Source organism: Carcharodon carcharias, chromosome 1, assembly GCF_017639515.1.
Source record: "Carcharodon carcharias isolate sCarCar2 chromosome 1, sCarCar2.pri, whole genome shotgun sequence".
In the NCBI taxonomy this organism is placed as follows: Eukaryota; Metazoa; Chordata; class Chondrichthyes; order Lamniformes; family Lamnidae; genus Carcharodon; species Carcharodon carcharias.
The window spans coordinates 156,964,089-157,108,267 of record NC_054467.1 but is presented as its reverse complement, the minus strand read 5'-3'; the positions used below and the strand labels follow the sequence as shown (position 1 = coordinate 157,108,267).

General features: G+C 44.1%; 1 pseudogene; it reads right to left on the bottom strand.

Moving 5' to 3' along the window:
• Positions 1-95,680: 95,680 nt before the first annotated feature.
• Positions 95,681-96,069, bottom strand: LOC121275575 (annotated as a pseudogene).
• Between the last annotated feature and the right edge of the window lie 48,110 nt (positions 96,070-144,179).

The following is a 144,179-nucleotide window of genomic DNA, read 5'->3' as shown; positions in this document are numbered from 1 at the left end:
TGTATGAATCACAAAAAGCGAACATACAAATTCTGGGAAGACAAATGGAATGTTGGCCTTAATTTCAAAGGGAATGGAGTATAAAAATAGGGAAGTCTTGCTAAAACTATACAAGACACTAGTTAGATTGCACCAAGAATACTGTGAACAGTTTTGGTCCCCTTATCCAAGGAAAGATATAATGGTATTGGAGACAGTCCAGAGAAGCTTCACTAGGTTGATCCCAGGTATGGAGGGATTTTCTTATGAGGAGAGGTTGAGTAGGTTGGGCCTGTACTCATTGGAGTTTAGAAGAATGAGAGGCGACCATATTGAAACATTTAAGATTCTTAGGGGGCTTGACAGAGTAGATGTTGAGAGGTTATTTTCATTGTGGGAGAGACTAGGACCAAAGGGCATAATCTCAGAGTAAGGGGTTGCCCATTTAAGACAGAGATGAGGAGGAATTTCTTTTCCCAGAGGGTGGTGAATCTGTGGAATTCTTTACTGCAGAGGGTTGTAGAGGCTGGGTCATTAAGTATATTCAAGGCTAAGATAGACTGATTTTTATTCAGTAAGGGAATTGAGGGTTATGGGGATAAGGCAGGAAAGTGGAGCTGAGGATTATCAAATCAGCCATGACCTCATTGAACAGCACAGCATACTCAATAGGCCGAATCGCCTAGTTCTGCTCTTACGTCTTATGTTCTTATGATCTAAAAAATAAATTAAGCTGTACTCCCCTATTATGAAAACAGCCATGGATAGTAAAGTAAAACTTTGAGATGAATTTGAGCTCAAGCAAGGGCCAAACTAGACACAAAGTTTTACGTCATGGATAAGAAATTTTTTAAGTTACCTGAGTACAGTGGTTTCACAGCTCACTGGGGTTAGTGCACTCCAAAAACAAGCCCCACTGATCCCCAAGCCATGACAAATGTGAAAAAAGTTTGATTATCCACTTATTGGTTTAATTTAGGTTAACAGAATACAAGCACCAGGTTTGTAAACTTAATAAGTAAATAACTGTTAGTTGAATAAATTGTCTTTAACCAGTGGGGGAAAAATATGAACTGCTAATTTCTGACTCTATAACCTAAACTCTATCCCTTCTTAAATCCCTATACACACATATACAAGACATATAAGATGCACAAAAACATGGTTTTAAAGGGTGGGATAAAAAATTCAATGGCATCAATTCTGGAGTTCTTGATTTGATGGGTTTAGTTTGATCAATATCTTCCAAATTCCTTTCTTTGTTGATGACATGCGGTGGTCTTCCCAGCACTTTCGTCTTTAAATCACTGCTTGAGCACTTGCTTTTCAATGTCTCTAATGGTGATTTTCTCCTTTGCTTCTTGATAGGGGTTTTCAGAGACAGAACAGTTTATATGGATATGAGGAGAAAAAGCCAGCTAGCTATTACTGTAGAACTACTGGTAGTTTATACACACAGGAAAGAGGTTTTAGATCTTTTTCCTTTCAGGCTAGGAGCTATTCTGTTGCACTGCTCTCACAGAAACCCTGGTCACCTGGTCAGGAGCCAATTAAAACATTGTTGCCAGGCAGTTCTCCATTAGACCAGACTTCTCCTCGGCACCATCCTGTCTTTCATGGCACACTCTGTTCTAAGGCAGAAACATTGTATATCCCTCATACAGTTCCAGTAGGCATGTCCTTCAAAATGCAACCATTGCAATTTTAATCCACAGCCCAAAATAAATAAAAAGATATGCCCTTTACAACAGGATTAAGTGGCAAATAAGATGGAGATAAAGTTAATACATTCTTGTACTTGTTTCGTGAAATAGCCAACAATGTAATCATAAGGCAAGGTGGCGATGTATCCACAACTGCATTTTATTGAGGTATTGAAAGCCAGTATTTTAAATTGCAAGTTGTGGAGAGTGCAAGCATTAAAAAAAATGTATAGAACATCCCCAATAAGTCACAAAAAGGGCAAGGAGAGCAAAGGCTGAGGGAGACAATACCCAAGCAAACCACAACATGATAGCTGACAATTTCAGTATAATGAATTGCATGAGCTGAAGACTTTAGTGCAGAGGAACAAAAAGGCTGAGAAGCAGCCAAAATGCATAAAAAATAGAGCTTTTTGAAAATGCTGACACATTGCCAAACTGCAGCAACAGGTAGCAGTGCAGAGCAAGCAGATGGCTGTGAATGCAGGAAAGCTATCTGATGTAACCCAAAAGAAACAAAACCTGCAAAAAGGAAGTGAAGCTATTCCACAGGAAAATGTTCATATAAAAGCTAAGTTGGAAGAATTCAACCAGAAATACAGTTAGGCACAACAGCAGGCAGAGAAGTTAGTCAAAGAAGTCCTTGCCCTGAAAGACTCTTTGAAGAATCAATATGTTGCCCTGGTAAAACATGAGGAGTTATTAAAATGTTGAATGCTACTTCAGATAAAGCCACATTGGAAATATCTATTGTGACAAAGCAATGCACTGAAGTGCAGCATGAATTGGCAAGACGTGCACAAGGGAACAAACAATTGAAACAGCAGCTGATTGTCCTTCAAGATAAAATGCAAAATGAGTACATAAACTTTGAGCAGCATGAAGAAATGAAGACTGCCTTGAACAACAGAATGGAAGAACAGCAGAACAAAGTCAAGGAGATTCTGTTGAATTACAAGAAAACTCAAGATGAAGCAATTGATCTTTGCAAAGAAAAGGAAAAACTGTTGAAGGATCTTCACTCGCTACAAAGGTCCCTCAGGTTGAAGTTTGTTCCCCTGGAAAATTACAAAGGGAAGCAAATTGAATTTAATGTCACTCTGAACAAACTGAAGAACCAGTTGGCAGAGAAGACTCAGCAGTGTTCAATATTCCAGGAGGAAGCCAAGTGGTGCAAGAGAGAGACTGAAGAGCTGAAGGACCAGCTGAGTGGAAAAGAGAAGGCATTGGAAGGAAAAGCCATGGAGCTTTCCAAACTAGGAGCAGATACTGAAACCACGAGTAGCACAATTACAGAACTGAAACAAGTCTTTATCGGAGACAGACCTGGCCAACCTTGAAACCAAAATGAAAGACAAGGACAAAGCTCTGCTGCAGACAGAGAAAGAAATGACAACTAAGATAAGAAAATGTAAGTCTGATGCTGAAGATCAAGTAACTAGAAGGAAAAAGTTTGGATGCCTCAAACTTACTGAGAACGATACATTTGTTGAAAAATGACAGACTGAAATGAAAATCAGGAACCTCGAATGTCAGGAAAAAGTTGAACAGCTGCAAGAGAAAGTAAAAGTTCTCACAAAGGAGCATGAAGAATCTCCGAAACAAGTAGAAGAAGTAAAATTAAAGAGTATTTCTGAAAAAAAGCCAAAGCTTTTTCTCTTGCGCTCATCAGACCAATCTCAAGAATCTATTCTTTTTTTAAAAATTCATTCATGGGATGTGGGCTTCGCTGGCTGGGCTAACATTTATTACCCATCCCTAGCTGCCCTTGAGAAGGTGGTGGTGAGCTGCCTTCTTGAACTGCTGCAGTCCATGTGGTGTGGGTACACCCACAGTGCTGTTAAGAAGGGAGTTCCAGGATTTTGACCCAGCGACAGTGAAGGAAGGAATGGCAATATATTTCCAAGTTAGGATGGCGAATGACTTGGAGGTAAAATTGCAGGTGGTGGTGTTCCCATCTATCTGCTGCCCTTGTCGTTCTAGGTGGTGGTGGTCGTGGGTTTGGAAGGTGCTGTCAAAGGAGCCTTGGTTAATTCCTGCAGTGCATCTTGTAGATGGTACACACTACCGCCACTGTGCATCGGTGATGAAGGGAGTGAACGTTTGTGGATGTGGTGCCAATCAGGCAGGCTGCTTCGTCCTGGATGGTGTCAATTTTCTTGAGCATTGTGGGAGCTGCACTCATCCAAGCAAGTGGGGAGTATCGCATCACACTCCTGACTTGTGCCTTGTAGATGGTGGACAGGCTTTGAGGAGTCAGGAAGAATAACAACGTTAGGGGAAGCAACACTTTATGCTGCATGAGAAGAGAGTGCTGATTTTTTGTCAAGTGGACTCTGATTGGTAGAGGCATTGTCATGGAGAATGCACCTGTTAATGGTGACTGACAGCTAACTGCCAAGCATTGTTTGAAATTTAAACCAGGCAGCTTGACTGGTGCATTCTTCACTGTGCTCAGTGACCATGGAAGAAAGACTCCAAAAGGAGCTGAATGTCCAGATGAAGTTGTTAAACGTGTATCAGGATCCTGCGGATAATTCTGAAACAAAGACAACTGAACTCGCCAGAGCAGTTGCTGAGCTGAATGAAAAGATTAATAAGCTTGTAAAAGAATTGGAAAATAAGAGAATGAACAAATGTTTGGCTAAAATTGTGAAACAAGTGGAAATGAAGGTCCCAGCTTCAAAATGCCAACTTCCAGGAAGATAATGGCAGACCCCATGGAAAAAGAAAGCTCCAGTCTACTCTAGCAATGAATGGAGTGAACATTCCCTCTGGAAGAAGTGGTACAAACCTAACAAAGCAGACGGGTTGTCAGTGAAGAGAAACGTAGCTCTAAGGGGCAAAAAGCAAATCAAGTTGGAGACACCAAGGTATTGAAACACTGAATACTGCGAATTCAACTTTGAAGCAACAAAACCTGCCCAAAGCACCTGAGACTACGATTCCTCCAAACATGACAATAAAACAATCTGGAAGAATCATAAAGCCTCCAAGCTTTCTGAATTTGGAAAGTCAGAATCTTGGGGGGTTGGGGGTGTGTGGACACGGGGTTGGGGTGGGGGGGTGGGGGCAGGATGAGGCAGGCGGAGAAGAGGTAGCCTGGAAACGAAGATTTGATTGTAAATATGCTTGTGTAAAGACTTGGGGGAAGGTGTAGAATAAGGGCATTTGGGTTAGAAAAGGTTAATGTGGGACTGGTGAAACAGTACCACCCACACTATGATGTACAGGGTCATATGATGATAGACTGTGTGTAGAGAGAGTCTGGGAGAAGCCAGAATGAGCATAGTACCACGTCACGGCTGTACTTTGGAGATATAAATAGTTACGTGTTAACAATAAACACTTAATGGTCAACAACACAAACCTTCAGACCTCTTAGTGCAATGCTGAACAAACCCTTACAACAGCGATGCTGCTGCTCCTTTCCACATCCTTCCACCCCAGCCCCAGTACAGTTTATCTATCAGAAGGTTTCGCCGCTGAATGAGGGGAAGTAGGCAAAGGAAAGTAGATCCAACAAGCAATATGAAAAATGCCAAATTATTCCCCTCCAACAAGCCCAGCACATAGATACCAATGATGAGCTTCATGCATCTTCAACCAAGCCCATTAGGTTTTGCATGAGTTTAAGACTTTTTTTTTTGTTAGAATCATGTCAGTATTCTAACTGCACTATAGGACCCAATTTACTTTCTATTCATGCCAACCTGAAATGGGAACCTTGTTTGTTAGGAAAGTACCGACTTTTAAATAGCGCCAGGCACAAACTGAACTCCAACCTGTCAGGAAATATATCTGCTGGCTTTTATTCCTTATTTATGCTGTTCCTGCCCAGCAGCAGGAATTGAATCTGTTCCTAATAAGTCAATTGGCAAAGTTATTTGTATATATTTATCTAGTAATTTTTTCTGATTATTTCAACTACCAAAACAACCATCCTGTTAGCTTGTACTTCAATATTAATATATTCAGCTTTCAAAGGCAAGCTTTACAAAGGCAAATTCTCTTGGTGGGGAACTTTACACATCAGGAGCATACATCAAAAAAATGATGGACACTTTCCATCCATTAAAATGAATATTCACTCCCAGTGAAGGAGGTTCTCCCTTCCCCAAGTGTTAATTTCTAAAATTGGTGCCTCTAATTTTTACCAAAAATAAAGCGTCAAACTCCCCACAAAATATTCAGCATTTAACTTAAAGGCAGAAAACATTTTTCTTTTCTCAAAATAAGTAAAGTACTAGAAGAATAGAATTTTTAATTCCATAAAATACTCCAAATTGTAGTGCAAGTTAACTCTCATCTGTGCCTTAGTCATTGTGATGTTATTTCACGCTTCAAAATTACTTCATTGGCAGTAAAGTGCTTTACACCCATCTGTGTTGTAGATGACAAAGCTTGGTAGTTATCTTCCTGCTGACCCAGAAACTGAAGAGGTGGTCGTCCATTGCCACTAACAAGCAGCTAAGCCAACATCTATAGCACAGTTGATGACATAAAGACTGGTGCAGCTACTGTGACTCAGGTGTTATCTCTCCCTGGCACACCGTTTTTAACTTTATTCCAGATATGCAATACTTCATTTATATCGCATCCAAGCCAAGTCCTTTGCCTGAGAATATCCATGTTATGCTCAATGGTAATCATGGTATATAATCACTTCCCTTCATTGTTTTTACTTTCTGTTGCTGTTTGAAGGATTCTTGGTTGAGTCATCAATCAAGGTTGCAACAAATAGATCTGGGACAGCATTTTACAGTCCCCCAGTGGCAGATTTGCAGGTGAGGGTAGGGGAGCTCATAACATTCCCCAGGTGACTTTTCGCTGGCTGCTGGCCTGCCTGCCCCCCAACCTGTCCATAATTTCCCAAGAGGTGTATGAGGCCTAGGGCGACCCATCCATCTTTGCTCCAATTGAGGCTCCCAAGTGGCAAATGATCATCTACTTTAAAGGCTGCTTCCTGGCTGGCTGCAATTTTGAGGCTGGCAGGAGGAGATCAGGGAGGAGGGTTGAAGCCCAGTAGATCACACTGCTTGGGCTTTGGGCAGGAAGGGGCTGAGGGGGGTTGCGCCTTCCCAGATTGGGCATCCCCTCACCACAAGACCTACCCACTTCCAGGTCCCCCCTCTCCACCTGATTTTGCCATCATGACTCCCACCCCACCTTGCTCCAAACTCCCTCAGGGCTCCCCTCCTGTCCCTGCCACAAGACCTTGCATCTATCAGCACCTAGACAGCTGCTACTGCTCCTGGCATTCTGTCCTGTACTCCTCATTGAACCAGGGTTCATCCCTCAGCTTGGTGGTAATGATAGAGTGGGGATTTGTTGGACGATGAGGTTATAGATTGTGGCTGAATTCATTTCCCCTGCTGCTAATGGCTCATAACATCTCATGGATGCCCAGTTTTGAGCTGCTGGATCTTTTCTATATCTAACCCATTTGGCATGGTGGTAGTGCATGTTTTTTGGGTGTTTAATTTCCAAATCAATGAGTCTGCACTCACTCAGTATTAATTTTTGTGAGACTTTAACCATTCAGGCAATAGGAGACAATCTAGTGATGTAACTCAGGAAATATTTATTAAGCAACAAAAATAATACATTACTGGCTCAAAAAGGTCCTTACTTCCCGATTCAGCCTACAGAGCAATGCATGAAGACATGGTCTTCTCTCTCCCTCTCTCTTGGTCAATTCTGCGGTCTTCTGCTCCCAGCTGGAAAACATACTTTAGTTTCAAATTGAGCATGCTTGATAGTTCAAAGCTGTCGCTTTTTAAACCTTTCAAAACCATAATCCATGTACATGATCATTCATGCTTGGCCTAAATAGCCAAGTGGTTAAGGTACTGCGCTTGTAACCCCAAGATCAAGAGTTCAAATCTCACAATGGCAAACTATGAAACAATGTAACTTCATCTGAAACAGATGGAAACAGGTTTACTCAAAAGAGTATCAAGAGTTCAAATCTCATAATGGCAAACTATGAAACAATGTAACTTCATCTGAATAGGAACAGATGGAAATGTGCTTGTACTCGAAAGAGTTACATGATCATTCATGTTTTTGAATCCTGATTGGCTCAAGCAATGCATGATCAGTCCCTGATTGGTTTTGGTGATGCATGATTAGTTCCTGATTAATTTCTCAAGGGTGATGATCATCTATTGATGACACTTCTTGTTGACTCCTGATTGGCCCTCTAAGTGTCAATTACTCATGGGACCGTCCCTCTTGTAACTTTTTCTGTTATTTTATTAAATTTTATGACTTTCTACAGAGATAGTGGGAACCTTAAGGTAGTTTCAGTGTCCACTTATTTAAGATAAGAGAATATGTGATGATGACTAGCTCTAATGATTAACATTTGGGGTCATTGTCCCAAATGCCTAATTGACATATCAGTATCAATATTGTATGTCCTGTAGAACATACTCTAGAAAGTGTCTATCAATATGTTTTGGTTACGAGTACAGCTTTGCTATGACATTCTGACTCGTTCTGATGAAGAGTCATACAGGTTCGAAATGTTAACTGTCTTCCTCTCCGCAGATGCTGTCAGACCTGCTGAGTTTTTCCAGCTATTTTTGTTTTTGTTTCAGATTTCCAGCATCTGCAGTATTTTGCTTTTCAGTTTTGCTATATGTTTTTGTAGAATCTGCCTGTGCTTAGCACAAGTTAATCAAAAATAATAAAAGAGTACAGAGTGGTGCATAGCCTTACAGAAATTACAAAGCTACAGAAATTACATAAAGTCTATTTTAAATACATATATAATCAGTGCATAAAGATGAATGGTGTGATAAAGTTAAGGTAACAAGATACAGAAGCAAAGTACGGCATAATACGTGTTCATAAGGAATAAAAGTTACAAGCACTACATGGTTACAAAAACTGATTACAGAACTTGGCTCTAAGTTTACAGAACCAAAGATGGTTACATGAAGGAAAGTGACTGTTTCTTCTCTTTTTACAATACTACAAGTTACAACTACACTACTTTAGGATGTAAGGCTGAATGTTTAACACTTGTTCTCTTTACACAATAGACCTTTCTAACTCCCCTCTGAGTCATAGGTATGAGTACCATTGATAAGTTTTAATTGCCAGGGAGTATGATGGCCCCAAACTAGGATACTGCTCAACCTTAACATCCTTGCAGCACTGCCTTGGGGCCATGTGGTGTTTCTCACTTGTCAAGTTGGGCGGGACTGCTAACTAAGGCCTAGTCACGCGATGTACTAGTGCCCTGCATTGACTACAATTAAGCAGAATATTGTATTGGGTTAATTGATTAATATACTCTGAAAACTTGATTATTACACTTGATTAAAATTCAAATTAATTGTAAATAATTAATAAACCTAAATTTTTCTACAGTAGTGTCACACAACATGATGAATGGTATCCTTAATTTGAAGATGGGACTTCGTCTCCACAAGAACTGTGATGGTCATTCTGAGCAACACTGTCATGGACAGATTCATCTGTGACAAGTAGATTGGACTGTGGGACAGCTCTCCCAATTTTGGCACAAGTCACCAGATGTTAGTAAGGAGGACTTTGCAGGCAGGGTCAACTGGGCTGGGTGTGCTGTTGTCATTTTCAATGCCTAAATTGATACCAGGTGGTCAGCCCAGCTTTATTTCTTTTCCACTTTTCTGCAATGGTTTTGTATGACTGAGTAGCTGCTAGGCCATCATATTGCTCTGAAGGCACAAAGTAGTCCATGCAAGGACAGTAGCTTTCTTCCTCTCAAGGACATTCGTAAACCAGATGGGCTTTTATAACAGCCTAATAGTTTCATTATTACCATTACTGAGACTGGCTTTTAATTTCACTTTCATTAATTGAATTTAAATTCCACCAGTTGCCAAGGTGGGATTTGAACTCCTGTTCTCAGGATATTAGACTGTGCCTCTGGATTATTAGCCTAGTAATTTTACCACTGCACCACCACCCCCACAGGCGATGTGCATTTGGCAGCCTTCACTTTGGGGAGACTGAGGTGAGCTAACAGTATCATTCTGCAGAGCTTGCCAGGGTCACCTGTTCTTTGCAGGCTTCAGGGGTGCTGGAGGCCTGGGTGAAGTGCCAGCCTGCCATGGAGGTGACTGTTTTTGGGGTATGGGGGTGGCGCCCAGGGCAACTGCTGCCTGGCCACGGTGGCGACTCTCCTCGGAGTGGGGGGTTGGGGTGGTGTCCCACAGCAGCTGTACTCGGGTGGGGGTGTCTGGGGGCAGCTGCTGTCTGGCTGCAGCGGCGACTGTACTTGGAATGTGGGTGTCCAGGGGCAACTGCTGCACTGGTGTTGGATTTCCCACATAAGCAATCGAGCTGGGGGACAGGGTAGGTGAGGGAAGTGGCCATGGAACATGGACACCTGTATAAACTGACCATCCCTCTACAACTGAGACAGTTCAGGTGCAGCCACAGTGATATGACAGGGGTCAGGCTCCTAGCCTGCCTGGCCACGCAAGTAAAGCGGAGGCACCAATGTGCCACCAAGCCCTCCATACCTTACCCCCACCACCCCGGCATAAACTGTGAGCCTGCAACCACTTTACTGGACCGCACAAGCTGTACAATCTTCTTGCCAACACTGGCCATGTAGCAGTCACTGCTGGAGGTACTCACAGCCCCTTGCAATCTCAGCACCCTGGTTTGGACCAGTGTCCCCCTTGTCGCAGGTTGACAGGGCAGCCATGCAGCGCACTCATCTCTGGCCATCCGAGGGTGGCCAGCACTTCCAGGGAAGCATTTATGGGTAAGTCAAACAGGGCCAGGAAAGGTGCTAAGTGCACCCATGCTAACCATGTCTCTCTGTCTCGCTTTCATGCTGCAAGAGAACCACGTCAGGATCCTGATGACCTAACTGTGTGCCTAATGACCTACAGAGACCGTAGAAGATGGAGGAGAGAGTGACTGAGGCACCTGGCCGCACAAAGGCAGGAGCAGCAACCTCATGCAGAAGGGGCAGCAGGGGCTCCCGCACACGCTGCCCAGGAGTGACAGTGAGCCGTGGCTGGTCGGTGCCTAGCGACACCCAGGATCTATAGACACCGCCTGTCATTCCTGCAGATCATAAGACCGTAAGACCATAAATGTATCTTATGGTCTTATGAGTGCCATAGTCTATCTCGGTCTTAAATACACTCAATGACCTGGCCTTCACAGCCTTCTGTGGCAATGAATTCCATAGATTCACCACTCTCTGGCTAAAGAAATTTCTCCTCATTTCTGTTCCAAAAGGTCTTCCCTTTGGTGCTCAGGTCTCCAGCGCTACACTCAGTGGATTTCATGAACTCCAAGGGCTTCCACTTACTGACCATGCAGCTGGTATACAACCACCAGAAACACACCCTGCAGGTATGTGCACGGTTTCCAGGGAGTGTGCACAACGCCTACATCCTCAGTCGCTCGCAGATCCCTACAGTCTTCCAGGGTCCACAGAGGGTGCAGGGATGGCTCCTTGGGAACAAGGGATAACCCCCATGCGGTGGCCTCAGACTACAGCAGAGTGACTGTATAATGAAGCTTATGCAGCTGCTCGCAACTTGCTGGAGCAGACCATCAGGATGCTGAAAATGCGGATCCGGCGCCCTTTACAACCTCTTGCTCCAACAGGGAGACGGGCTGAGGAGGGGATGACGGAGCTTGAGATCTCCTCGGATGAGGAGTACGCCGACAGGGATGAGGGTGAGGGGGTCCTCAGTGTTGACGATGACAGGGATGAGGCTCTCACACTGTCTAGACAAGGCAGGCATGCTTGGGAGGCCCTCATAGCTGCTAGATTTGTGGAGGATGATGACGACATGCAATGAGGTGACCCCATAGATCCTCACATTGCAGTTGTGAACATTGGACTCCAGTCTGGCTTATGGCAGCGCCAATACCCTTTGTGAGAATGTTCCTGTCATGGAGATGCAGTGAAGGCCCTAATAGTTGCTCGATCGCAGGAGGATGATGACAACATGCAGTGAGGACACTGCATAGATCTTCACATAGCCTCTGAGAATGTCTGACTCCTGTTTGGCTGAGAGCAGCTCGCTTGCACTCCATGGTCAGGGCCATCTCATAGAGACACAGCAATGAAACCATAGATGCATCCAATGCTGTGTCCGCCTTCAGCACCTCAGCCCTTCAGGAGCTGGTGCACAGCATCACTGGTCACAGATGCTGGTGTGATGGGGGCCAGCCCCACCTTAAAGGTGCTGAGAGCACACAGACAGAATGAGAGAACTCTGTCGCGCCTGCCCACTACATTCAGGCATCAATAACAAGCACCGTTGAGGTGCAGGCATCAGTAATGTTTCCAGGGAGTGTGAGGCTGGACCATCACTGTGGGCTGAAGGCTGCACAGAGCACAGGGAAGAGGTCCTGGACTGAGATGCTTGCCTTTTATCTTGTGCCAAAAGGTTTCACAACTGAATGATAAGAACACTGCTCATCAGAACAAGGAGCCACAGGCAGGGAGACATTCTTAGGGGTTTATTGACAACAGTGAACAGTGTGTACAAGTGATTAACACCCATGCCCAGGCTCTGCAACTACTTTTCCTTAACTGCCCTAACACTGCTGCTATGCCTTGGTGCTTCTCGGACATCTACAGCGGAGGTGGAGGCAGCCAGCTGACTGTGACGCCCTGTCCTCTGGAGAGCTGGAATTTGGAGGCCCCTGGCCTGCTTTTGGGGACCTGCTGTGTGACAGTGGCATGCTCCTCGGCCTGTGAAGCTGCAGCTGCGGGGGGTGGGGTCACAGGAAACGGGGATTCGGATGGGCCAGACAGTCTTCGAGTCACCTGCGTGGATGGCCCTGGGTGTGCACCTGCTGATTCTCCTCCCTATCGGTGCCTGAGGGCCCCTGGCTGACTCTATGAGGGTATTAGGTAGCTGGAGTGAGATCGAGCTGCTCAGCACCCCTCTCACATATAAACTGTTGGAGGCCAACTATGGCATCAGTGATTGAGTTAAGCCCGTGCAGCTGTGCCAAAGTGATGTCCTGGACCAAGGTCTCCATGGCGGCTGCTATCCTGCCAGTGTTGACCTTGGTGCATTGCAATGCCAGTGCTATCACCTCAGCCTGAAGATGGATTGACTCCTCCACTGTGCCTTGCAATCTGAGGAGTGCAGCGGACATCCCTTCCTGTTGTTCCCTAGCTTGCCTTTGCAACTCCAGCAACTGTGATGTGATTGAGGTCAGGGCTTGTCATCTGACTTGGACTCATATAAACATAGAAACTAGGAGCAGGAGTAGGCCATTCAGCCTTTCGAGCTTGTTCCACTACATACGTTCATGGCTGATCCTCTATCTCAACCCCATATTCCCGTTTTCTCTCCATACACCTTGATGCCCCTAATATCCAAAAATTTATCAATTTCTTTCTTGAATATACTCAGCGACCCAGCCTCCACAGCCTTCTGTGGTAGAGAATTCCACGGGTAGACCAGCCTCTGAGTGAAGAATTTTTTTCCTCATCTCAGTCCTAAGTGGCCTGCCCCATATCCTGAGACTGTGGCCCCTGGTTCTAGACTCCCCAACCAGAGGAAACATCCCCCCTGCATCTAATCTGTCTGGCTCTGTTAGAATTTTATACGCTTCAATCAGACAGGTTCGTGGCCTCCAGCAGCTCTCCGAATGTTGGGGACCTGGGAAGTCCCTGCCGCTGCCTGCTGTGGATCAGACTGTGCACTGTGCTCACCAGTATATGATCCCATGCCTATTCTAGAGCTAAGTCCCACCAAGGTGTATGTATCTGCATCGGTGGAGGGTGTGGGTGAGCACTGTGATGGAATTTGAGGAGGGTGCCTTCAGTTTCCCCTTCAGAGTTTTCTCCGGGGCTTGAGTGGAGGCCCTGGGTCATGGACACTATCGACTATTTGGCAGATGTGCCCGTGAAAGCAAGGTGAGATAATTAGTGTATTGCAGTGGCCTGTGAAACAGGACAAATCACTCACAGCATGGTTGTCTGATGGGTGTTGCACTGCTGGATCCTCACTTGGTAGAGCAGCACCGGCCTTACTATCAGTACAGGACCAGTCCAGATCCTCGCCAGCCAGCTCTGTTTTCAAAACCTGTGAGGACCTTGATTTTGGGCATTCATCCACCGCTCTGCAATCTCTCTCTCTTGTTGTGTGCCAGCTTGACCTGTATGGATGGAGATAGAGAAAGTGTAAGCAGGATACCTGCCGGGCCAGATGATAAGTATGCCTGGCCTGTGCAGGTGGTAAGTCATCCTTCAACTCCTTCCAATATCAAACTCTCATCATGGCATCATGGTACCATCTTCAGGGATCTCACACAAACATTGACGGGGGACACATATCAACACTCATTCTCTCACCGAGACTTTCACAGCACCACCATCCCATCTATCATGTTGCTCACACTCCATCCTCTGGTGCTTCTGGGAAGGGCTCACCACACACAGGGGACATGCATCTCCCCCAACCTCTGCTCCATCCCTTCTCATCACATGCCTTTCTTCTTCATACAGGCCAAGCTGGCACACAACAGGCGCGAGAGAGCACAGTCTGGGGGATGGATGGCCGACATCATCACCCACACTGAGTTTGAGGAGGCTCCAGCTGAGCTGGCTGGGGAGGACAGGGATCGCTCTTGTGGGGAAGGGGAGATCAGCCTCTCCCAGCAACCGAGTACGGATCACAGCTCCTTCACTTCATCAAATCCTGACAATCACAGTGAGTCATATGCAGTCCTATCTAGCTCATGTTCATTAGCTGAAATTCTTTTTTGATTTTCAGATCAAGGCCCCCCCAGCCAGTTCAGCACCAGTGTGAGTCCCCAGACCACATCTGAAGAGGAAGTTCCGGAAGAACCATCACTGCGTTTACACGCACCCTCCACCAGCTCAGAGACACACACGTCGGTGGGACACAGCTGTAGATTAGGCTTGGGCTCACTTTCTGGAGAACACCTCACTGACGCATCCCCTCAGCAGTCAGAGGCAGGGACAGCCCAGGTCTCCGGCACTCAGAGAGCTGCTGAAGACCAGCCACCCACTTGGTCCAAGTCATATGATGAGGCTCTGGAAGCAACTGTTAACTCAATGCTGGAGATGCAATGACAGGTGGTGGAACATTAGGCAGAGATTCACCAGATGAGAGTGAAAGATGGAGGAGTCTGTCCGCGTTCTGTCTGATGTCATGGCCCTGATATGTGAGCCACTCAAGGTCACCATGGGAAGGCTGGCAATCACCATGGAGAACTTGGTCCAGCAGCTCTTGCCAGATTTGCGTTCGGCCCTCCTCTCTATGGTCACACACTGAATTGGGCACCATCAGGATGTAGGCGACTTGGGATGAGGCACCTTGGCCTCCCTCTGGGTGCTCTATCTCCTGCAGGAGTCAGAACAGGGCCCTCAGGCACCTACAGGGAGCGTCAGTCAGACACTCCAGGGCCTCCTCTCAGGGCGCTCCAAGGGTGTGCAGCCGCTCACAGCCCCCTCTGCCTGTGACCTCATCCACTCCAACTTCTCAGGCCGCCGAGGGCGCTTCTGCCCCTGAGAAGCTCTAGGCCTCAGCCAACCAGAGGACACCCTCCAAGGTCATAGCAGGCATCAGGCTGTAGCAGTCAACAGGCTGCGGATGTCAGGGCTGAACCCAGGTGTAGCAGTAGAATTAGGAAAATTAAGAAAACTTGATGTCACTTGTGGGTCACGGGTGTGCTAGACATGTAAATAAATTACACTTCTGTAAATACCTTTGATAGTTATGTGAATGTTTTAGGCAGCTGAAGGTATTGTGAATTTGTTCTTTGGAATCCTCTTATTTCGAGGTTTAACCATCATCTCACTCAGTGATAGTGTCCCACTGTGAGGCCGATGTAATTTCCTGCTGGCGTGATGCAAGATTGGAAGGTGTGACAAGGTTCTAGTGAGTAGCTGTTTTAATGAGCGTACATAAGATGTTAATGAATGCAAATGGCATTCACGCCATTAGTCGGCTGGATAACTAAACATAAACCCACCATCAGGAAAATGCATGCTGCTTCTATGCCAATAGATTTCCGACTTTTTGTTTGCCACTGGATTCTCTGCTCCCACCCGCCATGAAACCTGCCTCGGGCAGAATGGAAAAATTCCACCCTATGTCTTTGAAGAAAAGGAAGTCCAACCAAAAGCTATCCACATAACAATTCACACTTAGAGAAAAATATTAATAGATTTTGAATTTGTTGATCATTTCTTGCTGATTATTTTTCTCCCCTACTGTAATTTCTCCAAGACAGAATAGTTCCGTAGTGTGATTATATGCAGGTTGCTCTTGTTCTTGTAACTTTCTAAGGACCATTACTTCAGTAATTTCTGAACTGGAGTCTAACTCCACCAAACACTGTTCATGTAAAATTGTAATCATGCCCAATTAATCTTTCCCCAGAATGGTATTAATTGCTTCTAATGATAACACAGGAATGTGCAGTAAAGGTGATGGAGCCATTTAGTGAAAGAGAAAACTGCTCATTACATTAAAAAACAGTGGGAGACAAATTACTGGATATAGAGTGTTTCTTTCAGAGTGAGTACATGAGTTGAATTCTATGATCTCACAATAGCAAAATGACAGTACTAGAGACCTGAACTCATCTTCATTTTTCTCAAACCAATTGTTGAGTGGCCATCTATGCTTCTAAACAAAAGAGAAGTAATTTAAGCTTGTGTTCCATGATCTCAGTGTAAAGTTATAATTATCATTGGTGGTTAACATCTTAACAAGTGGGCATTTGCTTTTAATCTTAGTGGTGAAGACAATTTAATGACTGCAGATGACAGCTCATGCATCATTGTGGAATTTTATTGAAATGCCAAAATTCCAGCCGAGTTACAATTTAGTACATAAAATTGGCAGTTCAGTTGTTGCACTGTTTTCATCTGCTCCATCAGAATGGACGGTGGTTATGACATTATACTGAGATACAATTCAAAATGCTTTTTAAAAATTAATTGTGTAACTTTCTAATGGAAGTAGAAACATACCAAGTTTAAAAATTAAATTTAAAAAGGTAATGGCGATCTATGGCATTTGCGTAGCATCTAGCCCTCAAAGTACTTGCCTACATCCTGGATGATATGTCATTAGCAAGACAGAAAATGTATTCAAACTGACAACTGTACCAGAGCAGGGTTCAACAGAATATTTCTGAGATAAATGGCACCAGTTTCTGACCACTCCTACATTAGTTAAAGTTTTAACTCCTCCGTGATTGTCAATTTGTTGTAAGGTCAACTGATGCCTGTTGGCATCATAGTTTCACTCCTCTTAGCACAGCAACAGCAGCAACCCTCTTTCCAAACAGGCATGATCAAGTCATTTCAGCAATTGGTTCTGTTCAACCATGATAATGACGACTGTACAAAAAAAAGTTAACACTATTACAGAATATTTTTCAAGAATTTTAAAAGGTACATTTTATATATGTTGGGTTTGTTTTTTTTTAATTTTAGATTTATATTAACATGGGTGAAATGCTGTTTGGGACTCCACACGTACCTGTTGTGTTGTTTGATATAAAAATGATATAAAGAAAGATAAGTAATTCTAAACTATTGAATTTACGATTGCCACAATATAATATAATGGCATAATTGATGCAAGGAGAGATTGAACAATATTGACAAGATGAAAGAAGAAAAAAATACAAATGTGATAGTTGACTATTTACTGACAATATCCAATAAGTACAAATCTTTGTTAACAACCTTAATTAAACACTGGGATACTCAATGACCAGCAGAAAGCCCAACTACTACTCTGGTGTTCAGAGGGCCTCATTTCCTGGACTCTCTGGGGTTGACTGCAGTGTTTTTTTTGGGATAGAAACAGATGCAGATGGGGTGCAGTGGGTTTTATAAGTGAACAGAGATCAGGGGAAAGATTTTCCCCTTGCCGGGGTTTAGTGCGGGAGTGGGGGCGGGCAGGCGCGCTTCCATCAGTGCCCCCGATTGGGGACGTCCCGCCATTTTACATGGGTGGGCCAATTAAGACCCGCCCAGTGTGACATCCGCCAGGAAGTGCTATGCGCTCCCTGTGTGGGCAGGGGGGGGGATTCCCTCAACCAGGAGTGCGCGTTTTCGCGAAAGAGCGCAGAGATCTCCCTGAGGCTATGTGCTGCCTCAGGGAGATCGTTTCCGATTTAAAACTTTAAATAAAGAGGTTTAAAAAAATTTCCCTGCCATGTCCCCTCATGTGACACTGTCACATGAGTTGGGACATGTCCATAGCTTTTATTGAAAGATGTGATTAAAATTTAAATACCCTCACGAAACCTCATCCCGCCCATGGATGGGGTTTCGTGCTTTCTCCAAAGCCCATCGGGGCTCTTGGCCTGCCTGCCAAACTTAAGGTTGGACGGGCAGGTCCATTAATTACCTTAATTACTTTGTCAATGGCCTCAATAGGCCGTTGACAGGTCGGCGGGCGAGCAGCTAACTCGGCTGCGCCCCTGCCGACCTGAAAATGGAAATGACGAGGGGTGACTTTGGGAGTTCCACCCGATGTCATCCTGCTTCATTTTGCACGGCCCCACCTCCGCTTGCCAACTGGAAGATCCTGCCCCAGATCTTCCTTCTTTACAAGTAGCACACATTTCCAGTTTTACTTAAAGAGGCAGGATCTTCACTGTATTTTAACTGGCATGGAAATATCATCATAATGCTTCCAAATGATTTTACAGTACTAATATCTGTAGAGTATCAGATTGTATTGAACTATTTGTAGAATTCTCAGTGCTGAAGATTCAGTCAGTGGTTTGAAGGCTACCTCTGCACAAATTGCGCAATTGTTTTTCCTCCTTCCACTTTGATTTTCATGAACCTTTGTGATAATTGCTCAGCAGCAGTTTTTCTTCCAACACTATTAATGGCGCCAAGGGCTCCTCGTGTGGGAATCTTGCAACTCAGCTCAACTCAGGGGAACTAAGGATGGGTAATAACTGTCTTGCCAGTATCAACTGCATCTTGTGATCTCATTTAAAAAAAAAATCTTTCAATGTTATTGCATTAACAATGGCATGTCAGAGTGATCATCAGCCAGCAGCCTCATTCATTGCATTCACCAACATTGCATCAACCATATTTGTAGACATTTGTTGCATTTTCTTGTCAGATATACTGAGGGGGAACAGACTTCACAGGGTTTGGGTCAGCAGGACACATGTGGCTAGCATGCATCATAGGCCCCAGTTGTGGGAAAAATGGACAGATGCATGCAATTAGCTAATGTAATGTAATAACTATCAATCAAGGCATGAGGTGCCAGGCTGCTCTGCCATTTGCCTGCAAATTCATGCCTGTGTTGGATTTGCTTTGCCTTATTTTATTTACCAATTTGTGATCCTCTCTCCTTTGAGTGTGGCAATAGCTAGCATGCTTTTTGAGACTTTCCAAAGGCTGTGAGAATGTATATTCCCATCTCCTGCACTACCCTTTACATTTTATATTCATGCAATTTCTCTTCCCACTGGTAGTGTTGTGATGGCACCACCGATGGTAAACGCTGAGCTACTTAAATCCCAAAGAGAAATTTGAAACAACTGCCACAACTATTTTACAATCTGTATATATTTCGAGGTGCATGCATTGAATTCAGTAGTAATAAGATCACTGATCTTATAGGTTTCTTACAAAACTAAATTAAACCTTTATTAATAGAAGAAATGATTTGAAGAATATGCAGAGATCTACAAATTACTATTATGATAACTTCTAAATCCACAAGTTAATCTAGCTCCCAGTCACGCTTTCGTTAAGGCAACAATAAGACACATAGATTTTAAAAGACCAAGGCAAAGTGAGACACAATACTGTCAGGAAAATATAATAATTCTCATAATGTTATTGGAATTTATTGTAGAGTAATAGTGGGTCTGTGCCTATAGGTCTATTTCTGTGAGTGACTTTACTGAATTAAAGGCAGCTGGTCTGAAGGCTTTGATGTGCCAGAAGATAAACTAGGTTTGAAATGTTAAGTAGTTAAACATGGGGGTAAAGGGAGCATTTCTATTTAAACCAGACTAGATTGATTTGAAAGGAGGGATGAAATGTGTCACCTAGCCAGGAGAAGTAAGAAACAGTGTTTATTTTCTCCAAAGATTACTGGTGAAATTGGTACTATGAGAGATTTTTATTATTAGAGATGGCTACGAACTGAAGAACTGAGAACTGAAGCTAAGAAAATCTCACTTTGAATGTGACTGTTCAGGGTATTGTTATGGCACAGCCAATGGTAAATGCTGATCTGCTCAAATTCCGGAGGGAAAATTGAAACAACTGCCACAACTGTTTTGCAATTTGTATATAGTGTGAGATGCGTGCCTGGGGGCAGGATTTTGCCCTCGTTGGGTGGGCCCGGCAGGTGGTCCTGGGAGTGGTCAGGAAAAGACCGCGAACGGCCCCCGAACTCAATTTCACGCTGGCTGGCCAATTAACGACTATTAGCCTGTGTGAATCACATGCTGCCATGCTCAATGCTGCCTGGGTGGGGGCAGCAGGAGCCTGAGAGCTGATGCTTGCGCATGCGCATAAACATGCAGTAAAAGCTCCCGGAGGCAGCTCTATGTTGAAGATTTTTAACGTTACAAGTAAAGAATTTTAAAATAATGAAAGCTCTGTCACATGAGCAGGGAGATGTAAAATATGAGTGCAAGAAGTTTTTTTGTTAATCACTTGACAAAATTCGCCAAAAATGCGAAGGCCACTTACCCTTTTCGCCCATCAGCCAATCGAACGGTTGGACAGGCAGCAAAAAATTCAAGTCAATTAGTTCCTTAACAGCCTTAATAGGCTGATTAATTGTTGGTGGGCACGCTGCTGACTCCCGCACGCTCCCGCACGCACCCGCTGATCGAAATATCACACGTCATTTTACGCTCATTTGGGCTGGGTGGGTGCACAATATTCTGCCCTTGAATTCAGTATTTGGCTCCTTGCAAAACTACATTAAACCTTTATTAATAGAAGAAATGATTTTAAGTACATACATAAATCTAAAAGTTACTACTATGATAACTTCTAAATCCCCTAGTTAATTTAACTCCCAGTTACACTTTTGTTAAGGCAACAATAAGACACTTAGGGCAGAATTTCCCAGTCGGCATGCGGGTGCGGGACCCGTTTGCCAAAGTGTAAAACGACATGGGATGACATTGGGCGTGCATTCCAACGTCACCCAGCGTCATTTAGATTTTTAGCTCGGCGGGCGCGCAGCCAAATCCGCTGCATGCCTGCCAAACTGTCAAAGGCCTATTAAGACTTGTTAATTACCTAATTGAGGTTGTTGTCAGGGACGCCTGTCCAACCTTACGGTTGGCGGGCATGCCGAGAGCCCAGGCAGGCTTCCAATAAAACATGAAAGCTCATCCATGGGCGGGATGAGGTTTCATGAGGGTTTTAAAAATGTTTATTGAGTTTTAACTTTCAAGTAATTGACATGTCTCAGCTCAGTGTCACATGAGGAAGCATGTCAATAATTTTTTTCTTTGCCTTTCAGCACAATTTTTAAAGTTGAAGCGATCTCCCTGAGGTAGCACTTTGCCTCAGAGAGATCTGTGGGCTCTTTCGTGCAGAGCGCACAGATCTGCTCAGGAAATCCCCTCCCCGCGCATAGGGAGTGCGCAGCATTTCAGAGGGGACGTCATGCTGGACGGGCCTTAATTGGCCTGCCTATGTAAAATGGTGGTGCGCCCCCGATCATGGGTGCACCACCATTTTACATGGGGGGCCAATTAAGGCCCGCTCAGTGTGACATCTGCCAGGAAATGCTATGTACTCCTTGTGTGGGCGGGAGGGGAATCCCTCAGCCGAGAGTGCGCTCTTTTGTAAAAAAGTGCACTTATCTCCCTGAGGCTAAGTGCTGCCTCAGGGAGATCAATGCCAAATTTAAAATGGTCAAGGAGCAGAAACAAAATTTCCCTGACATATCCCCTCATGTGACACAGTCACATGAGTTGGAACATTCCATCACTTTAATTCTAACCTTTATTAAATTTTTAAAAACCCTCATGAAACCTCATCCTGCCCGTGGATGAGGTTTCATGCTTTTTCTGAAGCCTGCCAGGGCTCCCAGCCTGCCGGCCAACCATAAGGTTGGACATTCAGGTCGATTAATTAAATCAATTACTTTTTAAATGGCCTCAATTGTCCATTGACATGTCGGTGGGTGCACAGCTGAAAATTGAAAATGATGCAGGGTGACGTCGGCTCACCGACCTAAAGATCCTGCCGACTGTTTCTTAATTTCTCCTGGCGAGGTGAAATATTTCACCCCTCCTTTGAATTTATGCTGGTCTGGTTTATTTAGAAATGCAAATGTTCCCTCCACCCCTATGATTACCTACTTAACATTTCAAACCTAGCTTATCTTCTGATACATCAAATCTTCAGACCAGCTGCCTTTAATTCAGTTAAGTCACACACACACAAACATACACACACACACACACACACAGACACACACAGACACACACTCACAGAGCCCACTATTACTCTATTTTACAATAAATGTCAATAACATTATTGAAAATTATTATATCTTCCTGACAGTGTTCTCCCAGCAACCATCTAGATCTTCACTTGGATCTGTTATAACATCAAAGTAGAAATTGGCTAATTTGAGATCATGAATAATATTAAAATATTATCATGCAGGTGAGATTTGTGTCAGTTTTTACTTACTTCAAACTGACTTATGCCCATATAAAAAATAGATTTCCCCTCACCACCACAATTGGAAGTCAATTTCTAATTTACCAATGGTCACTTGCCTTGGTCTCAAAGAGTCTTTTGGCTTTTCCCCCCATGTTACTTGAAGACACCACAATGCTGTTTGATCACCTTCATAACAATCCCCATTTTTTTAAACAGTTATTTGCTCCCCTGCCACTTGCTCTTCCCATTTACCCAGGCTACTAGCTGGTCTGCACCAGAGGCTGGACACTTCATAGCCAACAAGTCCTGAAGTAGGACTTGAACCTGTAGTACAAGAATCTGGCACATAAAGAGTTAGCATTGGACTGAGTACAATACCATCCACACAGTAGTGTAAGAGAACACATGACTCACACCTAGGGGTTCATGTAGTGTGGGACAGAACCGTGTGTAGAAGCAAGCATGGAGACAGCTCCCAGCTTGGAGCTTTACCTATGAATATAGTTTCTCGTAGTTACTAAATACTTACTGTTCAATTACCTAAGACTACAAATAGCTTACTAAGACTACGAATAGCTTAATAAGACCTACTGAACTATGACCAACAGCTTACAACATGGTGGCAGTGCATGCAACAATTCAAAACCTTGCCGATATTGTAGAAGAAAATTAAAATCCTCGAAAACGGAAAGAAAAATTAAAGAGGCATTCTGATCTGAAGAAAAGCTCAAGAAGTGAAAGTGCAGAAGGAAATCACCAGAGAAAAGCTCCATTGGAAAGCTTGGAAGCTGGAGGCCGAAATTAAATTCCTCACTGCGGCAGAACACTTCATTGAATCCCGTGGAAGTCCAGCTTCAATACCTAGAGTGTACAGAGTCAGCAGACCTAGCAGGCTAAAACTTTAAAATTCCTGGACAGCTCAAGCACTGAAAAAAGTTAAATACTGCAGTGGTCAGAAAAACCTACACAATTCTGAAGGGACTTAATAGGGTGGATGATGAGAGATTGTTTCCATTGGTCAGAAAATCTAAAACATGGGGACATAGTCTCAGGATAAGGAGCTGATCATTTGGGACTGAGATGAGGAGAAATTCCTTCACTCAAAGGGTTGTGAATGTTGGAATTCTCCACCCCGGAGGGCTGTGGATGCTCCATCATTGAATACATTTATGGCTGGGATAGATAGATTTTTGGTCTCTCAGGGAATTAAGGGATATGGGGAGTGGGCAGGAAAATGGAGTTGAAGCCCAAGATCAGCCATGATTATATTGAATGTCAGTGAGGTTTGGCAGGCTGTGTGGTCTACTCCTGCTCCTATTTCTTATATTCTTATCTTCTTAAATTACTGTTTAAATTGCAGTCCTAGGAACCTGATTCCTGAGTTGGTGCCTGAACACGTGGTGGTCGGGTTTGCTCTGAACAAAGAAAAAAATTAATTAAAAATTAATTGTGATAGAGTAGGCAGGTTTAAAAACCCAGCCAAAACTGGATTCAACACTTGCAAGACCTGAGCACATTGTGCTAAAGTGGGGAAGGCTCTCACCAGTCAATCCAGGAATCCATTGTTGAAAAAAAATTTAACACAGATCATGAACACTATTATTGCAGGAGTCTGTCAAAACCAGTAAGTGTGGGAAAAGTCTTTGTGAAGAAGCACACTGTGGCCCCAACTTGGATTTTTGGAAACCTCATAAACCTGCCATTCAAAAATTTTAACCATGGGTCCGAAATCCACTCTTCCAGATCAACTTAGACTTATCCAAGGGCCAGGACAATCACAAAATTGGGGACTTTGAAGAAAAATATTCCTTAAATCCATGATTACTTCAGGTCTGGGTGAAAAGCCAGAAGTTGAACAAGTTAACACACTGCTTTATTCAGTAGGCCCAATAGCCAATGATATAATAGCTAGATAAGGAATCAACGCACCATCTGTAAAATTTAATGATGTTTTAATATCATTAGACACTTTTTTTAACCTCAGAAGTAACAAAATCCTTGAAAGGGCTAAATTCAATTAACATGTCTAGCAGCTAGGAGAGCCTGTTGACTCCTTCATTAATGAGCTGTACAGAATGGCTGAAGGCTGTGATTAAGGTGACCTGAAATCAGAGCTAATCAGGGATAGGGTAGTTGTAGGAGTGACGGTCGATATACTCTCAGACATCATTCAAGTGAAGGAAGGTCTAATCCTTGGGAAAGCAAATTGTCAGGCAATCTGAAATCCATTTCCAGCACAGCTCCATATTAAGGGGACAAAGCAAACACTGTTACAAAGGACACCTCACAGTCCAGCTAGTTAAACAGCATAGAAGCAGGGACACTCAAGGCCAAGGAAAACAATAATCTAACCAGCCAATACAGCAATCATGCCAGCGCTTGGAGCAAAGCACCCCTGCAGGTAAGATCAATGCCTGGCTATTTCAGCCCAATACTTTCAATGTAACTGAATAGGGCACTTTGGGAAGCTGTGCAACGCCAAAACATCAAAACACACATAGAATCCCAAGAAGATTCACAAAATTGAGGTACCACACCAAGAGGATACATAACCATCTTCTTGGGTGAGGTAAAATGTCCTAGAATTTAGTCCTGGAATGCAGATATCTCGGTTCATGGCCATCTTACAACCTTTAAATTGGACACAAAAGCCAGTGTTAGTCCTAACGGACACAGAACCATGGCTGGTGACCCAATGGTTGCTGCCACCCACAATGCACCTGTACAAAGCAGGAGGCATCAAACTCCTGGTGAAAGGTAATTTGTAGGCAGCACTCAGGTACAGAGACAAAACAATCCCAGAGACCCTATTAGTGGCCCACAACCAGGATCATTCACTGCTCAGCTAAAAAGCCTGCATCAACCTTAACTGTTTACAAAATAATTGACAAAGTTAACCAACAAGAGCCTGGCTCCAAGTATAAAAATGAGTTCCTGAAGCTCATTACAGGATTGGGGCAACTGAGGAGTGCATTAAAAGTAAATATGAGCTGCATTAATTTGATGAAATGTGAAGGAAGCTGATGCAAACGAGCTACATGGCTTCTCACCTTTCAAAACTTTAGACTTACCACCAAGGATTCAAAAACACATTCTGGTTTTGCTGAAATCCCCAAGTATGATACAGTATGTTGCATGTTGTATGTTCAGTAGGTCATACAAAGAGGTCTGAGTCTTGTATGGTTGAACATTAAGGGTGGAATCGTCCCAGATTTGCATTAAGTGCAGTAACAGGTGGGAGAAACAACTGTTTATGGTCGGTTGTAATGGCAGTTTCTCACGCCGTACCATCCCAAACCTACCACATTAATTACGCATTCCCAGGAAACACGCCGTTTCCATGGCAAGCGGTCTCTCATTCGCCTGCCACACCATCATCTCAATGCTTCATCAAGCCTGGCACCATATTTAAAGTGCAGCAGCGCACACATGTCTCAGTGCTTCCAGCCCACAGTTACTGCATGGGAGATGTTGCCTCCAAAAGCAAAAAAACTGCAGCCCCCAGGTTTAATGACGCACCCCCCAAGGCCTTTTGGAAGCAATGGAGGCTCTCCGTGATGTCCTCTATACCCACTCTGGCCACAGGATGGACAGCATCAGCTTGGGAGGTGGTAGCACTGATGATCAGTACCAACATGCTGCAAAAGAGGACAGCCACACAGTGCAGTAAGAGGATGAATGATTTCCGTTCTGCCAGGGTAAGTCACTCTTCTCATCACTCTCAACACACACACTCAAAAACCCATCACAAATGCACAGAGCCCTCACTCTGCCAATCAAGGGAATCACCATTCACTCTCTCGCACACACCTTCATTGTCCTCACTCCATCCATGGGCCCACACATGTCAGGCATACTTAACACTCTGGCCTGACAGGCATCTTGCTTACATTCTCTCCATCTCTATTCATGCAGGTCAAGCAGGCACACAACAAGAGGGAGAGGTCATGGACTGGTGGAGGAATGCTTGAAATCAAGGTCCGCATGGACTTTGAAAACAGAACCACCCAGCTGGCCAGTGACAATCTGGACCAGTCCTGTGCTGACAGTGAGGCCGGCATTGCTCTACCAAGTGAGGATCCAGCAGTGCAACATCCATCAGACAATCATGCTGTGAGTGATGTGTCCTGTTTCACAGGCCACTGCCATACACTAATTATCTCTACTTGCTTTCACTGGCACATCTGGGAACTAGCCGAAGAGTCCACAGCCCAGACCCTCCAATCAAACCCCAAAGGAACCCCTGAAGAGGTATTTGAAGAACCCTCCTTGAAGACTCCTCACAGCGCTCACCCACACCCTCACCCAGCACAGAGACACACATCTCAGTGGGACTTAGTATTAGAGAAGCCTCAGGATCACAATCTGGTGAGAATATCACACTTTCTGATCTACAGCAGGCGGCGACAGGGACTTCCCAGGTGTCTGGCACTCAAGGACTGCTGGAGACCAGAAATCTGCAGAGTCTGAGTCAGATGACAAGGCTCTGGATTCAGTCATGTCACAGCTGCTGGAGCTGGGAAAATCAGGAAGTCCCCAGATTACAAGGCGCAATGGAGGATTCTGTCGCTTTCTGTCTGAAGTGATAGCGCTGGGATGCCAATGCACCGAGGTCAACACAAGTAGGATGGTGGCTGCCATGGAGATCTTGGTCCAGGACATTGTTCCTGCACTGCTGTGCAGGCTGAACTCCATCATTGATGCCATAGTTGGCGTCCAATAGTGTGTACGCGAGAGGGTTGCAAGATGGCTCAAACTCACTCCCGCTACCCCATCTCCTCAAGGAGTCAGCCTGGGCACTCAATAGGGAGAAGGATCAGAGGTCCATAGGGCCATCCATCCAGGTGACTCTGGAAGTGTCAAGCCCATCCGAATCCCCTCCTGCTGCGACGCCCACAGCTCCAGCACCACAGGTGGAGGAAGATGCCACTGCCACACAGCAGTGCCCTGAAAACAGACCGGGGTCCTGCAGATCTTGGCCCTCCAGAGGATGCCTGCCAAGGTCATGAAAGGCAGGGCGTAGCAGCCCGTAGGCTGCCTCCACCTTTACTGTGGATGTCAGGGCAGCATCAAGAGGTAGTGGCAGGGTTAGTTAAGTTAAGAAGATGTAACTCTTTTGAGTAAATACAAATAAACTAAGTTAACAAATTAAGGGACAAATTTAAAAGCAGCCCCTTAAAGGGAAACAGCAAAAACAAAAAACAAAATTCAAAGGAAACTTACAACATTAAACCAATATGTGATTAAGAAGGTCAATAAAACACCCCAGTCCCTGCGGTGCCCACTGTGCATGGGAGGCCTCGACGGTGCCGGTGGACACTGCGTGCTCCCTCTCCAGGGACACCCGACCATGAATGAATTTGCACAGCTTGGGCACGGGTATACGTGATGTTCACTATTGCTCACTCAGATGTAAAACCTCTCTGCACAAGATAAAGGCAGGTGTCACAGTCCAGGGCCTCTTCCCTGTGCTTTGTGCAGCCTTCAGACCAAAGTGATGGTCCAGCCTCACACTCCCTGTACACATTACTGATACCTGCACCTCGATGGTGCTGGTCATTGCTGCCAGAATGTAGTGGGCAGGCATCACAGAGTTCTGTCATTCTCTCTGTGTGCTCTCAGCACCTTTAAGCTCGGGCTGGCCCTCATCTCCTCAGCATCTGTGATCAGTGAAGCTGAGCTCCTGAAGGGGTCAGGTTCTGAAGATGAAAAAAGGTGCTTTTTAAGTTTCATGACTCCATCTCCATGATACGACCCTAATCACAGAGTGCAAGCGAGCTGCCCTTGGCCAGACAGGAGTCATTCTCAAAGGCTACTTGAAGATCCGTGGAGTGTCCTCATTGCATGTCATCATCAACCTATGGCAATCAAGTAACTATTAGGATCTTCACTGCATCTCCATTACAGAGCATTATCACAGAGGCTATGAGCTCTGCCATAAGCCAGACTGGAGTCAAACGTTTACAGATGCAATGTGTCTTCTCACTGCATGTCATCATCATCCTCTAGCAGCTATGAGGCCCTCCCGAGTTGTCTTCCTTCTTTGGGCAGTGCAAGAACCTCATCGCCATCGTCATCGCCTCCGAAGACCTCCTCACCCTCATCCCCGTCGATGTCCTCCTCATCAGAGGAAACCTCCTGCTCCTCTCCCCGTTGCAGCACCAGGTTGTAAAGGACACTGCAGGTGACAATGATGCATGACAATCTCTGTAGACTATATTGCAGGGCACCACCAGACTGGTCCAGGCACTGGAACCTCATTTTCAGCATCCTGGTGGTTTGCTCCACCAAGTTGCGAGCTGCAGCATGAGCCTCATTACATCTTCGCTCTGCTACAGTCTGAGGCTGCCACATGGGTGTCATCAGCCACATCCTCTGCAGGTAGCCTTTGTCCCCAAGGAGCTATCCCTGAAGCCTTTGTGGGCCTTGGAAGATGTCAAGGAACCGTGATTGATTGAGAATGTAGGAGTCATGGACATGCCCTGGAAGCTGTGCATATACCTGCAGGATGCGTTTGTGGTGGTTGCACACCAGCTGCACATTCAGTGAATGGAAGCCCTTGCGGTTGACATCATTTGCCCCTTGTTGCAGTAGAGATCTGAATGCTATGTGAATGCAATCAATGGCACCCTGCACCTGTGGGAACCTGGGATCTGGGCAAATCCCAGCACTCATGCACCCTAGCTTTGCTGGTCCTCAGATAAATGCATAAAGGTGTATGCCCTCACAAAGATGGTATCAGTGACCTCATGTGTGCATTTGTGGGTGAAGGCTTGTGATATCCCACAGTGGTCACCTGCCTACAAATATGTAAGCAAATTTCTGCTTGTAAGAACAAGAGGGCAATAATAGTGCAAGACTACAACTATCCTAATATCAACTGGGATTCAAACAATATAAGGAGCACTGAGGGAGAAAAATTCAGGAAATTTTTTTCAAACAATTAGTGACAAACCCAATGAGAGGAGATGCAATTCTAGACCTAGTCTTGGGGAATGAAGAAGTCTTGGGGAATGAAGAAGGGCAATGGGTGAAGTGACAGTTGGTGACCATATCGTGGACAGTAATCACAATTCAGTTATATTTAGCATTACCATAGAAAAGTACAGAGAAAAGGCAGGAGAAGAAGTCTTGAACTGGGGGAAGGCAAATTTTGCAGAAATGAGAAGGGACTTAGCTGAGGTGGACTAGACAGCACTGCTGGAGGATAAAACAGTGGATAACCAGTGGGAAGCACTAAAAAACAAGATCCTAATTGTACAAAGTAGACATGTCCCCTTCAAAAATAAGAGTGGTACTGCCAAATCTAGACCCCTCTGGTTGTCTAGAGGAATACAGGGGAAAATCAAACAGAAAAAGAAAGCTTACGATAGGCACAAAGAACTAAGCACTGCAGATAGCCTAGACAAATATAGGAAGTGCAGGGATGAAGTAAAAAAGGAAATAAGGAAATCAAAGAGATGGCATGAAAAAAGATTAGCAAGTAAAGTTAAAGATAACCCAAAGTTGTTTTACCAATATATTAATGCTAAAAGATTAGTTAAGGAAAACGTGGGACCTATCAGAGATGAAGATGGAAACTTGTGTGTGGATGCAGAGGCTGTGGGAAGGATTTTGAATGAATATTTTGTCTCCGTGTTTACAAAGGAAAGATAGGATGTAGATACAGTAGTCCAGGAGGAACACTGCGAGATATTGGATGGGATAGTCATAAAGAGAGAGGAAGTACTCGAAGGGCTGAAATCCTTGAAAGTGGATAAGTCACCAGGGCCAGATGTTTCCGAGGCTGCTGAAGAAAGTCAGGGAGGAGATAGCAGATGCTCTGAGGATGATTTTCCAATCTTCACTAGATACAGGAGAGGTACTGGAGGACTGGAGAAATGCAAACGTAGTTCCATTGTTTAAAAAGGGATCAAAGGAAATGCAAAACAATTATAGGCCAGTTAATTTTACATCGGTGGTGAGCAAATTAGTAGAATCAATCCTGAGAGATAGGATTAACTGTCATGTGGAAAGGCATGGACTAGTCAGGGATGGTCAGCATGGATTTGTTCAAGGAAGGTCTTGCCTCACAAATTTGATTGAATTCTTTGAGGAAGTGACAAGAAGGGTTGATGAAGGTAGTGCAGTGGATGTTGTGTACGTGGATTTTAGCAAGGCATTTGAAAAGGCCCCACATGGCAGATTGGTCAGGAAAGTAAAAGCCCATGGGATTCAGAGTAATGTGGCAAACTGGATAAAAGGTTGGCTTTGTAACAGGAAACAAACGGTAATGGTTGCTGGATGCCCTTGCAAATGGAAAGTTGTCTCAAGTGGTGTTTCACAGGGCTCGGTGTTGAGACCCTTGCTGTTTGTGTTATATATTAACAATTTGGACGTGAATGTGGGGTGCACGATTGGGAAATTTATAGATGACACAAAGATTGGCCGAGTAGTGGATAGTGTAGAGGATAGCCATAATCTCCAAAACGATGTAGATGGGTTGGTGGAGTGGGCGGTAAAGTGGCAGATGGATTTTAACATAGAGAAGTGTGAGGTCATACATTTAGGGAGGTCAAACAGTTACAGGGATTACACAATAAATGGAAATATACTAAGAGGGGTAAATGAAGTGAGAGATCTTGGCGTACAAGTACACAGGTCCCTGAAGGCAGCAGTTCAAGTAGACAAGGTTGTAAAGAAGGCACTTGGAATGCTCTCCTTCATTGGCAGAGGTATAGAATATAAAAGTAAGGATATAATGTTGGAGTTGTATAAAACACTGGTGAGACCACAACTGGCGTATTGTGTGCAGTTCTGGTCAGCACATTACAGGAAAGATGAAATAGTTCTGGAGAGAGTGCAGAGCAGGTTTACAAGAATGTTGCCAGGTTTAGAAAAGTGTAGCTACGAGGAGAGATTGGATAGGTTGGGGTTATTTTCCTTAGAACAAAGAAGGCTGAGAGGTGACTTGGTTGAGGTATACAATATTATGAGAGGAATAGATAGAGTGGACAGGATAAAACTGTTTCCCTTGGTGGAGAATTCTAGAACCAGGAGACATAGATTCAAGATAAGTGGCAGAAAGTGTAGGGGGAGACATGAGGAAGAACTTTTTTATGCAAAGGGTAGTGGGTGGTTGGAGTTCGCTGCCCAAGTTGGTGGTAGAGGCAAAAACTCTAACCTCTTTTAAAAAGTAGCTGGATCTGCATCTGAAGTGCTGGAAGCTGCAGGTCTATGGGCTGGGATTAGAAAGGTCACCTGGGTGTCCTCGGGCTGGCATGGACAAGATTGGCCGAATGGCCTCCTCTTGTGCTGCAACTTTTCTATGGTTCTATAGTCCTCTGGTGGGACCCTGAAAGGAGCCACTGGCATAAAAATTGAGCGCCACGGTCACTTTCATGGCCACTGGCAGTGGATGTCCTCCGTGCCCCCGTGGCACCAAATCCTGCAGTAGCTGGCAAATGTGATCGACCAGTTCCCTAACCGTGTGCAGTCTTCAGTGACACTGATTCTCGGTCATCTACAGGAATGAAAGGTGGCATCTGTAGCCCCTGGGTCTAGCTAGGCACTGACCAGCAATGGCTCGCTGTGGCTCTTCAGTGGTGTGTGTGGGAGGCTGAGCCATCCCTTCTTCCAGAGGGTGCAGCTCCTCCCTCTGAGCAGCCAGGCACCTTCGTCGCTCTCTTCTCTGTCGTCTTCACTCTCTGTACACCATGAGGCATAGTTCACCAGGCTCCATGTCTCTGATGTACTCCTCTCACAGGATGAAAGAGGAAGATGCATGGGTTAGCATGGGTTTTCTAATAGCCTCTCTTGGTTAAATGTGAAGGCACCTTAACTCATTCCAAGTGAGAGTGCTGGCCACCACTTGGATGACCAGAGATTAGTGTGCTGCAAGGCTGCCCGAAACCCCAACCACCTCCGCCCCACTCCACCTGACTGATTGCCAGCAGCTTTGGCCACTGGATTGCATGCTGTGCTCTCAGCTCAGGCACAGGCATTCTCCTAACCCACACTGCAAGGCTGCACTGTTGGCTTGAACCATGGGGGAGACTGGTCCAAACCGAGATACTGACATTGCAATGGGCTGTCAGCACCTCCACCAATGACTGCTCCATGGCCAGCTTTAGCGAGGAGATTGTACAACGTATGCAGTCCAACTGTTCCACAGTCCACTAAAACGCTCATTAGTTTGCAGCCTGTGCCCGAGGGGTGAAAAGCTCTGAGCATTTGGTGGCACTTTCATGCCTCTGTGTTGCTTGAGTGGGCAGATAAGATAGAGGCCTGACTCCATGCATGTCAATTGTCATGAAGAGCTATTAATGTATATAATGTTATTGGAAATTATTCTTTTTAAAATAGAACTTTAGTCTGTGTGCGTGTTAATTGGATTAAAGCCAGCTAGTTTGGGTGCTTTAATATATTGTAGTTTTGAAATGTAAACGTAAGGTAGAGGGGATATTTGCATTTTGCTGAATAGAGCATTCAAGAGTGGGGGTGAAATCTTGCACCTATATAGGAGACACCAAGCAATGTTTATATTACTAATACAATTGCTACTATGAAAGGGTTCAAAGGGCTTGATGATACAATGAGAATTTACATTCAAAGGGGAAGGCTGGGTATAACAGAAAGGAGTTTGTGTGTGCAGGTCAGAGGCATGTAATATCTAAGCAGCTGTAAGCCTACAACTGTCTGCAAAGGAACCAAATTGAAAGGAAACTCATTTTGAATGCATAAGGTGAAAATGCTTTGCCTGGCATCTGTTTAAGTCTATTAGTTATTGTTGCCTTAGTGGAGATTAATTTGGGAATTTGTTAAAAAGTTATGATAGTAATCATTTGTAGCCATGGGTCTGTGTTTAATTTGTTGTAAATTAATAAATGTTCCATTTAGTTTGATATAAAAACCTCTGGATAACTAGTGGTCTTATTCCTGAATTTAGAGCTGTAACTCAAAACATACCAATTGAAAATATAGGTTATGACAGTTGTTTAAAGTTTCCCTCTGGGATTTTAAATAACTCAGCCTTTACAAACTGCTATGTCATAACAATTGGGAGTTCTTGGCTAATATTTATGGGATAATATTTATAATTACTTTGATTGGTTTGGAATTGGTGAATCTTAAGGTTACAAGTATAGGAGGCACTTTGAATTTGGGTGTTGGTGAGGTATTTTAGAAGTGGTGAGACTGCAAGATGGCTTTGGCAATTGCTAAGACTTGTCTGGGAGTGGAAGGTATAACTCTGATTGGGTTGGCAACAAATAACCAAGAGTAAGGTAAGAGAGTTGGCAGATAAGTTAAAATTGGGGTTATCTGTGCGGGCTAGGAAATCAGATACAATTAAAAGTATAGGCAACCTGAAACCGTGAGTCACAGCTGGAGGTAGTGAGACTTCATTTACAAATGAAGATGCATGAATTTGAACAAGCAAAGGAATTCAAAAAAAATTGAATTAGAAGCAAGTAACAGAGAAATGGCTTTTAAAAGAGAACAGGTTAAAAAGGCAGGAGAGAGAAAGAAAACAGGACAGGGAATTAGAAATTGTGAAGATAGAGAAGGTGGAAAGAGAAAAGAGAGAGAGTTCCAACTGAGTATGTTGGCAGCCAAAAGGTGAGGAAGGACTTATCTCCAGAATAGAACCCAGTGGGGAGATGTTTAAGTTTGTACAAGCTCTTCCAAAGCTTGAGGAAAAAGATATTGAAGCATTCTTTATTTCATTTGAGAAGCTATCTAAACAGGTGAAATGGCCACAGGAAAACTGGACATTATTATTACAGTCTAAGTTGGTGGGTAAAGTGCATCAGGTATCTGCTTCGCTATCAGAATAAATGTTGGTGAATTATATTGAGTTGAAAAAGGCTATTTTGAGTGCATATGAGTTGGTTCTTGAAGCATGCAAGCAGAAATTTAGGAATATATGAAAACAGCCTGGGCAAACTTCTATCAAGTTTGAAAGAGTAAAACAAAGTAATTTTGACCAGTGGATATGGGCATTAATAATAGACAACAAATGCAGCTCTTGGGGAAGTAATTCATTTGGAAAAATTTAAAGATTCAATCCCTTTGGTAGTGAGCACTCATGTGGAGGAACAGAGGGTTGCTTCTGTAAGACAAGCAGCAGAGATAGATGATGATTATGTGTTAGTTCATAGAGCTAAACCTTTTTTCATCACCCGTTCAAATTCAAACAGGATAAAAAGTGGGAGGGTGAAAGGAAAGTAGGTAGTCAGGGCAGAGAAGGAATGGCTACGAATCCCCAGGAAGTTTTTTCTCAGAATAAAAAGGAAGGTGCTGAAGGTAGGAGTGATATTCGAAAATTGAGGTGTTTTCATTGTAATAACATAGGGCACACAAAGTCAGTGTGTTGGAAATTGCAGGAAAAATCTGTTGGAATTATTGGGGTACAGAAAAGCTCTGGAGGTAAAAGTACTGTGGGTTCTGAGGTTCAGTGGTTTCTGCATAGGTGAAACAAAGAGAATCAGTGATAGGTGAAGAAGTGGAAATGTGTTCACAATTTATCCAAGAGAATCCTGAGGAGCAGGTTGCAGAAATGCTTAAAGGTTTTGTGTGTGAAGGGGAAATCTTCCCATATGTATAGGATGGAGTAGGTAAAGATGTTAAAATTTTAAGAGACACAGGGACTATTCAATCCTTAATGTTGTGTGGTTGTGTACTTTGTCATTCAAATGGAGTATTGCAGGAGCAGGCAACAATAAGTGGGGCTCAAGGAGATGCTAAATCTATTCCATCGTGGAAGGTAAATTGAAAGAGCAAATGGAGGACAGGTGAAGTTATAGTTGGAGTGGTGGAAAAATTGCCCCTTTCAGGGGTTCATTTTATTCAGGGGTAATGATATAGTTGGATTGTAAATGTGGGAGATGCCTATGGTAGTTGAGCAGCCGGTAGAAGTGTTTTCAACATAGGTGTTACAGAAAGAACATCCTGGATTGTTTCCTGATTGTGTTGTAATGAGATCAAAGGCTCGTAGGGAAGAACAAGAAAAACATGAAGGTCAGGCAGTTCAAAGGCAAGAAGAAGCCACTGAAATTCAATTTGCTGACACTGTGTTTGATGTTCAGGAGGAAAGAATACAGGACAATTCTGCTGAAGTATTTAACTCAAGGAGGTTGGTGGGGCTCAGAAAAATGACTTGCAATTAAAACAGAAAAATCAGGGATCTTACTCAGAAACAGAAGCAAAATGTATTCCAGTATGTTATTACCTTCCGGGAGATATTTTAATGAGAAAATAGAGGTTGGATCATGTCTTAGCAAATGAAGGGAGGGGTTGGGTGGGGGGAGAGAAGCGGGGGGCGGGGTGGTGTTGTTGTAGGGACAAGCATGCAGTGATAGGAGCGGATAATCAAAAGATGTCACAGACAAAAGAACAAAAGAACACGGAGGTGTTGAAGCTGGTGATATTATCTAAACGAATGTGCTAATTAAGAATGGATGGTAGGGCACTCAAAGTACAGCTCTAGTGGGGGTGGGGTGGAAAGGCTAGCAGAGCATAAAAGACTTAAAAATAATGGAAATAGGTGGGAAAAGAAAAATCTATATAAATTATTGGAAAATTTCCAGCAGATTTCCAGCATCCACAGTTTTTTGTTTTTATCTCTTAGCAAATGAAAGCTGGAGGGAGGTGCATCAGATTGTTATCCCATTAGGGTATAGAAATGTGATTCTGAGGTCGCTCATGAAAGTTCAATGGGGGGACATTTAAGAATTAGGAAAACACAGAAAAAGACACAGAGTTGTTTATTTTAGCCAGGATTACATAAGGATATAGTCAAATTCTGTAGAACTTGTCATACATGTCAAGTCCCAATATCAGCATTTGAAGAACCTTTTACCGGGGCCATGATTTATTGTGTTTAGTCCCTGAGACTAAAAGTGGAAATCAGTATTTACTAACAATAATGGATGTGTTTAGTAAGTTTCCTGAAGTAATACCTTTCAGAAATATTACAACTAAGAGGATTATGGAGGAGTTAATTAAATTTTTCACAAGATATTGTTTACCTGAAGAAATACAATGAGATCAGGGGTCAAATTTCATGGTCACAGCTGTTTAAGTAAGTAAAAGCAGTTTAAGTCAACAGCTTATCATCCAGCGTCACAAGGAGCTTTGGAAAGATGGCATCAAACTTTAAAAACTGTGATGAAAGCATACATCAGGCTTATGCACAGGGTTGGGATGCAGGAATTGAATTTTTGTTATTTGCTATTAGAGATGGCCTAATGCATCGACTGGTTTTAACCCTTTTGAAATAGTTTATGGTGATGAGGCAAGGGGACCACTGAAGTTGATTCATGAGAAATTGGTGGGTCAAAATTCAGAAACTAATCTCCTAGATTACGTATCAAATTCCAGGGGAAGATTGAACAGAATATGTGAGTTGGCTAGGGAACATTTAAAGATATCACAGCAAGTGATGCAAGTGAATGCAAATAAGAAAGCTAAAACACACTGCTTTGTTTCTGGAGAGAAAGTACTAGTTTTGTTACCAGTACTAGGTGATTCATTAAATGCAAGATTTAGTGGGCCTTACAGTGTTGAAAAGAAATTGAGTGAAGTGAATTAATTAATAAATACTCCAGATAGAAGAAAGAAGCAGAGGGTGTGTCATGTAAGTATGCTGAAAAAGTACTTTGACAGGGAAGAGGAACAAAAAGAATATTACTGATGGTGGATGCTGAGAAAGAGGTAGAAGTGCAGGACTCTGAAATTGATTTTCCTCTAATCAGATTGGATAATGAGGGGGTGCTTGAAAATTTAAATGCAATATTGAGTTACCTTCCAAGCAGGAGTCAAAGTGATGTGGAAAAGCTGTTGTGGTCACACAAACCTATTTTTGGACATAAGTTAGAGAAAACAGATTTAGCCATACATGATGTCTCTGTACAAGTTTTATCTTTAATAAGGCAACATCCTTATTGATTAAACCTGGCAAAGTTATTACAAGTACAAAAAGAAATTGATTTCATGCTTCAAAATGATATCATTGGGTTTAGTTGCAGTAACTGGAGTTCACCTATTGTACTAGTACCAAAACAGGATGAAACACAAAGACATTCAGCGGGATTTTCCATACCCGCCCACTGCCGCAATCTTCCAATCCCCCTGCAAGTCAATGGACTTCTCGCTGGAGTGCCGCCTTGCCCATGGCGGGTCCCACCCGCGATGGGGCCGGAAAATCTCAGCCTGTGTGTGGATTATTGAAAGGTGACTAAAGCAGATTCTTATCCAATACCACGGTTGGAAGGTTGGGACAATCAGAATTTATAACAAAGATTGACTTGCTGAAAGGATATTGGCAGGTACCGTTGTTGGTGACATCAGCTTTTGTAATGCCAAGTAGACTGTATCAACTTAAAGTCATGCCATTTGGTATGAAGAATGCACCTGCGACATTTCAAAGACTGACAAACAAAGTAATTGCGGGTCTGAGCAATTGTGCAGTTTATATTGATGATCTAATCATTTTCAGTCAGAGGTGGAAGGAACATATACAGCATCTGGAAGAATTATTTACTCGACTACAAGAAACTAATTGGTGATGAACTTAGCTAAAAGTGAATTTGCAAAAGCGCAAGTCTAGACTATACCATTGGACATGGAAAGGTGGCTCCAAGAGAATTGAAAGTCAAGGTTATTGTGGATTTCCCAGTGCTTACAACAAAACAAGGGGCAGAATTTTCTGCCTGTTGGGCGGGCGGGCCTGACCCAATCTCCGGTGGGCGGGGAGCTGAACCCCGCCGGAGAAGCGGGCCCGCCGCCATTTTACGTGGGCAGGCCCATTAAAGCCTGCCCAGCGGGACGCCCGGCGTGAAGTGCTATGCACTTCTTGTGCAGGCGGGGGGCTTCCCCAAAAGTGCAGCCTCAGGGAGATCGCTTCCATGTTGAAAAATATTAAAAATAGAAAAAAAAATCCCTAACGTGTCCCCCTCATGTGACAACTTCACATGAGATGGGACATGTTCATAATTTACATAATAGCTTTATTAAAATTTTTGAAACCCTGCATGAAACCTCATCCCGCCACTGGATGAGGTTTCATGTTTTCTCTATTTGCCGCCGGGGCTCCTGGCCTCCCCACCAACATTAAGGTTGGAAGGGCAGGTCCTTTAACTGTTTAAATGATCCTGTAAATGGCCTCAATTGGCCATTGACAGGTCAGCAGGCCCGCAGCTGATTTTGCTGCCCCACCGCCTTCCTGAAAATTTAAATGGGGCGGGGTGTGGTCGGGGGTTCCGCCTGACATCATCACGCGTCATTTTACTCATCGGCGAGAAGGCCCAGCCCCCTGCTCACCGACAGCAAAATTCTGTCCAAGAAGTTTTAAGATTTCTGGGCATGAATAGATTTTACCAGAAATTTGTACCAAATTTTAGCCGAATGGTTGTTCCACTGACTGAGTTATCAAAAAAGAACCAGAAGTTTCAATGGACTGGAGTGTCAGAAGTAATTTGGTAGTTTGAAAACTGTATTAACCATGACACCAGTTTTGGCAGAACACAGTTGTGCCAAGCAATTCAAATTGGCAGTTGACACAAGTGATATAGGCATTGGGGCCATACTGTTACGAGAAGAAAATGCTTTGCCTGGCATCTGTTTAAGTCTATTGGTTATTGTTGCCTTAGTGGAAATTAATTTGGGAATTTGTTAAAAAGTTATGATAGTAGTACTTTGTCACCATGGGTATGTGTTTAATTTGTTGTATATTAATAAATGCTTCATTTAGATTGATATAAAAACTTCTGAAGAATTGGTGGTCTTATGCCTGAACTTACAGCTGCAACTCAAAACATACCAATTGAAAATATAAGTTAAGACAGTTGTTTAAAGTTTCCCTCTGGGATTTTAAATAACTCAGCCTTTACAAACTGCAGTGTTATAACGTCAATGTGGCTGTGTCTGAACTGTCTCAACTGCAGAGGAATGGTCACTTTATACAAAGTTTCCCTAGTGCGTGGCCACTTCCCTCCCCCACCCTACACGTGCTTGTGCACAACCTTCAACTGCAGGGCAGCCCTTGCCCCCAAAACCCAAGTTGCTTCAACTGTAGGGCAGCCTTTTCCCTCCAACCTCCGCACAGGTCCCCTCAAACTTGAAGTCCAACAGGATACCCTCGCGAGCGCTGTACAACATTACTATGTACTAACTTCTAAGTTCCGCTCAAACTGCAGACTGCACGCCTTGTATACACTGTTGTGAAACACGTCAGTGTAATGTGAGCAGATGATCCACCTTGTGGGCAATAATTCCAATGGGATGACCTTATAAAGTTATGCAGATGTATTACAGTGAGGTTCCCAATATCCAAAGGTGGGAATTGGGGCCTGCCAACAATGGGCTGAGCGGATGATTGCAAACTGCTTTCCCGATGTCGTGAAACCAATTTTTGGCCTTCTTGCCATATTGTCCACTAACGCCACAAAACATGAAAAATTTCACCCTAAGTGTTTATTAATATGGGATGTGATGGCATAGTGGTATTGTCGCTGGACGAGTGATCCAGAGACCCAGGGTAATGCTCTGGGGACCCAGTTTGAGATCCCGCCACAGCAGATGGTGGAATTTTCAATTCAATAAAAACCTGGAATTAAATCTGGAATCTGGACCATGAAACCATTGTTGATTGTTGTTAAAACCCATCTGATTCACTAATGTCCTTCAGGGCAGGTAATGTGTTGTCTTTACCTGGTCTGGCCTACATGTGATTCCAGGCCCACAGCAATGTGGTTGACTCTGAAGTGGCCTAGCAGGCCACTGAGTTGTAACAAACCGTGACAAAGTCACAAAAAAGAAATGAAACCGGACGGATTATCTGGCAATGACATAGGCAAGGAAACAACAACGTCAATCTCAGCCCTGTCAACCCTGCAAAGTCCTCCTTACTAACATCTGGGGGCTAGTCCCAAAATTGGGAGAGCTGTCTCACAGACTAGTCAAGCCAAATAGCATATGCAGCAAGTAATAGACAGGGCTAAACGATTCCATGACCAATGGATCAGATCTAAGCTCCGCAGTCCTGCCACATTCAGTCATGAATGGTGTTGACAAATAAACAACTCACTGGAGGAGGCTTGACAAATATCCCCATCCTCAATGATGGAGGAGCCCAGCACATCAGTGCAAAAGACAAAGCTGAATTGTTTGTCACAATCTTCAGCCAGAAGTGCTGAGTGGATGATCCATCTCAGTCTCCTCCGGAAGTCCCCAGCATCACAGATGCCAGTCTTCATCCAATTCGATTCAGTCCACGCGATATCAAGAAATGGCTGAAGGCACTGGATACGGCAAAGGCTATGGGCCCTGACAAAATTCCGGCTATAGTACTGAAGACATGTGCTCCAGAACTTTCCGCACCCATAGTCAAGCCGTTCTAGTACAGCCACAACACTGGCATCTATCCGGCAATGTGGAAAATTGCCCAGGTATGTCCTGTACAGAAAGGCAGGACAAATCTGACCTAGCCAGTTATCGCCCCATCAGTCTACTCTCCAACATTAGTAAAGTAATGGAAAGGGTCATCAACAGTGCTATCAAGCGGCACTTGCTTAGCAATAACCTGCTCACTGACCCTAGTATGGGTTTCACCAGGGCATCTGAGCTCCTGACCTCATTACAGCCTTGGCTCAAACATGGAAAGAAAGAGCTGAACTCCAAAGGTGAGGTGAGACTGACTGCCCTTGAAGTCAAGGCAGCATTTGAACAAGTGTGGCATCTAGGAGCCCTAGCAAAGCTAGAGTCAACGGGAATCAGGGGGAAAACTCTCCACTGGTTGGAGTCATACCTAGCACAAAGGAAGATGGTTGTGGTTGTTGAAGGTCAATCACCTGAGTCCCAGGACATCACTGCAGGTGTTCCTCAGGGTAGTGTCCTCGGCCCAACCATCTTCAGCTGCTTCATCAATGACCTTCCTTCCATCATGGGGTCAGAACTGGGGATGTTCGCTGATAATTGCACAATGTTCAGCACCATTCATAACTCCTCAGATACTGAAGTAGTCCATGTCCAAATGCAGCAACACCAGGACAATGTCCGAGCTTGAGCTGACAAGTGGCAAGTAACATTCACAACACACAAGTGTCAGGTAATGACCATCTCCAACAAGGGAGAATCCAACCATCGCCCCTTGATGTTCAATAGCATTACCATCACTGAATCCCCCACCATCAACATCATGGGGGTTACCATTGACCAGAAACTGAACTGGACTAGCTATATAAATACTGTGGCTACAAGAGCAGGTCAGATGCTAGGAATAGTGCACCGAATAACCCACCTCCGATGCCCCAAAGCTTGCCCACCATCTACAAGGCACAAGTCAGGAGTGTGATGGAATACTCCCCACTTACCTGGATGAGTGCAGCTCCCACAACACTCAAGAAACTTGACACCATCCAGGACAAAGCATTGCGCTTGTTTGGCACTACATCCACAAACATTCACTCCCTCCACCACTGACACACAGTAGCAGCAATGTGTACCGTCGACAAGATGCACTGCAGGAATTCACTAATGCTCCTTCAACAATACCTCCCAAACCCACGGCCACTACCATATGGAAGGACAAGGACAGCAGATAAATGGAAACATTTAGAAGTTCCCCTACAAGTCACTCACCCTCCTGACTTGGAAATATATCACCGTTCCTTCACTGTCACTGGGTCAAAATCCTGGAACTCCATTCCTAACAGTACTGTGTGTGCACCCACACCACATGGACTGTAGTAGTTCAAGAAGGCAGCTCACCACCACCTTCGCAAGGGCAACTAGGGATGTTGGATGATAGGGATAATAAATGCTGGCCCAGACAGCAAAGCCCACATCCCATGACTGCATAAAAAAAACACATAACTATATACATACATAGACAGGGAATATCCCAAGCTATGAGTTAACTCCATGCTTGCTTTTACACAAGTCTCTGTCCAGTCCACAACTGTCTCTAGTCTCAGGTCATGTGTCACTTTACATCACAATTTGGGCAGTACTGTTTCCCAATCCCATATCAACCCTTGCTATGCCAGATACCCTTATACTACACAGTTAGTAATGTCACATGAGATTAGATAGTGGGCAGGATTTTCCGCCCACACCCGCTGCTGCGATCATCCAGTTCCGCTGCAAGTCAATGGACTTCTGGCTGGGGCGCCGCCTCACCGGCAGCGGGTCTTGCCTACAATGGAGCCAGAAAATCCTGGCCAGTATCTTCATACAGAAGGCAAACTTTTTCTGACATTTTCAACAGCTTTCTTTTCGAACTAGTCCTTCAGACTGTTTATGTCCTTTAATTGTGCAGCTGTCAATCCTGAACCCCAATCATAGAATCTTTCATTCAGGAATGAAGGACGTGATTTACTGATGGATAATTTTCCATCTACTCCCATGGTTAGATGGCATATTAGGTATTTAGTCAAATTTGGGCAGTGCTCTAAACCGGTTTACAAATTTTGTTTAACAGACTAGTAACTTCTCACACAAGTGACCACAAAAATACCAATAGTGCCAATTATTGGAGACAAATGCAATCAAGATTTTATAACTTCTAAATAGTTGCAATGCCCATTCTTCTATACCATTAATCACACTAATAAGATCAAAAAGAAATTCAGGATTTACCAGTTAAAATGAGTGCGGATACCACTCTGTTGAATTTGGAGGCAGAATCATTAACATGACTGATTTCTACAAAAGCGCGCTTGCTGAAAAGGCAGTGGATGCAGAGTCTTCGATATTTTTAAGGTGGAGGTGGATAGATTCTTGGTAAGCAAGGAGGTGATAGGTTATCGGGGGTAGGCAGGGTGCAGATTTTAGGTTACTATCAGATCAGCCATGATCTTATTAAATGGCAGAGTAGGCTCAAGGGGCTGAATGGCCTACTCCTGCTCCTTGTACGTATATTCTTCCAACCCTTGCAATATTTGCAACAAACACTCTGAATTTTCTGAACGTACACATTGGGCATAGTTGGACATGCACATGCAATATTTATGTGGAAGAAATAACTTTATTGTCTAAACTGCTGCAAGGTGAAAAATCATCAACATGAATACATTAGGACAGCAACATTGCCAAGGGAAAGAAGTGTATTGTATGTGGCTAAATATTCCAGGAACTCTAGCTTCTGCACCCAGGAGGGCAAACAACAAATATTATAACAAATCCAATCAACACATGAACTGGGATTGAAAAACAGGGATTGGAAATTGGATCTTGAGGGGAATTGAAGGCGTTGGACAGATAAGTGAAAACATTATAACAATTTTTATCCAAACAACTATAAAAATGCCACAGATAAATTGAGAGCAAAGAACTTACATTTTGTTTCCATTTCATCAAGTACCAACTTTTACACCAAATCACATTATAGCAATACACTTCACGAAAACTTGAGGTGGCAACTTTAAATAGGCAACTTTCTAGTACAAGGTCTGCAATGAAACAATTCTATGACCTAGTGGAACAATATACATTACATGTAAGCATTGAAGAAAAACAAAATTATTATTTCATCAACACTTTTGACAGTTAAAGCTTGATTTAAAATTATGTCAGTTTCATGTCACACATCTGAGGAAGGATGTACTTGCTATAGAGGGCGTGCAGCGAAGGTTTACCAGACTGATTCCTGGGATGGCAGGACTGACATATGAGGAGAGATTGAGTTGATTGGGATTATATTCGCTGGAGTTCAGGAAAATAAGGAGGGGATCTCATAGAAACCTATAAAATTTTAACAGGACTAGACAGGGTAGATGCAGGAAGGATGTTCCCAATGGTGGGGGAGTCCAGAACCAGGGGTCACAGTCTGACCATTTAGGACTGAGATGAGGAGAAATTTGTTCACCCTGAGAGTGGTGAGCCTGTGGAATTTGTTACCACAGAAAGTAGTTGAGACCAAAACATTGTATGCTTTCAAGAAGGAGTTAGATAAAGCTCTTGGGGCGAAAGGGATCAAAGGGTATGGGGAGAAAGCGGGAGCAGGCTATTGAGTTGGATGATCAGCCATGATCATAATGAATGGTGGAGCAGGCTCGAAGGACCGAATGGCCTAATCCTGCTCCTAGTTTCTATGTTCCTATTTACTCAACACTGGCTTCCAAGCTTTGGAAAACCCAGTACTCCAAGCTCCTCCATAGGTGGCACCATGGGCACCTCAGCCACATATGAAGTGGATTCTGACCCCAGTAACAAGATAGGAGAGCGTTGATAAATAACATTCTGTAGCAGAGTGAAGGGTTTTGCTTGTTTTTCTCAATGTAACAAGCAGGGTGATAAGAAAGCAATCTTTTCCACCAGCATTGCGTTATTAGCAAATATCTGGGTGCTGGTCAGACATTACCTAGTATGGTCAATGCCAATAGTCAGTTATGGTCGTTATATATTGTCCTCCAGAACATTCTGGGATAAGTATGGTGTTGTGACACATCAACAATGTCACCTAACATGGCTGATGTACAATCTTTTCCCACAATTTAGCATCTCCCTGCTCTGCAGGTGCAATTTCCCATTTGAATTTCCTTTCTTCCCTCCAACTTGTCTTGCTTTTGAGGTAAAGCACTTTGTCATGCCTTTCTGCGCATGCAGGAGTAATTATGACTTTGTACTGTTGGATGTCAATGGAAATGAAAATCAGGAGGGATGTAATACAGCTGATTTGCTATATCCAGTTTTACATCATCACACAAAATCAAAAGGTGGAATCGTCCCAGATTTGCACTGTGTGGCAGCGGGTGGAAAAAGAACATTAACCTGCCGGCTGCAATGGTGCCTTTTCATGCTGCATCATTCCAGTCCCAACTTTTCAATCACGCATCCTTGGGAAACACACTGTTTTGCCGGTGACAGTCTCCGATACACCCACCGCTCCATCACCTCGCCGTTTCCTCACACCAGGTGCCATATTTAAAGTGCAGCCACGTGCACACCTCTCAGTGCTTCCAGCCCAGGTCTGCTGCATAGAAGTCATGGCCCGAAAAGACAAGAGGACTGCAGCCCCCTGATTCAGTGATGCATCCCTGGAATGCTTTCTGGACGCAGTGGAGGTCCACTGCAAAGTCCTCTACCCCCGTTCTGGGCAAAAGCCAGCATGCAAGATCACCAGTCCAGCATGGGAAGTGGTGGCAGTGGCGGTCAGCCCAAATCCCTGCAAAACAGCAACAGCCACCCAGTGCCGAAAGAGGATGAAGGGTAAGACACTCTTCTCATCACTCTCAACTCACATGCTCACAAACCCATCACACATCCACAGGGATCTCACACCTCAAGGGACCATATCACTAACTCTCACACACACTCTCACATCTCCATCAGGCTCATATCCTCATCCCGTCCACGGCTCCGTTCACCACACAAATATTCTGCAAGGTGCCATGTGTCCTGCTCACACTCTCTCCATCTTTTTTCATGCAAGAGAAGTTGACTCACATCAGCAGGGAGAGGTCCAAAACTGGGGTGGAGGGGCCCACATTAGGCCCTTCACTCACTTTGAGGAACATGCCATTGCGTTGACTGGTGAGGATGTGGACTGTGCCTATGGCGACGATGAGATCAGCAGTGAACACCCACGTGAGGATCCTGCACCTCATCATCCCTCTCTCAATGCAAACGTATGTGCTCTCTCTCCTGCTTTTGAATCTACTGACGTGCACCAATTATCTCTACTCTGGTTCACAGGGAGCTCTGCCAAGTGACCAACACCCTCAGCCAGCCAGTCCCTCAGCTCCATCCACCTCCAGCGAAGAGGACGACTCCTCCAAGGATCTGGAAATAAGCAGCCTGGAAGACCCATCACAGCATTTACCCACAACATCTACCAGCTCAGAGACACACAGCTCGGTAGGACCTAGATCTAGAGCAGACTTGGGTTCACACTCTGGTGGTCGCCGCATGGACACATCTGCAGCAGGGGGAGACAGTTCAGCTGAGCTCCCCAGCACTCAGAGGACTTCTGGGGAAGAGGCACCTGTGAGGTCCAGGTCAGATGATGAACCTCAGGATTTGGCCTTCCAACTTATCGTGGAGAGCCAGCAGGAGGTGGGGGAACATCATGCAGAAGCCCTCAGCAGGGTGGCACGCAAGTCAGAGGAGTGCATCTGCCTGCTCTCTGATGAGGTGGTGACCACATGTGTGTGTATGGAGGTCTCCAATGGATGGCGGATGCCATGAAGACCCTGGTCCAGTATAACGCAAAGGTGCAGACTTGCAATCTTGCGGTAGCCATTGGGTGAGTTCCTGCAGTGGCAATGCGAGAGGGAAATGGGCACTTTGACATCTCTCCAGGTGCTCCTTCTCCTCAAGTACCCTCAGGCAACCGAAGGGAGGAGGAGCAGTAGCTGGATACCCCTTGGTCATCTGCTCAGGAATCTCAGAGGCTGCCCTCACCCTCTAAGTCTCCTTTGCCTCTGATCCTCTCAATCTTGTCCTCTGTCACCACAGAGGGAGCAGTTGGCCCACAGCAGGACAGCTAAAGCAAGCCCAGACCCACAAGGCCTCAGCTCTCCAGAGGACCCATGTCGAATTCATCGAGGAAACAGAGCCAACAATTGCATAGGCTATCTCCACCCCTGCCATTTATGTGAGGGCAGCACTTAGAAGTGTTAGGCCTAGAAAAGTTAAGAAATTCTGATCACAATTAGTTGCACAGATGAGGACATTTTGTCACTCTATAATCTGAAAATATATTCACTTTCACTGAATAATGTATCTTCACACTGCATTCTGCCCCTGGTCTCCTTCCTCACTAGCAGTTCATCTGCATACAGCCAGCCTATGCGTGATTTTGAAGGAAGAAGTGTGTGTGTGGCAGGGCCTTTTGGAGCCTCATACAAGCACTCTTCCACACACGCGGATCCTTCCTCCTTCACACTCATCTCAATTGTCAGAGTTTTCACTGCTGGGGTTCACTTTCAGTTGTCCATCTGAGCTGGCCTGAATCTCCACCCACCCACTGACCATACTCCCATGCAGCATCTGTTCCCGCCCAACATGAATCTCCTTTCACTTTCAGCTGTAGAAGCATGGTGCTGCTAATATTTGTCTCAGCTCCCCAGTCCTTTCTCCTCCCCAGTCACCCATATCCTTTCCATCACTGTGGCCAACTCCCCCTGGCATCACCTTCCACCTTCCCACCGTCACCTACCAGCCAGAATGCTTTCCTTCAGGGATGTCCAGGTAAACGTGCATGTTCCCTACATTCCCAAAATCCCACCCCCATCCACATTGATCTCCCTAATCAGTTCCTTCCCACCCCCAGGGTCTGTATTTGCCTCCAATTCTCCAAAAACCTCCCTCGCCACTGCTTCTATTGCTATCGTCGCACCCTCACCCTCCCACCCTATGGTTCACTCATTCTCACCATTCCCTCCTACCATGCCCACCCTCATTTCAGTCCCCCAGGAGGCAGTCATTGACTCCACAGGCCCCTAACTTGCATGTTCACCTGGACATCCGCCCTTACTTTTTCCTCCCCCTTTACTCCTTTCTTCCCCCTTACTACTTCCCCACTCCTTACTCCTTCTCCCCCCCGGACTCCTTCCTCTCACCCTGGGTTCCTTCCTCCCCCTGGATTCCTTCCTCCCCTTGGACCTTTCCTCCCTGTGTACTCCTGACCCCCTCTGCACTCCATCCACCCTCTGGACTTCTTCCTCCACCTGGACTCATTATCCCCTCAGAACTCCTTCTTCCCCCCGAAGTCCTGCCCCCCTCGGAACTCCTTCCTTTCCCCAAAGTACTACTCCTCTCTGAACTCCTTGCCTTACACCTTCCTCCTCCCCTTGAACCTACCTTTCCAGGTGCCATATTCACCCGTTACACTCTTGTCTCCTTCCCTTCTCCCAACCTCACTCCCGGCACCATCATTCCCCCCTCCCAACCTCACAGCCCCTAACACACCTTCTTCTCCCAGTCAAATCTAGATCTTCCTCTCCCAAACACCAGTACACCTTCCTGTCCCACTCACAGCTGGACCTTCGTCTCCAACCCCTCGATGGTCATCCATTGGAGACAATAGCCAAGACACTGATTTCCCAAAGCAGACTCTCAACGGTGACTTTCCACCTTCTGTAAGCTGCTTCATGGCAGAGCCATGCCCATAGAATCACCTATCATATGATGGACGTTCCTCCAGGGTTCTGTTGCTGTTGGGCTCCAGCATCTTCTGCTCCTCGAATATCCATGACGTGTGCAAGGCCCTGACGGTAAGTCCTGACTTCTGCACATCACACTTGTCAAGACATATTCTGCACCGGCATGTCTTCCCACTGATGTGGGTGGTAAATTTGATGATGGAAAATGCAGCCTGCTATTGATGGGTAGAATGGACAGTTGCAAATTTTTGGCCTTCCTGCCATATTCTCCACTCACGCCTGCCATGAGGCCTGATGCCAATGGACATGGAGAATTTTGCCCAAAATAGCCCTCAAGGGGTGCTATTGAAATACAATTGGTTGTTACTGGCAAGCGCCTTTGCCAGAGAATTATACAAGGAGTGGGAATGGAAAGGAGTGGTCAAAAATGTGAAAGCAAATGTGTTGCTGCTGGTGTTACAATATGGACAGTTTCCCGACTAATGGTCATTAAGACACTGCAGAATGTTTCATTTGTTAAATGCTTTAATCTATTGCCCAACTATGATAACTAGCAAAGCTTACTGACTAGCAAATTTTGGTGCACAGCATCTTAAATTACTGGCAATGGTCATTTTCCGCCTCTCCTTTCCATTCCCACTATCCTTGCACTTTTCTCTGGTAAAGGTGCTTGGTAGCCAATTATTCCCAAACCTCTGCAATCCAATTACTGGGAGAGCAGGCTGGCGCATTTGCTTGACAATTTTCCTTCTTCCTGCAGGGAAGTATCCAGTGAAGGAATGTTTCTCAGTTCTTCATTTATAATAATAATGATAACCAAATTTTTATCTGCAGAGTTTCAATTTTGCCACAAATGGAGACTGGGAAATCTCTGATCCCGTTCCCCTGGTGCCCAGTTCCACTCAGCTTGTCCCCTGATAGCTTGGCCTAGATCGAAAAATTGCCAAGTAAGGAACTGCAGGTGTGAGGCCAGGTCCCATCATTCAACATCGCTCTATTATAACACTAATGGGTTGACCTAAAGTGCCTTCTTGGTTGATTGTGTTTCTGCAATTGAAGATTCAGCAAATTTCTAGAGAGCTTTAAATCAGTTAGCAGCAACAATACTGAAAGGATTGCTGCTTTGTGCTGAGCAGCCTTTCAGGTAAATTCAGTGATTCAAATAGTCAAGCAAAAACCTGCACTAACCTTCATATAATTACTGCTTAAAAACAGTTTTCTCGACACCAAACATTCATCTGTACATTTTCACTGCTTTGAAAGCTTCAATGTACTTAACTGAGCAATTATTTGAATACATAATGCATACATTGATGTTTATTGGGCAAAATGTATCACAAATCAGCAGCATCCCTTTGACAATGCTAATAAATAAATTGATAATCTATTTTCCTCTCCATACCTGGACATTGGAGGGAGTCACCTGCCCATGTGGAACCAGATTTTCAACCTATTGATTTTCAATGCACACCACAGCCAGGTGGTGAAGGTGAAAGCTGAACTCCTCCCTGATGGAATTTAATAGAAGTTTTTCTTATTTTGTCTTTGACAAACTTCTCTGATAGTATTAATGAATAGGCTTGCAGATGGAGGGGTTACTGAATGCCTTGCAGAGAATTACAGTGGTTAGGACTTATTAATGCTTTTAATGTTTAAATGATATCCTAAACCACAAGGGCAAAATTTAAATAATTGTGGGCATCAGATAAAACCCCAAGATTTAGTTATTGCCATATATTTGCCCCACGACATCTGAAATTGTTTTTCATATCAAATATATCCTGATTAAAGATATCACATTTTTACAGCAGTGTTTTACATAGGAATCATAGCTCCAATGGAAATTTTCTGCCAACTGCTTTTGGAAAGACCAGGAATAAGTACCTGGAAAACTATCATCATTATGCTTCCTAAAGTACATGTTAAAAATAACAGCTGAAAATCAGTGAGAGCAAGGTTTCCATCAATGTTCTGGCCAAGATGATCAAAAAGCTAACGGCTCCACAAGTAAGCAGCAAATCACTATCCATTATATGCTAATAGGAAACTTAAGGATATAGTTATATGATAAAGTATCTTGCAGGACATACTTTATCAGGTTTGAAAAAAATGGTGCAATGAAAAATGAATGAAATCATCACGACATAATCATATTGTACAAGACAAATTTCTCAATTTTAAAATAAAAAATAAAATGCATTTGAAAACTTGGTATAGCAGTGGATACAGTGGCTGCTGTATTATGAGTTTTGCCCTGAGCATTATATTGATGACTTTCAGTAAGGCATTGTGAGTGGGGTGGACTAAAAATTTGTGCTGTTGGAAATCTCTGCAATGCAGCACCAACTTCCTATTAAAAAGGCACTGCCTACACAATGCCAATCTTTAACAATTCAATATTGGGCCAGAACTTAGGAGGAGTGGCAATTAGTTTTCTGCTCCTTTTTACTTAGTTTAATCAGGAGCTGCACATTTCTCACTTGAACTTCTGACTCAGGCCTGGTGAGAAAAGCGCAGTGCAATGAGCTCCCAAGGCATTTAGTGTAAGGCAGAATCATCGGGAGAAGTGAAGCCACGCCCCCTTTTTACAGCACTAGCTGCCATAAAGCAAGGAAGTTTAAAGGTCCCAGCCACTTTGAGAAGCCAGGAAGAAGGTAAGTGTGTAAGGTAAGTTGGTAGGATTTGTTGGGGGTTTGTGGGGGGACGGGCAGCTCAGGGGATGGGGTAGTCAGGGGATGAAAAGGGTAGTTGGGGGTGTGGGTAGTTGGGGTGGGGTTGAGTAGTTGGGATTGGCAGTAGTCGGTGGGCACAAGCAGAATGTTCGTGACTTGTAAACAATTCAGTGTGGCTGTGACTTTTTCTCAGTGTCTAATAATATCCATCTATCAGTATTGAATTTTATCCATTATTATTCTGCCTGCTGCAAATTTTGTCTAGGTGCTGTTGTGAATATCTATTTCATAATTCATATGTTTTAGAATATAACTTTTAGTTCTGGGAGTTAAAGTGTGAAATGGAAAAGCCTGGTTAAGAAACCAACTTCCAACCTCCAGATGAGTGAGCTGTCTATTCAGGAGTGTAAACTATCTGGTCACATTATAATAATGGTTCAGGATCAGGATCAATTGAGTTCCATGCTGATTCCTCGGGGTGGCAATTCTGTAACCTCCCCCATCACCAATTAATCCTTCCACTTATCGTGTAACATCAAAATCACTTTTACTTAATAAATGGTGTTAACTGAGCTGGGGGGGTGGCGGGGGGGGGTGGGCGGAAGTAGGACCAACACTGGATTTGACAGTTAGTATATAGATTTTCTGGGGTGCAGCATGCTTCTCTGGGTAAGGTAATCAAATCATTCAAAAAACATTTTGTGGAGTGATTGAAAATTTCTGTTAGAAGATGTACTAGTTATGCTAACTGGTCTTCCCTCATCTGCAACTATCTTGGTGCTTTTTGTGATTATGACCAGAATTATTGCACAGACGGAGAGGAGAAAATGGCTGCAGAGGCCTGGATCTAGACGTCCCACCCCGAAGCCCAGTTTACACTATTTTCTCAGGGGCCAAGCAATGGGGGTGGATTTTAATATGCACATCTGTAGTTCATGGAGGCAACTGCAAACATGTTAGAGGGCTGCTGCCTCATTCCAATCTGATTTTTGCTGGTGGGATGTTCAAACCGCAATATATGCAGTTTAGAACTCATAGAAGAAGGTCGAAATCTGCCAGAGTTCTTTTGGATATAGTTCCTGGACACCTTTGGGAGAGGTTTGATGCCCTTTTGGAGTTGTAAGGCGCCCTTTGAGTTTATAAAAGTAGACATGAATGCGCATAAAAAGTGCACAAACTTTTTGGAATTGTCAGGCTCATTGGCACTGTTAAGAGAACAGTCAAGAGACCTGTCAAAAGAGCAGATAAGGCATTTAAGTGCCCTGCACTTTACATACTAGAAAAAAACCTCTGCAGTGTTAAAAAAAATCATTGCTTGCCATTTTGCTCTATTGAAATAAGCCTGTGGAATATTAGTACAAGATTAGTGCTACATGACAGATTTTACAACCTATCATTGACACAGTGGGGTGCCTGTCAACTCACAATTTATAACCATCCAAGTGGTTATAAAGTCTTTGAAGCAGGACTATTATTATAAATGCTTATTACCATAAGGGATTAAAAGAAACTAAATGTAAGAAAATTGCTTTTTATCAATGAGTGTTATTTTTAAATAGTGTCAATAGACACTTGAGAGCTTTATTTGATATCAGCATCGGTCCTGAGGTCTGCCCAAGGGTGAAATGGCATGGTAGATATAAGGGCAAAGGGTGGTGAGTGGGCATGAATAGGCACTAAATTGGCATAGGAGTTACAAAGGGCAGTCGGAGGTAGATGGAGGGACATAAGTTGGCATGGAGGGTATGAAGGACTATGGGGGTGGGCACAAAGTGACATGAGTTGGCATGGATGGAGCTTGTGGAATGTGTAAGGTGGTTAGGGAAAGCGAGGATGAGGACTGGAGGGCTGTTTTTTGTTTTATTTATATTTTGATATCTTCGACAATGTGCCAGAGAACCGAGGCAGCCCTTCTGCCCAGAACCCCTCTGCACCCATCAGCCCCAGAACTCTTTAGTGGTCATCCTCTATGACTACCGAAGTCACCCTCTACCCCCAACCAACACCCACATCCACCTCCCCATACCCCTCACTCTCCACCCCAGACCGAAAGTCGGGATTTAAGGAGCACTTTATCCTGGGTCGGGTTTGGGGAGCCAGAATTGGCCAGATTCAGTGTTCCTGGCCCAGGACTGAAAATTCAGGCCTACGTGGATGGTCTCATATATCAAACAGATCCATATTTTTTTGGATTGCGTTGGACAATTTAGAATGATTCCTGTATCAAAGTTTCATTGGACTGGCATTGAAAGTGTGAAACATAAATCTGTTACCTGTGCAGTGTCCAGGTCAGAGTTTAAGTGGAATATAAGTAGCTGATCCTTGTAAAATCAGTCAGGATTACAATATAGAGTACTTTTCCCCCCAAACTGTAAATACTTACCTAAGAAAATGAGAAATATATATGACCTCTTTAAACACAATAGTGAATCAAGGCAATATTTTGCAGAGCAAAATCAAACATTGGTACAAGCCAATAATTAGATATATCAAAGTTTTGAGAAATCGTAATCTCTGAATGATCACAAGTGAATATGGATCACATAATTACTACTAAATCTTGAGGGTTTTTAAATTAAGATTGGTATCTGAACTCACTATGATGTTCAATTTTCCTGATTGAGTGTGTAGCCTTTATTCTTCTAGACTTGCTTCAAAAGTTGAATTATCAAAAGCAAGGCTTAATCAACTATTCATGCGACTTTTGTGACTTAAAAATGTTTGAAGGCTTCCAAGATAAGAGCTGAAACGCATTATTTTGCATTTACAAAAGCTGTTATATAAAAGCTGTGAGATGACCTTTAGAGTCAAAAAGCAGAGTCAAGCAAGAATGTTCATCAGCAAAAATAGAACTTTACCGTATTCAATAAGCTCCAGGCGGGAAAAGCAGAACCTATTAAGAAACAAACAATTCAGCAATTGGAATATGCCCTCTTGTAGGCACAGAACATAAAACAAATCCCAAATGACTCTTCAGAAACTATTTACCTCTGCAATATGCAGCTAGTGCAATCTCACAATTTTGGACTCAATGCTGAATTAAAAGGGAAAAATTAAGCTCATCATGGGCATGACAAAACACTAGAACCTGTAATTATCTGGGCTACACAAACTAACAATTGCACTCAAATTCACTTGCTGGTTGGATCTTAGGACAAAACTTCTATCAAAGCCTAATTGCCTTCCTCAAAGTCTTAAAATGGCCATGAAACGAGTGCAACTGCAATGTAATCAATTTTTGTGCTTTTCTGTTACAGTTGCAGATTTTATTTTTAAAATGGCATGTACTCTTCTGAAAGTAAAGGCCAGGACTTTTAGGATGGTGGGATTTCCATTCCCGCCATCTGAAGAGTTTCAGGGAAACATATCCCCACCGACATTGCCTGCCCCACACCTATTTCATGCTCCAACAAGCATTAATTAGTTGGGGACAGAACTTCCGTCCCTCAATCGGGAGGAAGTCCCATCTTAGGGAGCTGGCAGCTCCCTATCCATGCAGCTCCAGAAGCTGCAGTGGGCAGGGCTGGTACTGAAATCAGTCTCCAGAGCCTAAGCCCTAGGATGCCAGGAACAGGTAAATTCTGTGGGTCTCAGGATGGGGAAGGTAGGGGAGGCCTGGAGGGGTGGGCAGAGGGGGATTGGGGTGTCGGTGGAGAGGCTGGGGGTCGGGAGCAGGTCTTGCAGATACTGGACATTAAGGTTGGATGGGTAGTGCCCAATGATAAAAAGGAGGCTGCTGATGGAGGTGCCCCCCCATCTTCCTGCCCGAGGCCTGCACTAGATTTATTTTTGAGCTTCCCTCATATCTCGGAACTCATACCGCCAACCTGAAAATTGAGGTTGGGCGGGAAATGGCGCTTAAGGGATAAATAATTGGCCACTTTGGCCTCAAGTGGGGCAAGGGCGAGCCAGCAAAGGCCTCGCCTGCCACAATGGGTGAAATTGCGGAGAGGTCGGTGGGGTGGGGCCACATCAGGAACCCCATCCGAGGAATTTTACGCTCACTCCCCACCTACAAATCCTATGACAGGAGAGTGTAAAATTCTGCCCAAAGACTTATTTCCTGTGTCCATATGACTGCCTTACATGTTTTAAAAGCAGGAAATTGGCACGCATGGATTGTGAGATTGTGCACACTGATTGTCAAAGCAGCAATGCTTTATCACATAGTGATATGGCAAGAACCAAAACCAGCATAATATGTCCAGGAAGTGTGAATCTCAGTTAAACATGGGTTGAAATTCACAGCTATCCAGTTGAGACTCCCTGACATTTTATCACCAGTCCATGTGAGAAGGGAATTATTTCTGGTTCGACTTTTCATTTTGTTGTAATATGCCTTTATGGGATAGCACCATGCCATCACTAAAGGGCAGGTATGTCATGTGATCCAGCCTGTTTCGCTTTGGCCTGTGAGCAGCACACAGTACACACAGCCCTGCAGCTGTTATCTTTGAGCTTTCTATCCATGTATATATGTTCTTGTGTGCCTAATTTAAATAAATGAACCCATAACATGTTTACAATCTCTTATGAGTGATTGGTGCCTTTATATCATTATAACAACACAACACATTTCTAAATACAATGAAAAGACAGCGACTCCATTGCCAGCAGCAAAGATGAATGCACACGTTTAGGCTTGGATTTTCGCAGTCATGGAGACTCTACACCTTATTGAAAATGGCTCCAGGGCCCCAAATCTGGTAGCCCACCCCCATATCTGAGACAAGCCATTTTCACTGTGGGGAGGAAGGAGGATTGGGATGCATTTTGCACATGTGCATTTCACAGAAGCAGCGGCATATTTAAAATTGTATGCTGACTGCAAGCGGAAGCGATTTTCATTATTGGCATTTCCAGAATCTGACTCATGTGACTTACGGCTTTGTGCAAGTTGTAAGGAAGGACTTTGGAGAGATCAGGAACCCTTTTAGAGAGCACATAAAGCTTTAAGAAGTACCTCAGGAGGTAAACCATTCCAAATACAGGCATATGCTGACGCCTAAGCAAATTGGAGGGTGGGACTTGTGGCCTTGAATGAACCTATCTTTTTAGCCCTCCTGAATCAAGCATCATGGTGGGAGGAAGGGGAGTGTACCAGATAAGGGGACAAGCATGCATCACGCCAATGAAGCTGCAAAATGGGGATGGCACCATTGCCCATTCATGCCATAAAGGGATGTGCATGGGAGCAACATGCAGCCAGAGATAGAGGACAAGGCTATGAGTTGGAGGCAATACGGGGTGCAACAGGCAGGAGGAGGATAACCAGTTTTACCCCAAGGTAAGGGTCTATCATTATGAACATATGAATTAGGAGCAGAAGTAGGCCATTCAGCCCCTCGAGCCTGCTGTGCCATTCTATAAGATCATGGCTGATCTAATTGTGGCCTCAATTCCACTTCCCTTCCTACCCCCTAAACCCTTTGACCTTCTTGTCAATCAAGAATCTATCTAACTCACCCTTAAAAATATTCAATAACCCTGCCTCCACAGCTCTTTGAGGAAGAGAGTTCCACAAACCCATGACCCTCTGAGAAAAGAAAATCTCCTGATCTCCATCTTAAACGGTAGATCCCTTATTTCTAAAGTGTGTCCCCTAGTTCTAGTCTCTCCCACAAGGGGAAACATCCTTTCAGCATCCACCCTGTCAAGTTCCCTCAGGATCTTATATATTTTAATAAGATCAGCTCTCATTCTTCTAAACTGCAATGGATACAGGCCCAACCTGTCCAAGCGTCCAGCATTTTCCCTATGACAGATGTTTAGCTAACTATCCTGCAGTTTCCTACTTTCTATCTTGTTCCTTTCTTGAATAGAGGAGTTACATTTGCTATTTTCCAATCTGTTGGGACCTTTGCAGGATCTAGATAATTTTGGAAACTTAAAATCAATTCATCTACTATCTCAGCAGCCACTTCTTTGAAGATTCTAAGATGAAGTCCATCAGGACCTGGGCACTTATCAGCTTTTAGTTCTAACAATTTTCTCAGTACTCATTCCCTGGTGATTGCAATTGTTTTAAGTTCCTCTCTTCCTTTTGCCTCCTGGTTCACAATTATTTCTAGGATGTTATTTTTATCCTTTACAGTGAAGACATATGCAAAATATCTGCACAATTCTTCTGCCGTTTCCTTATTAAATCCCCAGGGTCATTCTCTAGTCGACCAGTGAGGATCCTACTTTACTCACTCTTTTCCTTTTTCAATAGCTGTAGAATCTCTTACTATCTGTTTTTATATTTCTACCAAGCTTTCTCTTGTACTCTAATTGCTCCCTCTTTATTAATCTGTTCATCATTCTTTGTTGTTATTTATATTCTGTCCAGTCTTCTGATCTGCCAATCTTCTTTGCGGAATTATACACTTTTTCTTTCAACTTGATACTATCTTTAACTTCTTTAGTTAACCACAGATGGCGTATCCTTCCCTTACAGTCTTTCTTTCTCACTGGAATATATCTTTTCTGAGTGTTCTGAAACATCCCCTTAAATGTCAGGCACTGTATCTCCACTGACCTATCCCTCAACTTAATTTCCCAGTTCACTTTAGCCAGCTCTACTTTCGTGCCCTCATAATTGCACTTATTAAGTTTAAAAGACTAGTCTTAGGCCCACTCCTCTCTCCCTAGGGATGCCTTCACCAAGAAATCACTAATTCTGCCTGATTCACATTCCCAGGTCTAGTATAGCCTGTTCTCTGGTTGGTGCTAGAATGAGCAGCTCTAAGAAACTGTCCCCAAAACACTCTGTGAACTCATCATCCAGGCTCATTTTGCCAATTTGATTCGTCCATTCTATATGTAGATTAAAATTATCTGTGATTATCATTGTACTTTTCTCACAAGCTCGCATTATTAAATTCCATCTCATTTCTACTCCTCTTTAACTCTGAAGAGAGTCATATGGACTTGAAACATTAACCCTGTTGCTCTCTCCACAGATACTGTCAGACCTGCTGAGTTTTCTCAGCATTTACTGTTTTTATTTCAGATTTCCAGCATCCGCAGTATTTTGCTTTATCCCATTATTTCTTCCTATATACCTATCCTACAATGTGGTTACTGTGCGGGGGGCTGTAAACCACTCCCACAAGTGACTTCTTACTCTGGCTTTTTCTCAACTCTACCCAAACCGATTCTACATCTTGATCTTTAGAACTAAGGTAATTTCTCTCTATTGTATCAATGTCATCCTTAGTGAACAGAGCTACCCTTTCCCGAGATTCCTGTCCTCCCTAAATGTCATTTACCCTTGAATATCCAGGTCCCTGTCTTTGTCATCCTCCGCCCTTATCTCTGACTAACAGATCGTATCTGGTGGAGATACCTGAGGCAGTGCTTGGCTTAGTGTCAGTGATGGAGGAGTCTATGCTGACGGTAACCAATGCATTGAGCCTCATACTGAGCGCAAAGCTTCCTCCATGGAGAGAGTGGCAAATCTCATGGTGAGGCAGCTCCAAGGGCAGGATCAGTGGTTCCTGGGGTTGCACTTGGACCTGCAATCCCTCACAGCAGCTTTGACCTCAGGTGATCAGTGCCCATGTGGGCGGTGGTTTGGGCACCAGGTATCCCACCTCGGTGTCCATCCATCTACAATGAGCAAGGAGGGCCGAATGGACCTCACATCATCAGAGCAGCTGCCTGTCGTCTCTGCAGGTGCCTCTCAGGGCGCTCCGGATAAGGCAGGCAGCTCCTCCACTCCTCTGCCAGTGACCGTGGCACCCAATGAGACTGCGACAACTGAGGAGATGCCAGCTGTGGAGCTGGCAGCTCCCTCTCAGGTGGGCCAAGCACAGGCTCCACGGGTCAGAGGACGTCCGCCAAGGTCATCGAGGCCAACAGGACAGCAGAGAGACCAGGCTGTCTCAGATGCTAGTGCCAGTGAGGGGGCACCACATAAAGATGTAGCACCCGCAAACATAAAATTAAGACACCTTAGGCACACCCTGGGTTCATCACTTGTGGTTTTTTGTTGGCCCTCCCATGAGTTCCTTCTGATTGTGTTTGCAGTGCAACACCACTTTATTTGTGTTATGCTAAGAGACTTTTGTGAAAGCATTAAATTAAGATTGTCTAACATGGCTGGGGTGCCTCTTTTCTTGGGCAGGTGGATGGATTCCTGAGATGTTATGAGTGATTTGTGTGTCATTGACATTTATTGACTGGGCCCATCGTCAATGCTCTTATCCTGACAGATTTGGCACTAATGTCTCCAGTATGGAGGCTGCAGCCCAGGCTTGTGTTGGAGGTCAATAGGTGCTGTGCCAGCTAAAGGTTCCTTGGATTAGATTGTCCCAGGTGTCCCTGCCTCCCTGAAATAGGCCCGGGTCAGCATCTGTCCCCTCAGCATTTCCCTGTGCATGCTTATCCTCAGGCTCACTGCTGAACTCATCGTGCTCAGCCCCAGCCACTCCATCTACATCTTCTTTGTCCACAGCGTCCCCGCTTTGCAGCACCAGATTGTGGAGGGCGCAGCATGCAGCCACTATCAGTGACAGTTGATCTGGGGGATACTGGAGTGTGCCCCCAGAACAGTCAGGCACCGGAAGCACATCTTGAGAAGATTGATGGCTCTCTCCACCACAGCCCTTATGGAGGTGTGGCTCCTATTGTAGCGCTCCTTAGCTTCTGTTCTTGGATGGTGGAGAGGCGTCATGAGCCATGTTCTGAGGAGATAGCCCTTGTCACCCAGCAGCCATCCATCCAGCCGGGCTGGAGCTCTGAAGAGCGCCGGAACCTGGGGGTGTCTGAGGATGTAGGCATCGTGGGAGCTGCCTGGGTACCTGGCACAGACTTGTAGAACCAGCATCCTGTGGTCACACACTATCAGCACGGTCATGGAGTGGAAGCCCTTCCTGTTGACGAAGGCACCGGGCTCACTTGCTGGTGCCTTGATGGCCACATGTATGCAGTCTATTGTATCCTGGACATGGGGGAAGCCAGCAATGGCCGCAAAGCCTCTGGCTCGCTGTGTCTAGCTTGCCTGGTCCCAACAGTAGTGGTTGAAGGTCAATGCACACCTGAATAGAGCATTTATGACCTGCTTGACATAACTGTGGACAGCTGATTGGGAGACACCACAAAGATCACCCACCAACCTCTAGAAAGAGCCGGAGGCATAGAAGTTGAGGGCAGCTGTGACCTTTAGATCCACTGGCATAGGATGTCCACCAATACAGTTAGCAGTGATCCTAGCCCAATCATCTGATTAATAGTGTTGATTGTTTCCCTTGACAGATGGAGTCTCCTTTGGCATTGCACCTCAGACATATTGAGGTAGCTGCTTCGCCACCTGTATATCTTAGCAGAAGGATAGTGGTGTCTTCTGCGGCCCCTTCCACCTTGGACTACCTCTTGGCCCTGCGCCCCTTGTGCCTGCGCCTGTCCTGCCAAAGGTGGCTCCTCTGGTGGCTGGATGTGCACACCTAGAGTCCTTCCCCTTCTAGCCCTCCCCTCCTCTTCAGAGGAGGTGCCTCCAGTGGAGAGTTCACCTCCCATTCCCAGGCTCAGGGAGGTTTCCTGAAACCTACAGGCCCAAAAACAAATCCTCACTGTAAAGTGTTGATCTGAGAGTTATGAGTCCGGTCCAAGCAGTTTGTATGCGTTTTGAAGTTTTCAAACAGGCAAGTTTCAGTAACTTCTGTATGATAAGTTTTAAATCTGTCGAACTGCGACTCCACTGAGTCCTTTTCTCCCTCTCGTGAATGAAGTTCATACAGATTTCTGCTACCCATCTGCCTGCTGCACCCATGCGACGAGCTGAAGATCGCCACAAAATCCCAGTTAATTGGAGCCTCAAGGGCCTTAAGTGGCCCATTAATTAATGGCGGGTGAGCAATGGAGATCATCATGCGCTCGCCCACCAAAATATCGCGATGGTGTACAGTGGCGTTGCATCTCCAGCTCTGAAACACAGATTTCAACTAGCTGCAGCTGGAGACGCTTCCTGCACACATGTTTGCCCTGGACACTGGAAGAGTCCCTGACTTCCCACATCTCACAGTAGGAGCATTCCATGTTTCTGAGCTGCTCTGCCATAACTTACCCTTAAATTACTCCCTTTACTTTTACTTTCTCAAATTTAAGGAATATTAAGGACAGTATAAATACTCACCAGATCCTATTCACCAAGACCACTACTCCTCTCATACTGGTTCCTGGTCCTGCCCTGGGCTTGGGCCTGGTTCCCCTAGCTCTGTAAGGCTGCCGCTCCTCTCAAATTATCAAATGCCAAAAGCAAAATCAAAGGAGCACCTCTTTTGCTTTCTCCCATAACTCCCTTAATCACCCAACTCCAGCACTCTATTCTAAGCTGCACTCAAGTGTAAAGTCACACTAAGTTGGTTGGCTAAGCTCTTAAAACAAAGGCCAGCTGACCTAGTTACAGAGGAAGCAGTTTCAGCTGCTTCTTTAATTAACTAAGCCCAACTGCTCATTTGGTGGAGACCTTGTTACAGCCCTGCTTAAGACTGGGAACTTTAGAATTTAAACTGTAGATTTCAGTTAAATGCTAAATATAAACAAAATTACATTTTTACAAACAAAAATTAAAAATTAAGACTCCTTATTACCATCCACCAGCATCTTATACTTAGGCCTATACTTACCAACCAATCATCTTATGGGACTCCTGTAATATCACTTTTAGATTTTATCCGCAAACTCCTAGCTCTCTCTCTCTGCACTCCCGCTGCTTTATGGGCTTCCCCTGTAGCCAAATAAGAGCCAGCTACTGGAGGTTGAGGAAAGATAGAAAATGAACAGATCGCCTCCCTCCATCTTCACAGAACTCCTTCACTCACCAAACTCCAAGCATTCTAATGCAGCCCAAAGCAGCGCTCCAGTGAAGACAAAAGCAACACCAGAGATGGTCTGTTTTTCTGCTCCCTGAATCAATCTTCTAAAAACCTGTTTAAGCCAGTTATCTAATTAATTAGCTACAGTTCCAAGCAGATCCTGTAAATCCCTGATTTAAAGCTGATCTACAACTCAACTTCACCCAACCTAAAAAGCTTTTAGTTAATTGCTAAATTAAAGAAAAGACTAGACTTTAGATAGAAATTAACCCTTAAATTAAATGAACCCTTAAAACTCCCTCATTCACCAAACTCCAACTTAAGCACTCTAATGCAGCCCAAACCAGCATTCCAGTGCAGCCGATGTCCTGACCCTGGCACTTGACAGGCAACACAGTCACCTGGACTCTGGGTTTCAGCTGCAGAGAACTGAGTCTATCCCACTGATTTTACTGTCCCCAACTACCTCTACATTCCTATTTACTCCCCCTGCTTAAATGTCTTCCTTTAGCATGGTGCCATGGTTAGATCACTCATCCACCCTGCAGTCCCCACTTTCAGCCATACAGGTTGCCATCAGCTCCAACCTGTTGGACAATTGCAAAGGCTGAGGCTCTTCCATTTCTACCTTCTGGGTCCCCATAACTGCTTCACTCACAGTCACACCCACCTGTCCCTGACCACTGATGCAATCAGATGACCCTATCCAAAGTAGTGTTACTGTCTCCAGGTACAAAGTGTCCAGGTAACTTTCCCCCTCCCAGATGTGTTGCATTGTCTGAAGCTCGGCCTCCAGCTCAATGACTCTGAGCCAAAGCTCCTCAAGCCACAGACACTACAGATATGTTTGTCCAGGATCACACTGGCACCAAGAGCTCCCACATTCTGCAGTAGTAACACATCACTTGCCCAGCCATCTTTATTATGTGTTAATTTATTTATTTTTCTTAATTAATTTATAATTAATAAATACAGCTACTCCCAATAATCTTTAATACTGCTAATAAACCTTACTACAACTAATAAAATGTTACAATTACTAATAAATTACACAAGTTCTGAAGATAAGTTAGCAAAATATTCACCAACCAATCACTTAGCTGCTTTCCTGTGATGTCACACTTGATTTCTCTAAGAATGTGGCCAATCCGCTCTGGAGCCACAGACTGAATTGGATTGGATTGATCTTGTAGATGCTTTTTACTGCCTCTGGGCTCTTTTCGCCCCCCCACCACCACCACCCCCCCCCCCCCACCCCCCCACACGCACCTTAAACCAGCTTATATTTCACCCCTTTCTTGGATTCATTCAGTTCGGTCGAAGGGTCATGAGGACTCGAAACATCAACTCTTTTCTTCTCCGCCGAAGCTGCCAGACCTGCTGAGTTTTTCCAGGTAATTCTGTTTTTGTTTTCCTCTTTTCACTTGCTCTTCGAAGTGCTGCTAACTGCCTCCGGGTCCCCTTTTCACCAGTTCTCCGTTCACTCTTTGAATGTGCAGATAGTGTGTATTCCTGTACGTATATGCGTGGCATCCCAGAAGCTGCCACAATTCTTTTATCCCGAGGAATTCACAGCTGCCTTAGTTTTTTCAGATACCGATTCAGGTTCATGGTTAGCTTCTGGGGGACAAATGGCACCCCTTAAGGAGGTAAAGCTTGAGAAGATTTCCCAGCCTTCAAGTGAGCTCCTTCACTACAATGTGAATAGGCAGCAGTAATGACTATATTTTTCCATGGAAATCCTATGATAGGCCATCCATTCCAATGTCAGCAACCAGTGGGACAACTGTTACTGATCGTGGTCATCTGACCCTTGGTTGACATCTCTTCCGAGCAGCAGCAGGAGCACTTGCATCCACTTCCTGCTTCACAGAAGGAACTCCTTACAGGTCTCCTTTTATACTCTGACTGAGTCACCTAACCATACAAGGCTAGCCTGTGTCTGTACTTTTTCTGGGGTCATATGGCCTGACTCCATCCCGCACCTGCCCCAGAGCGAAAATCTGACTGTTATGGGCAGTTTCTCCCGAGGTGGGTTCAGGGAGTCGGGAAATTTCATGACTCTACGCATCAGCCTCAGAAGTGAAAAGGCCGGCCATGGTGTCAATTTGAGCACTATTCAATTCTCATGTCAAAAAGTCATTGTCAGCATCTTGAAACCTGAATTATTCACAATTTCCCCAGAGCTTCTCCTGATCCACTGGTGTTACTTTACTGGAAATGTTACCAGGCATGAGAGATTTGTTATGAGCAGAGGTTGCAAAAGTTAGGACTGTTCTCTTTGCAACAGACAGGTTAAGGGGTATTCAAGATGATAAAAAGTTTTGATAGAGTTTTGATAGAATAGACAGGAAAATAAACTACTGCCCCTGGCAAGCGGATCAATAGAGGACCTAGATTCAAAATCATTGGCAATAGACCTGGAAGAGAACTTAGAAGAAAATTTCCACTCAGAGAGCAGTCAGGATCTGGAATGTTCCAACTGAAAATGTGATGGAAGCTGATTCCATGAATAATTTTAAAAGGGAGCTAGGAACTTCAAGATGATGAACTAACATGGGCCTGAATCTTGTGTTCCAAGGTTGGGTGCACGCCCAACCAAAATGCACGCAAAATTGTGCAAAACAACGTCGGACTTGCATCCCGCCATCATCACACACGCATGCAGTTTTTAAGGTTGGTGGCAACACGTGGGACTCGGAGCCATACCCGCCGACAATTAAAGGGCCAATTAAGGTCATTAAGAAGCCTACTGACTGTGATTTTGCATTGCCTGTACAATTTTTAGCTCATTGCACAGGCAAAATGGATGGGAGGAAATCACATTTTAATCATTTCTTCATCCACGGGCAAGATAAACGACTCCCGGAGCAGCAGTACTTTTTCTCTGCCATTGCCAGTTTGTTGCTGTGTGAGTACAGAGTTGTCCTCGAGTTTCTTTGCAAATCATTTGATTTTTAAGCCTGCCTTCCAGCATCTCAGGTCCTCGTCTTCACTGGAAGGTACTCTGAGTATTGCAGCACAGTGCTCCTTCATTTTCAAGGCACTGGTCCTCTGCATCCCACCTAATGGGGATAGGGTATACTGCTGCTGGAAGAGGAAGAAAGAGGCAGGAAGGAGATGAGGCCAGGTGGGTGCAGACAGCATCCCAGGGACAGATGTTTAAGAGGAGAGGCATAGCCTCAGTTGGTGCAGGGCCAGCAGGGACAATAAAGCATGATGAAGACGCTACTACCCAGTGGCTGGAATGTTCAGGCAGGGCTCCAGGTACCTCATGATGTCTGAGGTCCAGTACCACAGGAGGCTCCACCTCTCCAGGGACCAGTGACAGCAATATGTCACATGATCGGTCCAGAAATCGCCTCCAACTGTGTGGGCGGACATCCCATGCCAGTGGCTTTGAAGGTCACAGTGGCCCTCAGCTTCTATGCCTCCGGTTCTTTTCAGGGCTCAGTTGGGGTTCTGTGTGTCATTTCTCAATCAGCTGCATACAGTTGTGTCAAGCTCATGAATGATGCTATCTTTCGACAATTCCACATGTTCATTTACTCCATCACTCAAGAACTGAGGCCGAGGAGAGATACAGCAGGTGTCATGCGTCCACAAGGGCGGTGGTGGAGAGAACCATCTGCTGATCAAACTGAAGATGTCTGGACTGGTCAGGGGGGCATTGCAGTATCCTCCAGAGTTGTTACATGCACAACCTGGCTCTGTTAAAGGGGTACCCACTGGAGGGTGAGGAACGTGAGGCAGCTCCACAGGCCACAGAGGATGACTCAAATGATGGCTCAGAGGAAGAGCCTGGGGAGGTGCAGGGTGAGGATCTTGAGGCAGAGGAACCTTCATGTAGGCAGGGACACCAGGGATGCTTTAATCCAGCGAACCTTCAGCCAGGCATCCAAAGTATTGATGTCTTGTCAAGCCAATGGCACTGTCTCCTTTGCTAGCAGTCAATAAATGAGAACCCAACCCAGTATGCCAGCACCACAGAAAGCCATACTTTTACAAGCCTGTGCTGCATCTGCCCCTATTCAAACTATCCAGCCAACTCAGCCCACTTAAGTCAAATAAATATTTGTTACTTCACAAGAACAAACAAAGTGTCTATCCCTAATACAAACGTCAAAATAATTAACGCTAATAATGTCACCCGTGACATGCCCCAGTTGTGCTCAAGGTGTCTTCAACTTGTGTCTGAGGGTGCTGCGTCTTGGTGCCTCCTAGTGCCTTCACTGTCAGAGACATTGGAAGCAGCCTGCTGACTCCGCTGACTCTGCTGATTCTGCTGTCTTGGTGGCCTTGGTGGTTGCCCCCTGGCTGCTGGAGCCTGAGCAGGTTCCGGCTGGGAGAATGCGCTCAACCCCATAGCTGGGCACTCCTCAGTCGCCGCGGCATCATCAGGTGCAGTGGCCACTGGCAAAGGGACAGAGAAGCTGGTGCCCCTATCCAGAGTACTCGGAGAGAAGCCCATGGAGACAAAAGGCAGCTCGTCTGACAACATGAGGTGCATTTGCACCTCCCTGCTCACCATTGATGGTTGGGAACCCAGCAAAGAGACTAGTGCCTCATCCATCTCTCACTCTGGCAGTGATGTCCTGAGGTCATTGCCTGTGTGAGGGCTTGCTGGTCCAAATGCAATCCGAGGAACTCCTCAGCCTGCTCCTGAAGCTGCCTCTCCATGAGAGCCGCCATTCTCTCCATGGAGGAGACTGCGCATTCGGTATTGAAGGTAAACACAGAACTCATGCTCCGCATGGACTCCTCCATGACAGAGACCACAGCATGCAGCCCCTCATGGATCTCCGCCAGATCTCCCCATGCATCCAGCTGGACATCCAGCACCTATCAGCTGATGGATAACTCCAGAGGCTCGTCATCTGCCTCGAACATAGCATGGTCCTGGTCTTCAGCTGTGCTCCCGCTGTTGGCTCCCTGGGACCTCTCTGCCTCTGCTAGCTCCCCATGTGAGTGTGTTGTACCCTCACCACTGTGCATTACCCGCAGAGCCAAATAACTAATGTCCACCGAGGTCCTGGTTTTGTGCTGGTGCCTGGTTCAGAGACAATGTGTGGTGCTGGTACAGATGTGATATCTTCCTCGGAGTTCAATGGGGGATCCTCGGGGTCGCCAGCGGCTCCTGCGGATGGTGCATCTGTGGGAGGAAGGCAAAAGATCAGCACATTCAATCATCAAAGTCACTATGCATGCTAGGTGGGCTGAGGAGACAGTGGAGACCTGCTGCATGGTGCCGTCTGCATTGGAGCTTCAGTGCGCTCTCTGGCTATCACAGATCAGTTTCTGATGAGAGCAGCCCATTATGTTTCCAGCACCCATGACACACACATCTGTCACCTGCACGCTTATCTTCGTCTGCGCCCCCGCCTCACCGTGACCGGAGGAATGGGTTGGCCGGTGGCATTCCAGCTCCAGTGCATCGCTCTTGTGCTTCGTGAGGAAGCACAGTTTTGGCACTCCTCCACCTGTTCTATGGCACTCTGCAGCGTTATGACTGCACTTCTCCTGACAGGGGAAAAATAGAAAGCCTCATTATTGCTCCAACAAAAACAAAAATAGCTGAAAAAACTCAGCAGGTCTGACAGCATCTGCAGTGAGGAATACAGTTAATGTTTCGAATCCGAATGACTCTTCATCAGAACTAAGAAATATAGAAATGAGGTGGAATATAAGCTGGTTGAGGGGGGTGGGACAGCTAGAGCTGGATAGAGGGCCAGTGATAGGTGGAGGCAAAGAAGAGATTGCCAAAGGTGTCATAGATAAAAGGATAAAGAGGTGTTGACGGTGGTGATATTATCTAAGGAATGTGCTAATGTTAACATTAAGGGTAGACAGCAGGACAAGCAAGGTACAGATAGCCCTAGTGGGAGTGGGGTGGGGGGAAGGGATCAAAATAGGTTAAAAGGTAGAGATAAGACAATGAATGGAAATACATTTAAAAATAATGGAAATAGGTGGGAAAATAAAAATAAAAAATTCTAAATTTTTGGAAAAGGGGAATCGGAAAGAGGATGGGGATGGAGGAGAGAGTTCATGATCTGAAGTTGTTGAACTCAATATTAAGTCCGGAAGGCTGTAAAGTGCCTTGTTGGAACATTATTGCTCCGCCTCCCTGAAGGTCCTTCCCTGGTCCTCCCACCCCCCAGGCATTCGGCAGGCTGTGTCATTGTGGCACATCTCACCCCACAATGTACTGAGGCCGGTTGTGCTGACATTGCAGTTTTGGCAGGACAGGCTTCAGTGCCAGTTGGCTTGCACATTCTTAGACCCCTGACTGTTCCAAGCAACGGGCATCTGACTAAAGTTCTCTGCACAGCTCCGAGCCATTTCTGCGCTTACCCTTGCTGACCGCAAAAGATCATTGAACACTTTGCAGCAGTGAATCCACATGTGGCGCACCATGTCATTCCCACTGACCTGGGCGGCGACCTCTGTCCAAGCCTTTTTGGTCTAGTGGGGTGGCCTTCTCTTGCCGTCCCTGGGCATTAAGATATGCCACCTATAACTGGCCTCCTTGACCAGCATTCCCAGGCACTTATCTGAGAAACAGGCTGCAGAGTGCCCACCTGACTTGCCCTCCCTCCTTTCATGACCATCAGGTGCTGAGGCCCTGACTGCATAACGGGAAACTTCTTGGATTGCTTCATAACAATTCGATCAACCTCCCCCATAACTCCTTGCAGCCTTCAGGGAGCTGCCTCTTCCATTTTTGAACAACCCGCCAGGTTCCACCGGACACGTTCCCACCCCTGCACATGGAAAACACAACTGTTACACGCTGGGTGGGCCAAAATTGGCCCATATTGGCCACAGCGTGAACTTGGCTGGGAGCAGGTTTTACATCCGCTTTTGGCTGCGCTGATTTCGGGTGCATCCCAAGGGTAGAATTCAGGTCATGGTTAAAGACAAAATAAAGGTGATGAAGGTCTAAGCACACCTGTCTTTTTTGTTAAAGAGCCAGCACAGAAATGATGGGCTGAATGTGCTTATTCTGTGCTGCAAGTTTCTATGATATTATGAAAATTATAGTCAAAATCTTGGGGCTAAAAATTCAATTAGGCCTGTTTGTAGGTGTAACAGTCACAATGCATAATTATCTGCACCTGGTCAAGTGAGGCAGGTAGCATGCAAACTTCATGCTGTCTGCTCCTTTCAGTGACTGTGGTGTGCAGCCCAATGTATAATGTGCTGTTGAGTGGTTGCACGCTCAGCAGAGGAGCCAGGAGCATGCTTGGTGAATGCTACATACAGCTAGCCTGCGCTTCTTAAAGGCAGCTTGCCCCTCTTAATGTGGTGCACACATGCTGCAGCAATTGCTCAAACTTTGTCAGAAAATGTATCAAAGAAAATAAAAGTATAAAGACCCGCATTAATATAGCACCTTATATGACCTTAGAATATACCTCAAGCAGTTGGCATGCCCAGTGCGGGCGTGAAGATATTACAAATTTTAAAGCTATATTTTTAAAAGTGGACTCAAAAAGCTGTTTAAGATGGCTGTAGCATATCGTCTCACTTGGCAGTGTTCCACTCCAGACAGACCTAAAACTCAAGCAAATACCTAATTAAAATATGGATAATCACAGCCACTTGTGAAATTCATACATCCCTTTGCTAAGGATGCAGCATCGACAGAAATGATTATAAAATAACAGCCTTTCTGCTTCACCATGGACAATAGGGGCATCAAAACTCAGTGGGCATTAGACAAATGTGCAATGAATGTCATTGAGCTTTCATTGTATTGTCAGTGGCTTCTCATCCCAAACACAATGACCTTGGCTGTCTGAAACTCTTAGGTTGTGAAAATACCAGCACAGGATATTTACTAATCTAACACAACCATTTTATTTGAAGAAAAGACTTTGGACTTGTAACACGTCACATGGGTAAGTCAGCCATGTTTGTTACCTGCTTTTGAAATGTAACAACAGAAGCTGTTATGTGACAGGTACCATCAGAAACACCATCAAAGCCATCAAACTAGTGGCAAGACAACTTTGCAGCCCTGGTAATATATAGCTTTACCTTGAAAGTAGGAGAAGGAGTCTGCCCCGAACCTGTTCCAACTTTAAGTTCACCTGAGAGCAGACCTGTTATGACTGATGCAGTTGGTAAAGCGGATTTATTCAAAATTCCCAGAGGGAATTAGTTGAAACAACTGTCATAACCTATAATTTTAAATGTTATGTTTGAGAAGCGATTCTAAATTCAAGAACCAGACCATCAGGTCTTGAGGTTTTACACTAAACTAATTGAAACATTTTATTAATTCACACAGGTTAAAATATATGTACACACATGGCTACAGGTTACTACTATCATAACTTTTAACAAATTCCCAAACTAATCTTCATTAGGGCAACAGCAATCCAGAGACTTAACCAAACACCAGACAAAGCATTTTCACCTTACAAATTCAAAATGAGGTTCTTTTCACTGTGGAGCCAGCTGGAAGCTTGCAGCTGCCTTTTGATCTTCCATTGCCTCTGCCTGCACACCTGAACATTGCTAAAGTTATACCTACCACCACTGATTGAATTCAAATTCTCATTGTCTTACCAGCCTCTTTGAACTCCACCTTTTAACAATGAAACCCCTTCCATGGTACCAATTTTATTAGTAATATAAACATATGGCTTGGTATCTGCTAGATAGGCATCAGGTTTTCACCTCACTTCTTGAATGCTCTCTTCAAAAAATGCAAATGTACTCTATCTTCCATATCCAAGCTAGTATCCATCAAATTACCCAGACTAGCTGGCTTTAATCCAATTAAGTCAGACCTGCAAACTAAACCTGTATTTTATAAGAGAAATATTTTCCAAAATATTATGTACATTACTAGCTTCATAATATCCCCCTCCTTATCAGAAAATGAACCGTCATAATTCTAAAAGATAGCTTCATTTTAATAACCCATCTCACACTATCTACTATACTCATTACACTATTACATTATCATATGCATGCATTATCATAAATATATATATGTGTGCATTTGAGCCTTCTAATCTGCTTTCACTTTCATCACTTGCTGTGAGATCTTTAAATGTTCCCTAGCCAAATCATATGCTTTGTCCAATATTTTCCTGAAATTTGATGCGTAATCCAGGAGAGTAGTTTCTGAATTTTGACCCAACAATTTCTCATGAAATAGTTTCAGTGGTCCCCTTACATCATGACCATAAACTAGTTCAAAAGGGCTAAAACCAGTCGATGCATTAGGAGCGTCTCTAATAGCAAATAACAAAAATGGAATTCCCATATCCCAATCCTGTGCATAATTCTGACAGTATGCTCTTATTATAGTTTTTAAAGTTTGGTGCCATCTTTCCATAGCTCCTTGTGACTCTGGATGATAAGCTGTTGACTTAAACTGTTTAATCCCCAAACTGTTCATTGCTTCCTTAAACAGCTGTGACATGAAATTTGACCCCTGATCTGATTGTGTGTCCTTAGGTAAACTGTATCTTGTAAAAAATTTAATTAATTCTTCCACAATCTTCTTAGTTGTAATATTTCTTAAAAGTATCAAGAAACCAGTGGACACATCCATTATTGCTAATAAATACTGATTTCTGCTTTTAGTCTTAGGGAGGGATCCTACACAATCAATCATGACCCTGGTAAAAGGTTCTTCAAATGCGGGTATTGGAATTAAAGACACAGGCTTAATCACTGCTTGGGCATTTTCTGTAACTTGACATATATGACATGTTCTATAGAATGTGACTACACCCCTCTGCAATCCTGGCCAGAAGAAAACCCTCTGTATCTTTTCCTGTGTTTTCCTCATTCCTAAATGTCCCTCCATTGGAATTTCATGAGCAATTCTCAGAATCTCATTTCTATAACCTAATGGGAGAACAATCTGATGCACCTCCCTCCAGCTTTCATTTGCTGAGACGTAATCTGACCACCACTTTCTCATTAATATATTCCCTCAAAGATAATAACAAACTGGGATACATTTTGCTTTGGTTTCTGAATAGCCTTTCTGATATAACTGTTTTAATTGAAAATCATTTTTCTGTAATTCCACTAACCTCTTTGAGTTAAACACTTCAGCTGAACTGTCCTGCATTCCTTCCTCCTGAACAATATTATCAAATACAGCGCCAGCTAATTGGATTTCAACACCTTCTTCTTGCCTTTGAACTGCCTGCTTATCTTGTTTATTTTGTTCTTCATATGAGTTTTTGATCTCATTATAACATAATCAGGAAACAATCTGTAGCACTTCTGTTGAAAATACTCCTACAGGCTGCTCAACAGAAGCATTACCCACATTTGTGATCCAGCTATGTTGGTACCTGGAATAAATTGAACCCCTGCAATGGGCAATTCTTCCACCACTCCAACAATAACTTCATTCGTCTCCCATCTGCTCTTCAATTTTACCTTCCACAATGGAATAGAATTAGCATCTCCATGAACCCCATTTATTATTACCTTCTCCTGCAGCACTCCCTCTGAACAACAAATATCATTATCCCACAATATTAAGGAATGACTAGCCCCTGTGTCTCTAAGGTTCTAACATCTTTACCTGCTCCACCCTGTACACATGGAAAGACTTTCACTTCACATAGGAAGTCTTTAAACATCTCTGCAACCTGCTGCTCGGAATTATCTTGAGTAAACTGTGAACACAATCCCACTTCTTTACCTCTCATTGATTCTCCCTGTTTCACCTGTACACAAGCCATTGGTTTCTCCTATGCCTGAATCTCAAAACCCACAGTACTTTTACTTTCAGAGCTTTTCTGTATCCCAATAATTCCTACAGATTTTCCCTGCAACCTCCAACACACTGACTTTGTGTGCCCCACTTTATTACAATGAAAACGCCCCAATTTTCAAATGTCATTTCTCCCTTCAGTACCTTCCTTTTTATTCTGAGAAAAAACTTCTTGAGAACTTCCAGCTACTCTTTCTCTTCCCTGAATACCTGCCTTCCTTTCACCTTCCCACTTTTTATCCTTTTCCAATTTGAAAGGGTGATGGAAAAAATGTTTAGCCCTACGAACTAACTCTTAATCATCAGCTAACTCTGCTGCTTGTCTTACAGAATCAACCCTCTGTTCCTCCACATGAGTGCTCACTACTGAAGGGATTGAATCTTTAAATTCTTCCATAAGAATAACTTCCCTAAGAGCTGCATAGGTTGTCTCTATTTTTAGTGCTCGTAGCCACCGGCCAAAATTACTTTGTTTTACTCTTTCAAACTCAATGCAAGTTTGCCCAGGCTGTGTTCTCATATTTCTAAGTTTCTGCCTGTATGCTTCAGAAACCAACTCATATGCACTCAAAATAGTTTTTTGCGCCACATCATAATCCACCGACATTTCTTCTGAAAGCGAAATATATACCTCAAGCCCCCTACCTAATAACTTAGATTGGAATAAAATGTCCAGTTTTCCTGTGGCTATTTCATCTGTTTGGCTAGCTTCTCAAATGAAAGAAAGAATGCTTCAACATCTTTTTCCTCAAACTTTGGAAGAGCTGGTACAAATTTAAACATATCCGCACTGGGTTCTACTCTGGAGACAAATTCTTCCTCACCTACTGAAATTTCTTTTCTATCTGCCAACATTTACAGTTGGAATTCTCTCTCTTTTTCTCTTTCATCCTTCTCTATCTTCACAATTTCTACTTCCCTTTTAAAAGCCATTTCTCTGTCCTTTGCTTCAAATTTAAGCTTTTTCAGTTCCTTTGCTTGTTCAAATTTTAGCGTCTTCATTTGTAACTGAAGTTTCACTGCCTCCAGCTGTGACTCACTAGTATCAGGTTTCATTTCCAACTGCAGATGCTGTGCTATACTTTTAACTATATCAGATTTCCTAGCTGCTGCAGGTAACCCTAATCTTAACTTATCTACCAACTCTGTTAACTTACTTTTGGTTATTCTCGCCAACCCTTTCAGGGTTATACCTTCCACTCCCAGACAAGCCTTAGCAATTGCCAAAGCCATCTTGCAGTCTCACCACTTCTTAAATACCTCACCAACTCCTGAATTCAAAGTGCCCCTTGTACTCGTAACCTTAAGATTCACCAATTCCAAACCAATCAAGAATTAGAAATATAATTTATCCTGGCACAGTTTCCAATTGTTATGAGCGATGCAGTTGGTGAAGCAGAGTTATTTAAAATTCCCAGAGGGAAAATCAAACAACAGTCATAACCTATAATTTTAAGTGTTATGTTTGAGAGGCGACTCTAAATTCAAGAATCAGACCATCAGGTCTTGAGGTTTTACATTAAACTAATTGAAACATTTTATTAATTCACACAGGTTAAAATATATACAAATGGCTGCAAATTACTACTATCATAACTTTTAACAAATTCCCAAACTAATCTCCATTAAGGCAACAGCAACCCAATGACCTAACTAAATACCAGGCAAAGCATTTTCACCTTACAAATTAAAAAATGAGGTTATTTTCACTGTGGAGCCAGCTGGAGGCTTGCAGCTGCCTTTTGATCTTCTGTTGCCTCTCCCTGCATACCCTAAAACCACTGAACCTATACCTACCATCACTGATTGAATTCAAATTCTCATTGTCTCACCAGCCTCTTTGAACTTCACCTTTTAACAATGAAACCCCTTCCATGGTACCAATTTTATTAGTAATATAAACATATGGCTTGGTATCTGCTAGATAGGGGTCAAGTTTTCACCTCACTTCTTGAATGCTCTATTCAAAAAATGCAAATGTGTGCTATATCTTTTCCATATCAAAACTATTACCCAACAAAGCACCCAGATTAGCTGTCTTTAATCCAATTAAGGCAGAGACGCAGACTAAACCTCCATTTTAAAAGAGAAATATTTTCCAAAATATTATAAATATTAATAGCTTCAGGACAAGACCACCTAGCAATCTAACTACAAGAAGCCTCACAGCATACTGAGATTCCTCTGCTTTTACAAGACTTCCACTCCAGCTAAAGCATCAATTCATCCGAGAAACTTCAGGTCTGCTCCAGGAGAGACTGAAATAATTTGAGATTGTAATTTCATTGTTGTTTTCTTAAACTGTATCTAATCTTTGTGTGTGTGATCTTTTGTGTGAAATATCACATTTTAAATCTCCAGGTCAAGTGTGTGATAATAAACTCTTTATTATTTTTAAATTCAGAAAAGCTTGATGCTGGAATCTTTCAAATTGGGACAAACCACTGTGAGAGTAAAGAAATGCTCTAACCTCACACATTAAAAGAATTTGATCACGGACACATATAGCATATAAATTATGTCTGTGACACAGTTTACCCCCAGTGAATTGCTTCTTAAAGTGTAGCCACTTTTGTGACGTATGAAACATGGCAGTCAATTTACAGCAAGCTCCTACAAACAACACTACAGGCAGGATATTGAGTTTGGTGAGTAGGGGGGCGGGGCCCGGGGCCCGCTCGCCGATGCATAAAATGATGCGGGATGACGTTGGGCGGAACTCCTGATGTCACCCCGCGTCATTTCAAGTTTCAGGTTGGCGGGGGCACAGCCGAATCAACTGTGTGCCCACTGACCTGTCAATGGCCAACTGAGACCATTTAAAAATGAATTGAAGTAGTTAATGGACCTGCCCGTCCAACCTTAAGGTTGGTGGGCAGGCCGGGAGCCCTGGCGGGCTTCAGAAAAAGCATGAAACCTCATCGATGGGCAGGATGAGGTATCATGTAGGTTTTTAAGAATTTAATAAAAGTTTAATTAAAAGTAACAGTGTCACATGAAAGGAATTTTATGTCAAAGGAATTTTATTTTTCTATATTTCACATTTTTGAATTTGGCGCCGATCTCCCTGAGGCAGCACTTAGCCTCAGGGAGATGAGTGCACTCTTTCGTGCGCATGCCACACTCTCAGCTTAGGGAAACCCACCCACCCACCCACGGCCTGCATAGCGTTTCCAGGCCCGCCCATGTAAAATGGCGATACGCCCCCAATTGGGGGCGTCAATCAGAGGTGCGCCTCCACGCACCCACATGCGCCCGCTCCTGAACTTTCCCCCCAACAGGGGGAAAATTCTTCCCTACAATACTGCCAGGTAATCTTTGTTTGTAATGTTAATTGAGAGATAAATATTTGTCCAGATCCATAGAGATAACTTCCCTTCTTTTCTTTGAAATCACCTTGGATCTTTTATATCCACCTTGGAAGTCAGATAGAGCCTCAATTTAACACCGCATGCACAAGACAGTGTACTGCTCCCTCAGTACTTCACTGGAGCATCAGCATAGATTTTTGTGCTCAAGTCCCTGGAGTAGGACTTGAGCCCATAACTTTTCTTACTCAGAAGTGAAGGTCCAACACTGAGCCACAGCTCGCATTGCAGGACACTGAAGGAGACTGCAAACAGTTCAACAATGCAGAAGTGGGTCTCCTAGATCCTCTAATGTGATACAAAGGTTATTTATGCTGGAGGTTTAAAGGGAGCAAGGAGCTATTAAGGCACACGCTGAAAAGGGGATGAGAGCAGACGACCACTGTAGTGTAAAGGGTTAATGTAAATAGAGCATTCTCCATCATCAGTGATGTAGTATTACATGACAACAGAATATGATGAGCGATAGTTTTATGTGAAGCCTCGTGCTAAGCCTCATCCTGTATGTGGTTAGAAGAATGGTTCATAAAAGTTTAAGTTTAGCAACAGCCTTGCTTCCAGCAGTTTCTATTGATCCTAACCAAGGACAACTTCTGCTAAGACCTGAAATGATAATATAAGGCTCACGGATGGCAATTCCCAGAATCTGGACGGAGGTCCTGGCTGCAATGCCAGATAAAGTTCAATGACCTCATAAAGTGGTCAAGGTTAGTGAATGCATCTTCAAAAGACATGCAGCCAAACACCCACCTCTTGCAGCTTCCACATACTTCCAGCTATTCAGGTAAAGCAGGCACATCAGCCAAGCACTTTGTGACACACTCACTGACATTCCTCACTTGCTCTTGCAAGAAAAGATCCTGCATAACAGCAGGAGCAGCAGAGAGTTAGTGGGGGACAGGCATGCCTGCATTGTTCATGCCCTCTGGGTGAAACAGTGCTCTGCTATCCATAGCCGACAGTCACCGAGAACATTGCATCCAGCATCGCTGAGAACATTCTGGAAGATGAGATGTTCCTGTCTTATACATCTTCTAAAATTCCACATCAGCCTCATACTGTTACCTGGCATCAAGTCTAAGCTGCAGATGGTGTGGCTGAGGACCTCTCACTTTTAACTCCATCACTTCTTCCCTATTCCTAACCCTTCCCTTTTCCATTTCTGTTTTCAGATACTCAAGAATTGCTGCCAAGCCAGTCAGTGCAGTCTCATCATGAAGAACATGAGCTACATCAGACCTATGATAAAGAAATACCGCCACTTGATCTGATAATTGCAGCTACTGCCTCAGATACTGGCACTGCGTGTACTTTGCAAGGTGGTATAAAATCAGAATCAGCACATGCTGAGACACCAGTCATGAGTGGACAGTAGACAGGCCAGAGGAGAAAGATAGTGTGCTCACTAGAAGGCAAGGTCACAGATGAGTTCTGCTGAAGAGAAGTCAGATGAGGATTGAATGGAGAGCACTGATAAGCATGCACACAGAATGTTTTGGTGCATTAGGAGGAAGAGCCCATTTATCACTGTCAAGGAACATGAAGGAGTTAGGGACCAACTTGACAGAGGGCTTCGTGCAGAGCTTGGAATTCAGTGTGGAAGTGATGGCCAACTCCACAGCAATACTTGTGAACCCAGTCGTGATGTAGCATTGCATGGGTGCAGATTAAGCATCCAATTCAGCACAGGCAGAAGCCACCTAATGTCTCAGTTCTGTAGTGGAAGCTCAGACTAAGGTCATAAGATCGATGTTTGATGTCATACAAACTCCGCTTGCTGCCATATAGGCTTAGACTGCTGCTATCCTTGCTGAAGATAGCAGTGTCCAAAAGGATATGAAAGCTCCCGCAGTAGTCCAGCAACATTTGATGCAGTAGGTTATTAGGATTAAAGTGCTGCCCTGCGGAGTGGCAATGGCTTTCTGGAGCAGGAACCTGCTGTCCTTTCACACTCATATTTTCACCTCTGCCACTCAGAGGTGCCCCTGTTGTTGCCTGTCAGCCAACTCAGGCTGCTGCCACCCAGGATGGGGTGGTGTGGTCCAATGCCAAGCTTTCCAGGCCCAAAGCTGCTTGAGGGTGTCCTACAAAGCCCTCTGCGGTATCCCCCAGTGAAAGTCAGCAGCCTTCCACAGGCATGCTGCGGCCACTGCATAGGATCAACAGGACAGACAACAGAAGATGCACACTAAGGGAGTGAACACAAGCAATTTGTCATGATTTCATTCATAAACTTAGTTTGAAATGTTATTTTGTGGTGGCTTTTATTTTTACATTGTGGCTAATTGGACGCTGTGATGGTCAATGACAGAGGGAAGATAGGTTGTGGGACTATTGGTAAGTCGGGAACTGGTGTGTTTACCAATTAGGTTCTTCATTGACAGGTCAGTTAGGCTGCTTCCTCTCTTCCTATTCCTGTTCCACCTCCACTTCCCTCAATCTCTATGGACTACTCCTTGCTTTTCACCATTTAGAAAGTATTCTGATTGATCTTTCCTTTGTCCAAAATGGATGACTTGGAGTTTTGAAATCCCTTTGTCACAGTTTTGACCATTTATTGAATCTATTAATATATGTTTGTAATTTTATGCTTATTTCATCTACACTGTTGACAATGCTGCCTATCTTTGTGTCAATGGGGAACATGGATATGTGGCTCCCCATACTATGATCTAAATCACTAGTAAATATGGTGAATAGTTAAGGCTCCAAAACAGATCACCGCTCACATTCTACGAATTATACTTATTCTTTGCTTCCTGTCACTCAGCTAATCCCTTAACCATGTCACTAATTAACCTGCAAGTTTTTCATGGTCTCTTTAAATAGCGCTTGTGAAGACCATTCCTAATGGTGAATTCATGCAGCTGTGTGTGTTCAAGAGGAGGCATTAGCTACAGCAGCGAAGTTGATAATGGCATCATGATGCCAAATCAGCGTTATATGTTGTCTGACACGACAACCTGCTTATCCTGCATACTTCCAACGCATGCTTAAAATTCAATTAATAAAACATGGAATGTAAAGCTAGCCTCAGTAATGGTGACCATGAAACTATCATCAATTTTCATAAAAACCCATCTTGTTCACTGATTTCCTTTAGGGAAGGGAATCTGCTGACCTTACCTGGTCTGGCCTACAACTCCAGATCCACAGCAATGTCGTTGATTCTTAACTGCCCTCTGAAATGGCCTCACAAGCCACTCAGTTCAAGGGAAATTAGGGACGGGCAACAAATGCTGGCCTTGCCAGCAATGTCTACATTCCGTGAAAGAATAAATTATAAAAATTTGCAAGCACTCGCATGCTTTTTAAATTCTGCAGCCAATATTCTCTCACAAGTTGTTGAAATCTGCTGCTCTGTTTTTCCTGGTAGTCTCTATATTCCATTCAATCAGGACCATTATCTCTGTATGATATAAAATAAAGAATGCAGCATGTTTTCCTACATCAGTGAATCATCTTATTTGACTTAAGCAAAATGATCTCTAATCATTTTCAAACATTTCTAATACCTTAGTTTCAGTGAAAATCCCTGCAGTTTTCTCTCTAAACTGGGCAGACTTTACAGCCTTTATTCGACCTGGCTGTCTGTATTGTCTGGGAAGAATTTTACAGCCCGACAGCAGGTGAATGTCCCTCCCTATCCACTGTAAAATTGAACATGGTGACCAGGTCAGGTCCCAGACATCATTTGGCCGAATGGAATATTATGGAAGTCGAGCAGGGCAAAAGTTGAAAGCCTTCAAAATAAGACAAATAATGAGTTTGTTGTAGCAATTATATTGCCAATTTGCCTGGCGCTCAGCATTTTCCTGATCTCCTACAATCCTCCGAGAGTGAGATCTGGACTGTCACAGCGTCCGACAGCCAGTCCAGTGATTGTGCAGTGCTCAAACCAGTAGGTGCAACCACTTCAGCTGACCTGTGCAAATCCACCGATGTGACAGTAACTGAGCTGGTGCTAGGTTTGGAATGTAGATGGGACAGTGCACCCTCTAAGTTCCTCTTCTCTTCCTCATTCCTTCAGGAATGGTGCCTGCTGGGGCTGATGGCTGAACTGCTGAAGGAATAAAACAAATGGGTGTAACTCAGCAATGAGGGTTTTAGATTCCTGGATCACTGGGACCGTTGCTGGGGAAAGGTGGGACCGTTTCTGGGGAAGGTGGGACCTGTACAAGCGGGACGGTCCACAGCAGGACTAACATCCTTGTGGGCGGGTTTGCTAGCGCTGTTGGGAGGAGTTTAAACTAATTCGGCAGGGGGAGGGGACATAGAATGTTAGCAGAAAAGGGACACATCATAATACAGTAAAATAATCAAATCAGAGGGAGTACAGCTGCATTAAGGTTCAAGGGAGTATGGCAAGACTGGATGGCCTCTATTTTAATGCCAGGAGTATTACAAGTAAAACGGATGAGTTAAGAGTGAGGATTGGCACGTGGAATTGTGATATAGTAACCATCACTGAGACGTGATTGAGGGAGGGGCTGGATTGGCAGCTCAACATTCCAGGATATAGAATCTTCAGGTGAGACAGGGGAGGTGGTAAAAGAGGAGGAGGCATTGCATTATTAGTTAAGGAGTAAGTTACTGCAGTAAGGAGAGATGATATCTTGGAGGGGGCATCGAATGAAGTTTTATGGGTAGAGCTTAGGAATAAAAAAGGGGCAGCCACATTGTTAGGTGTTTATTATAGACCCTCAGATAGTCAGCGGGAAATTGAGGAGCAAACGTGCACAATTTGCGGAGGTGTGTAAAAACAATAACAATAGGGTAATTATATTAGGTGATTTCAACTTTCCCAACATGAATTGGGCTAGACATAGTGTTAAGGGCTTGGATGAAGTGGATTTTTTGAAATGTGTACAGGAGAACTTTTTAGGTCAATATGTAAAGGGTCCAACAAGGGACGGTGCATTGCTGGACCTAATTCTGGGGAATGAAGCCGGACAGGTGGCTGAGGTGGTGATGGGGGAGCATTCTAGTGATAGTGACCACAGCATGGTACAGTTTAAGTTTGTTATGGACAAAGAAATCGACAAGTTAAAAAAAAATGTTTTGGATTGGGGGAGAGTGAATTTTAGTAAAATAAGGCAGGATCTGGCTAAGGTAGATTGGGAACAGCTACTTGTGGGGAAATCTACAGAGGAGCAGTCGGGGGGCGTTCAAAAAGGAAATATGGAGGGTACAGGCTCAACATGTTCCCTCTAAAGTGATAAGAAGGAGTAACAAGCCCAGAGAACCATGGATGACCAGAGATACTCACGTTAAGATGAGAAGGAAAAGAGACGCTTTTAGCAGGTACAAGGGAAGCAAACCAACGGAGGCATTAGTGGATTACAGAAAGTGCAGGGTGGAGCTTAAGAAAGTAAATAGGAGAGCAAAGCAAGGATATGAGAAAGCTCTGGCTGGTAAAAGTAGGGAAAATCCCAAGATATTCTGTAAGTATATCAATGGGAAGAGGATAACCAGGGAAAGAGTAGGGCCCATAAGCGACCAAGGGGGAAATCTATGGGTGGAGCCAAATGCCATCGGTAGAGTGTTGAATGAATACGTCATATCCGTTCTCACCCAAGAGAATGAGGATGAACGTATCGAACTAGGGGAGAGAAACTGTGTGGTTTAAAGCAAATTGATAAAGGGAGTGACAAGGTATTGGAGGTGTTGGCAGGCTTAAAAGTGGACAAATCTCCAGGTCCAGATGATTTGTGTCCCAGACTGCTGAGGGAGGCAAGAGAGGAGATCGCAGGGGCTCAGACCCAAATGTTTAATTCCTCTCTGGCCATAGGGGCAGTGCCTGAGGACTGGAGAACAGCTAATGTGGATCCACTATTTAAGAGGGATTGTAGAGATAAACCAGGGAACTACAGGCCAGTGAGTCTCACATCAGTGGTAGGGAAACTATTGGAGAAAATTCTGAAGGAGAGAATCTATCTCCACTGAGATAGGCAAGGTTTGATCAGGGATAGTCAGCATGGCTTTGTCAGAGGGAGGTCATGCCTAACAAATTTGATTGAATTTTTTTTTGGAGGTGACCAGGTTTGTACTTGAGGGTAGTGCAGTTGATGTGGTTTATATGGATTTCAGCAAAGCCTTTGACAAGGTCCCCCATGGGAGACTTATAAAGAAGGCAAATGGACATGGGATACAGGGTAATTTGATAAGATGGATTCAAAATTGGCTTAGTTGTAGGAGACAAAGAGTGATGACAGAAGGCTGCTTTAGTGACTGGAAGCCAGTGTCCAGTGGCATACCATAGGGATCTTTGTCATTTATATAAATGACATAGATGACTATGTGGGGGGTAGGATTAGTAAGTTTGCGGATGACACAAAGATTGGCCGGGTGGTTAACAGTGAGGTTGAGTGTCTTGGGCTACAGGAAGATATAGACCGGATGGTCAAATGGGCAGATAAGTGGCAGATGGAATTTAACCCTGAAAAGTGTGAGGTGATACACTTTGGAAGAAGTAATTTGACAAGGAAGTATTCAATGAATGGCATAACACTAGGAAGTTCTGAGGAACAAAGGGACATTGGCGTGTGTGTCCGTAGATCTCTGAAGGTGGAGGGAAATGTTAGTGGGGTGGTGAAAAATGCATATGGGACACTTTCCTTTATCAAGCGAGGCATAGATTACAAAAGTAGGGAGGTCATGTTGGAGTTGTATAGAACCTTGATGAAGCCACAGTACTATGTACAGTTCTGGTCGCCTCATTATAGGAGGATGTGATTGCACTGGAAGGGGTGCAGAGGAGATTCACCAGGATGTTGCCTCGGATGAAACATTTAAGACTTGAAGAGAGGTTGGATAGACTTGGGTTGTTTTTGTTGGAGCAGAGAAGACTGAGGAGCGACCTGATTGAGATGTACAAGATTATGAGGGGCATGGACAGGGTGGATAGGGAGCAGCTGTTCCCATTAGTTGAAGGGTCAGTCACAAGGGGACATAAGTTCAAAACATTTTTACCCAGAGGGTGGTGAATGTTTGGAATGCCCTGCCTGGGAGGGCAGAGTAGGTGGGTTGCCTCACATCCTTTAAAAAGTACCTGGATGAGCACTTGACACGTCATAACATTCAAGGCTATTGGCCAAGTGCTGGTAAATGGGATTAGGTAGGTAGGTCATGTGTTTCTCATGTGTCGGTGCAGACTCGATGGGCCGAAGGGCCTCTTCTGCACTGTGTGATTCTGTGATTCTGTGGTTTTATGAAGGCTGATTTAAAATTGCTGCATCTCAGTCAGAGACCTGCAACATATCACACCTGTCAGAGAGGTGATCATCTCTGTTTTGTCTTGAGTTAAGGGTCTAGATGGGGTTTCTTTAGGGTGTTCTTAAGAATGCTAACATAGACTGTTATTGTTTATTTACAGACCTATGTACATCAGTAACTCTACACGAGGTTGAACTTCTGTTTCTCACCAGATCTCAGTCTCTTAAGTCATGTGACCTTGGACCATAGTTAAAACAGTAGTTACATCAGCATCAGGTGCTCCTGATGTTAATCCTATACTCTACAATCTCCCACTCACTACCCATTCCATACCCTAAACGACATCACCACTCCTCACCCCCATTGCTGAGAGAGGGCAATTCATAGAAACATAGAAACATAGAAAATAGGAACATGTGTAGGCCATTCGGCCCTTTGAGCCTTCTCTGCCATTTATTATGATCATGGCTGATCATCCATCTCAAAAGCCTGCTCCTGTTTTCTCCCCATATCCTTTGATCTTGTTCGCCGCAAGAGCTATATCTAACTCCTTCTTGAAAACATACAATGTTTTAGCCTCAACTACTTTCTGTGGTAGTGAATTCCACAGGCTCACCACTCCCTGGGTGAAGAAATTTCTCCTCATTTCAGTCCTAAATGGTCTACCCCATGTCCTCAGATTGTAACTCCTGGTTCTGGACTCCCCCACCATAGGGAACACCCTTCCTGCATCTATCCTGTTAGAATTTTATAGGTTTCTATCAGATACCCCCTCATTCTTCTGAACTCCTATGAATATAATCCTAAACAAATCAATCTCTCCTCATATGTCAGTCCCGCCATCCCAGGAATCTGTCTGGTAAACCTTTGCTGCACTCCCTCTATAGCAAGAATATCCTTCCTCAGATAAGGAGGCCAAAACTGCATGCAATATTCCAAGTGTGGTTTCACCAAGGCCCTGTATAATTACAGCAAGACATTCCTGCTCCTGTACTTGAATCCTCTCACTATGAAGGCCAACATACCATTTGCCTTCTTTACCGCCTGCTACACCTGCATGCTTACCTTCTGTGACTGGTGTACAAGGACACCCAGGGCTCGCTGTACATTCCCCTCTCCCATTTTATAGCCATTCAGATAATAATCTGCCTTTCTGTTTTTGCTACCAAAGTGGATAACCTCACACTTATCCACATTATACTGCATCTGCCATGCATTTGCTCACTCACTCAGCTTGTCCAAATCACACTGAAGCATCTCTGCACCCTCCTCACAGCTCACCCTCCCACCCAGCTTTGTGCCATCTGCAAATTTGGTGATATTACATTTAGTTCCCTCATCTAAATCATTCATATATATTGTGAATAGCTGAGGTCCCAGCACCGATCCCTGCGGTATCCCACTAGTCACTGCCTGCCATTTGGGAAAAGACCCGTTTATTCCTACTCTTTGTTTCCTGTCTGCCAACCAGTTTTCTATCCATCTCAATACACTATCCCCAATTCCATGTGCTTTAATTTTACACGCTAACCTCTTATGTGGGACTTTGTTGAAAGCTTTCTGAAAACACAAATAAACCACATCCACTAGCTCCCCCTCATCAACTCTACTCATTACATTCTCAAAAAATTGCAGTAGATTTGTCAAGCATGATTTCCCTTTCATAAATCCATGCTAACTCTGTCCGATTCTGTACTTGGCTCAGAAGCTCACCAGCCCAGCACCAACTCCGGCCTTTCCTCTTCCAACCAATTTGACCCCGTGACTGGTCAGATCCAGGATGTCTTCCTCCATCTTCCTTAGTATTGCCATGTTTGGCACTCCCCCACTTGTCCTTGCCCTTTCAGGGCCCTCTGTGGGCCCTCTTCCCTTGAGAAGACAATGGGAAAATGATGAGTTCCATATCTGGATGGATCAACCACTCTGGTAAGTACCCACAATCTCTAGTGCTTCTGGACTATGCATTGTGGCCCTGCTCCCCTTGCTGGTAAGCTCTCCAGCCATCACATCCCAGCCCCAAGAGCCTTGCAGGGAGCTGAGGCTCCTTCATTTGGCATTGTGGGCACGCTGGGACCATTTATCTGCAACACTGGCAGGCACCTCCCACGATATTTACATTCATACTCTCCCATTGTTGTGTGGTTAAGAGTTACACTCCTCACTCACCCCTACAGAATGGAGAGGGTTGTTCACTCTTTATCTGCTCTCTGGCCAATTCCTACAGACAACCCCATGGCTAATGACTTCCTCTGCCAACTCCATCTAGGCTTTCATTATCAGATGGGGAGGTCTCCTCTTGCCTTCCCTTGGGAGGAGAGCAACCTGCCATTCAGTGGCAGCCTGGAGGAGGCTATGCAGGGAGTTATCATTTTCCCGGAGCATTCTTCTCCCATTGTTGAATATTAGTTGGTTTGTCTTTCCTCAAGGCCTTGTGGTGTGTGAAGATTTGTTCTCAGTAGTTTTGAGTGCTTCAGGAGCACTGGGGATGACAGGATTGCAGAAGACTGTCTGCCCGCCCCTCAACTTCAATGCCTGCTTCTGCATGGTACTCTGCACATCTCTCCCAAGCCCACTCTTGCCTTCATGTACATTGTCAGCATCTCTTTAATTCTCCTGCCAGCTGCTGCTCCGCCCCTGTGCCCGGCCCAATTGCCATCTTCCAGCCCATTCTGGGTCTTCCTTTCACCATCCTGCTGGCCTACTGTGATTGCTGTGGCACCATGGGACTGGGCAGAAGCGGGCGAGCAACCCACTTCTGCTTCCACCCACATCCACTTGCGCAACATAAAGTTTCCCCCTCTGACTCTTTTTCTAAATGGCTTTTCAGGCCAAAAAGGATGGTCTGCCAGACACTCCTGTCAAGTATCTGAGACAATAGACTTCCCAATCACAATGGCTGTGAGGTGATTATTGATTACTAGGAGAAACAAACAAATTGCTCTGCAGTCTTTGAGAAAACAACTTCCATTAACCATCTATTATTTGAGTATTTTTCCAAAAACTTGGTTTAATGTTCTATGCTTTAAAATGCAGTATTTAAAAAATAATTTGCTTTTCCAACTCCATTGGGGAAAATGGCCAATAAGTCCTGAAGCATGACAGTTGTAAATTTAAAAAGTAATTTGAAAGCTCAATAAAGTTTCATAGTTCAATGAAGATTAAATATAAATGTATAAGAAGAGCACTGAGTAACTCAAGTGATGGCTGTGCATAAATCTAAACCCCGGGTTTGTTTGTCACTATGGGCATGTGTTATCTGTACTTGACACTGATGTTAGATGAACTCCCTAGCAGAGATTTATCTTCCTGGCTGAGAAGCAAATAGGTAACACGTATTGACTGGAGTATAAAAATTTATAACTATTGTTAGCTGTGATGCCTGTAATATTTGGGAGTTATTGAGGAGCAAGAGTAAAAGGAGTGCAGAGGAGCAAACACTTCTTGACTGTATATTGCATTGCACTAAGTAAGTGTCGGAATGAAATTGTTTCAATGTGCTGAGTGACTTCTATGTGCTGTTATGTTAAAGTCTTGTGTTAGATTACTTAGGATTGTTATTGCTGGCATAATATCCACTCACCATAACAAAGAGATATTGATCTGATCTCAGTAGCCGTGGAATGCACAAACCAAAAGTAATCAAAGCACAAATAAATCTAGCACGAGCAGCAACTAAAAACTACAAATATAATGAAACAGGACCTGTAACAATCAAATTACTCAAAACAATATCAACATATTTTGATGCCACCAATTTTTTCACACCACCTGAAATAAGAAGGATCAGAAATTTATGCTCTCCTGGGGGTAGGTTGCAAGGCGGGCGGGAGGCATAAAGTTTGGTATAATGAGCGCCTTTCCTGACATGTACCTATTCACCCCCAACACCACCCCAATTTTACCTGTATGATGAGGTGTCAGATTACCCACCTATCTTGGGCCAATTGAGGCTCTCAAGTAGCCAATTAATTGCGAATTAAGGCCCTCTTCTCGATCTACTGCATTTTTTGCTGTAGCAGGCAGAGACTGGCACCAGGTTTGTACTCCACCAGGTCTCTTTCATTGGGTTATTGGTGAGAAATGGGGACTTACCTCCTTTATGCCAGTCGGGATCCATGGAGAGCTCCCCCCATAGTCTTCCCTCCAGGCTTCCCCTCCCTCCAGCCTGTAGACCCAATGCCCACTCCTTCCCCGCTTGCCAGAGCCTCCGAGCCTAGCACTGCCAAAAACCTACCTCCCCTTTGGCTATAGTGAAGGCCACCATCGGTGTCTGGATGCAATCCTAACAGTGGCCACTGCTGATGGTGGCACTACTGGTGCCAGAAAGCTGCCAGACATTGGATTGGCCCTACAGCTCTTGGAAGTGGGGTCTCCTCTCCAGATTGGGGAGGGGGGCACGGTTGGGGGGGAGGGGGGTGTTGGCAGACGGGTTGTGGGGATGACTCTGTCTGAACCAGTCAATGCTCTGCTGAGTGTTAAATGCCTGTGGAGTATCCTGCAGGAAGGGGGCTGGATTCGCTACAGACTTTTTCGCTTGGGGTAGGGGGAAGGGGGAAGGTGGGGGCGGGGAGGCAGAAACCACAACACAAATCTTGCCCAAGATTTCTAACATAATAAAGACATTAACATCACTTGGTTCACAATAACAATTAAACATACCAGTATTTTTATTGCACCTGTGCTTGTATCTGTCAACACCTCACAGGCTGGGATCTCCTGGGCCCATCATGGCAGCCCAGATCCAGCGGCCCAGCAAAAGGTCATTGGCTTTCGGCAGGACTGGATGATCCTGGAGGCAGATAGCAGGAGAAAATCCTGCCCGTAGTCTGAGTTTATGCAATGTGCAGAACTTCCAAACATAGATCAGGATGTGATGAAGGATTTGCAAAGCTTTGTTTATTCAAATGATTTGAAAACAAGCTGGAGGATGAATATTTAAAATATTTTTCAAGTAAATGTTCTTAATTAGAATATTGTTATTTCCCTAATGGCTTTAAATTGACAAAAATAGCATATACTTTCCAGTTTTTTCTGTTCTCTTTTAACCTGCCAACATGATTTTTACTTCAGTCTGATTTTATTCTTGCATTCAGTTGGCAAAGGGGGTGAGCTTACCAATCTTGGTCAGTTCACAGAAAATGAGAAAAATTGGGCTGTGCCAGCAGTGGTTGGTAAGCTGCACCTCTTGCAATAAGTGAAAAAGCTTGGAGGGGGGTCTGTTAATTGGTTTTTGCTCAAAACCTGATAATCAGAAAATGTGAAATTTGAAACTTTTAAATGGTATGATTCACATCTTCTCCCAATAATTTATTATTCATTCTCACTGCAAAAAGGTGTTCATAGGTGAACACATGCTCTCAACGATCAGCAAATTAAACATCGGGCAGAATTTTGCCCTTGGTGTGCGGGCTTGGCGTGAGTGGGCGGGAAGATGCCCGCCACCCGCAATCGGGCCCAGAAGGCAATTTCATGCTGGCGGGACAATTAAGGCTCGCCCATTGTGAAACATGAGTGGCAGCGCTTAGCACCACCTGGGCGGGTGGGGGGAAGAGTGCAAGCTGGGTGAGCGCCACCTTTGCGTATGTGCGCAGAGAGCAGCCTTCGGGAGATGAACTGATTTTTGAAAAAAATTAAAGATTTTATAAATGTTATGAAACATGTCCCCGCTCATGTGACTCTGTCACATGAGCTGGGACATGTTATTAATGAAAAAATAATGTTTTTATTTGATTTTTATTTGCTTTTGGAAACCTCATCCCGCCCATGGATGAGGTTTCCAAAAAGGTGCAAAGGTCGCTTGGCCTTTTTGCCTGCCCACCAACCATAAGTTTGGATGGGCAGGGAAAAATTTATTTTCATTAACTTTTCAATGGCCTTGATAGGCCCTTTAATTGTAGATGGGCACAATGCAGACTCTGGCATGCACCCGCTGAGCAAAATATTGTGCGAGTGCGTGATGATGTCAGGACGCACGCCTAACGTCATCGCGTGCCTTTTTACGCTCGGTTGATTCGGGTGCGCGCCAGCCCGCAGAGCTAAAAATTTTACCCATAATATATTTAATACATATGATGTAGGTTTCTGCAGGACAGACTAATCTCTCTGTTATTGTAAATGTGTTACTACATGGTACATAACATTTATTGTGTCTCACACAACTTCAGAAGATCAATAATATTAATGACTTCAGGAATTTCCCAGGATGTGTCATTATAATGTTTTTAATACAAAGTGCGTTTTTCCCCATGCTGTTACAGGATTTCAAATTTTTTTAACACTCCAAATGATTTGAAATCAGCCTGAGGATCAATTTCAGCACATTGAAACAATTGGCAACTTTTTTTTTTATTTCAGGGGCATAGGTATTCTCACTGACAGGTCCAGAGAGAAAGAAGGAGACAAAGTGGGTGATTAGGGCACTTTTTATTTGGAAAATTACAATAGAAGAAGCATTGGCCAGGATCTTCTGGTCAGTGGTGGAGAGGGAGTGCACGGCAGTGAACACATTTGAAACTGCAACCTGCTTTTTCACCCTTGAGTCTTTGGAAACTCCTTTCCCGGTTACAGTGTGGATCCATTGATGGTTAAATAGTCAGCCCTAGTGGTGAGATGCAATTGCAGTGATGCGAGCATGCTTATTTTGTATTATGAACTGATGACACACCCTTTTGAAGCCCTGCCCCTCATTCCCCTCCACCTTCCCCTCATTCCCGGAATGCTCACCATGCCCCCACACACTACCCTGGCGACTGCAGCTTGAATCATGTGTGCCCAACATAGTGGCCAAGAAATCTGGTAATGTTGTGTCCATACAAGAGACATAAAATAGGGTCAAAAATATCCAACATGGCCTGCACATGCACATTTGAGCCAGCATATCGCTATAAGCACAAAAAGGGCTGTTTTGTGTTTGCACAAACGCAATGGAGGCACAACACTTGTTTGAAGCTTTATAAAATTAGGCTAACTCCTCCACCTTCTGATCCTCGCCCTTCAATCCCTGATTGCTGTCTCTTTCCCTCTTTTAGACACCCCTTTCCCTCCCATTCTCTCATCTCAAGTTGCTCCCCTCTGTCCTAATTAATTCTTCTTTCTCCCGATCTCCCTCTTCCTTCCTAATCACTTCCCCTCTTCCTAGATGCCAAATTTTTCTTTGAAGTCAATGGAAAGAGACATTGGCCAGAGTGTGAAACGTGCGAATGACCCACTACCAGAATATGGTGACAAAACTGTCATGGATAGTTCAGATATCCTATCTGACAGAGTCACAAATTTCCCTTGCAACTGGCAAAAGGTTATTCTCCACATTCTCTTTAACCTGCTCCTTATTTTGCAGCTCATGGAATCTTATCTTCCAGTGATTTCATGTTGATGGTTCTCTTCAGAGAAATGTTGGGCATTTTGCAACATACAACCTACATCCACTCCATGAATGATACCACCCATTTTCACCTCCAAAATAACCTCATCACTGCCTCACCACTGCTGCCACTGAAATCTTTTCCACATCTTGGTTACATCCAAACTCACTTCTCTCATCCCACCATTGAGTCCCTGAGCTGATCCCTCATAAACACCAAGTCATCCAGAACTCCACTGTCCACAGTTCACATCCTATCGCATACCAAGTCCTCATCATTAATCATTTCATCAACATACTATGCCACACCAAATCCCCATCATTCATCACCTACCAACATCAACCTTCACAGACTCCTCCTATCCCCAACCACTGGTTTCAAAAACCTAGGCAACAGTTATGAATCCTTTGCTAATCGCTTCCCTTTGCCAATTCTCTTTGGAGACTCTCCAGGCATGTTCTGAATCATGAATACCACCCACCCCGCACCAACCCGCCCTCACCCTTGCCGCCCCTCTTGTGACTCTGAAATACTTTAAGCCTCCAGTTCTGTTATAAGTGATCAAACGTTCAGCCATTGTGACCCTGTTGGAATTACAGAAATGCAGACAGAGCAGGAATGGTTGACCATTAGTCAGAAGAAAGGTGTTAGGCAGGTAGTCAGGGAATCCCCAGGGTACATCTCGCTTGAGAACAGTTTTTCTGTGTTGGAAAATGGTGAGATTGATGGTTCCTCTGTGGAGTGCAGCCACATTCATGGCACTGTGAGTGGCTCAGCTGCACAGGGAGGGAGGAAAAAGAGGGGAAGAGCAATAGTGTTAGGAGACTCAATAGTAAGAGGAACAGACAGGTGTTTCTGCGACCGTATACATGGCTCCAGGATGGTATCTTGTCTCCCTGGTGCCAGGGTCAAGGATGTCACTGAACGGCTGCGGGCCATTCTAAAGGGGGAGGGCCAAAATTAGAAGAGAGAGCAAGTGAGTCTGAAAGGCATAAAAATTATAGGCCAAATAAAGCACAAGGGAGTTTGGCAAGGTTGGATGGTATTTATTTTAATGCAATGAGTCTGATGAATAAGATAGATGAGTTGAGGACACAAATTAACACATAGAAGCATGATGTCATTGCTGTCACAGAGGCATGGTTGATAGAGGGGCAGGATTGGCAGCTCAATATTCCAGGATATAGGGTCTTCAGGCGAGACAGGGAAGGAGGTAAAAGAGGAGGGGGTATCGCAATATTTATCAAGGAATCAATTACAGCAGTAAGGAGAGATGACACCTTAGAAGACTCCCCAAATGAAGCCATATGAGTAGAACTGAAAAACAAAAAAGGAGCAATCACATTTCTGGAAGTGTGGACAATAGGCCTCCAAACAGGTCAGAGAGAAATAGAAGAGCAGATATGTAGGTAAATTTCAGAGAAGTGTAAAAATAATAGGGTAGCAATAATGGGGGACTTCAACTTCCCCAACATTAACTGGGTTAGTCAGTGTGATAGGTTTGGAGGGAAAGGAGTTCTTTAAAAGCATGCAGGAGAGCTTTTTAAGCCAGGACGTAGAAGGTCCTACAAGAGGGGGAATGGTCCTGGACTTAGTTATAGGGAATGAAGCTTGGCAAGTGGTACAGGTATCAGTGGGGGAGCATTTTGCAGATAGTAATCATAACTCCATTAGATTCAAGGCTGTTATGGAAAAGGACAAGATAGGCCAGAAACCAGAGTTCTAAACTGGGGAAAGGCTGATTTTTAATAAAATCAGATATGATTTGGCTAGAGTGGACTGGGAACAGCTACTTTTAGGTAAATCTGCATTAGAGCAGTGGGACTCATTCAAGAAGGGAATAGGGACAGTACAGGGTCAACATATTCCAGCAAAGATAAAGAGTGGGACCAACAAATCCAGGGAATCCTGGATGTCGAGGGATATACAGAGTTGGATAAAGAGAGAAAGGAAGGCTTATGGCAGATACCGAGTGCTCAAAGCAGCGGAAGCCCTAGAAGAGTATAGAATATATAGGAGAGATCTTAAAAAGGAAATGAGGAGAGCAAAAAGGGGGCATGAAGAAACATTGGCAGGTAAAATAAAGGAAAATCCAAAGTTATTTTACAAGTACATTAAGAGTAAGAGCATAACCAGGGAAAGAATAGGGCCCATTAAGGACCATAGTGGTAATTTGTGTGTGGAGCCAGAAGATGTAGGTAGGGTTCCAAATGAATAATTTGTGTCAGTGTTCACAAGTGAGAGGGACAATGTGGATATGGAAATCAGGCAGAAGGACTGTGATATAATTTTAAAAATTAGCATTGAAAGGGAGGAGATTCTAAGTGGTTTGGCAGGCTTAAAAGTAGATAAATCCCCAAGCCTGGATGAAATGTATCCTATTGAGGCAAGGGAGGAGATAGCAGGGGTGCTGGCATAATTTTCAATACCTCTCTGGCCTCAGAAGAGGTGCCAGAGGACTGGAGGACAGCTAATGTGGTACCATTCATCAAGAAGGGAGGAGGGGATAAACCAGGGACTACAGCCCAGTCAGTCTAACCTCAGTGGTGGGGAAACTATTGGAAGCAATTCTGAGGAACAGAATTAATCTACACTTATAGAGGGAGGGATTAATCAAGGACAGTCAGCATGGTTTTGTTCATGGGAGGTCATGTCTGACCAACTTGATTGAATTTTTTGAAGAGGTGGCCAGGTGTGTAGATGAGGGCAATGCATTTGACATAGTCTACTTGGACTTCAGCAAGGCTTTTAATGAGGTCCACCATGGGAGACTGATAACAAAGGTAAGAGCCCTTGGGATCCAAGGCAATTTGGCAAATTGGATCCAGAATTGGCTGAGTGGCAGGAAGCAGAGAGTGATGGTCGAGGGGTGTTTTTGTGACCAGATGCCTGTGTCCAGTGGGTTCCACAGCGACAGGTGTTGGGTCCCTTGCTGTTTGTGGTATATATAAATGATTTAGACTTGAATGTAGGAGGATTGGTCAGAAAGTTCGCAGATGACATGAAAATTGATGGGGTGATAAATAGTGAGGAGGATAGCTTTAGATTACAGGAGGATATAGACGGCTGGTCAGACAGGCTGATCTGTGGCAAATGGAATTTAATCCAGGTAAGTGTAAGGTGATGCAGTTGGTCAGGACAAACAAGGCATGGGAATACATGATGAATGGTAGGACCCTGGGAAGTACTGAGGATCAGAGGGATCATGGTGTGCATGTCCACTGGTAGCAGGACAGGTAGATAAGGTGGTTAAGAAGGCATATGGGATACTTGCCTTTATTAGCCGAGGCATAGAATATAAGAGCAGGGAGGTTATGCTGGAACTGTATAAAACACTGGTTAGGCCACAGCTAGAATATTGCGTGCAATTCTGGAATCCGCATTATAGGAAGGACGTGATTGCACTAGAGGTGCCTGGTTTGGAGAGTTTTAGTTATGAGGAGAGATTGGATAGACTGGGGTTATCTTCCCTGGAGCAGAGGAGATTGAGGGAGGAAATGATTGAGATGTACAAAATTATGAGGGGCATAGGTAGGGTAGACAGGAAGGAACTTTTCCCCTTGGTGGAGGGATCAATAACCAGGGGCATGGATTCAAGGATTCTGTTGAAGGGTCATGAGGACTCGAAACGTCAACTCTTTTCTTCTCCGCCGATGCTGCCAGACCTGCTGAGTTTTTCCAGGTAATTCTGTTTTTGCCCACAATGGAACAAGCTGCCAAAGGAAATAGTCACAGCCTCATCACTGAAACCTTCAAGACCCATCTTTAGATTATTTCCATTTGTATATTTTCATTAGCAGGACTACCATTTCAGCATGTCATGCATAGTTTGGCTAAATCTGCCCATATAAATGTTAGCAGAATATGGATATTAGTCTATGACGTAGACACAACTAAAGCAGAAGCAGAATCAAAGGAGAACGTGCTTTTAAATATCATAATGCTCTTCACATCTATGAAATATATTGTTATGTCCCTTGCAATGTTTATGGTGCATCATAAATGTAAAAATCTGAGTTTTTTAATTGAGACTTCTTACTTTCTTTTACTGATTCTGATCAACATTATCCACATTTACTTATCCTTTGTTAATTATGTAGAGAATGGTTTGTCTATCCTGTCACAAACTGCATGTAATATGGCTCAACTCACAATTGAATAGTGTCTGACTCTTCCTCTCAAGATGGATGCCTTCCCAATTGGCCTGGCGAGAGTAAATGAAATGCATCACACACATGGCTAACAAGCAGGGTTAGTCACAAATGAAACCTAAGGTGCTGTGAAATAAAACTGTAGCATTATTTGTTCTCTGCCAGAAGTAATTTGCATCTTGTAGAATCTTTGGGGAAGATTTTGACTTTGTGCGATAATTAAAACACCCAATAACAATCACTCTGGATGACTACTTGATTGACTTCAATGGGAAAGATGTAATATAAATTCTTAATTTAGCTATGTCATATTATTTTCCAAAGCCAGGACCAAGTTTAGAAACAGCAGCCCAGTGGCAAATGATGGGGCCTGAACTTCCTCAGGGTGTCAATCAACATCGGATTGCCACTCAGTGCCCAATTACTTATATTAATTTTTTTCTCAGCCTGTCTCCCCTGACCTTCCTACTCAGGCCAAGCAAGATCCAAGCAGTGCAGCACATCCCCAAGGGGCCCAGTGCTGAAGTGCATGTGAGTCGTAGTGAAAGAGGCCACACCCCCTTTCATGGCACTAGCAGCCGTAAACGTGGTAAGTTTAAAGGTCCATTGAAATGTAAAAGGACTTGACAGGCCTGGGAGAATGTGCCGAAGGTAAGTAAATAGGATTTGGAAAGTGTGGGCGGTCGGAGGTTGGGGAGAGGTTTGGAAATCAGAGTTTGGGGAAGAATTGGAGGTTGTAGATTGGGGGGGTCAGATTGGGTCAGGCCAACCCTGCAAGGTGGGTGGGAGTGTCCTTGGGGGGAATGGGGTGGAGGGTGTCAGACCTTGGGAGGTGCAGGGGGGTCAGGCCTTGGGTCAGATCCAGTTGGGCTTTGGAAGGGGTGGGGGGTGGTAGTTAGATGTTTTTCTGATCTTGCCCCTTCAGGTATAACCCTTGCTGGGGTGCCTGATTTTCTTGAGCAGCAGCACAGCCTAGATGTTGGACAGAACCCCACTCTGGGCTATGGTGACCCCTCCCAGTAGCTTGTTGAGTTCCTTGTCATTGTGAATGGCGCGCTGCAGGTGGCTGGGGATGATGCAAGTCTCCTTGTTGACCCTGGGGCCACGTTGCCGGCCAGCTCAAGGATCTCGGCCGTCAGGTACTTGAGGATGGTGGCCAGGTCAATGGGGGCTCTGGCCCCGACCCACTCAGCATAGTGACCCTTGTGCAGCAGCCGGTGGATACGGCCGACGGGGAACTGGAGCCTGGCTCTGGGGGAGCGAGTCTTGGCCTTGGTGCGCCCTTTGCCGGTTTTACCACGGCCAGACATCTCTCCCTCAGAACAATCTTCTCTGACCAACAGCCAGAGAATTGGGCTTGCCAGGGGTGGGGTGGGAGGAGGAGTCCTGTCCAGGTGTGAGAAGTCCTGTTGGAGGGGAGGGGGTAGTGGGAAATTCCTAGGGGGTCGGTGGGTATGGAGGTATGCTGTGGATGGGGTAGTCGGAGGAGGGGTGGGGGAAGGTCCAGGGTGGGGTAGTTGGGGGTTGGGGGGAGTCCCCTGGAAAGCCGAGGGGTGTCCGGTGGGAGGTTGCTCTGAGCCTGTACAACAGTTACCCAGAAGTTAGAAGTGGTTTTAATTCTTCAAACGTTTTTCTGGGCAACTACTGGCGTTACATAGTCAGAACATCTGAAGTTTGCGATTTAAATCACATTTTCGGTTGGTTCCCAGTGCAGGGCAAGTGCCCAAAGGAAGTTTGCACTTCTGGGCAATTGCCATGCATCCCTTACCTCTGAAGGGGATTCCCAACACTTCTTTAGGGTACACCCCCAATTCAATGCTGGGCAGCACAGAAGGTAAGGCGCATGAAGATTTCCTCTTACAATTAGGAAAGGGCACATACCAGTTCAAACTGAATTTAATTTTACATCCTGGCAAAAGTCAGTTGCTGAATTCAGCAAGCATGGGGGTAGTTTCAACCCCCAAAAATTTCTGGGTTGGTTATGGATGAGAAGTTAAAATTTAAGAATTGAAAATGCCACCACAATCTTTTCCCCAACTGCATTCCCTTCCTCCGACAACTATCCCCCCACCCCGACCATAACCCCTCCAAGACCACAATCAACCCCTGACCAAAATCTCCCCCCACCGACCCCAATCCCAACCTCCCAACATCCCTGACCACAATCTTGGATGACTGCAAACTCTCCCTTCAAACTCGATGCCTCCTCCATCCACTATGATATTACTGATTGAGTGAATCCCCCACAATAATTTCTTCCCCCTGCCCAAAATCTTTCCCTTGGACTATGATCTCTGTACCACAAATACAATCTCTCTCTCCAACCACAATCTCTTCCCCTGTCCATGATCTTGAAGGTTGAGAAAGTGGTTAAAAAAGCATTTGGGATTCTGAGCTTTATAAATAGGGACAAAGAGTACAAAAGCAAGGAAATTATGCTGAACCTTTATAAATTACAGGCTCCACTTCAATTGCAATTCTGCGCACCGGACTTTAGGAAGAATGTGAAAGGCTTTAGAGTGGGCCAAGAGAAGGTCTACGAGAATGTTCCTGGGCATGAGGGACCTCAATTATGTGGATAAATTGGAGAACCTCGGATTTTTCTCCTTACAGATTTAATAGTGATGTTCAAAATCTTTAGAGTCTGGACAGAGAAACTGATCCCATTAGTGTAAGGATCAAGAACTAGACGAGGTGACCAGCCAAAGAACCAAAAATGACATGAGAAACACAGCAATTGGTTGGATCGAGAATGCACTGCCTGACAGAATGGAGAAGATAGATTAAATTAGGGATTTCAAAAAGGGAATTGGGTAAGCAGCTGGAGAGAAAACAAATTGAAGAGATACATGGGCAGGCTGGGGGCAGTGGGATTATCTAAGTTGCTCTTGCAGAGAGCTGGCAGACATGACGGGCTGAATGGTTTCCTTTTTTGTTTGACCCATTCTTTGATTCCATGACCACGATCTGTCACCCTACCACAATCTCTCCCTCTGAACACCATCTATTCCCACCAAGTGACAATTATCTACCCCCCGACTAACCATCAGCTCCTCTCCCATGATCTCCTACTTCTTCCTGTCCCTGGCATTCCTGGCCTAGGGACAGGCGGTCTGTCAATCATGCTGGCTGTTGGGTGGGAAACCTGTTGATAACATTTAAAATATACCCTTCCTGTTAATTTCTGCAGGACATTTTGGGGACCCATACTTCTGGGTTTCTGCTCAGATCTCCTCCCTCCCTAACCTCCTGCAAGTATTGTGGCCCATCAACCTGAAATGTTAGCACAAAGGAATCAGAATTCTTGGACACAATGGAGGTTTTACAGCTGAAACAGGAGAGAATTTCTAAAAGAAAATGCCACTTTTAGTAGAACAGGCAATAGATATGTTTCAAGATTGAGGTTACATTGCTTGATGTCAGGCATCATAGATACTCTATTAAAATTTCTACAGAATGTATTTTACAGTAGTTTTATTTATTATCATACACAAAGCTTTACAGAGATGCTATGGCATTAGAATGTTTTGCTTAGTCTCAAATCTCACACAATATCTGCAAGACAAACAGTCCTGTATATTTCTTCCCACTTTAAGTTTCACAAAGGACAGCAAATCAATCAGCACTCAACAATTATCTCCATCATCATGAAACATGCATAAGCATTATGGCTATGTTCCCAGAAGAATTGGCCTGTTCTCAATGAATAGGGCAGCACCAGTTTACTGCACAAAGGCTGCTGAAGGTGGCAATCAATCTTGTATGCCATTCCATATCTTTAAAGCCATCCCGTGTATTAAACTTATCTCATCTTTATCAGAATGTGGCATCACTTTATAATTAAGTTGATAGCTTTCTATAAAACTTCAACAAACAGAAAATACTAACCCCCAAGTTTTGTAATCAATTATTAAGAACAGAAGGGCCAGTTGCACCAGCTGCTCCAATTTGTTTCTGTGTATACTGTCAGCAATGTACTCCCAGCCCATCACAGAAGAGAGTGCTTTGTTTCACCTGTCCTGTAGCTATACACACTTATGTTTTTGGTCCACATCCTGTGTGATTTTGCCTTGTAAACTAATTAAGGAGCAATTTCACTGCATCAGTCAAAGAGCGACCCTGTTACTGGCAGTAGAGGTCAAGCATTTAATTTTATATATTTTCAGCAAGCCAAACTAGACCTGACACAAAGGTCAGAATTTTCCCAGATTTGCACTAGGTGAGGTGGCGGGTGTGAAAAAAGATGTTTTTCCTGCCGGCTGCAATGGCGGGTTTTTGTGCCACATTGCCCGCTTCCCTGTGCATCTACTTCATCAATAATGCATGCACGGGAAATACACTGCATTGCTGGCAGGTAGGCAGACTCGGATTTGCCAACCAAGCTATGACCTCAGTGTTTTCTCGCTCTGATGTGCACCAGAGTGAAGCCTACATCATGACTACAGACCAGCACTGCTCCAGGCCACAGATGGCCTTGAAAGCAAAGAAGACGGCAGCTCACAAATTTAGTAACACCTTGCTGGGGCATAAAGGTCCTCACAGCCTTTGAAAATTGAGCTATCCAGCTGGCTGGCAACAATCTGGACCATTCCTGTGCTGACAGTGAGGTCGGCGGTGCTCAAGCAAGTGAGGGTCAAGCAGTGCAACATTCATCAGGCAGCCATGCTGTGACTGATGGCTTTCTTTTCACAATCCCCTGCCATGCACTAATTATCTCTCTTTTCTCTCATAGGCACATCTGGGAAGCAGCCGAGGGCAGCCACAAGCCAGGTCATCGACTCCAGCCCCCAGGACACCTTGGATGAGGAATCCACAGATATTGACATTGAAAACCCATCACAATGCTCACCCACACCCTTCACCAGTGCAGAAACACACACTTCGGTGGGACCTAGTTCTAGTTTAGCCTTGGGTTACAATCTGCTAAGCACATCGCACTGTATGAACCACAGCAGGCGGCAGCAGGAGAGGACTGTTGGAGGCCAGGAGGCTGCTGAGTCCAGGTCAGAACTTGAGCCTCTGGGCTTGTCATGTCACAGTTGTTGGAACTGCAAATGTAGGCTGGGAACATCAGGAAGGGATGTCCGCTGCACTCCTCAGGTTGCAAGGCACGATGGAGGAGTCCGTCCACCTTCAGTCTGAGGTGATAGCACCACCATGCCAATGCACTGAGCTCAACACTGGTAGGATGGCAACCACCATGGGGACCTTTGGTCTAGGACATCAGGCCTTTGGTCTAGGACATCAGACCTGAACTGTTGCAGGAGCTGCATTCCATCGCTGAGGCACTTGCAGGCATCCATCAGTGTCAATGCAAGAGGGCGGTGATGCATCTCGATCACACTCCAGCTGTCCCTTCCTCTCAAGGAGTCAGCCAGGAGCCCTCAGGTACCCACAGGGAGGAGGATCAGCAGGTTCACGCCCTGGAGCCATCCACCCAGGTGACTCTGGGAGTGTCCAGCCCATTGGACTCCCCTCTTCCTGTGACCTCAGCAGATCCAGCTCCACAGGCCAAGGAGGGTGCCACTGCCTCATAGCAGGACCCCTAAAGCAGGCCGGGGCCCTCCAGGTCTTGGCCCTCCAGAGGACCCCCACCAAAGTCATCACCAACAGGGTGTAGCAATCGGCAGGCTGCCTGCACCTCTGCTGTGGATGTGGGGAGAGCACCAAGATGTAGCGGCAGGGTTAGGAAGGTTAAGAAGATGTTGTTACACAGCCTGGGCATGGGTGTTAATCACTTGTACATAATGTTCATGATTGTAAATAAACTCCCAAGGATGTTTCCTTGTATATGACTCCTTGTTATGACGAGCAGTGTTCATGTCACTCAGATGTGAAACCTTGGTTCCTGCACAAGATAAAGGCAGGTGTCTGTAGTGATTGAAGATAAAGCCTCTCCTTGAGGCTCCAACTAATGAGTCCTAAGTGCAGGTGATCCAGGGCAGATGGCTTTCTGGCCAAGGACCTGGTGCAAGCATGTAGCTTCTGAACAGCTCCCTGTAATAAAGTTATCTGTTTCAAGTAGAAACATCTCCGGGGCGTCAACTCATTACATTTGGTGATGAGAGTAAAATAGCGTGAACACTGCACCTCGTCTTGTGAATGTGAGTACATCAGGGGTAGGATTTTTACGTTGGCGGGTGGGCACAATAGGTGGACCCGGGATCGGCCGTGGAATGGACCGTCGACAGCAATCAGCCCCCAACCACGATTTCACGCTGGCTGGCCAATTAATGGCCAGGCAGCATGAAGCATGTGCTGAAATGCTCAGCGCTGCTGGGGTGGGGGTGAGAAGATGGTGGGCGCTGACCTAAGTGCCGGTGCAAGCGAGCACTGAATGAAAGCTCCCAAAGGCAGAGAGCTGCCCCAGGGAGCTGAAGACTTGAAAACAATTAAATAAAGATTTTAAAATCAGGAAGTGAATGTCCCAACAAGACAGTCAGTCACCTGAACATATGCATGATTAATATGCTGTCCACAGATTTTTATTTATTTATTTAATAACAGAAACCTCATCATGCCCTTGAATAAGGTTTCATATAAAAATACAAAGTCCATCTGGCCAATTCACACATCTGCCAATCATAAGGTTAACCAAACCACGAAAATTCGGAGTCAATTGTAACTTTAATTACATAGATTGGCCTCTTAATTGTTTGTGGGTGCACCTCTGACTTTTGCGCTCACCTGCCGACCAAAATATCGTGCAAGCGCAAGATGATGTCGGGATACTTGCCCGATGTCATCTCGCGTGATTTCGCATCCAATCAGGTCGGGCGCGCAAACTAATCTAAAAATTCTGCCCCAGATCTTAAGAACAAAAGGTAAAGTATATTCACAGTCATGCCAGTCTTCGGCAGAATCGTGACTATGGAAGGCTAGAGCCGGTATGTAGCGCGCCTTGGTTTTTATTTTTTGGCAAACAAATTACCATGGAGGAGAAGCAGAAAACAATCCTTCTGAATCTGACGTACAACCTCATCTGCAACCTGAAGGCCCCAAATGCGCCCAATTCAAAATCTTTTAACAAATTAGTAGACCTTGTGAAGATGCATTTTCAGCTGAAGGCATCACTAACAATGCAGTGGTTTAAGTTTAACTTCAGAGTAAGGGCCCTGGGAGAGTCTATCGCATCCTTTTCAGTGAAGTTGAAGCAGTTCACTGAGCACTGCGACTTCAGAGACACACTCAATGATATGTTGCGGGACCGATTAGATTGCGGAGTTCACGATGACTCTATTCACCTCCATTTACTAGCAGAGGTTGACATCGATTTGAAGCATGCCATGAAAATAGTGCTAGCTATGGAAAGTACTGCGAGAGTCGCACAGGCTTTACAGAACATGCAACAGAATGTGGTGTTCTTCAGGCAGGGTGGGAAACTACCACCAGGCGTGGCGCAAAAACCAGAGACACAGCAGCGAAATGATAGACAATCTCTGCCACTAGAAAAACCAAAAGGCCTAGTGGAAACATTTCAGCAGTAACTCTGAAGTTAATCTTTTATAGATGTGGTGGTAACCATGTACCGGGCACCTGCAGATTCAAGGAGACAGAATTCCATTACTGTCATGAGAAAGGTCATGTAATAAAGCAATACTGGGCGAAATTGAAACAGCCCATAAGGCAGTAGACCAGTATGATTGAAGTGAAAAATATAACAAAACCTGAAGTTGCTGATACCGACATCTATTCCCTGTACAATGTCACAGAAGTAAGAACTAAACCTATCACCATCACAATCCAAGTGAATGGGAAGCCACCAGTAATGGAGGTAGATATGGGAGCCTCAACCACAGTGGTGGGAGAGCACACATTTAAATACCTAAATAAAGGTGCCTAACCACTGAATCTGGAGCAAACAATGGCTCAACTGAAGACATACACTGGAGAATCTATACAGGTAAAGGGCATTACCACAGTACCTGTGCCTTAGAGGCAACAGTTAGCCCACATTCCAGTGATCATAGTGACAGGTGAAAGACCTAGTCTTCTGGGCCAAGGATGGTTACAAAAAATTAAGCTCAACTGGTCTGAATATTTCACCTGAAAACAGGAGGAGTTCCTCAGCTGCTAAGTGACATTGACAGTGTATTTCAGGAGGAGTTAGGAGAATAGGAGGACCTTCACATGCTGCAAGGATCCCTCAGGTCAGAGTTGGTTCCTCTGGAAAATCATGAAGAGAAACAAAATGAATTTAGTGCCACTGTGAACAAACTGAAGGAACAGTTGGCAGAGAAGACTCAACAATGTTCAATATTCCAGGAGGAAACCAAGAGATACAAGAAGGATACTGAAGAGCTGAAGAATCAGAAGAATGAATCATAAGAGCCATTAGAAGGAAAAGTCATGGAACTTTTCAACATGCTAATGGATAATGAAGCCATGGGTAGTTCAACTACCAAACTGAACGAAGTTAAGATTTCACCAGAGAGAAATCTGGCCGACAGTGAAATCAAAACGAAGGACAAGACAAAACCGCAGCAAACAGGAGAAGAAAAGATAGAAATCAGATCAGAAAGGCCAATCAGCTATGTCTCCAGAACCCCTTCTGCAGCCAAGAAGGGTTATTCCCAACTAGAAAAGAAAGGTTTATCGTTGGTATTCAGAGTGAAGAAATTCCACTGGTACTTGCATGGATGACATTTCACCATAGTGTCAGACCATAAACCATTAATGGGTTTATTCAGTGAGGGTAAGGCCATTCCACCAATAACATCAGCTAGAATTCAACATTGGGCTTTGATATTATCTGTGTATGAGAATACCTTAATGCTCAGACCCTGGTTTGCATATTGCAAATGTGGACACACCTAGTCGTCTCCCGTTACCAGATAGCATTGTATATGCCCCAGTGCCACAAGAAGTTGTGCTTGTACTGAATTTCTTTGATACTTCACCTGTGTGTGTGAAGCAAGTTAGGAATTGAACAAAAAGGGATCCAATTTTGTGGAAAGACTGAGACCTTGTATTGCAAGGGTGGCCAAATTCTCCAGTGTCTGAAGAGATGAGACCATTCCATGCCCGAAAAATAGAGTTAAGTTGTCAACATGGTGCCTTGTTCTGGGGTTCAAGAGTTGTCGTTGCATCACAACGAAGAGAACCACTCTTGACGGAGCTTCACAGTGCATGTCCATGAAGATGCTTGCATGGAGCTATGTCTGGTGATCAGGTATTGATAGTGACAATGAAAGCATGGTCAAGCACTGTCTCCACTGTCAGCAACAGCAGAAGTTGCCTGTTTCAGCTCCCCTACACCCGTGGGAGCGGCCTGATCGATGTTGGGTTAGACCACATATTGATTACGTAGGACCATTTTTAGATACAATGTTATTATTGATTGTAGTTGCACATTCTAAATTGATAAATATGTATCAAGTCAAATCACCATCATCAGGTGCAACTATTGAAAAGCTGAGTCATTGTTTTAGTATATATGACCTACCGGAAATCATCATTTCAGATAGCAATGTAGTATTTACCAGTGCAGAGTTTCACAAGTTGAAATGGAATCAGGCATATTAAAACAGCATCATATCATCCCTCATAAACTGGGTTAGCTGAAAGAATGGGGCAAACTTTCAAATCTGGAATGAAGAGGTTATCCAAATGTACTCTGGAAACTCGACTTTCCCACTTTCTTCTCAATTTTGTATGATGCCTCATTCAACTAATTATTCGAATTCATCTGAATTACTGATGAAACACGTACAATGTTAAGTCTGGTGCTTCCAAACTTGGAGGGAATGATAGGGAAGAATCAGAGTAATTAAAAATTGAATCATGATATTCATAGCAAAGCTTGAAGATTTCCTGTTGGAGATTCAGTTTTCATGCGGAATTTTGGAAGTGGACCTTGTTGGGTTCTCAGAAACTGATCCCTTTTCCTTCCAAGTGGAAGTGGAAGACCGAATTGTTTGAAAACATATGGATCATCTTAGGAGTAGAGTGGCATTCCAATAACCAGCTATTCCGCCTGTGATTAACGTCAAACCATTAATCCTTGAGGTGACAGATTCACATAGAATAAACATGCCCGATGTCTCTGTAACCCAAAACCTAAACTGCTACTTTTGAATGATGTATCTGGTACTGCAGTCTCTAATCATGTCGATCCTGTGGAAGACTGTCAAATGGTAGAGCTACACCACTTTAACCGAATAAGGGAGCCACCCCAGAGGCTTATCTTTAATCACCTGATCTGTATAAACGTGTATGTTGTGGATTATTCAAACGTTCTCTGTAAATAGGAAATGTAAAAAAAAAACTAAAGGGGGAGGAAATACAGTGATTGGAAGTATAGCCTTTCCTACTGCCTATCAGAGGAGTGGTGATTGGTCTTGGAGACTCTGACCAATAAGCCCTAAGCGCAGGTAGTTTGGTGGGGGTGGGGTTTCTAGTCAAGGACCTGGTTCAAACATGTAGCTTCTGAAGAGCTCTCTGTATTAAAGTTTATCTATTTTGAATGGAAACCTGTCTGTACATCAAGTCATTACAATGTCTCAGTCCAGCGCCCCACTGTGCAGTGTGTAGCCTTCAGAGATAAGTGATGGTCCAGCCTCTTACGACCTGGACACATTAGTGATGCCTGCACCTCAACAGTGCTTGTCATTGCTGCCAGTATGTCATGGGCAGGTGTCTCAGAGTTCCGTCATTCTCTGTGTGCTCTCAGCACCTTTGAGGCTGTCCCCCCATCTCTTCTGCATCTGTGACAGTGAGGTCCTGAAGGTGCTGAACTCTTGATCTTGGGGTTACAAACCCAGTACCATAACCACTTGGCTATTTAGGCCAAGCCAGAAGATGTAACTCTTTCGAGTACAAACACGTTTCCATCTGTTTCAGATGAAGTTACATTGTTTCTTAGTTTGCCATTGTGAGATTTGAACTCTTGATCTTGGGGTTACAAACCCAGCACCATAACCAATTGGCTATTTAGGCCAAGCTCTGAAGGTGCTGAAGTCTTCCAAAGCATCAGGTGCTGTTAAAGGTATCATCCCCTCAATGATATGACTCTGATCACAGAGCACAAGTGAGCTGCCCTCAACCAGACATTCGCAGAAGCAATGTGAAGATCTATGGAGTGTCTTCACTGCATGTTGTCATCATTCTCCTGGAATCTGGTGACTATTAGGGCCTCCGCTGTATCTTCACATCATGAGCTATTTTTTTTTAAATTCTTTTGTGGGGTGTGGGTTGGCTAGGCATCCCTAATTGCTCTTTTTCAAAAGGGCACGTCAGAAGGGAGTCACATGCAGGCCAGGTAAGGACAGCAGATTTCCTTCCCTAATGGGCATTAATGAACCAGATGTGTTTTTAATGACAATTGATAATGGTTCCATGGTCATCATTAGACTTTTAGTTCCAGATATTTATTGAATTCAAATTCCACCATCTGCTCTGGTGGGATTTGAATCCAGGTCCCGAGAACATTATCCTGGATCACCTGCCCTGGGTCTCTGGATTACCAGTCCAGCGACAATACCACTATGCCATCAGCCACAGCATTCACTGATGCAATGTGAGGATGTCAGGACTGTCCTCACTGCATCTTGTCTTCATCCTCCATGAATCTTGCAGCTATGAGGGCCTCATTAGCATACCTGCCTCGTCTGGCCACTGCAATGGCCTCATTGCTGGCATTCTTGCCTTCCACGACCTCATCATCCTCATCCCCTTCAATATCCTATTCCATCTCCTCCTAAGCCAGGTCCTGCCCCCATTGCAGAGCCAGGTTGTGAAGCATGCAGCAAGCTACGATGATGCACGAAATCCTCAGTGGACTGTATTGCAGTGCTCCACCGGACCTGTCGAGGCACTGGAACCTAATTTTCAAGATGTCAATCGTTTGTTCCACCAAAGTCCGAGTTGTAGCAGGAGCCTCCTTATACCTTGCTCTGCTGCAGTCTGAGGCTGCCGCACAGGCGTCATCTGCCACATCCTCTGTGGGTAGCCCTTGTCCCTGAGGAGCCATCCCTGCAGCCTCTGTGGACCCTGGAAGTTGTCAAGGATCTGAGACCTGCTAAGAATGTACGAGTCATGGATGCTATCTGGGAATTGTGCAGACCTTCAGGATGCGTTTGTTGTGGTCATTCAGTGAGTAGAAGCCCTTGTGGTTCAGACACTGGGCTGCTTGTTGCCATGGGGATCTTAGTGCCACTTGTGAGTGTAGTCCATGGCGCCCTGCACCTGTGGAAAACCAGAGATTGCCTCAAATCCCAGCAGTCTTGCTTCCTAGCTTCCCTGCTGCTGGGCAAAATGCACAAAGTGCTGCGCCTTTGCGAAGATGGCGTCCGTAACCTCTTGGATACACTTGTACATGGAGGTTTGTGAGACCCCACACAGGTCACCTGTGGAGCTCTGGAAAGAGCCATTGGTGTAACAATTGAGCACCATGGACACTTTCGCCGCCACTGGCAGTGGATGCCCTCCATGTTCCGTGGCACCAAATCCTGCAGTAGGTGGCATACGTGGTCGACCAGCTCCCTGGCCATGCACAGTCTTCAACGATACCGGTTCCCGCTCATCAGCAGGAATGACTAATGGCATCTATAGACCCTGGGTCTAGCGAGGTGTCTACAGGCGATGGCTCCCTGTGGATCTTCAGCTGCATCCATAGGAGGCCCTGCCACCCCAACACATTGAGAGTGGTGCTCCTCCCTTTGCCAAGCCAGGCGCTTCTGCACAATCTTCTTCTTCTTTGATCCCTGTAAGTCAGGAGGAATACCGCTATATCACTGGAGTAAATGATCCTGATGTTCTCCTCCTGTAATATCAAAGAGGGAGATGTGAGGGTCAGCATATGTCTCCTAAGGACCTCTCTTGGTTAAGTCTCCACTCCGGCTGCATCTCAAGGCCCCTACACACATGCCAGAGAGTGCTTGCCACCATTTGGATGGCCATTGTTTAGTGCACTCCATGGCTGTCCAAAACCCAGCCTACCTCCGCCCTCTTCCCCTTGACCGATTGGCAGCAGCCTCGGCCGGAGAGCATGCTGTGCTCTCAATTCAGGCACAAGTATTATCCTAATCCACACTGCAAGGCTGCACTGTTAGCTTGGACCATGAGGATTACAATTCCAAACCTGAATAAATACATTGCAAAGGGCTCTGAGTGCCTCCACCTGTGACTGTTCCATGCCCACCTTTTGCAAGGGGATTCTACAACTTGCCTGGTCGCCCAATTGTTCTGCAGCTACCTAAAATGCACATTAATTTGCAGTGTGCACCTGAGGGTTGTAAAGTTCTGGAACTTTTGGTGGCACTTCCATATCTTGTGTTGTTTAAGTGGGCAGAAAAGCTTCAAAGGCCCAATTCCAAGCATGTCAATGGAACTGCAACTGAACGGTCTCAACTATGGAAGGATGCTCACTTTTAACAAGTTTAGCCAAGGGTATGGCCACTTCCCTCATCCGCCCACACCCCTCCCCCACCCCGTGTGCTTGTGTCCTTCCATCAGTCTGCAGCCTTGCCCCACCTGCACTGGAACCCTTGCCCTGGCACTGCACTGAATGCCAGCCGGGAAAAAGAGACTTGCTGTGCTCCCCCTGAACCACGGTACTTCTTCCTTGATGTCCTAAGGGCGATCTTCATGACCACTGCACAAGAGTGTATGCACTCACCTCAGGGTTCCCCTTGAAGTTCAGCGCATCAGGTGCACACCATTTAAAGGCAGTTGATAATCACGCCAATCGCAAGTCACGCTGACAGGGAATTACATTTGACGTGAGGGGGAGGATTCCGGTGTGCGGGCACAATAATGAGATGCAAATGCTTGAAAACTAAGTTCCCGATGTTGGACAGTGGGGAACACGGCCCGCCACTGAACGGGGGAAGGAGCAATCGAATCCTGGATTGACGCCACTGAGAAACATGACTAGGGCCATCTCACGATATTTTCCTCTCACGCCACCAAATATGCTCACCGCAAATGGGAGCGGAAAATTCCAGCTACAGCTTATCAAAAATAATCCTGAAACCATTTTGAATTTAACAAAAAATCTGAAGCTAAAAAATGGCACACAAGCACATTTTTGTGATCCAAACAATGCCGACACAATTGCTTTTTTTGTATGAACCTACACTGAAGATTTCTTCAATCCAATCAAATTGAGAACATATTTCTGTAAAAACATGCGTTACATATGTCACCTTTGGAGTTAAATTGGTTAGCTGCCAAACTCTGGTGGAGGGATCATGATGCACGATTAACTCGCGGCTGTTCAGCGGAACACAGGCAGGGCAACAACATTGTGCTGCCAGATTATTTAATGATTTCTGTGTGCAACCACGCTGTTCATTGACTGCATGCATCAGCAGGGGTCTCAATCAGGTTCTTGTTTTGCATTACTTAAAACTAGCTTGCATCTCTTAAAGGGGAGATGCATTGGGACTGGTGGTGGTGCTGGGATCATTCAAGACAGTGCCGTGCAACTGTTACGAAGATGTGCTATATGGAATGTTAATTTGTAATTTCACTGGCTGGTCAGATATATATAGAACATAGAGCCCTTTTTTTTTAAAAGAAAAAGACACTTTAGCTAAATAAAGGGCACTAACTTGAAGTAGTTGCTAATTTGCACCTGTGAAGTCACACAGTGGAGACACAACCTCTACAGGGACGCCAACAGAGACAATGTCAGCCCTGGAGATGCGAACTGCTCCTTCCTACCTCATCAAAATAGAGGATTCAGGAGGTAATGGCTGGGACATTAAAACAATTAACTTGCCTGGGCTTTGAAACAATGCCTAAAGGGAAGCTGTACGTGAGAATAGTCCTCATTATTCTTTGGAATGTGCAACCAACATGGACAGAAGTCATGCAATACAATCTTTTGTGTGGATGCTGGAAATGGATTCTATAAGCAGAGAACATAAGGCTGCCACAGGGAGCTGGCATCTCACTGTCTCTCTCTCTCTCTCTGTGCAATATTTCATCTAAGTCTGTGTGCTGCTTGCTGGGAAAAGTGTATACATCCCTGCAGCAAATAGAGACTCTATTCAAAAGCTCTTAGATTTTCTTTAACAGTGAACCCAGGAGAAAAAGGGGATCTATGAACTATTGTGCTTTTATCATGAAATAAAGACACTAGTCGCTTGTAAGGGATTGGGTAAACACGTTGTGGGTTCATTCATTTAAACTAAGCATATAGGAACACATATACATGGATAGAAAACTTGAAGGTATCAGCAGCAGAACTGAGTCTGCTGTTTTCTGCATATAGGTCAAAGTGAAACTGAGGCTGGATTACACGACATACTTATCTTCTAGTGATGTCATGCTGCTATCCCTTAAAGGCATATTACAAAGTCCCCCTTTCTTTTTAATGATAGAGAAACGGTGTGTTTCCTGTCACTGCATAAGTAATGAGGTGGGAATGGGGATTTACTGTGCGACAAGCTGCCATTGTGGCCGACAGCTAGAATGTTCTTTATCCTGTCCGCTATCGTATTGAGTGCAAATCTGGGACAATTCCGCCTCTTGTTTCTGACAAATTCTCGTCAACTCGGCTGGTTGCAATGTACCTTCTCTGAGATCCTGGATGGGAACTTGTCCCAAATCTAAACTTGGCAATTCTGTATCCACATTTTTATCGTGGATGTTGGTCATCTTCTCTTGCTATTTTAAAAGTTGCTCTCTAGTTTCTCAGGCAGTAGAATGAGTAAGGGTAGGTAAATTGGTATGCAGTGACCTGCTGAACATGAGCTCTGCCAGTGATGGAATAGTTGCATTTCAATGTGTCATTCTCAGATGTAACATTGCAATGTGTAGACCTTGCTTGTTCTGTCTACATTTCATAATTAACTGTGTGAATCATTCATTCAATTAGGCCATTTGATCTAGGGTAATGAGGAGAAGAAGTAATGTGATCAATATTCCACTTTTCACACATATCCTGAAATGGCTTACCAATAAACTGTGGACCGTCATCCATAATGATCTTTCTAGGCATGAAATAGACTGAAATAGCACTTAGAATGTGCATAACAGCTATGCTTTTGTCAAATTATGGAGTACTTGGTGAAATAGTCAATGATGACAATGAAGTAATTGCTATGGACATGAAAGAGGTCACATGTGATTTTGGACAAAGGATAGGTAGGAACTTCATGTGCAATGGTTCTTTGTGCTAATGTATATGCTCCAGACATACCTTGTAGTTCTTGACAACAACTTCAATGTCATTGCTTATACCCAGCCAATAGACTGTCTCCCTTGCAAATCTTCTTATTTGAGATATGCCCAAGTTCTTTTTTTATTCATTCACATGATATGGGCATCACCCACTAGGTCAGCATTCATTGCCCATCCCTAATTGCCTTTGAGAGACTTCCTAGGCAGTTAAGAGCCAACCACATTTCTGTGGATCTGGAATCACAGACCAGGTAAGGACAGCAGATTTCCCTTCTTAAAGGGCATTAGTGAACTAGATGGGTTTTTATAACAATTGATTCATGACTTTGATTTTTTGAATTCCATATTTTATTGGATTCAAATTCTACCATCTACTGTAGCAGGATTTGAACCTGGGTCCCCCAGGTTATTAGTCCAGGGACAGTACTGCTAGGCCGCTGCCTCCCCAGATCATCAGGTTGCAAAGATGACCTGTCTGCTTTTAAAAATGACTTCCCAGGAGCTATCTTGCTTATGCCAGTAAGACCAAAATGGTCTCACGTGTTCGTGGACAGGCTGAATTGAATCAGCCCATCCTTCAATGATAGTTTTCCATAGTTCCTATGTGGAATCTTTTGCCGTTTCTTCTTTTAGCTACTGGCATTTGCTTTGCACAAAATTTACCAGGCCAATTGCATTCTCCTGCAAGTGTAATGGTGCAGCTCCCTTGAAACTGCCAATTTTGTTGAAACATTCTGGAGCTTACGATGTTAGATTGTGAATTGAGTGGTAGGAATCATTTCTGAGGTTGATCTGCTGTGTGGGGTCTGACTAATTCCATGGATTGTCACTAGTGCCATGTCATGGCATGCCAGTAGACCTGCAATCACTGCACTTTTATTCTCCATGGACATCTGTGGCACCCAAGAGGATTGATTGTACCAGCACTCCAGGACAATGGATCCTGCATGTGGAATTAGTGAAACATTGTAGGTCTAAAGTTGTGCAGTAATGGGGTTTCTTCTTGGCCTTTCATATCTCTGGATACATATCTTTTAGAATTTGCAGGGTAGTATGTTGGCACTTGCTCCTGGGTATATCGTGGCCAATAACAGGTAGTTATCAACTTCCTTAGGGCAGATAATTCAAATTTTGGCAAATAGGCCAGAGGAGGAGATGGCATCTATGTTTGCCATGAGGCCAATGGTGTGGAATGTGTTCACTGTTCTTCGTCTTGTCATGCACATCATCATTATTTTTTGGTTTGTCAGTCACTTCATGTACATGTTTCTGACGGGATACCGGATGGTCCTTCTTATTGCTTGAAGATACCCATTGTGTATGGTCTGTTTGAATCAATGCATGGCTCCATCATGCTGTGTTTATATAATGATATGAAGGCACCAATCAATCGTAAGGGATTGTGTTAACATGCTGTGAGTTCGTTTATTTGGACTAGGCATATATGAACATAAATACCTGGATAGAAAACGTGAAGACATCAGCAGCAGAACTGTGTGTGCTATTGTCTACTCACAGGCCAAACTGAAACTAAGGCTCGAACACATGACACACATCTTGTGATGGCATACTTCTATCCTTTAAAGGCACATTACAACACCAGACATGACTGCAAAACAACTGCTTCAGTGAAGGACCAGAGTACGGATACAATCAGTGAATCTTTGTTGACTTTACCTTTTAATCTGCACTTTAACTTAGCCAAATTTAACATTTGATGCACTGTAAAGTTTTTATTTTTTCTGCATGCTTCGGGTTTGCCCACGTTAGTGGGAAATGGGATTTATTTGAACATTTCAAATATTTTTAACCTGGGTGGGTTTTTGAACAATAAAACTAACCCCTTACGTGTTTAACTCAAGAATACCTATCTGGTGTATTTTTTACAAGACTGCAGTTAGTCATTTGCATTATGGATTAGCAATACAGAAAATTCAAAACTTCTGCTATAACTAACTGGGGGGCAGGAAAAGAGGAAAACCAACCTAGCCCTTCTCACCTGGTCATAAAAGCAACAAAGAACAATGGTTAACCATAGGGGTGAGTATGCATTGGGATTTTCAGATGCTGCACTGGAGGTCTTGGTAGAAGACATGGAAAGGAGAATTGTCCTGTATTCTCAGGGGGACCAAAGACCCTCCAGATAGATGCTGAGATAACAGTGGCAATAGATAGTGGAGTGGGGCTAATTGCAGGAGTATAGCTCCAAAGATGTGACGCAGTGCAAGGAGAAGTTCAATGATCTCACATAAGTGGTCAAGGTGAGTGAATTCATCTTCAAATGGCATATCCTACTAATGGCAGCACTAACCTTGGCCGCTGCTCAATTCACCACATTTCCATCACTCACCTACCAACAATCTCCATCAATCAAGTATCATACAGAACATTCCTATGCTTCACCTCAAATACACATGCTTACCATGGTGGCAAACTTTAACCCAACATCACCCAGATTGAACAACACTCATTAACACATTTTCCTCTCATCTGCACAACTGGAGGCAGCAGAAACTAATTGAAAGGGGAGAGGGGTACCTACATGTTCTAACACCCAAGCAGGCCATTATGGGAAGGACCATTGTTGATTGTGGGCACCAGTAGGGCTAAATAATTAGGATGACAGTTTTTCATAGCTAATCCTCCTTTTCTCATCTTGCCTCTCATGGGTCATAGACCCCACCTCTCATGGAACTAGGCCTATATTCTCTAGAGTTTAGAAGAATTATCTCATTGGAGCATACAAAATTCTTACAAGGTTCAACTTGGTAGATGCAGAAAAGATGTTTCTCCTGGCTGGGGGTGTATACAACTAGGGGACACTGTCTTAGAAGAAGGGGCAGACCATTTAGGACTGAAGTGAGAAGGAATTTCTTCACTCAGCAGATGGTGAATCTTTGAAGTTCTCTACCCCAAAGGTCTGTGGAAGCTCAGTTATTAAGTATGTTCAAGACAGAGATCGACAGATTCTCAGATACTAAAGACATCAAGGGATATGGGAATAGTGCAGGAAAATGGTGTTGAGGCTGAAGATCAGCCATGATTTAGTTGGATGCTGAAGCAGGCTTGAGGGGCTGAATGGCCTATTCCTGCTCCTATTTCCTATGTTCCTATCCCACTATCTCTTCTGAAAGATAAGCTGGTTGGTATAAGCATGCACTTCTTACATCTTCCATTCCCCACACCACAACCTTACCCTTGACCTTTGTTACTTTCAGATACCCAAGACCTTCAACCTTCCCAGGCAGAGGAGGAACAGCAAGAAGACAGTGAAGATAAAGACACACCGTCACTCGATTTCACAGTTGCAGCCACCAACACTGTGTGTAATTTAGAGGGTAGCATTCGGGCACATTCTGCATGTGGTAAGACACCAGACACAGGGCAACAAGGTAGGGGACAAGGATAGCATAGGTGTGAGCTTGCTGGATGCTGAAACTGCACACTAATTCTCATTTTCCCAGGCATACTGAATTCCAAGAGAAAGGCCTACTAGTCCACGCATGTCTGGGAGAAAATCATTCGTGCAGAAGTCCTTGTCCACAAAAAGCAGAACAAATCAATCTGGCCATTTATCATCTCATTAGTTTACTCTCAATCATCAGCAAAGTGATGGCAGGTGTCATCGACAGTGCTACCAAGCAATACCCTACTCAGCAACAACCACTAATGCTCAATTTGTGTTCCGCTAGGGCCACTCAGCTCCAGTCCTCATTACAGCCTTGGACCAAACATGGACAAAAGAGCGGAACTTCAGAATGAGGTGAGAGTGGCTGCCCTTGACATCAAGACAACATTTGATTGAATGTGGCATCAAGGAGCCCTAGCAAAACTGAAGGCAATGGGAATCAGTGTAAAAACACTTAACTGATTGGAGTCATACCTAGTACAAAGAAAGATGGTTGTGATAGTTGTGGTTGTTGGAGGACAATCATCTTCAATTGCTTTACCAATGACCTCCCTTCCATCATAAGGTCAGAAATGAGTACGCACAGTGAACAGTTCCATTCACAAATCCTCAGATAATGAAGCGGTTCGTGGCTGCATGCAGCAAGACCTGGACAAGATTCAGGCTTGGGCTGCTAAGGCAAACAACATTCACATTACTCAATTGCAAGGAAATGACCATCTTCAAAAGAGAGAATCTAACGTTCTTTCCTTGATGTTCAATGGCATTACCATCACTGAATCCTGCACCACCAACAGCCTGCAGGTCACCTTTGACCAGAAATGGAACTGGACTAACCATATAAATACCAGGACTTGAATAACCAAACTAGTGGCACTTAAAGGACCTGCTAGAAGCTGCTGAAACGTGACCACCAAATTTCTTACAAGCTATATTTTTATCAGGGTGGAAGGAAAAGGGTTGCTCCTCCTAACTACATATGCATAATAGTGGCTGTAGCTGGCCCAGCTTTACCCCTATCAGCTTTGTCTGCCCAGGACCAAACTGTGAGTTGCAAGGGCATGAACTGCAATGAGATGCCTGTTTGATGCCCACAGCTCACTGCATCCATTCAAATAGGGTAAATAGATTTCAGTGTAGAACTTGACTCAGGCCTCTAGGCAAGCATGAACTAGAACATGGAGCAAATGCACAATTAACTTTGGGATTTGAATATAAGTGAGCTCGCCTGAAGTTGCAGTTCACAGTGTCCCTCAATTGTGGTAAACTTCTCACATTGGCCAGTATTGAAGAAGGAAAATCTGAGCCTATATATATATATATTCCAACATTACATTATTGATAATGCAAAATGTTTTTTTTATTTGAACTTTAACGTTATCACTCATTGCCTCTCTGTCACTTAATTTTCTTTGTACATAATAAACTTGCAATAAACCAAACACATTTTTATATGCTTAGTCAGATGAATCAGTTAGAAACTGACATCTGATTGATTGGATATGGGATTCTGCTTGTCAGTATCTGAAGCCAAGAAATTTTGATTTCAAATTGACGTCCTGGAGGGATATAAGAAGTAGGCACAATCTTGATAAGAGTGCGTGTCTCAGCACAAGTGGCCTCTTTCATGTTTAAAAATGACATTGACACTAAAAAGATGAAGTACCCAGATAGAAAAAGTATTAAGCATTGTGTTTAATTATTATATATACTTGTTTTGTGATGCACAGACATTTACTTTGCTCAACTACTGGAGCCACTTTACTGGTAAGTAAAAACTTGATAGAGTGCAGTTGCCCAAGAACTTTGTCCTTGTTAATCATCACTTGCTGAATCAGAATAGTTGGAACATTCAGTAAACCATGGGAATTAAGTTTTTCTTTCACTCTCAGCATTACTAGGTTCAATTTCTCAGACACTCATTTAGTTACAGTTGCCTCTGGCTGTGCCCTGTTGCTATGTCTGTTAAGGAGGCCATCCTTTATGCTGTGCAGCATTTTCATTACGATGAAATAGACATCATGTAGTGTGACCTTTATACAATATAATGACTGCTTCCTTTAAAACAACTGAAGATTTAATTAACAATAGTTATGATGAATTTTGCATTTTTCATTTAGTCCCATCTCCTCTGATAAATATTTTCATCCAGAGTTATCAGCAAATTTACAATAGATAAAGTAAATGCAGATGTCTGCAGAATCTCTGGAGTGCCTGATCTATCCAGTTGGTCACAGCTTCGAAAGCAAATAATAGGTTCAGTATGTGAGCTTTGACTGTGTTTCACTTGCCGTGCTGCAAATTCCAATGTTGCACGTTAAGGTTTATACTTGTGTTAACCCTGGAGATTTTCAGCTCCAGTCACTGATTACTGGGCTCTCTCTTATGTTTTAGAAGAAAGCGAAACTAAACTTGAACTAATATATCACCTTACTGTGTTCCTCTGAATGTCCCAAAGTGCTTCATGTAGAACAAATTGCATTGTGTAGTTACTGTTCTTGAGTGGTTAAACACATCAACAATTTTGGACTCAACAATGTACCACAACTATTTATTTCTCTGTACATAATCATAGCATTACAGCACAAGAAAGAGGCCATTCAGCCCACTATGTCCATGCCAGCTTTGTGCAAGAACAACACACCTAGCCCCTAGCAACTGACTAAAAGTTGCTCATTGGGAGAAGGTGAGTTTTAGTCCAGCTCTAAAACAGGTGTTATATAGGCTCTGCTTGTAGCTGCAGCTGGTAAATTAGTTAACTGGCTTAAACAAGTTTTCAGAAGCTAGATTCAGACAGCATAAAAGCAAGCCATCTACAATACTGCTTTTGTCTGCACTGGAGTCCTACTTTGAGCTGCATTAGAGTGTGTCAGTTGGGGTTTGGTGAGAGAGGGGGTTCGCTGAAGAGGGAAGGAGGTGATCCTTTTGTTTTCTACCTTTCCTCAGTGAGAAGAAGCGCAACCTTGGTAAATAAGACTTGGTAAGTATTTCTTCTGTCCTTAATATTCTCTAAACTAGAGGAAGTAAAAGTAAAGGGAGTAATTTAAGGGTAAGTCATGGCAGTGCAGCTCAGCCATATGAAATGCTCCTCCTGTGTGATATTGGAAGTCAGAGACACTTCCAGTGTCCAGGGCGACCATGTGTGCAGGAAGTATCTCCAGCTACAGCTACTCAAAATCTGTGTTTCAGAGCTGGAGCTGCATTTGAAGTAACTGTGGAGCATCTGCAAGGGTGAGATCTTTGTGGATAGCACATACAGTGAGGTGGTTACATCACAGGTAAAGAGTGTGCAGGCAGAAAGGGAATGGGTAACAACCAGAAAGAGTAAAAGCACGAGGCAGGTAGTGCAGGAGTCCCCTGGGCCCATCTCCCTCTCCTGCTAGATACTGCTGTGGGAGATGGTTTCCTAGGGAAATACGAATGGCTCAACTGCATAGAGGGGGGGAGAAAAAAGTGGGAGAGCAATAGTGATTGGGGATTCAATCGTAAGGGCAACAGATAGATATTTCTGTGGCTGTGGATGTGACACAAGGATGGTACGTTGCCTCCCTGGTGCCAGGGTCAAGGATGTCACTGAGTGGCTGCAGGATATAAGAACATAAGAACTAGGAGCAGGAGTAGGCAATCCAGCCTCTTGAGCCTGCCCCGCCATTCAATACAATCATAGCTGATCTCATTTCGGCCTCAACTCCAATTTTGCGCCCTCTCCCCATAACCTTTCAACCCATTACTAATTAAAAATCTATCTCCTCCTTAAATTTAGTCAGCGTCCCGGCATCCACCACACTTTGAGGTAGTGAATTCCACAGATTCACGATCCTTTGAGAAAAGTAATTCTTCCTCATCTCTGATTTAAATCTACCAGCCCTTAGCCTAAAACTATGGCCTCTCATTCTAGAATGCCCCACAAGGGGCAACATCCGCTCCACATCTACTTTGTCTATCCCCTTTAGCATCTTATGTACCTCAATTAGATCTCCTCTCATCTTTCTAAACTCTAGTGAGTATAGTCCTAAACTGCTCAATCTCTCCTTATAAGACAAGCCCCACATCTCTGGAATCAATCTAGTGAACCTCCTCCGAAGCACCTCCAATGCAACTACATTCTTCCACAAGTAAGGGGACCACTGTGCATAGTACTCCAGGTGCGGTCTCACCAATGCCTTGTACAGTTGCAACAACACATCTCTATTTTTATATTCTATTCCTTTAGCAATAAATGCCAAAATTCCATTTGCCTTCCTTATTACCTGCTGTACCTGCATAGTAGCTTTCAGCGATTCTTGCACGAGGACACCCAGATCCCTCTGCACTGAAGCATTCTGAAGTGTCTCTCTATTTACATAATAAGTCGCTTTTTTATTCTTCCGACCAAAATAAATCACTTCCCACTTATCCACGTTAAGTTTGGCCCATTCACCTAACCTGTCCATATCCATTTGTAAATTTCTTATTTCTTCATTGCAACTTACTGTCCCACCTATTTTGGTGTCATATGAAAATTTTGTTAGAGTATCTTCTATCCCTGAATCCCCAAGTCATTAGTATAGATTTTGAATAGTTGTGGCCCAAGGACAGAACCCTGTGGCACCCAACTAGTTACAGTTTGCCATCCAGAAAAATACACATTTATCCGGACTCTCTGCTTCCTGTTGGTTAGCCAATCCTCTATCCAAGCTAATATATTACCCCTAACTGCATGTGATCTTATCTTGTATATTCTGAAGGGGGAGGGTGAACAGCCAAAGGTTGCGTTCCATATTGGTACCAACAACATAAGTAAAATGAGGGTTGAGATCCTGAAAACATAATATGGGGAGCTAGGAAATAGGTACACCCACAGTGCTGTTCGGAAGGGAGTTCCAGGATTTTGACTCAGCGACAGTGCAGAAACAGCGATATATTTCCAAGTCAGGATGTTGAGTGACTTGGAGGGGAACTTCCAGGTGTTGGTGTTCCCATCTATCTGCTGCCCTTCTAGATGGTAGTGGTTGTAGTTTTGGAGGGTGCTGTCAAAGGAGCTTTGGTGAATTCCTGCAGTGCATCTTGTAGATGGTACACGATGCTGCTACTCTGCGTCTGTGATGGAGGGAGTGAATGTTTATAGATGTGGTGCCAATCAAGTGGGTTGCTTTGTCCTGGATGGTGTCAAGCTTCTTGAGTATTGTGGGAGCTGCACTCATCCATGCAAGTGGGGAGCATTCCATCACACTCCTGGCTTGTGCCTTGTAGATGTTAGTAAAGCTTTGGGGAGTCAGGAGGTGGGTTACTCATCGCAGGGTTCCTAGCCCTGCTCTTGTAGCCACAGTATTTTTTTGGCTAGTCCATTCAGTTTCTGGTCAGTGGTAACCCCCAGGGTGTTGATAGCGGAGGATTCAGTGATGGTAATGCCATTGAACATCAAGGGGTGATGGTTGGATTCTCTCCTGTTGGAGATGGTCATTGCCTGACACTTGTGTGGTGCAAATGTTACTTGGCACTTGTCACCCCAAACCTGGATATTGCTGCATTTGGACATAGACTGCTTCAGTATCTGAGGAGTCACAAATGGTGCTGTACATAGTGCAATCATCAGCAAATATCCCCACTTCTGACCTTATGTTGGAAGGGAGGTCATTGATGAAGCAGCTGAAGAAGATTGGGCCAAGGACACCACCCTGAGGAACTCCTGCAGTGATGTCCTGGAGCTGAGCTGACTGACTTCCAACAACCACAACCATCTTCCTTTATGTTAGGTATGAATCCAACCAGTGGAGAGTTTTCCCCCTGATTCCCATTGACTCCAGTTTTGCTCGGGCTCCCTAATACCACACTCTGTCAAACGCAGTCTTGATGTCAAGGGCAGTCACTCTCCCCTCACCTTGGGAGTTCAGCTCTTTTGCCCATGTTTGAACCAAGGCTGTAATGAGATCAGGAGTTGAATGGTCCTAGTAGAACCCAAACTAAGCATCAGTGAGCAAGTTATTGCTAAGCAAGTGTCGCTTGATAGCATTGTTTTTGACCCCTTCCATTACTTTATTGATGAAGAAGAGTAGACTGATGGGATGGTAATTGGCCTGGTTGGATTTGTCCTACTTTTTGTGTACAGGACACACCTGGGCAATTTTCCACATAGCTGGGCAGATGCAAGTGTTGTAGCTGTACGAAAACTGCTTGGCTAGGGGCACAGCAAGTTCTGGAGCACAAGTATTGAGTACTATTGCCGGAATATTGTCAAGGCCCATAGCCTTTGCAGTATCCAATGCCTTCTGTTGTTTCTTGATATCACATGGAGTGAATTGAATTGAAGACTGGCATCTGTGATGCTGGTGGCCTCCAGAGGAGGCCGAGATGGATCATCCACTTGACACTTCTGGCTTCAGCCTTATCTTTTGCACTGATGTGCTGGGTTCCTCCATCACTGGAGGATGAGGATATTTGTGGAGCCTCCACCTCCGGTGATTTGTTTAATTGTCCACCACTATTCATGACTGGATGTGGCAGGACTGCAGATCTTAGATCTGATCCGTTGGTTGTGTGATTGCTTAGCCCTTTCTGTCACTTGCTGCTTATGCTGTTTAGCATGGAAGTAGTCCTGTAATATAGCTTCACCAGGTTGACACCTCATTTTAAGGTATGCCTGGTGCTGCTCCTAACATGCACTCCTGCACTCTTCATTGAACCAGAGTTGATCCCCTAGCTTGATGGTAACGGTAGAGTGGGGGATATGCTCGGCCATGAGGTTACAGATTGTATTAGAGTACAATTCTGCTGTTGCTGATGGCCCAAAGCACATCATGGATGCCCAGTCTTGAGTTGCTAGATCTGTTCAAAATCTATCCTATTTAGCTTGGTGGTCATGTCGCACAACACGATGGAGGGTATCCTCAATATGAAGGTAGGTCTTCATCTCCACAATGACTGTGTGGTGGTCATTCCTACTGATACTGTCATGGACAGATACATCTGCGGCAGCCAAGTTGGTGAGGATGAGCTCAAGTATGTTTTTCCCTCTTGTTGGTTCCCTCACCACCTGCTGCAGACCCCGTCTAGCAGTTATGCCACTTAGGACTCGGCCAGCTCAGTCAGCAGTGGTGCTACTGAGCCACACTTGGTGATGGACATTGAAGTCCATCACCCAGAGTACATTCTGCGTCCCTGCTACTCTCAGTTCTTCCTCCAAGTGGCGTTCAACATGGAGGAGTACTGATTCCTCAGCTGAGGGAGGGCGGTACGTGGTAATCATCAGGAGGTTTCCTTGCCCATGGTTGACCAGATATCATGAGACTTGTGGTGCGGAGTGAATGTTGAGGACTCCTAGCTGAAGACATGATGTAGGAGGGAGGGATTTAGATTCCTGAGGCATTGGGACTGATTCTGGGGAAGATGGAACCTGTACAAGCTGGACGGGTTGCACCCCAGCAGGACTGAGACCAATATGCTGACAGGGGTATTCGCTAGTACTGTTGGGGGAGGGTTTAAACTAGGTTAGCAGGGGGTTGAGAACCTGAGCAGGGAGACACAAGAGAGGGAAACAAAGATAAGAATGAAAGACAGAAAAATAGAAGGCAAAAGTAGAAGGGAGATGAAACAATGGCTAGCAGCAAATAGGGCCATAGTACAAAAGAAATGTTAAAAGGACAAATCTAAAGACACTGTATCTGAATGCATGAAACATTCACAATAAGGGAGATGAATTAACAGTGCAAATATATGTAAATGGGTACGATATGATTGTGATTACGGAGACACGGCTGCAGGGTGACCAAGACTAGGAACTGAATATCCAAGGGTACTCAATATTTAGGCAAAAAGGAAAAGGAGATGGCATGGCATTGTTAGTTTAGGATGAAATTAGTGCAATTGTGAGAAAGGATATTGGCTTAGAAAATCTAGATGTAGAGTCAGTCTCAGTGGAGCTAAGGAGCAACAAGGGGCAGAAAACATTAGTGGGAATTGTCTAAAGGCCTCCAAATAGTAATAGGGTAGGGGACAGCATTAAACAGGAAATTAGAGATGAATGTAACAAGGGTGCTACAGTAGTCATGGGTGACTTTAACTTACATATAGAATAGGCAAACCAAATTAACAGTAATACTGTAGTGGGTGGACTCCTGGAGTGTATACGAGATGGTTTTTTAGACTAGTATGTGGAGGAACCAATTAGCGAACAGACTATCCTAGATTTGGGTATTGTGCAATGAGAAGGGATTAATTAATAACCTTGTTTTGTGGTGATCTTTAGGGAACAGTGACCATAACATGATAGAATTCTGGAAAGTGAAGTAGTCCAATCTGAAACTAGGATCCTAACCTTAAAGGAAACTATCAAGGTATGAGACATGAGTTGACTATGATAGATTGGGAAACTTCATTAAAAGGTGGATAGACATTGGCTAATATTTAAGGAACAAATGTTTCCATTGTAACAGGTATGCATTGAAACATTTATACATTCCTTTCTGATGCAAAAGCACAACAGGAAAATTGGCCCAACTATGGCTAACAAAAGAAGTTAAGGATAGTATTAGATTCAAAGAGGAGTCATATAAAGTTGCTAGAAAAAGTGGCAAGCCTGAGGATTGGGAGCAGTTTAGAATTTAGCAAAGGAAAACCAAGAGATTGATTAAAAGGGGAAAATTAGAGTGTGAGAGTAAACTTGAAAGGAACATAAAAGTGGACTGTAAAAGCTTCTATAAGTATGTAAAAAGAAAAATATTAGTGAAGCCAAATGTAGGTCCCTTTCAGTCTGAAACAGGAGGATTTATAACAGAGAACAAGGAAATGGCAGAGCAATTAAACAACTACTTTAGTTCTGTCTTCATGGAGGAAGACACAATTAACTTCCCAGAAATACTAGGGAACCAAGGGTCTAGTGAGAAGGAGTATTTGAAGGAAATTAATATTACTAAAACAATAGTGCTGGAGAAATTAATGGGACCGAAAGTCAATAAATCCCCAGGGCCTGCATCCCAGGGTACTAAAGGAGGTGGCCATGGAAATATTGGATGCATTGGTTATCATTTTCCAAACATGTGCAGATTCTGGAACAGTCCCAGCAAATTGGAGGGTGGCAAATGTAACCCCACTATTTTAAAAAAGGGGGAGGTAGAAAACAGGGAATTACAGACCAGTTAGCCTAACCTCAGCAGTAGGGAAAATGCTAAAGTCTATTATAAAGTATGTGATAAAAGGATACTTACAAAATATCAACGGGATTAGACAAAGTCAACATGGATTTACGAGAGGGATTTCAGGTTTGACAAACATACTGGAGTGCTTTGAGGACATAACTAGCAGAATGGATAAGGGAGAACCAGTGGATATGGTGCATTTGGATTTTCAGAAAGCTTTTGATGAAGTCCCACATAAGGGGTTAGTGTGTAAAATTAAAGCACATGAGATCGGGGTAATATATTGGCATGGATTGAGAATTGGTTAGCAAACAGGAAACAAAGTAGGAATAAATGTTACTTTTTCAGAGTGGCAGGCAGTGACTAGTGGGGTACCACTGGGATCAGGCCCCAGCTATTCACAGTGTATATATCAATGATTTGGATGAGGGGACGAAAAGTAATATTTGCAAGTTTGCTGATGACAAGAAACTTGGGAATGTGAGCAATGAGGAGGCTGTTAAGAGGCTTCAACGCAATTTAGAAAGGTTGAGTGAGTGGGCAAATTCATGGCAGGTGCTATATAACCTGGATAAGTGTGAAGTTATCCACTTTGGTAGGAAAAAAAGAAAGGCAGAGTATTACTTCATTGCAAGAGGGCTTGAGTACAGGAGCAAGGATGTCTTACTGCAGCTGTACAGGGCCTTGGTGAGACCACACCTTGGGTAGGATTTTTACCTCGTCAGGCGGGCGCAATGGATGGGCCTGGGAGCAGCCACAAACCCCCTCCCCCCCACCCCCCCCACCCCACCGCCCTGTGAAACTGTCACATGAGCTGGGACACGTCCATTAATATTTTCAAAAATATTTGGATTAGGTTTCATGAAAATTACAAAGGCTGCCTGGGCTCTTCGCCTGTCCACCAACCTTAAGGTTGGACGGGCAGCTTTCTTAATAAATTTAATTACTTCCTTAATGGCCTTAATAGGCCTTTGAAAGTTCGGCAGGCGCGCAAAAGCATCAGCTATGCGCCCGCCGAACTGACAATCTAAATGATGCGCGGTGACATCAGGATGCACACCCGATGTCACCACGCGTCATTTTACGTGTTGACGAGTGGTCCCCGCCCCCACTCGCTGACCCAAAAATTCTGCCCCTGGAGTATTGTGTGCAGTTTTGTTCTCCTTACCTAAGGAAGGATATATTAGCCATAGAGGGAGTGCTGCGAAGGTTCACCAGGCTGATTTCTGGGATAGCAGGATTGTTGTATGAGGAAAGATGGGGCCAACTAGGCCTGTGTTCACTGGAGTTTAGAAAAATGAGAGGGGATGTCATTGAAATGTATAAAATTCTGACAGGGCTGGACAGACTGGATGCAGGATGATATTTCCTCTGGCTGGGGGGCCTAGAACAAGGGATCACAGTCTCAGGATAAGGGGTAGACCATTTACAGAATCACAGAATCACACAGTACAGAAGAGGCCCTTTGGCCCATCAGGTGAGAAAAACCTGATCTACTTACCTAATCCCATTTACCAGCACTTGCCTTGAATGTTATGACGTGCCAAGTGCTTATCCAGGTACTTTTTAAAGGATGTGAGGAAACCTGCCTCCACCAACATCCCAGGCTGTCTATTCCAGACCGTCACCACCCTCTGGGTAAAAAGCTTTTTCCTCACATCCCCCTTAAACCTCCTGCCCTTCACCTTGAAGTTGTGTCCCCTCATGACTGACACTTCAACAGCTGCTCTCTATCCACCCTGTCCATGCCCCTCATAATCTTGTACACCTCGATCAGGTCGCCCCCCCCAGTCTTCTCTGCTCCAACGAAAACAACCCAAGTCTAACCAACATCTCTTCATAACTTAAATGTTTCATCCCAGGGTACATCCTGGTGAATCTCCTCTGCACCCTTCCAGTGCAAGCACGTCCTTCCTATAATATGGCAACCAGAACTGCACACAGTACTCCAGCTGTGGCCTCACCAAGATTCTATATAACTCCAACATGACCACCCCACTTTTGTAATCTGTGCCTCGATTGATAAAGGCAAGTGTCCCATATGCCTTTTTCACCACCCCACTAATATGTCCCTCTGCCTTCAGAGATCTATGGACGCACACGCCAATGTCCCTTTGTTCTTCAGAACTTCCTAGTGTCATGCCGTTCATTGAATACTTCCTTGTCAAATTAATCCTTCCAAAGTGTAGCACCTCACACTTTTCAGGGTTAAATTCCATCTGCCACTTATCTGCCCATTTGACCATTTTCCTGGAGCCCAAGATGCTCAACCTCACTGTTAACCACCCAGCCAATCTTTGTGTCATCTGCAAACTTATCCTACCCCCCACATAGTCATCTATGTCGTTTATATAAATGACAAATAATAGGGGACCGAGCACAGATCCCTGTGGCACGCCACAGACACTGGCTTCCAGTCACTAAAGCATCCTTCTGTCATCACCCTCTGTCTCCTACAACTAAGCCAATTTTGAATCCACCTTATCAAATTACCCTGTATCGCATGTGCCTTTGCCTTCTTTATAAATTTCTCATGTGGAACCTTGTCAAATAATTTGCTGGAATCCATATAAACTACATCAACAGCACTACCCTCATCTACACATCTGGTCACCTACTCAAAAATTCAATCAAATTTGTTAGGCATGACCTCCCTCTGACAAAGCCATGCTGACTATCCCTGATCAAACCTTGCTTCTCCAAGTGGAGGTAGATACTCTCCTTCAGAAATTTCTCCAATACTTTCCCTACCACTGACGTGAGACTCACTGGCCTGCAGTTCCCTGGCTTATCTCTACAACCCTTCTTAAATAGCGGAACCACATTAGCTGTTCTCCAGTCCTCTGGCACCTCCCCCGTGGCCAGAGAGGAAGTAAAAATTTAGGTCAGAGCCCCAGCAATCTCCTTCTTGCCTCCCTCAGCAGTCTGGGACACAAATCATCCGGACCTGGAGATTTGTCCATTCCTAAGCCTGCCAACACCTCCAATACCTTGTCACTCCCTATATCAATTTGCTCAAGAACCTCACAGTCCCTCTCCCTGAGTTCCATGCCTTCATCCTCATTCTCTTGGGTGAAGACGGACGTGAAGTATTCGTTCAACACTCTACCTCTACATAAAACGATCCGCAGTTTTTTTGTTTTTATCTTTTGGACTCTACCTATGTCCTCTGACTGCACCCATAGATTGCCACCTTGGTCCCTAATGGGCCCTACTCTTTCCCTGGTTATCCTCTTCCCATTGATACACTTATAGAAAACCTTGGGATTTTCCCTACTTTTACCAGCCAGAGCTTTCTCATATCCCCTCTTTGCTCTCTGATTTGCTTTCTGAAGCTCCACCCTGCACTTTCTGTACTCCATTAATGCCTTTGCTGATTTGCTCCCCTTGTACTTGCTAAAAGCCTCTTTTTTCCTGCTCATTGTAACTTGAATATCTCTAGTCATTCATGGTTCTCTGGGCTTGTTACTCCTTCCTAAAACCCTAGAGGGAACATGTTGAGCCTGTACCCTCCCCATTTCCTTTTTGAACGACCCCCACTGCTCTTCTGTAGACTTCCCCACAAGTAGCTGTTCCCAATCCACCTTGGCCAGATCCTGCCTTATTTTACTAAAATCCACTCTCCCCCAATCCAAAACATTTTTTTGCAACTTTTCTATTTCTTTGTCCATAACAAGCTTAAATTATACCATGTTGTGGTCGCTATCACTAAAATGCTCCCCCACCACCACCTGTCCGGCTTCATTCCCCAGAATTAGGTCCAGCAATGCGCCGTCCTTTGTTGCACCCTCTAACTATTGACCTAAAATGTTCTCCTGTACACATTTCAAGAAATCCACTTCATCCAAGCGCTTAACACTATGTCTATCCCAATTAATGTTGGGAAAGTTGAAATCACCTAATATATACCTTATATACCCTATTGTTATTGTTTTTACACACCTCCACAAATTGTGCACATATTTGCTCCTCAATTTCCCACTGACTAACTGGGGATCTATAATAAACACCTAACAATGTGGTTGCCCCTCTTTTATTCCTAAGCTCTACCCATAAAACTTCATTCGATGCCCCCTCCATGATGTCATCTCTCCTTACTGCAGTAACTGACTCCTTAACTAATAATGCAATGCCTCCTCCTCTTTTACCCCCTCCCCTGTTTAGGGCTGAAATAAGCAGAAACTTCTTCACTCAGAGACCAGTGAACCTATGGAATTGTCTACCACAGAAGGCTGTGGAGGCTAAGTCACTGAATATATTTAAGAAGGAAATAGATATATTTCTGGACCCTGAAGGCTTCAAGGGGAGAGAGCGGGAATATGGCTTTGAGGTAGAGGTTGAGCCATGATCACAGTGAATGGCAGAGCAGGCTCGAAGGGCCAAATAACCTACCCCTGCTCTTAGTTTCTATGTTTTCCACATTTCCCATAGCTCCACAAAATTTGCACAACCTGTCAATCCAGAGAGGCGAAGCCCTGGTAGTGGAGGATCCAATGGAAAGAGCCATTTCCTCTGACGATGAGTCAGATGATAGGGAGGTTGAGCCATGATAGTCAGGTGCACAAAGTAGTGCACTAGAGGCTTTGGAAGTCAGAGAGTCACAAGATTCTCTAAGAATGTGAAGATTTAATTAGCAATGTGTCATTTGCTCAACAGGAACAACTTGCCTGTGCTCACATTTTCCTGGTATCAACCACACACCAACACCATGACCACCTGTGCATGTGCCAATGTGGAGGTACCAAACGAGGCCAATCAGAGGGGCCCACATGAGCACAAATTCCCTTAACAGTATGCAGTCAATCCAAATCAAAATTAGTATATCACACACATAAAACACAAATGCAGACAAACCATCAAGTCAAAAGGACAATTATGTAATAACAAAAATGAACCAATATCTTTCATAACTCTCAAAACTGAACAATCACTTGTAAACCTATAATTGACTAATGTGGTGTTTTCCTAAGTCACTTATGGATGCTGTACTGCATGATGCTTTCCCCTCACTGCCAGCTGTGTTGGAGGCAGGCTATTGACCCCTATGCTCCTTTGCTTGGGATGCCTTTGCAGGATGTCCTCTAGTCACTTGAAGCCGTGAGGGCCCAGGCATGTTGGGAGTCTCCTGCACAGTGGCAGGAGGCTCATCTGTCACTGCAGCACTCTGAGGCACTTGTGTCAATGGGAGAGGTAAGGAGGAGAGGCTGTCCCCATCAGGAGCACCCGTGAGAGATGACCCTTGATGATGGCAGCAGCTGTACATTTGCCCCTATGAGGACCATTTGGCCCTCTCTGCTTTCCTGGGAGCAACCAGCACCTGTGAGTCCAGTTGTCTTCTTCCTCTCACCTTGGCTCTGGGCACTGGAGCTCAGAGATAAGGTGATGGAGTGCAGGTCAGAATGCATACTCAGTATCTCATTAGTGAGCTGCTGAGTTTGGCCCTACATGACAGTCGCCAGGCTCTCAATGGAGGCAGCCATGCATCTAAGAGTGGCTGATTGCAGCACTCATAGACAAGATGGACGATTGCAGCACTCATAGATGGAGTCTTCCACTATCCGTGCCATTGTGTATATCATACTAGGTATATCATAGTGTATCATAGTATATCATACTATGCTTCCAGCAGATATGTAGCTTAGTGGATTCGAATCTAAACTGCTCTTGGTTTTCCTGCAAGCTCCCTTCTCCCCATCATATGAGGACTAGTTTTCCAGTGCCTTTTGAAAGTCACTTCACTCAGTCTTCTTATTACCCCCAAATAGACTTCCAGCAGCAATGCGCCTTCTGGCAACTCTTTGGTCTTTAAATCCCAAACAAGTGCTATCTCTTTGAAAAGAAAACCATTTCCTAGCAGCATTCTGCTAATAAAGCAATAGTCTTTTCCTCTGCTTCAAACAACAGCAGCTGTTCCTGTGTCCCTATCCAGGTCTCGATGAGTCTGTGTCCAGAAAGACTTGCTGTCCTTCTTTTGTACCAAGGTGTGCAATCTATTACCTGATTTTCAATAGGTTTCGGCCTGGGCCTCTTTCCTCATGACACCCAAATCACATGGACCTGTCTTCTGGCAGGGTTAACATGGTCGCACGATTCCCCATTCAAAACATTTTGTTTTACCTTAAATGATGAGACATTTTAAAACATAACTACCTAATATAATCTCACATTTATAACAATAATCTATCAATCACAGATTTAAAATTAAAAATTGATCCAACACCAATTGCCATTTGCAGAAATTAGGAAAATTAGGAAACACTCCTACCACACTTTGAATAGGCAACAAGTTGAGTATAATGTGGGCAAGTGTGAGATTATTCACTTTGTCGTAAAAATAGAAAAGCAGAATATTTTTTAAAAAGCATGAAATGTTTAAATGTTGATGTTCAGAGAGACTTGTGTGTACACTTACAAGGAACACCAAAAGTTAGGTACAGCAAGCATTTAGGAAATCAAAAAACATTGCAAGGGGATTGGATTATAAGTTTAAAGAAGCCTTGCTAAAATTGTACAAGGCTATGGTGAGACCACACACTCTGGAATAAAATGCAATTTAGGTCTCCATATTTAAGGAAGGATATATTTTCATTGGACATGAAGAATCACTAGATTAGTCCCTGGGATGAGAGGGTTGTCATATGATGATAGACAGAGTAAATTGGGTCAATATTCTCTTAAATTTAGAAGAATGAGAGGTGACCTCACTGAAATATTCAAAATTATGAAGGGGCTGGATAGGCCATAAATAGACAGACATTGTTTTCCCCAGGCTGGGGAGTCTAAAACATGGGGGCACAGTGTCAGGATAAGGGGCTGATCATTTAGGACAGAGATGAGGAGAAATTTCTTCACCAGAAAAGTTGTGAATATTTGGAATTCTCTAGCCCAGAGGGTTGTGGGTGCTCCATCATTGAATTTTTAAAAATTCATTCAAGGGATATGGGCTTTGCTGGCTGGGCCAGCGTTTATTGTCCATCCCTAGTTGCCCTTGAGAAGGTGGTGGTGAGCTGCTTTCTTGAACTGTTGCAACCCATGTGGTGTACATCTACAGTGCTGTTAGGAAGGGAGCTCCAGCTCTCTGCCTTCAGGGGGCTTTCTGTGAACACTCGCCTGAGCCCATGCTGAATTCCTCTTCCCGCCCCCCCTTACCCTGCCAGCACTGAGCCTTTCAGCGCATGATTTACACTGGCAGGTCATTAATTGGCCAGCCAGCATGAACTCGTGGTCGGAGTCTGATCGCAGCCAGCGGTCTGTTCCCCAGCCAATCCCAGATCTGTCAACCATACCGGCCCACCAAACTGAAAATCTGCCCCTAGTATTCCAGGTTTGGCCTAAAGAGGGCTTTGCATAATATCATAACTTTTATCACCTTGTATTCTATCTCTCTACATGGTAGAATTCCATTAGCCATTTTGATTACTTTCTGTACCTGTTCATGATATTTTAGTTATCTATGTACCTCTCTTTGGATTTCCATTGTCTCTAGCTTTTTGCTATTTTGAAAGTACACTGTTCATGGCCATTGGTTTGTCCATTCACTTACTGTATCAATATTTCTTTATAATTTTATGCTTCCATCTTTATTGCTTACAATGTTGCCTACCTTCGCATTATCAGCAAACTTGGCTATGAAATCTAATTTGTTAATAAATATAGTGAATAGCTTAGCTTCCAACACAGATCTTTGCAGGACACCATTGGTCACATTCTGCCAATTAGAGTAACTCTTTTGAGTACAAACATGTTTCCATCTGTTCCTATTCAGATGAAGTTACATTGTTTCATAGTTTACAGTTGTGAGATTTGAACTCTTGATAATCTTTTAAATGAAAACCAAATCAACAAAATTGGGATAAATCAGGCACAGCCCCTAATTCAGGTCAGCTGTAAAATCAAGGACAAAGTTTAAAGGAACCTTACAAACTTTAAATCAAAATGTGATTAAAGGGGTCAACAAAACACCCCAGTCCCCGCGGTGCCCACTGAGCACGGAAGGCCTCGAGAGTGTCAGCAGACACCGCGTGCTCCCTCTCCAGGGACATCCAGCAGCGAACGTAGCCGCAGAAGAGGGACAAACAATCGGGCGGGACTCCCCCGTCGATCGCCCGCTGCCTGGACCTGTTAATGGCCAACTTGGCCAGGCCCAGGAGCAGGTTCACGAGGAGGTCCTCCTCCTTCCCGACCCCCTTCCGCACCGGGTGCCCATAGATCAGGAGCGTGGGGCTGAAGTGCAAACAAAACATCAATAAAAGGTTTTTCAAGTAACTAAAAAGGGAGTGCAGCCTACAACACCCTATGTATACATGGTCCACAGAATCCACAAGACCGCAAAAAGGGCACGTGTCCTGAGAGTCCGTGAACCTATGCAAACATGTAACTCTTTTGAGTATAAACACATTTCCATCTGTTTCAGATGAAGTTACATTGTTTCATAGTTTGCCATTGTGAGATTTGAACTCTTAATCTTGGGGTTACAAACCCAGTACCATAACCACTTGGCTATTTAGGCCAAGCCCCCTGCCAATTAGAGTACTTGCCCATTATCTCAGTCTCTTGCCATTAAACCAATTTCCTAATCAGGTGAATAATTTGCCATCAGTTCCATTAGCTTCAACTTTAGCTAACAATCTCTCATGATGGACTTTATTAGATGCCTCTGGAAGCTCATATAAATATCATCCAAAGACTTTGCACTTTGCACTGCTTTTGTCACCTTTCAAAAACTTAATTCAGGTTCATCAGGCTTGATTATCCTTTAGAAATCCATGCTGGTTTGTTAAGGTGTTTAGTCACTCTATCCTTAATGATAGACTCTAGTAATTTTCCAACTTTCTTCTCCCTTCACCATATATGACCGATCTACCTAGGATTGGTAAGGCTCCCTACTCTTATGGGATATCAGGACAAATATCAAGAGATTATTTTTTTATGTTCATATCCTTTGTCTTTTTAATGCTCTATTTTTTCTGTTGTAACTAGAGTAACAGTTATAAGTTGCAATTATCCTAAAGATGTATGGTGATACCCAAGGTCAGCGTGCAACCCATTATGTATGATGTCAAGTCCCAGGATCATTATACAGGAAGATTACATTGCAAAGTGTGAGTTCAGGATCATGTCAAGGGGAGGCAATGATAAGGGTATCCTATGTCATAATTGGCATTAATAGCCAGTATTGGCAGAGTCAGGGGGAGGTAATTATAAGTAACGTGGATTTTCAGTAGCCTGAATTAATGAAAGGTAACAGTGAGTTCTCCTACTTTGCCTGACCTGGTAAGATCATTAAACTTCTTCCGATTTTGCTTCCTTCATCAGAATTTTTATGTCCTTGTTTTAAATGCCAGATGTTAAATGCATTGCTGAACTCCTTTTAGACATTGTGAAACAGCAAAGAATCTAGTTGCCTTGAAAACTAATGAATCCTAAGGCACTCCCAGCCTTTTTCATCCACAGTAGGCTTTAAATATTGCAGCAGCATCTGACTTGTTCTGCAACAATCAAGTTCCCAATCATATTGCCACAGTTACAAACCAAGTCAGTGCACTAAGTGTGCGTACTCTTTCCTCAACAACAGACTTCTGGATGAGCTGATAAATGATTTCAAAATCTATGTCAAAACTTTTTGATTCAAAAATGACTGAGGCTCCCAACTGATTAAAACTGATACTAGATTCTAACTTAGGAAAAAGTTACATTATTTTTAAGATAGTCACTTTTAAAATATTAGTTCTTATAAAAAACACTGCTTATTAGTAACGCTGGATTTAGAAAATTAAATTCTAGATTGGAATATGTGACATAATATCTGAATGTCAGAATAATGTATTGGCAATGTTGAGTACTGTAAGATAACAGATAAGATCACATGTGTGAAATACAGATAAATGCAGTAGAACTTTACAAACGTAAGATTGAGGAGATCAAGACGGAAAATAGTTAAACTGATGTAAAAGCTTTTGGCACTGCATGGAGCCAGCTTATTGTTACTTGTTTCAGAGTTTTCTTCACCCAGTCTGAGCGAATCCGCTTAACTCTGCCTGAAGCACTGGAAATGGATTGGTTTCATACGATGTTTTTCTAATTTTCTCAATTGATTGCTCATCGGTGGAATCTATAAATGCTGCTGGCATACAATGCGCCTTCTCTAATGAAATGTTGTACAAATTGCTGATCCATTAGCCGCTGTATTATCTTCTCATTACCAAGCTTGCACTGTTACAATCAACACTGGAACTCGCCAGAAAGACAATAAAAACTGAAATGGTCAATGCTTCCATTACTCTGCTGCAACCTAGGTACTTGAGCCAGAAAACTAGTTCAACATATTATGATTCAGAATGTTTAGAACTTGAATTTGATTTTGTTGCATTACTGGTAGGTGGTTATAATAATTAGCCAATAGTTTCCACAGTTCAGAAAGGTTCAGTGAAGCCTGAGAAAACCTGTAACCATATAATAGAAATTTCTACAAGGAAACAATTCACTCCAGCATGCCTGCACCCATACTATCTCCACAATGATGCCCTGAAAACAGGCATAGGGGGGCACAGTGTGCAATTAACCAGTACTCATTGATTAAAATGCAGGCAGGATGGCAATTTTGTGCTGCCTATTCAATTGTGTGATTTCACATGCAGCCAGCATTGCCTGAGGTGTTCATTGGCTCTGCAGAGCAAGAGGGGAACCAATATAGCGAGTGCCCAGCAATATTAAAGCTAGCCTGCACCTCTAAAAGGGGAAGTGCAGTGTGGCGCTGGTGGTGGTAAGATCATCTCTTTATTGATTCCCAAGATGCGGGCATCACTAGCAATTCCCATCCCTCATTGCCTTTAAGAAGGTGGTGGTGAGCTGTCTTCTTGAATACAACTGAGTGGCTTGCCAGGTTATTTCAGAGGGCAGTTAGGAGTTAAATACATTTCTTTGGGCCTGGGAAAGGACAGCAAATTTCCTTCCAGGAGGGTCATCACAACAATCCAGTAGTTTAAATCCAGTAGTTTCATGGTCAATATTAGGTTTATTCCAGATTTATTTAATCAATTGAATTTAAATTCCCCAGCTGCCATTTGGTGGGTGTTGAAATCATTCTTCCAAATTATTAATCCAAGTTTGGCACCTGATCAAATTTAATCTTTTGAGGTCCAATGCTCGACATGAAGATAAGCTGCGAGTGGCCATAGTGCAAGCAAAACATAATTTTTATTACATTGGCCCACTTGATCAGCACCCATTCTTAATATATATAGAATGACTACAGTGCTGCTTAGACATTTCAGTCACAGTAGACCCTTATGAGCATAGGTTCCGTGGTTTTAACAAACCTGGCTCAAGCTCCAACAAGGTTCTTGCTGGCCAGCATCATTGGAGTGTGTTAAACACATTGAGCATGAAGAGGTCCACAGGTCTCAGCCTGATTGATAGAGGGATATTTGATGCCCATAAGTGCAGCACATGTCAGCCATAACATTATCAAAGGAACATGGGAACAAAAGTAGGGTATTCAATCCCTTAAGCCTTCTGAACCAATTAGATTCTGGTATGATCTGTACCCCAGGTCCATTTAACTGCCCTTCATAGAACCAGTGAGTAGCACAGCACAGGAAGAGACCATTCAACCCATCCTGTGCTGTGCTATCCAATGGTTCTATGAAGGGCAGATAAATGGACTTGGGGTACAGATCATACCAGGATCTAATTGGTGCCAGCTCTTTTAAAAAGTAATTCCTTTGATAGATTAAATATCTATCAAAAATAGGCAGTACCTTAAAATATCTGAAATACTGTGCACGCACATTAGTATAGAGTTAAATTAAAACTTCTCACAGTACACCCTGTATATCAAGCTTCACATCTGCTTTCCCCTTTTCCATATTTTTCACAGACCCTGGCTTGCAAAATTAGGGCAGATAAGAAATAATCCCCATATTAGATAAAGATTGACAGGGAATGTAGCAAAGTCAAATATAATAAATCATCTGCTGGTTGTGATAATAGAATTGTCAAAGAAACAGCAATGGTCGAACGTGAAAAATCTGTCACTGATTCTAAGTATTTTCCTAAGAAGACTAATGTGTTATTGACCAGATATAGATTGAGCATGCTGTGGTAAACACTTACGTAATCAAGAATCCTATTTACAAGGTTTACATGAAGAAGATTAATGAACCCACCGAAAAAATACTTTTGTCACTGGGGTAACAAATAAGAAAACAATAATGCTATGATTACAAACACAAATCAGCTCGGGGGAAAAAATAATCACCACAAAAGAATCAAACCCATTTGGCTTTACTACATTTAATTAAGACATTTGATTACATTCCAATGTTTCCTTTTGATAGCTTCAAACAATCTATATGAAATGAAGAAAAGGTTTGAAAGCTTAGTTTTTTAATTTTGGAGAGCTCGAGGATTAATATGACAGAGGAGTGTGGTCCTGAGTCATATAAATAAATCAACATATATTGCAGAAAGACCCTACATGAAGGATGCACCATTTGTGGCTAACTGAGGAAGTTAAGGATAGTATCAAATTGACAGAAAAGGTGTGCACTACTGTGAAGATTAGTAGTAGGCCAGAAGATTTAGAAAATCTTAAAAAGCAGGAAAGGATAACAAAAAAAAAGAGGGCGGCATTAGAATAAGAGACTAAACTAACAAGTTTGCAAAGGAACGCAGTCAGATTAAGTGATCAAGTGGGCAAAAAATTTGGCAGATGGAGTATAATGTGGGAAAATGTGATGTTGTCCACGTTAGTGGGAAGAATAAAAAAGTTTACCGTGTAGGTACAGCAAACAATTAGGCATGCAAATAGAATGTTGACCTTATTGCAAGGGAAGAGAAGTGTGGAAGTGTTGTTACAACTCCAAAGGCCATTGATGAGACCGCACTGAGTACTACAGTTTGATATCATTATTTCAGTAGGGATATACTTGCATAAGAGGCATTTCAGAGAAGATTCATGGGTTGATTTCTGGAATGAAGGTGCTGTCTTATGGGGAAAGGTTGAATAGGTTGATCCTGTACTCATTGGAGTTTAGAAGGATGAAAGGCGACCTTATTGAAACATAGAAGATTCTGAGGGGACTTGACAGGGTAGATGCTGAGAAGGTGCTTCCCCTCATGGAGAATCTAGAACCAGGCAGCGTAACTTCAAAATTAGGGACCTCACGTTTTACAGTGATGAGAAATTTCTTTTCTCAGAGGATTTTTAAACTTTGGAATTCTCTATCCCAGAGAGAGGCAGAGGCTAGATCATTGAATATTTTCAAAAAGTTGAGTTACACAGATTTTTGATTTACAAAGGAGCCAAAGGTTACTGGGGACTGCTGGTGGACTTCAGGCCATAATTAGATCAACCACGATCTTACTGAATGGCAGAGCAGGCTTAAGGGGCCATGTTGCCTGCTCCTGTTCCTATTTCTTATGTTCTTATTTTCTTATCAGTTAGGACCTAGGTGCAATCTCTGGTCTATATGGAATTAGCTTGACTCAACTGAGACGCACTCTTGTTTTCAATGATCACAGGATCTCTGGACAAAGGAAGGCAAAATAACACAACTTGGGTCCTGGTGCTGATTGCTATGCAGTGACCTCTGGTGGAAATTGTGTTTGTGGATGAAATAGAACCGGATTAGATTCTTCGGTAATATCTTTTATATCTAATATTAAACAGTGGCATTCACTGCCAAAGTTCACATGTGAAAAAGTTGGGGAAGGTGCCAAGATGCTGCCTCGAGTCATGACAGAGGGTTGTGAGACTTTGGAATTCTCTTCCTCAAATGGTGGTTGAGGAAGAGTCTTTGAATATCTTTAAGGAGGAAGCAGATAGATTCTTGATAAGTAACGGCGTGAAAGGTTATCTGGGTAGGCAGGAGTGTGAAGATGAGGTTAAAATTAAATCAGCCATGATGTTTAGAATGGCGGAGCAGGTTCAAGGGGCCAAGTGGCCTACTCCTGCTCCTAATTCATATGTATGTACATACGTACATATGAAACATTACTTCAGTATGAGTCAAAACCATCATCCACATGACGGGAGGGAAAAAAGTGTTCTTTTCTAATAGAAAAATAAATTAATTTTCAAGTTGAATCCCTTGCAAAATAATACTACAGTCATTCTGGGAGCAACAGTTGTGTCATTAGCCGCTACAATTGAGGCTGTGTTGAAGAGCTGGTAAGGTAATGGGGATGAAGCTAGCCAGGTCTGAGCTGGAATGATAATGAGAGAAAAGCCAGGAATAAGTAGCCTGGCCAATTCGGTCCTGAGCTGTTTGAATCATGTAGGATCCAGGTTCAATCTCCTGTCTTCACAGGATCAATTCATCTTAAGTGGCCACTACAGATTTCCACAGAGCCTCCAGACGAATGATGATTAACTTAATTAAACAGAATTTGAGAGAAAATCATATAAGAGTGAAATGGTGATTTTTTGGAAGCTAAACAAAAAGGTGGCTTTGAGGGAGAATGGATTCAGGATTGAGATTTTTTTCAGTTTATACATCCCACCTGAGCCAAACCCACCCATTTTTGGGGATTAAAACTCCCCCGATTGTAAAGGAGCAACGCAGCAGATAGTTTACCAGAGCAACAAGAAATAATTCAGGCTGGCTGGAGATAGTTTTGAACACCGCATACATTACATTGTGTAAACTGAGAGAAAAAAACAAGTGAAATGTCAATCAGTTATGCTTGTATTTGTAGGAACCTTTGTTGACAAGCTGCCAGCCTAGAGATGTGGCTCTAGGTTAGAAAGGGCTTTTAAAATCTCTGAAGAATTCAGAGTCAAAGGGACTGCAAATGGCCTAATCCTGCTTTTAACTGGCAGTGTCACCTCACCTGGTATCCTCCTGACTGCTCCCTACCTCACAACCCCATGTCTACGCAGTCTTTCAGAATTTCTGTGAAGGAGATAATCTGGCTACAAGAGAATGACACACCACACAACAACTGTGTCCAGTCAAATACATAAAATCTTCCTGAGTTTATGGCTGTTGCTAAGGGGTAGACATTTGAGTGCAAAGGGTTATCTGTTTGAAAGTTCAGAAAATTTTGGGGTGGATTTTATGGGGGAATGGATTACCAGTCCCCCTGAACAAAAAGTCACTTGGCACTTTGCCAATGTGACGTCTGGCTGCCCCACAGTGATGATACACTAGGGGTGGCATCAAATAGGGCAAAATGAGATTTCCACCCCTCAGGAACAGGAGGTCCTGCCTGAGAGACCTGCCATCCAGTCTGATTGGCTGGCAGCTCTATAGTCCAGCAACACCAGAAGATAGTAGTGGGCACTGCTGGGACCACAAGCAGTCCTTAGGAAGAAATGAAAATGTCTCCCAGACTTCAGGTAAGATTTAGGGCAGGCATGGCTGGGAGACTCCAGAGAGGGGTGGGAAGGGATGCCAGGAGAGTGCGGGAGGAAGGACAAAGGGGCAGTGCGGTGCCATCTTGGGGATACCCCCCCATTCTGCCCGACAGCAGTCCACACTGTCAAAGCTACCGTGCTGCACCCTTTGCTTCCACTTTTCCCCGGAGACTGAAAAATTGCTGCAGAGGTGGAATGAGGCCACTTACGGACCTCAATAGGCCTAAGGGCAGATGGGCTGCCAGATGCTTTACTCGCCTTCCTAATATGGGGAGTAGGTTGGGGGTAATCAAGCAAGCCACCCACTTTATTTTACATGCTTCCCCACCTTCAAACATGCTGTCTGGATGCTGTAGAATTCACCCCGTTGTGCTGTTGTTGTTTATGCTAATTCATGCATAAACCCAGGATGTGCTCCAATTTTAATGTAAGTTTTCTAAAACCTCATAGATGATGGTTTCTTTATAAAGCCAGGGTTTGCACCTGATGTTTCTTTAGGAAAAAAAGCCCATTAAGTTCAGAATAAAATTAAATCACATGGGAATAGAAAGGAAATTCCTAAAATTAAATCTTAAAATCACTTTGTAACTTTCTGTTCCTACACAGGTATACTGAGGGTACATAGAGCACAGAACCCCTGGCAAATTGTTAACTTTTATTTCTTCGTAGAGATTAAACTACAATAATGATGACAGAGAACCTATGACACGAGGGAGTTGCCAGGTATACATACTTATCCTGAATTGTCTTTAGTTATGACACAACCTTCCAAGACAAATACCTGAAAAAAAAATTAAGTCAGCATTTTTTGTTGGCAGATATTATTAATCGCCTTCATATTCCTTCTCTTTTTCTAATAAGTAACTAGTGCTGAAGGGACATATTTGCTTTTGGGACATCATTAGACTTTAGTATTGCTGCCTGCAAGATTTTTATTTAGTACATGGCTCACTTTGCCAAGCTGAGCAATTTTTAAAAATTAATTCTTGAGATGTGAGCGTCACTAGCAAGGTCAGCTTTTATAGTGCTTCTAAACAACCTCTGACATTCTCTGGGATGCCTGTATTACGTGTGCATGTGATATAAGTAACAAAAGTTTAAAAAGCACTCTGATGGATTAACCTGTAAATGATAATAAGTCAGAGAAACAGTAAGTTTCATGTGGAATAGTTTAGATTCCCACTGTGTGCTGATTAATCTGATGTCAGTTGCGCTATCGTGCATTACAATTGAACTCGCGCACTGGACTGGGGAGAGAAATAAAACATAAGAATTGGGCTTGTAGACCTCCTGCTCCTGATTGCTACCCAGTGATTCCTGCTAGAAATGTGCATCTGTAGATGCCACAAAATAGATACAGATGAGGCAGATTTGGAAAAGAGCAAAATTATGTTCAGACGTCCATATTCATTCCATAAATTTTTACACAAATGTTGGTCACTTGGACAAGACAGTAGAGGAAGGTAGTGAAACCATACCCCTGTATGTTCTAAATCATCCCCTTTAACAGACGTGGGAAGAAACACATAAGGATAGGATTAACAGGCTGGGCCTTTTTTCTCTTGAAAAATAAAGCTGAGGGATGACCTAATAAAGGCATTTAAAATTATGAAAGGTTGTGATAGAATGAATACAGAGAAATTATTTCCCCTTCTGGGAAAGAGCATAACCAGAGGCCATCAAGATAAGATAACCACCAAGAAACCCAGTAAGGAATTTTACCCAAAGAGTGGTAAGAATGTGGAACTTGCTATTACAGGAAATGGCCTGCAGCGAGTAGTATAGATGCATTTAAGAGGAAGCTAGACAAGTATTCGAGGGAGAAGGGAATAGAGGACTACAATGATAGATTTAGATAAGGAAAGATGGGAGGAGGCTCAAGTGGAACATAAACACCAGCATACACAAGTTGGGCTGAATGGCCTGTTTGTGTGCCTTATATACTATGTAATGCTATGTAAAACTCAGCTTAGATTCGGGACAATTAGCAGGATTAAGGAGCATATAGGACAAGATATAAAATTTTCAGATTTAACATGTATTTAGAATTGGTTTGGTTTTGGAAGATTGCACATTGAATAAATCTATAGAATTCATTGATGCAGTGTAAAGCAATGCATAACATCAGATAGAAATAGCTGCATATTCAGTAAATGAATGTAGCTTTTTTGAAATTCCCGACATTATGAGCAATGCCATGTATAATGTATTCACTAAAACCAATAAAAGTCTGGGAAACATATATACAAGTTTATCCAATTTCAATACTCCTCCAGAAGTTTGAATTTCAAAGGTAAGTTTACTTGTCCCTCTCAAATGACAGCAGCATTAGGTGAATGTTTTAATGCACATTTCGTCAGTCCTTTGTATGCATCTCCTCTAAATATTTGCTATTCCACATGTGTGCATCTGAGCTCGAACATATTTGATTATTTCGGGGAAAAGGTAACAGTTACTGAATGAACACTGCCCTCTGGTGAACTGAATTCCCAGACTAATTTCAATTAAATTTGTATTGTACAATTCACTCTTTGTGAACATAATGTTCTGGCACTGGTATTATTTTTAACATGCCCTGATACCTGCCAAAGAGGAGATTTAAAAATGAGAAATCAAAACACTGCAACAAAACATTTCTCAACCTGCCTTCATCATATTTCTTTAACTTCTTAATTATACTTAAGACATCCTATTTCATAAAATCAGCCCCAAGAAAGGCACAGCTACCATGGGAATAATGCACTTTCATTTTTGACTTGGGTTTCTTGATATCATCAAGCACAGAAATAAATTACTTACTGTAATTAGTTTAGCTTCACTTTGCTAGCGTTTTTTTCTTGGAGGAAGTAAAGAGAATGAGGTGCAGTAAATGAAGAGAAAAGAACATGAGGAATATGAGAGGGAGTGAGAAAATTAAAGAGAATGAGAGGAGGATGGAGAATGAGAAACAAATTTGTTTAAACATTAATGGATGAATGAATGAAGCCAGCCCACTGGTTAAGGTATTTTATATGAAAAATATCAGATCTTGCAGAGTTTAAGGCACAAAGGATCGTTAGGCCAGAATTTTACATTCGGTGTGCGGGCGCGTGCCCGAAACGCCTGAACGTACAATGACGCTCGGTGACGTCGGGTGTGCGACCCAATGTCACCGTGCACCCTCGCGATATTTCACTAGGCGGGCGCGATAAAAACAGAGGTGTGCTTGCCATTAAATAACGGGCCAGTTAAGGCCCTTGAGACATCAATTGTCTGTGTTTACGGAGCCTATGCAATTTTCAGGCCGGCACGTGGGCACAACTGGCAGGCGGGTAGGCCACATTTTCAAAAACCTCATCCACGGGCTGGATAAGAGGAGTGAGTGGGCTCACTAATGGGAACTGTTTGTTCTCTAGCTTATAATTTGCTGCTGCTTGCTTGTGTGAACAGGAAAACTTCATTTCGTTTCAGAGCTGCTTTGACAGAAATAACAGGCTTCAGTTCAGGACTCCAGAGGAGTCATATCACTTGGGTCCTTCCAGGTATCAGACAGCCTTCCCTTACCCTGGGAATGGGGATTGTGGTCTCCGCTGGAGCCACCTCCTCTGAGGAGGAAGAGAGGGCCAGAAGGGGGAGGAGGCCAGATGTCCCTTTTCAGCCCGCAGGGGAGCGATCTGTGAGAAGAGAGGCGCAGGCACAAGGGGCGCAGGGTCAACAGGAAGTCAAAGGCGGAAGGGGCTACAGAAGATGCCACTATCCTGCTGCCAGGGTTTACAGGCAACGATGCAGCTACCTCACTATGTCTGAGGTGCAGTTCTGAAGGAGGCTCCGCCTCTCAAGGGAGATGATAGGCCCTGAGATCAGCTCTGACTGTATGGGCGGACATCCACACCAGTGGCGCTGGAGATCACAGTGGCCTTCAACCAAAACATTTAATGGTGCAGTGCCTGGCATACATAATACAAATTAAATTGAAAGGTGTTATCCATCACAGCTAATAATAATTAACATAAAGATGAGGGAAAAAAAATCACCAGTGATAAACCCGTGTTGCGCTTAAGGTGCTTTAAGTTTTCGCTTGTGGGTGCTACGTCTCGCTGCTCCCCTCTCGCTGGCACTGGTATTGGAGACAGCCTGCTCACTCAGCTGTCCTGTTGGCCTTGATAACCTTGGTGGGTGTCGTCTGGCCCATGGAGCCTGTGCTGGCCCCCTCCTGGGAGGGAGCAGCCTGTACCACAGCTGGTGTAGTCGCTGCAGCCTCATTAGATGCCACAGTCACTGGCAGAGAGGCAGAAGAGCTGCTGCTGTCATCTGAAGTGTCCTAAGAGGAGCCCACAGAGACAACAAGCAGCTCATGCACCAATGTCAGGGCACTTTGGACCTCCCTGCTCACCATTGATGGACGGGCACCTAGCTGGGTGCCCAGTCCATCTCCCGCACTGACAATGACCACCTGAGGTCATTGCGGCTGTGAGGGCTGCAGGTCCGAACACATCCCCAGGAACCCCTGATTCAGCTCCTGGAGTAGCCTCTCCAAGGAGGAGGCAGTGAGCTTGGCCATGAGGGTCTTTGCATTACTGATGCTCTGCATGAACTCCTCCACAACAGAGACCATGGCATGCATTCCCTCATGTATTTCCGCCAGACCCTCCCGCACACCCTGCTGGACTCCCAGCATCTGCTGGCTCAGGGACGACTCCAAAGGCTCATCATCATCCTGGTCCACAGCAGTCCTGTGACTGCTGGCACCCCGGGCACTCTCTGCCTCCTCCTGCACCTTAAGTGAGTGTAAAGTGCCCTCACCACTGTGCACCGAGACACTAGCTGGGTATAATGCCCACTGAGGTGCTGGTATCCGCGCTGGTACCTGCCTGGCCGAGAGAGTGTGACAGGTGTGTTTGCGTGGCTGCTGTCTTTTGGGGTCAGTGGTGGGCCTTCAGGCTCCTCACCCCGATGGGCTGCTGGTGAGCCTGAAAGGAAGAACAAGGACATTTCATTAGTTGAAGTCATTACACCGTTACTGTGCATGCTTGGCACCCAGATCAGGGAACCCTCGTCTTTCCATTATCAAAGGGGATTCCCTATTCGAGGTTCACATTAATATAGATGCAACAGTGGAATGGTTACTATTACAGACATTCTGTTCCCAGTGCACTGCACTCTTAACTCCTTGTGTCACCCCAACTCACCACGGCCGGTTGACCTAGGTGCATGGTGCCTCTCCAGCTCCAGAGCCTCCTGCTCATATCTACTTAGGAAGGTGGGGGGGGTCCCCCGCCAGTCCACAACCTTTCTGCATTGTTATGGGATGTCTTCCCCTGAAAGGACAGAGGAGCATTGATTAGTCCACCCTGTACTTGCATTGCTATCGCAGCCTGGCCAACCCCACCTGAGGAATACCTGGCAGGGCTCAGTTGATTCATGACC